We start from the raw sequence: 135760 nt of genomic DNA on the forward strand, positions 1-135760 counted from the left end.
CTCATCCGATCGAACTCGATCTGCTTCCTTGTAGGTGCGACAGTTGCAGTATCCGCTCCTGACTTATGCAGTCCTAAAGCTTTTCTTAAAGTCGTTGTGGGGCCTAAATCCGGAACTTTCCTTATCATCAAAGCATCAAAAGGCTAAAAGCATAGGCAGTGGGCTCTGGAAATTGTGACGCAATTTCGTGCAACAGAAAAACGGAAACTTTAGAATCTTAGTAGGCTTGCTTTCAGTTTTATTTTAGCTTAGTTATATGCATGATTTGGGCAGTCAGGTCTCATAACTTTTTGGCACTTCATCCGGATAACATCGTTTGTTTTATTTTAAAATTTTCCAACAAAATTATCAAACCAAATTTAATTGTGAAAGTTTGTCAGCTCTTCGCCGGAAAGAGGCATTTTCTAGGTGCACTTTTGTTGGGGTATTGGTATCGTAGGTATAACCGCCTTGCCCATTTCCATTAACCGAAACGCCACCCAACAAAATCTCTTTGAAGCAAATCTGTGTCCTGGGAAAACAAGGTGCACTTCGATGGCTATTAGATGACCCTCCTGGCGAATGACCAGACTGTGCTCGGAAAAACACACCAAGGGTTCGGACGACCGTCAATGATGTTCTGCCGAACTGGAGAAGGAGTGCAAGTTCATTGGGACCTGCTCCATTGTGGAGCTGCCCCAGGAACAGTTTTCTGATCTTTTCCCGCCGAACAAGAGCGACAAGGCCCCAGAGGATATACGCGAGACACTGAAGCACATTGTGATGCTCGGCCTCATCGAATTAGAGGTCAATTCAGCTCGTGAGGTTGCCGATCATCCAACGTGTCGCTCTGCCGGTCGACCAGTGCCTGCCACTGCAATGAGCGAGACCTTGTCCCGTTCTCATGCCATTCTCACTCTCACCGTGGTCTCCTGCAACCTAACCGGCAGGTAAGTGTCCACAGAAACACAGAATTATCTGGAATTCCATTTTCCCATTCATCCAATCTGATCCACAGGAAGCCGGTGACCACCTAAAAGTTTCATATATCCGAATCTGAACACTGGTCATCGGGGATCCAAGCTACAGCCTGCAGATCAAGAACAAGCCTATGGTTAACATAAATTCTGTCGGGCTGTCGCCTTTAAAGAAGCCTTAAAAATAAACCAGTGAAATGATAAGATAAAACCCTGAGTATCTAATTTATTTAATAAAATAAAGCTATGCAAGGAAGTTCCGCTATTGAGTAGAATTTGAGCTGTCGGCAACGTAGAATATCCATAAAATATCCCAGTGTAGAGATTTGAATTTTCTATCATAGATTTTTCCTTAGTTTAGGGCCTCATTTATTTGTCTGAGAAGATTTGGATTTAGCATTTCCTTAGAATACTGGTTTTTCTGCACGCTATATCTCTGCTATCCGGCAGCCGATCGGAGCTCGGCATGTCTTTTCGTGATCGGGAGAGTCCTGCCAATCGACTGCCATCGGAAAAAGGGATTTCCATTTCCTCACGATTTTCGCAAAAAATCATGATGGTTACATCATTAAAATTGCCAAAAATCGGCCTCATTTTCACAGTCGAGATTTTAATGCAGTTCGACAGTCTGGATTCTCACGATCCTGGGAGACTTGGTCCTGCACCGATCTGGCCCTATTTGTCTGAAATATAGCCTTCCGAAGTATTGTATTCGTTAGAATACTGGGTTTTCTGCACGCTATATCTCTGCTATCCGGCAGCCGATCGGAGCTCGGCATGTCTTTTCGTGATCGGGTGAGTCCTGCCAATCGACTGCTATCGGAAAAAGGGACTTCCATTTCCTCACGATTTTCGCAAAAAATCATGATGGTTACATCATTAAAATTGCCAAAAATCGGCCTCATTTTCACAGTCGAGATTTTAATGCAGTTCGACAGTCTGGATTCTCACGATCCTGGGAGACTTGGTCCTGCACCGATCTGGCCCTATTTGTCTGAAATATAGCCTTCCGAAGTATTGTATTCGTGAGAATACTGGGTTTTCTGCACGCTATATCTCTGCTATCCGGCATCCGATCGGAATGCGGCATGTCTTTTCGTGATGGGGAGAGTCCTGCCAATCGACTGCCATCGGAAAAAGGGATTTCCATTTCCTCACGATTTTCGCAAAAAATCATGATGGTTACATCATAAAAATTGCCAAAAATCGGCCTCATTTTCACAGTCGAGATTTTAATGCAGTTCGACAGTCTGGATTCTCACGATCCTGGGATAGTTGGTCCTTCACCGATCTGGTCCTCTCTATCTGAGATATAGCCTTTCCAAGATTTACATATCATTAAAATACTGTTACTTTATTTAAACCTTTCTTTAATTTGAGCAGATCGCACCCTCCGTTGGCTAGGTGTACGTGGTCACCGATTTGCCCACCATTGTTTACCATGCCATCATCCTTTAAGTCTTTCGGTTCATACGAGCGAGTGTGCGTTCGATGACATCTATCTACTCCAGGCGCCTCAACGGCTGACATCGTGAACTCCCGCAGGCTCCTGCACACGGGGACATTATTCATATCCCCTCGGACTTGGACTATGGCAATCAAGGGTAGGCTACGCGGGCCACTAGACTATAGATAGATATCGTTGTTGCTATGTTTAAGGATATACGCGTCCATATATTGAGATAGTAGACACAAATTTGTTGCACTTGTATATTTATTTATACTAAGCTAAGTTATGATGAATAAAACTATTGAAACATCATCCTTGCTGTATCCTGTTTTGGGGAAAATATAGCGGGGAATGTAGGGTCTGATCACTTGGGGCTGGAGAGAAATGAAGTTAATCTGCCTTTACAGTAATATTGAAATAGAAACGAAGGTCAAATGTCTGCACCTTAACCAATATTCCCACGAAAAACATTCCGATTTAACACTGGCATATTATAAATTTAGTTTGAATCTGTGAAAAAACGATTCGTGTCGATAGAAAAAAGAAAATACATGTAAAAGTGCAACTGATGTTCGTGGACTTATCCCCAGCCGGAGGTCTTCTTGGACAGCACCACCTTCTGCATGTGCTCGTCGGCGGTGTGGGTGGTGTGGGTGCCGCCGGCATGACGCGGCACACACTTGACCATGGGGGCTCCGGCAGTGCCCTTGTTCCAGGCACTGGCACAGTGGGGGAACTCGTCCTTGCGGTAATAGCCCATGATGCCTGATTTGCGGATCTGGCCCAGCTCGTACGTGACCAGCGGTCCCAGGCCAGTGGAGCCCTTTGCCGCCGGCAAGGAGGGAATCTTGGAGCGCTCAACGGAGCGCATCACACAGGGGGTGTCGCAGGAGATGCACGACAGGTTCTGCAGGACCTTCACCCGCCCGGCAGCGGCGGCGCAGTCGTCGTTGGTCATCTCCATGTACTTCTGCAGGGCCTCGGCGATCATGGCCACCCGCTTCTCGATCAGCTCGCGGAAGTCCTTGAGGCCCAGCTCGAGGGCATCGATGCCCAGGGTCATGCGCAGATTGTCGATGATCTGCAGGACGTTCTTCTCGTTCAGGCTGATGATGTGGCGCACCTCGCAGAACTGCTTCTCCAGCCGCGCCTTGTACTCCTCCAACTGTTCCAGCGACACCTTCGTGGCCAACTGATCGAAGTCCACCTTCTCGGCTAGAAGGAGCTCCACCTCAGTCTTGTCGATCTTCACTTCGTCCAAGTGCGTGACGGACTTCTTAAGCAGCGCGATCTGGGTCATGTTTGCGTTGATCTGGATTTGCATGTTCTGGGTGGCCTCCCGGTTGGTGGCCATGTACAGCTTGATCTCCCGCACTGTTTCCTGCAGCTCCTGCATGGAGCTCATCAGTTGCTGGGCATCCTGCTTAAGCAGAGCGGCGGCCAGCTCGTTAGTCTTGTTGGTGAGGGCGCAGAACTGCGACTTGAGCTCCAACAGCTCGCTGAGCATGCGATCGGGGGAGTAGCAGAGGTGCTGCTCTAGATCCAGGGTCTCTTCCTCCTCGGGCTTCTCCACCTCCGTGGGCGCAGAGGAGGATCCCTCCTCTTCATCCTCCATCTCCTCCTCCATGGCCTCCATCTCTTCGATCACAGCCTCGCCGCTCGACCAGCTGATGGACACCTCGTCGTCGGCGGCGCGCATCAGGACCCGCAGCTGTCGGGCAATGTGACGGAGCAGCTTGAACCGGTCCGGATTCGGCTTGCGGTCGATCAGCAGATGGGTCACGTTGTTCAGCTGCTCCATGGTCAGCTTCATCTGCCCCGTCATTGCTTTCACGAATGTCTCCATCTCCATCACGGCCTGCTCCTTTTGCATCTCCACCTTGGACATTCGCTTCTCCAGGCGGGTCATGTTGCCCAACAGGGATCCTTCGAGGCGCTGCGAGCCGCGACCCCGTTGGGAGGTGCGCGACGATACGGTTGAGATAAGGGCGGGTTCCTCTTGCTCTGCATTCTTCGCCTCAGGCTCGTCTGCCTTTAAGGCTGGCTCTGGTTCTGGTTCCGCCTCGGGCTGTGGTTCTGGCTCGGCTTCAGGCTCGGGTTCGGGTTCGGGTGCGGTCACTAGAGCTTCTTCCGGTGCAGCAGGCTCTGGCTCTGGCTCTGGCTCGGCTTCTATCTCGGGAGCTGCTGGTTCTGGTTCCGGCTCCGGTTCTGGTTCTGGCTCTGGCTCGGGGGCTGCTGCTTCTTCTGCTGGAGCTGGAGCGGACGGTTCCTCCTCAGCTGGCGGTGGTGGAGCATCTTCGGCTGGGGCCTCCGCGGGGGCCTCCTCTGTATCGGCACCACCCACCAGCCGATACCTAGAGGCCGGCTTGCCCATAGTCACTAAAGGAAGACAAGACACAAGACAGTAGATTAGGATCCTTCTCTGGGAATCTGCAACTGATCGACTGGCGAATACTCACTCAAGCTGCTCTGCATGCGTATGTTGGAGGCCAAGTATTCGTCCTGCTCAACAATCTCATCCAGACAATCCAGTTTCTGGGCAAAATTCGACAGGAGCACGTGCAAGGCATAGAAGTTGACATGGCCCGATTCCGGCGTCCCGATGGCCACATCTATCAGATCCTTGTACGTAAATGGCATCTTAAAACGATATTTTGTCACAAGTCAATAAAATTTTTCCTGAAGTAATAAGAAACGAGTATTTGTCACTTTCCAAAAAATCTAGAATAATATAGGAACTGAACTGAACGGGATCTACGAATATAATGAAATATTTATTTTCCCCAGCCACGATGTTTGGAGGCCAGGCAAAATGATCGAGAAATCAGAGCACTCTGGATATACTGATTCTCTGGATACTGATTTACAGAACAGTTGTGCCTGCATTTGGACTAGATTAGACTAAATTTCTATTGTTAATATTTTGGAATTATTGTGGTTAAAAGACTTTCTTTCCATGAATATTGAGTTGATTAGGAACAGGGTTCGTCTTTATTCACACAATTTAGTACATTGTGTGTACATATGTATATACATATGTAATACCATTAACCAGCTCCGACTAAGGATCTATTTATCGTTTCTACGGTTATGATGAAAGGATTTGATCTTGGCAATCAATGCTTTTTGCTTCAGAAGATATAGAAATAACATAGCACCAGAAATAGATTCATATCAACGTAATTTGGGTTGGCATTGATAAATGTTGATCAAACGATTGAAACCTTTGCTGAAATTTAACTTTTCCCTCTAACAATTCCCTCCGCACCACACAAAACTATTTCTCCACGTATTTTCCTTCGTAGCTGGGGCCCACTGTACTCACGCCAAAGGCAAAACACACGCACACCAAAGGTACGGTACGGTACGGTACCGGTAGCTTTTAGTCACGCCGAAACATGCGTTTTGTAAAAGCTTTCGCCGCCCCCAGAGCTTTCGTGCAGCGCCCAAGACATTTGGCAGGCAGGTCGTAACGTTAACAATTGTTATCATTCCGGCTGAAACGCTTGTTGCTTCCACGTCTCTCTCTCACACTCTCCCTCCGCCTCCGTCTCGGTCGATACGCGTCGCGCCAGTTACCGCTAGAGCCGGACCGAATCGGCGCCATTATTCGACCAGTTTGTCCCGAAATTCAAAAGCAAATGGCGGGTCAAAAAGTTCAAGATTGAAATCTGAATTTGAATGGAAATGCCATTACAACAGTGACGTGAAGAAGCCAGAGATTTGCATTGAAATTGTGAAAGATGGTTGGCTGTGAAAGAGGAAGCGGAAATGAATTGAAAATCGAATTATGTTTGCATTGAATGAAATGCAGCCAAAAAAAGATGAAAGAAAATAGCAAAAGTAATTCCGCCAGCGAAGAGGAAACCCGCTGAAAGGAAAATACAGAATACAAATGTAAACAAAAGTGCATATAATACACAGAATTAACGAGTGGAGTGTCTCAATGAATGTGTAAACCGTCAAACGGAAATTTAAATAAATCGTAATTATTAGATAATAATTGCTTTGTACAGCGGAAACTACCAGTACGAGTCCGAGTGCGAGTACTGAGTATTTCCCTCACTTTAAAAATAGCTTCAGTATTTGTGTGTGTTTGTGATTAATAAAAATTCGATGTGCGAATTGTTTACAATTGAAAAGAAACGAAACAAATAGCATATCCATACGTAAGTGTTGGATCAACGCAAACAAAACCTTGAAAGCTTTCAACCATCACCATCATCGGGAAAAGTCAACAATTAATAGTGGATTTCATAGAGCTAAGTGGGTCCATCATCCATCATCCATCGGCAGCAGAATGGAAAGCCAGATGGTAAGTCCAAAGATGAGCTACGGTCTGATCTGACAATCTTATAGCAGTAGTACGTACCGTACTTCAACTGCCATGGCAGCCATGTGTCCCGTCCCTCCCAATATGCACTGCCTGATTAGATAGCAGACTCGAGTTGAAGAAATACTCTCGTGAGTAAGGTAAATGCTCTGGAATTTCTCGGAATTCCCAAATAATTTCTCATGTTCGGTGCATTATTTTTTATCGTTGAGTGAATTACTGCTCTGATTGATGATCGCTTCAATTGGAGCCACGCACTGCGCAATTGATATGCCCATTTGACACTGATCACTGATCAATCTAGATGGGCGACGATGGTAGATGCGACTGATTCAAGTTCAGGTTGCCCAGCCCAGCCCAGCCGTTCCCCAAGAACTGATGAGACATCGCCCTCATACATTCCCCTTTCACTTTCGTTTTTGGGCCTGGGAAATTTCAATTTTTTTATTAGATTGGGCTTTGATCGCTACAGTTACGGTTATGGTTATGGTTATATTTTTTGTTCACATTTTTTTCCTATTCGGCAGCGGACACTTTAAGTGATAAGCAATGTGTCGCCAGTTGTTCAATAGTATTGAGTGTTTGTTCGTGTGCGATTGTGTTCCTATATACTACACGCAAACACCCACCTCCCGCATATACATACATACATATGTATATAGTACGTAGCATTTTGTCAGTTTAGTTACTCCGCTAATTATCGAACTAAAAATTATCGCACTCTCTCGTCGTGTGCCCTCGCGCCCACCGACTCGCCTCTCCCACCTCTCGGGACACTTGGTTTTATTACAGCTCAAAAGCATGTTATTTATTGTTGAGAGCATGGTCAACAAAGGCAGCCAGAAATAAGAATAGCAATATATATGTTACTACTCGTATAGTCAGCACATGATTAAGTAGCAGCGTTTAATCAACTTAGAAACGCGCCACAATTGATATATAATTGCCTCCGAGCGACCCAAACAAATGGCCAGAAAACATGGCCAGAATCGCAGCAACACTATCAAAGAACTGCCAAAAGTTCTGTTTTAATTATTTTTGCTTAATTACTTGCATACCCCAACATACTAGGACTCTCATTGTCACCCGAAAAGCGGGAGCTAGTCGTGCAATTAATTTTGCACACAATCCTGTGGTTTGGGCAGACACAAAGTGGACGCTGTATTGTAAATGCACAACAGTATAAATATTGTCCTCGTTAGATTCATTAAATATTTGTGGAAAGAGAATGCAGTCCCGAAGTCCCTGAATTTATACAAGTTCCTAACCGGTTACCAAAACACAAAAAGACTTTAAATTAGAATTTCGCACCAATCTACACATCGCTCTACAAATGAATTCCTCTGATTCTGTAGCTTCCACTTCGTTACCCCTTTACATTTTCCCGATGCTTCAATTCCATTCCCATTTTTGGCATCATTTTTTCCGTTTGTCGAACACTTCCCATGAACTGTCTGCCAAACCAAGCTCCAAATTCGCACAGATGTTTGCTAGACGTCATAGTTTGGGTTCTCTTTGTCTTTTTTCCGTTTATATTGCTTTCTTTTTATTGTAGTTTTTATTTACTATCTAACAAATACAGCTAAATGGTTCTATATACTGGCGCAAACTGCCAGTATGGTGGCATAGGGGCGGCAGTAGTCGTGGTTCTCGTATCTCATCAATTATTTCACGAATAGTCACTGCTCGGCCGCGGGCGTGGACTCGGGCCACAGAAATTGGAAAAGCTTTAAAAGTCAACCGCATACGAGCAAATCAAAAAAAAAAAAAAAAAAACTCAGGGACAATCACACACATGGATACGCGAACACCAAGAAAAAAAAACCCCACTATTAACACATGGACATCGAAAATCAAACGGTTTAACGATTTGACGAGAATATTTTCCAGATTTTGCGTGCAATTGTTGACCAAAAAAGCGATGCCAAAAAAAATGTAAAAATAAATCTCATGCCTCTCGATAGCGGTATCAATTTCAGCCATTTAACAGATTTTATGGATAAATTATCCATGGCTGCCAGAAGGATTAAATGATATTAAATCAACGTAAATGACATTCGATGAAAACTGCCGGCTGACATCAGAGTGCGGCAATCAACACAAATAATCGAAGTATTGGAGAAAAAAAATCTGCAATATCCTTTCAATGCGGAGTCTTGAAAAACTCTTAAACGGAAACACATTTGATCGAACTATTATCAAATACTTGCAGCTTTAATTAGCATAAAAAAGCCGTTATAAGAAGAGTATAAATATTTACTAAATTAATTGATTATTGGAGACATTATTTGCCGCCCCCACAAAGGACGAAAATCTGGTGCATCCACAATATTGCAGATTCGAGAAAACTAAAAACGCACAATCATAGAGAGTGAATATATCTATCCGGTTGCGGAATCTGGATCGGATAATTTGTATAGTCAAAAGCAACAAATCAATTTGCAGTGGCTACGCAGAGTCCGACGTCAAGCAGGCGGGGGAATCCCCTTAAAGCATTACAAATAATTTCAAGTTTTTCATCGCAGCAGCAGGCTGGAAAATTGTAATTTACTTATTCGACTTGGAATAGTTACTTTTTCTTTTTCATACTTGTTTTCAATATGTCGAAATTTAATCAAAATTTGCCAATAGAAATAAATGAAAAATTGCCAGAAAACATAGACAAAAATTTGCCAAAAACTATTGAAGAAACTTTACCAGAAACCTTAAACGAACCAAAGTCAATCTTTGGATTAACTCAAATGGAATCTTTACATGAAATAACTACCATAAGTAGCAGCGATAGAGAATTAAATAATTTGGATTCACAAATCGAGAAACTTGTGATCCAAAGCTTAGAGGAACTTCAGTCAATCACGCAATCCGATGCCACAAATCAGGATGACATCAGGATGAGCTTCATCATTCCAAAGGTCATGTCACAGCTGCAGAGCCCGAATATCCTCGCCGAGAGGCTACAGGCAATGAGAACCGAACTAGAGTCGTGTAAGCTGCATATGCACGACATGAGTAAGGATATAGGCGATGTATTTATGGATTTGCATACTATTTTCAAAACGCTGGAAAGTAAAGATAAAAAAACTATTTTGAGCAAGAAAGATCGGGATAGATTGGCGAAATGTGCCCACGAGGCGGAGACCGTGCAAGAGCTCAGCAAACACTTCCTTTTCAATGATCCGCGAGAGTTGAGTGCCATGTTCAAGGCTCCCAAAGTAGAACCAAAGGTGAGACAATATATGCCATAATTTTCGACATAACTTAACCAACGTTTCGGCCATTAGTAGATCGATCAATGACTGAAAGGGAAAGTAGGCTGTGATGCGACAAATCATTCTCTCAATCTCTTAAAAAAAAGGAAATCGTAGAGACTATTGAAAGCAGTCCAGATCCAGAGGCAGAAAATGGAAAGTGGAGGGAATCGGCGGACGGCCTGCAGCAGCAGTATTCAACCTAACGAATGGTCTTTAATCTTCAGCAGTAAACTACATTTTTAGCTGTTTTTGTACTGAACTTCGTTGCTGGTTTCTGGTAGCAACTAGTTCGAAGAACTTGCCCTTTTTGTACAGGGTACTCTCTGAAGTACAAGAATATATTGTTTTTGAATTTAAAACGCCTAAAGAAGTGATTTTGTAAAGTTATAAATTACAGTAGAATTAAAGATGGAGGGGAAAAATATAACAACTGGCGGTCGGAGACTACACTTAGAGAAAAAAGTCTTTCTAAAAATGTATTTTTGAAAAATATACAAATTTTGAAATACACTTGCGCAGGTTCGATTGAGCGATTGAGAATGAAATTATTTTCTTCATTCTGACCGCCTAGAAGATATAGTCATTTTATACGATTCTGCGCTTTTGGTTTTCTCTAATCTGCAATATTGTGGATGCAACAGATTTTCGTCCTTTGTGGGGGCGGAAGGGGGTGGGGCGAAATTTTGAGATATAAGTTTTATAGTGAGATCTAACAGAAGTGCGGATACCAAATATGGTTAATCTAGCCTTAATAGTCTCTCAGATTTGTGGATGCCCCAGATTTTCGTCCGGAGGAGAGCCATACTGACTAAGTATCGGGTATAAATGTAGAGTTGCGGTGTCCGCAGCAACTCACAACGTACCCCCTCGTTTTGTCTGTGAATGCAAGCATTGTATTCAGAATAAACTTGGCACTGACCTGTACATTGAACACTCCAAAGTGTGTGCCCCCATAGGACTTTATTGGTATACTACTGCAATTCAGCGGAATTTACCCCAGATGTGTATTTTTGTATTTGTCGTCTATAGCTTATAGTACTTTGGGCGATTCATCGCTGGTGTAAAGTTCAGCTCGAGCACTTCGAGCTGTTTGGTTTATTGGTCAAGTCTCTTATCATCGAAAGTCTACACCGAAATAAAATACTAAACAATGGAAGGCCAGAAATAGTAATTTCTTTATATAACATCATACATATATATCTATCATCAATAAATGCTAAATTTATCACTTTCACATGATCGAAGCAGCATTTCACATTCACATTCGGGCCCCCACAGCCATAATGTTTTCCATTCGACGACCAGGAAAGGTTGGGTTGTGTGTTCGTTTTCCCATCGAAACAGAAACAGCAAACCAAAACCCAAAACCAAAACAATTTGTTCAAGTTGGCGTAAAATGGAAAACAAATTGAACTTATCAATAAATCGAGTGCTGGCGCGATAACGATGTATTCCGATTAGAGAAGTGCTGAAAGTGACGCGGCCAAAAATCGTATCGAATCGGATCGAAAAAAAACCCCGACAAAAAGAAATAAAGTTCTATACAGACTCGTACTCGTACTCGTATTCGTATCAAATATCAAATAAGTTGGCGGCATTGAGTACTCATATGTATTGGGGCCCCTCACAGGACAGCCCGCGATAAGGGCTTAAAGTCGTTGCTCTTGGTAGCGGTATGTCTTTTTTCACTTTGATACCTGGTTAATATTTTAGACAAGGGTATGTTAGAATTATACAAAGGCAGGATATCCATTTAACTTTATTTCAACTTGGTCTAGATCTTATGATAATTGCCTTATTTAAATAGAATAAAGGGTATTTCAGGGTCAGAACAGCACTGCTTCCAAAGTATTCTATTTATGATTATATTTGGTATTATTTTTGGTGATTTTACTTTTGTTTGCTGGCTGACAACCGCGTACCTGCAGGGCAAAACGTATGGAAAATTATCAATTGATTAAAACACAAGCATTTAATTTATGACTATCCATCGTCTTGGTCTGGTTCTGCGGTCCCCCGACACAGCTTAGGCTGTCAGCCCAGGCAGACATCGGCAATCCTCGGGCCACAGCACAGCACACAGCCGGCCCCCATTCGAAGCTATCAATAAGCTGTATTTAATGTGTATAATATCTGAAAAGTCTGTGCTCTCTCAACTTCCTCAGCAGTTTTATTGATTGCAATGTTCTTTGGACTTATCACACGACTTTTAAACGAACTTTATTCGGTTTTATGCTTCACCCCCACCCCCATACATTATCTGGGGTGGTGGCTGGGGAGGGGTGCGGTTTGTCACCGGCAGCTGATGAAGTGCGTCACCTTATTGGCAATGTGACAAGCGCAGTTAAAAAGCCGGTAACCGTCTGGATATCATGGAAAATAATTACTTTTAAACGACGTCATTGAAGGCTGTCAATTTTATGCACCCTATTACATGATATATTCAATTATCTAGTGAAAAAATCGATTCTGCTGGACATAAGACAAGTCATTGCCGATTTTGTGTGGGGAATAATTTCATTTTAAGGGTGTTAAGTGGGGGCCGGCGATGGGGACCCTATTGTTTGTGTGGATTTTAACTTTGCAGTGGGTGTGTACACTGGCCCAGAGCTTGGGCTTCGAATGTGTCATTTGTGTAATAAATTATGTGCGCTAAGCCACCAGCCATTGGGTTTTTATCTATCGAAACGAAAGCTACTAGAAATGTTTCCTATCGCAAACTAAACTTAAAGACCACCCCCCATACGCCCCATGAGTGGCAAACAAATCGGGAGTAAGTAAACCTACTAAAAGCTCTTTTCAGTGTTTGTTTTTGTCACGTCACCCTGTGTCATAACAGTGTCACCCTAACCGTATGTGCTTGAAACTCATAACAGTGTTACTCTATTCCACTTGCCACTTGCCGCGTAGTTACTTTACCTTATAACTTTACCATACTGCGCAGATACTACTACTACTACTACTACTACTACTAGTACAAGCACAACATTCTAGTATAGATTGACCTAGGTCAGGGCGTGCTAGCAACAGAAACAGAGAGAGACTTTTGCCATGTATCAACGTCACAGCTGAAAGGCACCCACTCCACACACACGAAGTTTTCTCTAACCGCGTCAGTTCCGTTGTCAAATGATTCACGAACTTTAGATAGTAGCCCCAGGAACTTAACACACTCGTACTGGTGGAGTAGTGATATGTGCATATCATACAATAAAAGCCGAAACAGCTTTGTGACACCGCCCACCCAGACAATCGCTTTTTGATGGAAGTGCTCACAAGCCAAGAAGCATCTACGTAAGACGTTGCTGTTTTAGATGAAATATTTCGTACTTGTAAATGTTTACCAACAGATTTAGATACCAGAAGAGATATATCGGGCTGGCAGCGACACCCGTGCCAGAGGCTGTATAAATGGAGGGTCGGAAGCTATTTCACAAGTCATTTTGGAACTACCACCGAATCAAGACGCGACAGTATAGAGCATGGAAAAAGGATACCAGAGTTTAAGATTTTCCCGAAAGAGTTTCAAAAAGTAACCTAGCAGACGTCGGTCTGAAGTAGTGTGGAAACCAAACTGTGATATCCCGAGACAACAAAGGACAACCTGTAGAATAGTTAGAAAAAATACTAGAAGCTAGGCTATACAACTATACAAAAATCTGTTGGAATCTCAAGAGGCACCAAAGATGTTTTTCAACATATTCCAAACGGGCATTTTCGAGAGGCAGTTTCGTCGCCAGCTGCTTGTCACATTGAGTGGTATGTGTGTGTTTTGCGATGAGTGATAAGAGGAAAGATTTACGGAAACACCTAAAGAATGGAAAGTTTTGTGAGAGTTCAGAGAGCAGACCTGGATATGGAATGTTCAATTTCCCTAAACTTTGAGTAGAAGTGAAGGATTTGATGAAGCCTTTGCACAGCATGGAATCGTTTGCGGATAGCGTCGTCAACTCAAAGGGCTTCCCCCCACTGACGGTCCCCGAACAGGATATGAGTCGTACAAAGCCCCAACGCAACAAAGTTTGACGGGTCAAAATTCAATTTTGTGCCTATGCAAATGAGCTACTTGAGCTGTTGACTTAGGAATCCGCTCCCCCCCTCGAAGGGGGGTTGGGAGGGGCCTTTCACTCATATGGAGGAGAGCATTATCCGGATGATGTAATTTGTTGATCTACTTGTAGCCACGCTGATAACCTTCTGCCATGGCATTGCCCTGGGCTGGCTGTCACCAATGCTGCCACAGCTGCTCTCCGAGAAGGATACGCCCCTGGACTTCTTTATCGACGTGGGCCAGGCCTCATGGCTGGGAGCTGCCATCAGCCTGGGAGGCATTAGCGGGAACTTTTCCTTCTCGTACCTGATGAATCGCTTCGGGCGCAAGGTGTCGCTCTATGCTTTGGCCCTGCCCAACACGGTGCGTGTTTCCTTTTGGCGATTCGATAACCCTAACCCATTAAGAGACAACTTAAGGTGTCAATGTCCTGTCTCTCCCTTGTCACAGTGCATATGGTTCTTGTTCTACTTCGCCCAGAGCATCGAGTGGCTGTATGTGGCGCGTGTGTGCGCGGGTCTAACCGGCGGTGGGATGTTCGTGGTGCTGCCCATATTCATTGGCGAAATAGCCGACAACAGGTGAGTCCCCGTCATCGGAGCCACACTTCGATGTAGAGCGGAGAGGAGATGACAGACAAAGTACCTGTTCTGTCCAGGCTCCGTATCGATTCATCCATCAAGTGGAATTGTTGTTCATCGGTTCGTTCTGTTCCTCTGACAGCATTCGTGGGCGGCTCTGCTCGTTTTTCACCCTGACCATGAATACGGGCATTATGGTGGGCTTTATTGTCGCCTCCCACATCCCCTATCACGTCATTCCCTGTGCCGTTGTGGGCCTGCCCGTGCTCTATTTGTTCCTGGCCACTCGCTTCCCGGAGACACCGCAGCAGCTGCTCGTCTGGTCACGCGAGGAGGAGGCCCAACGCGCCCTGAAGTTCTACCGCCATTGCGATGGTCCGCAGGTGACGAAGCAACAGGAGCGCGATTACCAGAAGCAGTTTGACGAAATGCGCCTGGCCATCCAGCAGCGGAGCAAGGACGCAGGCTCCGTGGGCCTCACCATGTCTGATTTCTGTAAGTTTTCACCTAAATAATTGTTTTTCCCCGGAGAGTGGCTGATTAATTTGGCTTATCATCCCTCCTCGGTTCCTGCTCGCAGGCAATAAGCGCGCCCTGAAGGCCATTGCCACGGGCCTGATGCTGATGATAGCCCAGATCTTCTCGGGCACCTTCGCCTTCATCAACTACATGTCCAACATCTTCGATGCGGTGCACACCCAGCTGGACCCCAACACCAACACGATCATCATTGGCGCCGTGCAGATCGTGGGCACCCTGGCCAGCATGTATCTGGTGGATCGCTATGGCCGGAAGATACTCCTGGTGGTCTCCTGTGCGGGCAGTGGGCTGGGCGCCGCCGGCCTCGGCCTGTACGCCTTCTATGCGGAGGAGACGGAGGTCGATCTATCGGCCTACGCTTCCTGGCTGCCCGTCACCCTGATGGCTCTCATCATTTTCATCGCCAATGTGGGCGTCGTCTCGGTGACGATGGTGGTGCTGGTGGAGCTGCTGCCGCAGAAGATCCGGGCGGTGGCCACCAGCATTTGCCTGGGCTGCCTCAGCTTCTTTGCCTTCACCTCTCTGAAGACCTTCCCGCTGATGATGTTCCACTTTGGCCTGGCGGCCACCATGTGGTTCAGCGCCTCTGTCTCTGCTCTGTGTCTCTTCTATGTGGTGGTGTGTGTGGAGGAGACCAAGGGCAGGTCCATATATGATTAGGAATACATAAAGCTGGGGGGAAACCCTCTGACTAAGCTAGGCTAGTGCCCTCCTCGACCTTGGCGAATAATAAAGTTCATGGAGTTCTCTAGTTGCCAGGTTATTGTTTTTTCACTCTGTCGGTGGGGGCTGGGCTGGGCTGGGCGTTAAACCAAAACAAAGTACTCCCAGAGCTGGAGCTCGTAGTGTTCGTAGTGTTCGTAGAACCCATAAAAACGGGGCGCTGACATGGCTTGATTTATGACCCGGCTACCTCAGTGGCTTTCACCTGGCACGGCGCCTGATACTGCCTGTGCCACTGCCACACTGCTGCTGCTAATGTCATGTCAACAATTAGCTCTGTTGGTATTATCATTTATAAGCGCGTACATTAATCCCACACCCACGTCGGCTGTGTACTCGGTAAGTGGCTGGCAACGCGTCAGACACGTGCAAAACGCTTTCAATCTGGAGGGGCGGGAATGGGCTTCTCTTCTTCTGTCTGGGAATATTTCAACTGAAAATGGCTGTGCAAGAGACGGTACTTTGAATTCTTAACATAAATTAAATAAAAGCCTTTACTGCTGAATCATACTGACTGTGATTGCAAATATGCGATTGTGATTGGGCATATTTGTACTCATTATTTATGGTTCCCATTTGCAGCCCATTGTGCGGCTTTTGACACATCATTATGTAAAGAAAGCTCCTGCTGCTGCTGCTTCTCTGCTACCATTAGTTGTATTATTTATTTATTTGTGGACATTAACGAATACAATCGATAAACAATACGAGAGTATGTGTGGCAGGTAGCAGGTGTCCTGTAATCGAAGCCCTTTATCTGCGGGATTTTCTATACATATTATATAATCGCTTGGGCACCGAGATTTGACTTTCTTATCGATTTGTGGGTTTTCTGCAAATTGTTTACCTATTTTAATTAACCATAAATGTACACCAACTACGCTTGGCTACACGCCTAATCTGATGAACAACTGTTGTGAAAGCCAGAATGTAATATCCACTCTTTGGTAATTTGGTTTTGGTTCGATTTTCCGATTCCGGGGATGCCAGCTGACGCAGTGACCACTGGACGGACACAGCCACCGCAAATAATAAAGTTTTGGTGAAACATTTTCCATTTTCAATGGAAATTCAGGGCGGTTGCAGTTCTCTGGTATCCATAGCAAACAGTATTATGCCACATTCGAATGCTTCATTTTCAAAATCAACATTATCTGCCCTCACTCAGAATAAAATAATTTGAAGAGGCTTCTCCACTCAGACTTGACCACTTTAAATTTAAAGCCCCACACTCAGAAGCACTCGCCTTCGCTTAGGCAAATTGCCAATGTACATGAGAGCGGGTCTTGTCAACACAATAGCGATGATGATGGGTGCCGTAATGATCAGGAAAATGATAATAATAATGGCGAATGATAAGAGGGAGCTGCTTGTGCCGCGAAAACACTTTAAAAGGAGCTAGAGATGGACGTGTGTGCTTCGTGATCATATATTTTCATAAACATTGCAATATGTAAGTGAAAAGATTGGTATTGGTATCAATTTGTAAATTGTAACTATTCACTTGATAGGACTTTTATTCTTTGGGTGTGCCTTTGATGCCTTTGTGCCTAAATGCCCTATATGCCTGGCCCGTGGCCATCTCCAACAGAAATATGTATGCACTGGTTAATGTGCAATCAGCTGTAAAAAGTGTTTGCCTCCGCTGTTTTGTCAACAAGTGTTGTAACTTCGAGTGCAGTCGAACTATCTAAGCTCTTATTTTGCAGCTCTTCTCTAATGAATTTGCTTAAAGTCCTACCACAAACAGAAATGTTTCTTATTTGAGTACGATTTTGTGCATTTAATACGGAGTAGAATGGCTATTAGGCTAAAGGAATAATATTAATAAGTCTCTTGGAATTTCAATTAAAGGTAACATGAAATATGTATATGTACATACATATGTGGTCAATGTGCTTGACCTCTCTCCCTCGACATAAAACCAAAGCGCTCATGTGGGAAAGGGACAAATGCCCCTCAATCGCTGTCATTCGATACCGCTGAAACCACGCGGCGGCGTATGCGGAATATTTGTAAAGCTCAAAACAGACCCCTCAAAGGAGAAGGCAATTTAACGCAAATGCCCACTAATTAATTGCCCAGAAATTTGATAATTAGTGTTTACATTCCAATCCCTCACTTAAACTCAATGGCCAGTGCCTTCCGCCGTGTGCTCTCGCTTTGAATTTGTTTGCATTCGTGTTTGATTACATATTTTGTGCGCACATTTAGGCATTACAATGTCGTAATTGGAACGTTAAGCGCTTCTACAGGGTGTTATACGTATGAGGGGGGCATGGCACGCAAACCCGCATATGGCAAATGCCATTTAAGCTTTCCGCTTCGACTCAATATGCCACGAAAGTCTAGTCTCCTTAGAATTTACTTCCGAGGAGCAAAGTTGTTTTTGCTACTTGTTTTGCGAACAATTCATTGCTGAAAACAGGTCCGTCTATCTATCTTTTATGTGCCCAGATACTTAGCATCAATATGTACTGAGAGAATTCTTATCACAAATATTGAAGCTCCTTTGAACCATTAAGCCAGGCAGCGAATGGTTTTTATCAGATAATTTATCGGACAAATATTATTTGTTGCCAAGAAGGACACCTTTACCTTTGCTCACTCTGGCTCTCACTCGCACGGCTAACAAAGGTCCTGACAATAGGACAAATGAAGGATATTACAACAGGCATGAAAGCGTTAAAGGTCAGCAGCCTGAAGTTATAATATGTATGCATAATTGAGTGGATAATTAACATAAACATAAGCGTTAAACTCACATCTTGCATCAACGGAATCAAGGCTTGAGGTTTGAGGGAACCCAGTCCCACAGGCAGCTAGTCGCCATCGCCCGGAACACGGCTGACTGTTGTTGCAGCAATAACAGGTTTAATCACGTGGCAGAAACCTAGAGAAGTAATTCGGAGCAGGTGGCTTTACCGCGTGACAGACAGAACACACGGCCACCCGTCACATCCATCACATGCATGCCACAGACAGTCAGGAGTCGGGTTGCACTTTTGCGTTGCGCAAGGAATGCGGAATGCGTCTTCAGAACCCTACAACATCTACGCGGCACATTTTCGTCTCCTGTTCCTGCACATCTTCCACTTTCACTTCTGCTTCTGCACATGTAGAGCTATCGAAGTGTGTGCTAGAACTTCCAGAGTCTAAAATATTTACAATGCAATTCACAATGCAATGAGTTTGGGTTTCCCTTCATTGCTAAGTTTTACTGGTATACACGTACATGTAAGCAATTGAAAGTACCATACCGTACAATTTCAGGAAAAGGTTTTGGGGCGACTCACAAGCTAATAGTCGTCCAGCAAAACATGCAGAAACTAGTTAAAGTTAATCAAAACGTATTAAAAACTAAACTATCTCTATTTTTCGGCAGGGGCCCTTCTCTTATGGAAGCCCCTAAGCAATTGCCCCGTCTACCCCCATGCAATCATCGAAAAATACATTCAGTTCGACTGAAAATTAATGCCTGAACCGAATTCATATGGGATTCTCTTTATTGCTTTTCCTTTGCAGTGAACCGTCTACCCCCATGCAATCATCGAAAAATACATTCAATTCGACTGAAAATTAATGCCTGAACCGAATTCATATGGGATTCTCTTTATTGCTTTTGCTTTGCAGTGAACACAACAAACAACACCCACAACACAAACAGCTATGAGCAGACCAGATCCTCAAAATGCTGTTCACACACACAATTGGCATTAGCTTCATAATCCAGCAATGGCTGGTGCTGGTGCTGATATGTTGTGCAACTACCAGTGCCACGGACTTGGGGGTCAACAGTAGCACTACAACTGCCTCGGGCATAGGGCGCAACAGTAGCACTGCCGGTGCCACCACAATGGCAACAACTTCGGGGATCCCAAGGCCAGATGCCAGCCAGAAAGCATCAGATGTGAGATCAGCAGAGCCAGGAACCAGGATACGCATCAACGTAAGTAAAACTCTATTATTTACCAGCAATAAGATGCAATGTTTATATGTTTTTGCGTGCACTCTTCTTGTTTGATGAACAGCCAATGACCGATGGGGAAATCACGGAACTGAGTACCAACGTCACTTTGTACATGGAGAAGATACCGCGCATACAGGTGCGATGGCAGGACAACCTGCCCGAAGGTGAGTTAATCCCTTGATCCGGATGATGTTCCAGTCCTGCAATTCCGCGCCGTCTTTTGCAGGCACTTCCTACAATGTCCTTGTCAGTGCCGTGAACAACACACGCTGTCCGGATGCCCCCTGCAGCGAGTACGGCATCAAGGAGAAGCCATCGAGCTATGTCTACCTGCCGCTCAACCCCAATCTTAATGTGGAGTCGGTCGACTGCAACTACATGTTCGGCTGTCAGTATAAGGTCACCGTGGAGACCTCTAATGCCCTGGTCCGGAGATCCACTCGCATCTTTATTCCACGTGCGTCTGACACACCAATTGATTTTAGTGAGGAGCTATGTAATTTTTGTTCTTTTATCCCGTAGAATGCGTGTCCGGAAAGTGCTCCTGTCAGCTGGCGCCAACCCCACCCAAGGTCCTGACTGCTGCCAAAATGCTGACCAACGACACCATTAGCATCAGTTTTTCAATCCAGGCCAGTGAGCAGTTGCGTAAGGAGCAGGCCAGTCACCTGCACGAGACGCTTCGTCTCTACAAAATGCAATTAAAGTGAGTAGCGGTGACTTGGCATGGCAACGGTTGTGTGTCCTTCGCCTGTTTATCAATTGCACGCTTAACAGGAACTGTTATGTTAATTAGCTTTCGTTCTATTGGATAGGAGAGAGACTATTAATTAGATTATGTTGAGCTACTGAGCTTTTCCAGACGCGGGGGGTCCGTGCAAGACTTTGTCGGATTGAATATCTATTCTAAGAGGATATTCAAGAAGCGAGTGATAGGTCCGTGCTCTAATGAAAGCGTGAGCACGACAGATCGATTGCGGAAGTAAGAAAAATTATGTAAATATATAAAGGTGGTCCACTCGCTCTCTTTCGGGTCGTATTTTACGCTCAGCTTTACCGAGAGCGCTTTAACGCCACGTTCGATGAGAGAGAAAAAAGAACAAAGTTTGCTGTTGTGCTGAGCAAAATAAGACCCGATTAGAGAGCGCGTTGCGGGAGTGGACCACCTTTATATAATTGCATCATGTGCTGCCTTAAGCTGCTTTGCCGTGGGGGAGCATATACATATATGTTGATTACAAAGCAGGCATCTTTAAAATGGATAGTGTCTGGCTGTAAAATTAAATTCAAGAGCATACAAATAACTCTTTTTCTAAAGAGAAAGTTAAGAGTCACTCGATATGGTAATTGTAAGAGTGCAACTAATTCTCGACTCTCAGCACGTCTGCATTCTCGTCCTCTCCTGCCAGCACCAACATCACCAGTTAGTTTTAAAGTTCCTTCAATTTCCATGATTGCATGGGCACCCTGCAGCAGCTTGCTAATTTGGCCAAGAAAGCTGAGTTTACTCATCCAAGAGCTTTGCAAGTAGTTTGAAGAGCTTAACTACTGCAAATGATGTTACGATTCAAAGACTAGTGGAGAGGAGGATACTCGTACCCTAAATATGCATGCATTTTTTCGTTGCAGAATAAACGAAGAAATGAATCCTTCATTGCCCTGGGGAGGAGTACTAAAAAATCTCCTGATTCGAGCCTATAATCTGAGCGAGCTGAACTTCAAGCCCACACCGAAGGGCTTCGAGGGTAACATGAGGCTGCCGCTTGGCACACAGCTGAAGGAAAAGGCCTCCCTAAATCTGCAGGCCGTCATCATGGATACGTCTGGCTGTGAAGGGCCTCGCAGTGTAACCAAGGTACCAGGTAGGAGTAGTCCACGGTACCAAAATGCTAACATGAAACAAAACAACGTTATTTGATTTTACAGTGCCAGCCAATCCCATAGTGCTCTCGGACGAGGATAACGTGGTAAGCAGACACAAGCGAGGGACGAGACTCGAAAAAGGAAATATTATGAAATGCGTTTGTCCATTGTTGTACTCGTAGAGCAACTCCATTATCATTATGAGCGCTATGCTTATTGCTGTTATCCTGGCCGGCCTCTACCTGCTGATGGTGCGCCGCCGACGGGCCCGGACCAAGGCCAAGCTGCAGAAAGAGGAGATCTATATGAAAACCTTCGCTACCTCCGCTATCGAGTAAGTGATAAGATTTTGAGTCCTGATCGATTCCCCTGCTAATTCCCATGCCTATTCCCCACTCCGAATCCATTCCAGAATGGAGGACAACATCAACTACGTGGACAAGTATGTGGAGGTGAGAGCTAGAACCATTCCCTCCCGTTTTGTTAAGCTTCTTACCGCTAACGTTCCATTCCGTTATCCACTCCCATTCAGCAGTCGCAGGCCCAGGGTCTGGCCGACATATTCGAAGTGCCACACTCGGCCATCCACATGGGACGCATGCTGGGAGAGGGTGCATTCGGACGCGTTCACGAGGCGACGGCCATCAACCTGCGACGCATGCGGGGCACAACTATTGTGGCTGTGAAGCAGCTGAAACGTGAGTGTTTGCCGTCACTATTTGCAGCATTAAGAGCCATGGGTTAAGCTCTCGTGAATCTCTTCCATATAGCGAATCCCACTGCCGACGAGGTGGCCGAATTTCTGGCTGAAATTGAAATGCTCAAGGGTGTTGGCACACATCACAATGTGGTCTGCTTTCTGGGCTGCTCCACAATCAAGGCGCCCTACCTCATGATTATGGAGTATGTGGGACGGGGCAATTTGGTAACTATAGAAATCCATTTAATCAACTGCTCTGTCCTTAAATTGTACGAGTACTTCCAAAATGCTTCCTCAGCTGAGCTATTTGCGAACGGTGCGGCAGGAGGCAGGTAAACTGAAGCTCCGCAATGCCAACTACACCAGCTGCAAGCCCATCATGGCCAGAACGGTTAGTGGTGGCACCTCCACCTCTGCAGGGGGTCTGCCCAAGTCTAACCAGAGCGTCAACTATATCGAATTGAAGGCATCCAGCCAAAGCATAGAGCTCCAATGCTCCGAGGACTCCTCCACTGGTCCTCCGAATAGTCTGGGACCGGCTCGAGGCCGGGAGACCATTCCCTCGTTCGCCGAAAGTAAGTTAAAGATATAAAGGCAATTAGTGGTCCAGGAGACAGGAGTTAGCTCATTGTTCTTTTGTGCATTTTAAGCCACCTATACCATTGTGGAGGACGAGGAGCCCTTTGAGTACATCCTCGACAACAGAGAGTTGCACAACTTTGCCTTGCAGATAGCAAACGGCATGCGATTCCTCGAAGAGCAAGAGATTACGCATCGGTAAGAGTGGGATGGCGAGGATAGAGGATTACGACAAAGCTAGGCTCGGGCTTAATTATTTTTAACTTTACAGAGACCTGGCTGCTCGCAATGTGCTAATTGACAATAACAAGACCTTGAAAATTTCCGATTTCGGCCTGTCCAGGCATGGCATCTACACAAACACAAAGACGCGAAAGGTGAGTCTGAGTTCCCCCAGAAGTTCAGTATTTTCCAGGAAACTCTCACACCATTATACGGATTTGACTCTCCCCCTAGCTGCCCCTGCGCTGGCTCTCCATCGAGGCCATTCGGGACAATGTCTACTCGAGCAAGAGCGACATCTGGGCGTACGGCGTGGTGCTGTGGGAGATTGGCACGCTGGGCGCATCGCCGTATCCCACGATAAGCAACAGCGAGCTGATACCCTTCCTGCTGGCAGGAAACCGCCTGCAGCGGCCGGACATCTGCACACCGCAGGTGTACACCATCATGCTGCAGTGCTGGCTGGAGGAGCCCGAGGAGCGGCCCACATTCGATGCCCTGTACAGGGTGTTGAGCCCAAAGACCACGTATGTGGACATTAACAGTCTGAGTGATGATTACGTATTTCCGCCGATTAAAGAGAATAGGGATTAGAATAGTCTTTAAGTCCTTGCTAGTTAGTGTTAAGTCAGTTTTATCGTATACTCGTACATACCTCTTAAATTAATTGTGAATGTGAAACGCTTTTCTTATAAATGGTATTTTATAATAGTTATAAACACCTCTGGCTTCTCTTCTTGTGCCAAAAAAGTGGCGAAAACAAATTTTAGGAATAAGAAAACTTCGCACGCAATTTTCCAACTGCCCCCGCATAGTTTTTAACTCGAAGAACTTCTGTAAATAGTTAGATTAGCTAATTAGTTAATTATTATAATTATATAATAATATGTAATATAATTATAATTAATTTATGTATACAAATGTAATTTCGATGTGCTGTGAGTTTTCAACAAAAGGAGATACATTTAGATACAACCCCAAAATCATTTTACAATTTAATCAATAGTCTTTCCTTTACTTTGTGTTCATGCATAGTTTCCAAAGTATTATTAAACAAAAAGAAAAAACAAGAAAATTATCAAATGAATTTCTCTTACTTCGAATGTAAAATCACCTTTTCTCAGTGTCTGATGCCATAGATTTCATTCCATTCGGCAAATCGTTGGCAATCCTCCGGAGAAACACTCTTGGAAATCACTTTCAGAGCCTTTTTAAAGTCCTCCATGGTTACGGCAGGCAACTGCAAATTATAAAAGTTCAATCTGTAATAGTTGTTACAAGACTCTGACAGAAGTATTACCTGATGCGGCTGTATAACCTCCATCTGGGAGTTGGTAAGCGAACGCAGCGGAGCCATTGATGCATAACGACACAGGCTATCTACATCCGCCCCTGAGTAGCCATCAGTGAGCTCCGCCAGCTCATTGATTTCGGGCGAACTAAGACTGTGCTTCACTTGGGCGAGTATCTTTTCGATGATTTGTTGACGTGCCTCCTTTGTGGGCAGTGGGACATACAAGCGGCGCACAAAGCGTCGACGCACTGCCTCATCGAGCTCCTGTGGCCGATTAGTGGCTCCTATAACCAGAATCTGATGCTCATCGTTGGTGGCAGCACCATCCAAATGTATCAGGAACTCATTTTTCAGGCGCAACGTGCTCTCGTTCTCGTTGCCAGAACGCTTCGATAGAAGTGAGTCAACCTCATCGATAAAGATAATCTGGGAAGTGCATTAAAGGTATTGGCATCGCCTAGAGGCTTTATCATCCATTAACTTACGGATGGCTGATGGGCAACAGCCACAGCAAACAAAGTCTTCACCAGCTTCTCGGCCTCGCCCACCCACTTGGAAGTAAGGGTGGAGGGATTGATGCTGAAGAACTTTGCCTTGGCTTGAGAGGCAATACTTTTGGCTATCAATGTCTTACCGGTCCCAGGCGGACCAAACAACAGAACACCTCGTGGGGGACAGCGCACGCCAGTGAACAAATCGGGACGCCGCAGCGGCAGAATAATGGCTTCCAGGAATGTTGATTTGGCAGATTCCAAGCCGGCAATATCTTCCCAGGCTACAATTTAATTGAATATATCAATATTTGTGTACATATAATAGCGCGCATACGAAATACACTTACCCACATTCTTGAAGTTGTGCATGCTCTCCCCCATTATTTGCTCAACCATTTGAGCATCAAGATGCGACAGCGAAGCCGGAATGTTGCCTGCGCTGGAACTGCTGGGAGATTGGAATTAATGCAATACGATTCGCAATGCGAAATGTGTTCTCACCCCTTGCTGCGGTTGTCATTTTGGCCCTGCCCTTGCCCTGTGGGCGGCACATAATTTGAATGAACCGTACGCCGTCCTCCGAGAGTCTTTTTCCTGTAATTCATGATATCGGATGGAGCGCTTACACCCTGTGGATTTTTTTTCTGCTTGGATTTCAACAGAAATGAAGGTTTGACAAATTTTTCGTTGATTAGCACGCACATACATATGTACATACCTTTAAATCATCCAGCGATTGCTGTTCGCGGGCAGTACGAAAGCCAAACCATTTCGGATCGGACTCCTCAGTATTATTCAAATGCACCCCCTTATTTGGATTGGTGGCTGTTTCCACAGATACCAGTCGTCCTGTTGCTGGGAAATGTGCGACTGAATTTCGCGACGCATTATCATTAGTTCCACTAGGAGCTAGTAGTTTGTGCAAATCCCTCGAAGCCAATTCATTGTGCTGGCAGCTCTCATAGGTGCCCCGGCAAGCAGGCTCAAATACGCTGGACGAGGGCATTCTAAACACCAGTGATTGCCTGGAACCGCATCGCCGACTCCCCTTTATTATCTGCTGGCATCTCTCGACGCGCTGCTTAACGATTTCCTCAGAACTCCTGCCTGTTTCCAGTTTATCAAAATGCTCTTTGGTTACAGCATTATGGATCGCATCATTTAAGTGTCTGCAATTTGTTAAAATGTTAATGCAAGGCCGTTTTTGTTTACAATAAATGAGAATCTACCGCGTGGCTTGGGCCAGCAATATTCTTTGTGTGCGCCAGGCATTTTGTTTGCTCCTGGCAGTGGGTTCTTCTGCCTGCCAAATGGCTTCGTTGGCTGCATATATCTCGCCCCATTGTTCGGGTGCCTTGGCCATTGTATTTTTACAGTTTAAACAATATTAAGACTGCGATAAACAAAAACTCCCGGCAAAAGTCAGCTGTTTATCGTGTCATAGCAGTCAGCTTTGGTATGGCTACGATCGCAGCTATCGTCATCGATAAGCCCATATCGATATAGTATCGCGTATATTGGCGGGTTTGACTGTTTAAAATTTGAAATGGAGTTTCTATGTTTTAATATATGATAGGCCTGAAGACTCTTATTAAAATGCATTTTAACTAACATATCGCAACTAGTTTTAGTTGAAAGGAAAATTGCACTCATGCACTTGCATGTTCTTCAATCGTTTATAGTTGCCTCTCAATTGCCTCTGCAATTGCTTTTAATTGACTCCGAAGAATTATTCGCATTTCAATTAACCAACTTATTGTTTGATGTCGCTGTGAGCTACCCTAGCACAGATGCCGACATCCGGACATTCATCAGCAGCAGCAACAGAGGTAGCCAACCAGGGCAGACAGTAGACAGTCCTCACATCTTATCATCTTGTGGACTCACGTTGGGCAAATATATATCTGCATAGATATTGCTCATTTTAGCTGCCAACTCAACTATACATAAGCAAGTGGGAAACACTACTCTGGTCTGGTCACGGTCCTCCGTTGGGTTCAATTGGATAACGCTGCGGGCGACTCTTTTCGGGGAGCCTCTTATCTGCTTCCACGGTAAGATAACAGCCATTGGCCCCGCAGCCATAAATACCCGCACAGCATCCATTCACCGACTCTCAGTGTGTAGCTTCAGTGCAGCGCGTTGCAGGAATATTTAGTGCGGAAAAATCAACTCTGATCGGAACAGGAGCAACATCATGTGCCTACCCACGAAAGTCAGTGGCCGGGCCATTCAGAGCGTTGCCACAGCCATTGGTGAGTGCCCCCGAACACTACCCTGATGCACAATATCACCCACTTACCCCCAGTTCTCCTCCCCCTCACTTAGGCAACCTGCTCTGCTTTAACTTTGGGATTATGTTTGGCATAACACCGGCCCACATGGCCCTCTACGAGTCGGAGACTCGAACGCCGCTGAACAAGGTGACGGATCCAGCAGGCACCGCCTGGCTGACAGGATACCTCTTCCTCAGCGCTGCTATCGGAGCTCTGGTTTCAGGAGTGTTGGCCCTGCGCATCGGACCCAAGTCGGTGCTACTCTGGTCGGGCCTGCTGCAAATTGTGAGTCCAATTCATTGATGGGTTCATGAATTGCCTAATTACAGTAACGACTTTCACGCTGACTTTCACCAGTTCGGATGGTTTTGCATTCACTTTGGCTTCGACATTGTGCACATTTACGCATCGCGGATGTTCACGGGTGTTGCCGCTGGAGCCGCCTTCGTCGTCCTGCCCATATTCATTAACGAGATATCCGAGACGCGCGAGAAGGCGGCACGACTCACCTTCACCATCGAACTGTGGCGCACCATGGGCATCCTGCTGGGCTTTGTCCTGAGCTACTACGTGCCCTACGACCTGGTCAACATAGTCGGCTGTGCTGTGTCCTTTGTGTTCACCATGAGCTTCCCGTTTGTGCAGGAGAGCCCGCACTTCTATATGCGTAACGAGAACGTGGCCTGCCTGGAGAAGTCGCTCCGCTGGTACCGCGGCATCCGCGACATCGACGACCGGGAGAAGCCCGAATACCTCAGCGAACTGGCTGAGTTCAAGGCCGAGATGAAGAGCCTGGGCAAGAACATTGGCTCAACGCCCATGCCCCAGAGCTACATTGTTCGTCTGATCTTTGTCAGCCTGCTGCTTACCGTCTGCGCCAAGCTCAGCGGCGTCTTTGTGGAGCTCAACTATGCCGCCGACTTCCTGGGACGCACTGGCTACTCCACGGAGACGAACTACGTTATCCTGGCCTCAGCCCAGTGCGTGGGCGCACTCCTGGCCCGTCTCGTCGGCCCTCGTCTGCCGCGCAAGGTCTGCTTTGACCCCTAAGACCTGTAGCGCAGCAATGCTCACGATTTGTTTTTGATTGGTTGATTTTTGCAGCTTCTGCTTTGCCTCTCCTCGCTAATGTCTGCTGCCGCGGTCATTGCGCTGGCCCTGTTCAAGCAGTTTGGTAAAGACTGGATGTTGGGTGCGTGTTGTGAGCGTTACCTGCCCATTTTCCTGTTGGCCATCCAGCTATTGTTTGTCAGCTTCGGCCTGTACCCACTGGCGGCGGTTGTCAGCAGTGAAGTGTTGCCCACAAAGGTAGGTCATGCCGTTAAGGCACACACTCCTGAAAGCCTAAACATCTCGTATCCTTCGCACAGCTTCATGATGTGCTCTACTCGCTGGCCTCTGCGTTCTCCTGGCTGCTGCTTTTCGGCATGATTGAGGTACGTTCAATTCTGGTAGCCGCAGCAACGTTGCCACATGCATGCGACTACAAATTGATTTTGGTCAATATTTCTTGCAGGCATTCAATGCGGTCAAGACCTCGATTGCTCCTGGCCTGGTCCTGTACCTGTGGGTCTTTGCCGGTGCCTCCATATTTGTGGGCTTAATATCGTTGCCCCTGCTGCCGGAAACACGCAACCGACGGGCATCCGCCGTGCAACGTGAGCTCGGCTATGTGGACGATGGGGGAGTGGCCAAGGGCTCGGCTATAACCAATGGACACATTGCCACACACATTTGAGGCATGCACCTGCTAGCTCGCATACCAACGATAGTATTAATATAATAAATGTAGATTAGTTTCGATTTAACGAAGGACAGTAACATATGCATCGAATTCTCTTATTGCATACCGACATGAAATACCTTCTAAATTCTTACTCATCCGCTCAGAAATGATTCTGGTAAAGGGGGGGCGGGAACCTCGTCTTATCTGTACTCCACTCTGTGGTACTCTTGCCCTTCTCCGAAGATCATATTAATCTTATCACGCACGGGGTGGGTTCTGCCCAGAAATTACCCAAGATAAAAGTCGCTGGAATTGCTTTTTAATTAATGATTAGCCAAAAAAACGTCCAGAACGTTGTTAATATTACGAAATGTTGGGACACGCGTTTCATATCTTTCAAACTGCTTCAAATCTACACTGAAAAAAGTTTCAAAGACAAATTGAAATTTAATCAGAAACAGTAGAGACAGAATATCTTTACGATTGGCCATCATATTTGGCTTTCCTTTTCTTTTGAGGCGCATGCTCTTAGCACGCCTTGTGGCCCCCATATCATCCTCATGATCACACAACCAGCTCCGGCACGAGTACTTTCGCTTGGTGAACAAACAGAGACAAGACCCTAAGCTGGCCAAAGAGTAATCCAAATTTACGCCTTTAATGGGGAATAATTCGGACGGACGTCTGTTTGCGGCGGGTATCTGTATCTGGGGACAGTGGCAAATATTTGCGCCTTATTAGTATGTAATTTACAATCGCAATGCCTAATCTTTCTCTCTCTCTCCTGCTCGCTCTCTTTGTTGCCCCTCTCTCTCTCTCATTACAGCTGCTGTGTCGAACGGCTATCAAATCAGGGAAATGGGCAATAATTCAAAAGCATTGGGCACTGCAATTATAATTGTAAATAATCCCTCGGGGGTTAGCAACAACAAATATGCATTCACACCCTGAGGCAGTAATATATTAGTTTTCGTTTAGTTGATTGTTCTGCCCGTTCTCTTACGAGTTCTCTATGAGCATAATGAGGTGCGGTGATAACGCCGTACCATATACGAGCAGTAGTTCCCGTAATCTACAGAGTTTGCGCTCCCTGTCGCGCATTCTCTTTACAACTTGGCTCTCTGGCGGTTTCGTGTTCATTTACGATCTAATGCAATGTATAAATATTATCTTCCAGCCACTGGTTTCGCTTAGTTAAGCGTGAAAACTTAGTGGCAAACAACGCCCATCGAGCATTCGAGGATTCGCTGTCGTCGGGCAATGCATTTTAGATGAATATACATACTGTATACACTAGTTTAATCAGTGGAAAAATCACATTAACATCATGAGTTCTTCGGGTAGTACTAAATATCAGTACCTGGCTGCCATAAGTGGTTAGTAAACCTCAAGTGAGAGTGCTGCAAAGATGTGTATTATAGTGGATATTCTACTAAAACAAGTTTAAAATCGGAATACTTAAGATATCCATTCAATATAGCATACGTTTGGGGGAAAATCAGGGTATTAAATATCTATCTTACCCTTCTCCGCAGTAAATATTGTGTCCATATCGTATGGAGCATTTTGTGGCTGGCCCTCGGCCAGTTTTCTGGAACTGGGCGGCGAGGATAGTCCCCTGGAAACGGGACCATTAAGCACTCAGGATCAGGGCTGGGTGGCATCCACCATTTGCATAGGCGGTCTTTTCGGGGGCATTCTGTTTGCCTGGCTGGCGGAGAAGATCGGCCGGCGGTGGTCCCTCCTATGGATGGCGCTGCCAAATCTGGTATGAACCATGAACCTGCATCGCATCGATTAGCTGAAAATAAAGTTCCATATTGTATGTAGATTGGCTGGATTATAATACCATTTGCCAGCACTCCAACGCACTTGATTATTGCTCGATTCATTGGCGGCGTAGCGGGAGGCGGCTGCTTTTCGGTGATACCCATTTATATAGCAGAGCTCGCATCGGACAGGTGAGATTTCTTCGTTGATAATGAGTGCCATTGATTGATTCCTTTTGTTGCTTAGTGTTCGAGGTGTTTTGGGCACATTCCTGGTGCTGACATGCAATGGTGGAGTTGTCCTGGCGTTCGTTTTGGGCTACTACTTCGACTATGCCACAGTGTCGTGGATTGTCTCTACCTTATCCTTTTTGTTTGTGGGCTGCTTCTGGTTTATGCCGGACACACCGGAGTACCTGGCCAAGCACAATCGAGTGGAGGAGGCTAAGCTATCTCTGCGCTACTATCGAAATATTCAGTTCAGCCCCGCCAAGGAACTCAGTGAAGATCTCAAACTGGAGCTGGAAAAACTGAAGCCCACAGAAAAGACAGATCTCGATGGGAATGACAATGATGGCGACGAACATGCCGTAACCTGTGCTGACTTTGGTGAGTAATTCAGAGAAAAATACGCTGCCATTGAGGTGCTAAAGAACTCCCTTCTTGTTTCCAGCTGATGTCAAGACGAGAAAGGCCTTCTTCATTGGTCTGGGCCTCGTGATGTTCAATCAGTTGTGCGGCTGCTTTGCGATGGTCAACTACACGGCTGTGATTTTCGAGCAGGCCGGCGCCAGTCTGGCACCCACTGTGTCGGCCATTATTGTCGGCTCGATTCAGTTGCTCGGCTGCTACGCGTCCACGGTTCTGGTGGAGCGAGCGGGTCGCAAGATCCTGCTGCTCGTGTCCGCCGTGGGCATTGGTCTGGGTCAGAGCGCCATGGGCAGTTATAGCTATCTCAAGGTCCTGGGCTACGACGTCAGCTCTTTCGGTTGGGTGCCCGTGGCTGGCTTCTCGTTTATGCTGCTCCTGGCCGCCAGCGGTCTGCTGACGTTACCCTTTCTGGTCATAGCGGAGATCCTGCCGCCCAAAGTACGCAGCACAGCGAATATGATACTCATGTCAGTGCTTTGGGTGATTGCCACAGCCGCAATCAAGGTGGGTCCGAGTCAACCCTCCTGGTTGCATTATAACTCTGCTATAATACTTTATCTTTTCCCGCAGTTGATGCCCCTGTTCACAGAATCACTGGGTATGCATGGGACCGTCTTTATGTTCGCCAGCATGTCCTTCAGCGCAGCTCTGTTCATAGCCATATTTGTTCCCGAAACCAAGGGCAAGACGACGGAAGCCATCTTGGCCAACCTCTAGTATTACAACTAATTTTAAATGATTTGTTAATGTTTTTATTAAAATCTCAAAACGCCTTAATTCGCCATTTATTGCATATTGATGGGAAAGCACAGCTGCCATCATTGTCTTCAAGTGTTGAAGCCTCAATCTTTCACAGCTTTCGCCCACACATCTGTGGAATATATTTTTGATTAGATAAGAACACGTGCGATAAGGACCAACCACATGGCGAATAATTGTCTCTGGGCAATTAAGAAATCTGTTCGGATGATAAAGATGCTCTTTATAGCCAGTTATACGGGTACTTGACTGTACGAGTCGTTTTTCTTATCGCCCATCAGCAAACGAGACGATTCCTCATTCATGAGTTTCATTATTTTACCTCAACATCTGCAGCGCAGATTTTTACAAAACTTCATCAATTGAAGAGAACTGTAAGACCTTTCACAGGACTTTTAATTCGTGTTGATGGGGTAGATATACCTGAAGATATAGCAACCCAATGTGTAAGTTTTTGACCATTTTTATTGTTTCTTCCACTTTGATATTTTGTTTTCCTATTTGTCGTAAAAAAAGTTTTTCAAAAAACAACCAAGTAAATATTTGAACTAAAAAATGGTCGAAATGTTATCTGTGGATACTTCGCTTAAATGCCTAAAATAGACATATTGCAATGCTTTTGATGTAAATTTTTCGACAAAATACCAGAAAGCCGACTACATTTTTTTCCGGATTTTTGTAACAAATTGTGTGCACAATTTTATTATCGGAAAAACTGTTAAAATTTAATAATAAACCATTTTGTGAGGTCCTAAGGCCATTTACTGAACTTTCAGAGGAAAAAATACTAATTTCTGTGGGTGAATGGGACCTTTATTTGTAGGTATATGCAAATAAAAGCTACCATATATATAAAAGACTTGCACTCAGCTTTAATCCTGTAAAGCACAAGTTTATCTCACATTTTTAGAAAAGCTCAAAAAGGTAAATGCTTACACTTACAACAGAAATTCAATATTAAATGTAGCCTACTAATAGGAGACACAGTTAAGGGAAATACTATTCACAGGTAATACAATTGTGTAGGGAAGTTCTTAGACCGAGGTACAGCATCTTAGTCTGCCCAGGGCCCGGGACCTAAGGGAGGACTTGTTCCTCACCCTATTCCCTGGCTACTGCACCAATCTATCTCCCCAGAGCTCCGCAGAGACCCTTGTTGGTTCCAGGTATCCTACTGCGGTTGGTGCTCGCTGAATTGGCATCGTAGCCAATGAATGAGGTCTCTTATAGGTCTCTTATAGTCTTTGAGATCTAGGCACTTTTCAAGACGGACGGACAGACTGTACTTTTTATATGGGTACGGAACCGTTTCTTCCTGGATGTTACAGTTACACACATCCACTTCCACCACAAAACTAATATACACGAGAAAGGCTCCAATTTCCTGAGGGAGTGACGCGTTGTTGTTCTTGCCGAGGGATGGGGGTTTATTTTCTTGTAGGTTTTTTTTCTTTGAAGTGTGGTTCTTTTCCTTACTATACATGACTTATACTTTAACAGACTAGAAGGTTGGTGATACCGACCATATGGCAAAAGCAGAAAAATCAAATCATTTCTTTGGTACTTCAGGAGGAAGGGGCCTTGTTTTTGTTGTGGAACATTGTTGCTTTTGCCGGAAGAGAGATAGCCAAGGGTTTTCCCATAACTGGTGTTTGTATTATTGTAGGAAATGATTTGTATTTTCAAACGAGATTTTTTTCCGATAGTCGTATTCGACTTGCCTGTGTCGGGTCTTGGTTATGATTTGCACTGGTTTCATCCTTCTATTGATGTGGGCTCAATTCTCAAGTGCCCTCTCAGCATCGCAAAACCCTAGATCCAAGACAATCATTGGTCGCGTTCACCAGCACAACTTGATCAGCCTCAGTAATGGATTTCATACAATAGTGCCGATGATTAGAGATTTCCATGAATACGTTCAAGCTATAAATGCTTTCGAGCGAAACGTATATGTATTAATACTATATAGTATTCTGATTAGAAGGAGAGGAATCGTTGCGGAGGTCAAAGTACACTCCGAGAGAGAAGGAATACTGAGGATAAAGTACGCTCCAAAAGAAATGGGATTCGAAGGATAGAAGAGGAAGGTGATCGCCAGAGCTGTTGGCGAATCCCTCTACCACAGTAGTCAATACATACCCCTTGACTGTCCGGGGACGAACTAGTTCCGATGGCTCTGCCGGAGCTGCTTTTATACACAAAAATCAGCTGTTGTGCCACGTTGTAACACGTTTTTCTCGATCAGCTGTCAACCAGCTCTAAGATACACGTTAAAGCTTAGTAAGGGTTAGTAAGAACTGCAATTTTGTTTTTATCTTGTGAAATGTCTCCCACTCGCAAGCTTAAGATTTATTATTCGCTTGGCAACATACTTGGCATACAGCTGTCATACATGAGATTTTGCTGTTTACCGGATCCCATAAAAACGCGGACTGGCATTTAAGATGAGACACTACCAGAAAACATTCAGACTGAACGAAATGACAAGAGTATTTCAGAATTCTCTACTGCAGGCCAAAACGCGTTATCAACTGTTGGCCACAGTGATCGGTGAGTGGAGGAATCAAATCCTTCGAAAGATTCGTTAATGGACTTTGTGTAAAGTGAACATCATTACCTTTGGACATGGCGTTGGTGTTGGTTGGCTGTCGCCGACTTTATCGAGGATCCAAGCCCCCGATTCGCCCCTGGACTTTGCAGTCAACATCGACGAGATATCCTGGCTGGGTTCAATGATCGGACTTGGAAACTTAGCTGGAAATCTGGCCATTGCCTTTCTTTTGGAACGGACGGGGAGAAAGTTTTGCATTTATCTTCTGGCCGGACCATATGCAGTGCGTATCATCATGGTTGTATTTTTGTTCCCTAAGGAAGACTTTTGATTTTGCAGTGTCTGTGGATTCTCGTATACTGCGCCTCCAACGTGGGCTATCTCTATACAGCGCGATTCCTGTGCGGGTTCACTGGAGGCGCATTGTATATAGTAGTTCCCATTTTCATCAGTGAAGTCGCCGATCCCAGGTTAGTTGATAAACTAAGTCATGCAAATAAATCCTTCTTTTTTATATATTTGACTACTCCAAAGCATTCGAGGAGCCCTTAGTTCCGTGATGATGATGTATTTCAACTTTGGAGTATTGGCTGGCTATACAATGAGCACGTATCTGCCATATCATGTCGTACCCATCGTGGGTATTATGCTGCCGATTGCCTATTTTTTCGCAAGTCTTATGCTCCCTGAAACGGCGCCATATCTCCTGAAGCGGAGCCAATTGAATGCAGCTGAGAAATCCTTCAGATACTATACAAATCAACAGGGAGGAGTAACGTCCAAGGCACAATTTGAAGATCTTCGATCAGCGGTCCTTCTTCAGCAGTCGCAGTCCACATCTCATCTGAGTTATAAAGACTTGAGTAAGTGATCATTTTATTAGAGTAAAACGTATTTCACTAATGTGTTTCTTCTAGTTACCAAGCCTGCCCTCAAGGCGTTTGGTGCCGCTGCTGTCCTGTGCGCGGGACTTGAGCTCAGCAACGTTTATAGCTTCATCAACTACATGTCTGATATTTTCACCTCATCTGGATCGGTGCTGGACGTCAACACCTGTACGATCATCATCGGAGTAGTGCAAATTATTGGAGTCTATACCTCGACCATATTCGTGGACATCGTTGGACGACGGCTCCTCATGCTGATCTCTACCCTAGGCGTGGGCATAGGATGCATCGCCTTTGGGTGCTTTACCCACTTTGCGGAGCACTACGATCTCAGCCAGTTCAATTGGCTTCCACTGGCACTGATGATTCTCATAATTTACTTTGCCAACATTGGGATAAATTCGCTATTTTGCCTTGTGATGGTGGAACTTTTTCCATCGAAGGTAAGAAGCTCTCTCCCTTCTGAGGAGTCTCATCGGAAAACTGACGATCCTCTTTTCAGATACGCTCTTTGGCTACCTCGATGTCATTGATATGGATGAGTCTCTTGATCTTTTGCACTTTGAAATTGTTCCCTTATTTGATGCACAATTGGGGCATATCGATTACCATGTGGTTCTCAGCCACTTGGAGCCTGCTGACTTTTATTTATTTCTTGCTGTTCTTGCCGGAAACTAAGGGAAAATCCATGATTGAAGATTAAAATTTGAGCCGGAATAACTTGGTGCTTTATTTTTGACTAACTATTCAGAGAGTAGAGGTGTACATTAGGTATGTTCATGCAGATCTCCCAGAAGAGCATTCACCTATATTTTTTATAACATAGCTTCTATCAGAAGCTAATGTACATATATCCACAATAAATGGAGTATCACATATCTCGTTGCCGACGCACTCGTCTAAAGCGTTCTCTCTTACTTGCTTAACTCTTATATCATTAATTAACTTATTTTTTACTGGGATAGTAATAAAGAATCACAGTTTTAGCTTCCTATTTGAGCAATGTCTTCCAAACCTTATTCGCTCGCGCCATTGTTTACGATCTGTTGACATAATATTATAAACATTATCATCTAGACGGTTCTAAAGCTGAGATAAGTGTTCTCTAAAGGAACAGTGTCCAACACACTTTGGGGAATAAAATAAATGTATTTAGTAATGTAAATATTAGCTATAATATAACTAATAGCGAAATAGAGTAACGAGTTAAGAGTAAAAAGTAACGAGACCTGACACCTGAATGAAAGAGAAAATTAACAGTATTATGATTGCCTTTAATACAGATAACATTAGTACCTAGAATTATTCCAAACTAAAGATTATTTCTCAGAAAAACTTTAGTTTTATTTGTAAATAGAGGCTTGTACGTTTGCCTGGTGGACAGGTGACCTTTCAATACTCTGTTTCAAGATATTGAAAGGATAGCCTACTTTGGGGAGACCAAAAACATTTCCTAGTGGAAGTATTCTCTTACTTTTACCTCCATAGACAAGCCTCTTTTTTTGAGATACGACAAGAGTTTTCGTTTCGTAAAATCGCAATTCATTGTTTGACTTGTGAATTGCCACACGGCCGGCATTTAATCTATTTGTTTGGTGACAGAACTCCGAGTATTTGTTCTCAAATACGATGCTCTCACCTGATACCAGACGAACCGAAAACAAAATCCAAATTCACAGATTTAGGCACCACCAGATGTAAGCGTACGTCTTCTATAAACTCGAATACAACGGACTATAAAGTTTACTGTCGAAATATTCCGTGAGCTTTTGCTTTTTGTGGAATATCATAAGTACGCCGTTCGGCATTTGCGTACAGATACTCTCGACTGGAAGACATTTCGCAGGCAAAAATGAAAAACATCTGCCAGAATTCCCTACTGCAGCCCAAGACACGGTTTCAGCTGTTGGCCACAGTGATCGGTAAGAGTCAGGAAGAGATCTCGGTTTGAAAACCATGAATTATAATAATTTTGGTCGACAGTGAACATCATAATGTTTGGTCATGGCGTTGGTGTGGGTTGGCTGTCGCCGACTTTAACGAAGATCCAAACCCCCGATTCGCCTCTGGACTTTGCAGTGAACATCGACGAGATATCCTGGCTGGGTTCGATGCTCGGTCTGGGCAGTTTGTGCGGCAATCTGACGATGGCTCTGCTGCTGGAACGAGCCGGGAGAAAGTTTTGCATTTATCTAATGGCCGGACCGAATGTGGTTCGTAAATTATTTTTGAAGAGTTATTGGTTCCATTAGCAGAATAATCTGTTGCCTTTACAGTGTCTGTGGATTCTCATTTACTGCGCCTCGAATGTGGGCTATCTGTATGCAGCGCGATTCCTGTGTGGATTTACTGGAGGCGCTGGTTATGTAGTAATTCCCATTTTCATCAGTGAAGTGGCCGATTCCAGGTGCGTAGATACCACACACATTATTCCGATCGCAATAAAACAGTATCTTTTAGCATTCGAGGTGCCCTGAGCTCTATGCTGATGTTATCTGTCAATCTAGGAATACTGGCTGGCTATATATTGAGCACTTATCTGCCATACCACATCGTTCCCTATTTGGGAATATTGTTGCCCATTTCGTACTTTTTGGCCAATTTTTTGCTACCCGAAACACCACCATATCTTCTCAAAAGGAGCCAACTGAGTGCAGCCGAGCAATCGTTCAGATACTATAGAAATCAACAAACAGGAGAAACGTCTAAGGCACAATTTGAAGAGCTGAGAACAGCAATACTGGCCCAGCAGGTCCAGAACAAAACATCCTTGAGTTACAGAGATTTGAGTGAGCTAACATCTGTACGATTTTCTTATAGCAAATCTAATCTTACCTTCCATTAGCTACCAGGCCCGCTCTGAAGGCTATCGGTGCAGCGGCTGTCCTGTGCATGGGATACCAGTTCAGTGGCGTCTTCAGTTTCATCAACTACATGTCTGATATATTCGCCTCATCTGGATCGGTGCTGGACGTCAACACCTGTACGATCATCATCGGAGCAGTGCAAATTATAGGAGTCTATACCTCGACCATATTCGTGGACATCGTTGGACGACGGCTGCTCATGCTGATATCTACCTTGGGTGTGGGCATTGGATGCATCGCCTTTGGCTGCTTCACCCACTTCGCGCAGATCTACGATCTCAGCGAGTTCAATTGGCTGCCACTGGCATTGATGATTCTCATTGTGTACCTGGCCAACATCGGGCTTATTGGGATTTTCTTCCTTGTGTTGGTGGAACTCTTTCCATCTAAGGTAGGAAACTCTCTTCCGAGGAGTCTCATCAGTAAAGTAACCGAAACGGTTCTCATTTCAGATACGCTCTCTGGCTACCTCCATATCGGTGATATTCCTGAGTATCCTGGTCTTCTGTACCTTGAAGCTATTTCCCCTGTTCCTTCACTTTTGGGGCATATCGATTACGATGTGGTTCTCGGCCATCTCGGCATTGCTTACTTTTGTTTATTTTTTGTTGTTCTTGTCCGAAACCAAGGGAAAATCTATGATTGAAGATTAAAACTTTATCTAAGTGTTTTTTGGGTTCATCTGTCAGACAGAGACGTTTACAGAGACTAAGAGCTGTAGTAAATGGCTTCGAGTTTATCTGTAGATAAGCGGGCAGCGCGGATTTAATGGGGAAGATCAGGTATTAAGTGAGGCTCTCATTCAGTCCGGCAATGGTAACGCAGCCATGACGTTTAATTTGCGGTTGGCTCCGCTCTTTGACGATCCCAGTTGTCTGCTGAGTGCCAGGAATCGATATCAGTTTCTGGTTACCCTGCTGGGTAAGAATTCTTCGGCTCGGCCAGAGGATCCAGTACTCCAATATTCCGTTCCGCAGTGAACATTGCCACCTTCTCGCATGGCCTGGGCGTGGGCTGGATGTCCCCGGTGATGAGGGATCTGCAAACCGCACAGTCTCCTCTCGATTTTGCCGTACTTGTGCAGGAGATATCGTGGATTGGCTCGCTCGTGGGCATTGGCAGTGTCATGGGCAACCTTCTGGCGGGCACTCTACAAGATCGCATCGGTCGGAAGATGGTCATGTTCGGCATTGCCATTCCCTACTCGGTAAGAAGGACGATCCAGAATTATTTCACCATGTAGATGGGGGATCTCTGATACTTCCAGATCTTCTGGTGTCTGATCTACTTCGTGCAAAGTGTGGAGTACCTGTATGTGGGTCGTCTGATGGCCGGAATGACTGGCGGCGCCTGCTACGTTGTTCTGCCCACATTCATTAGCGAGATTGCGGATACCCAGTGAGTCTTTCAAGCGGACTACACCATCAATTCCTTCTCAATATAATCTCCCACAGCATTCGCGGGCGTCTGGGGTCCATGATTTTGCTGTCCGTCAATACGGGCGTTCTCACGGGCTACATCATATCCACGACAGTTAGCTACTTCACGGCACCCCCTTTTATTATTGCCCTGCCGGTCTGTTACTTCATCTGCAATTTCCTGTTTCCGGAAACCCCGCATCATCTCATACGTAAGGGGAAATTCGCGGCAGCCGAGAAGTCCTTCAGGTTCTATAAGAACATCAAAAGCGAGGACATCAAGGCTGTCAGGGAGTTTGAGGAACTAAAGTCTGCCTTGACCAAGGCGCAAGCTGAAAGCGATATGTCCTTCAACTACAGGGATTTCAGTGAGTAGCAGCTCCATATCCCATTGAAACCCAGGACTTGCAACTTTTCCCATTGTGTAGTCACCAGGCCCGCTTTCAAGGCCTATGCCTCGGCGCTGACTCTACTCATTTGCAACCAGTTCAGCGGCAGTTTCTGCATCACCACCTATTTGTCGGACATTTTCGCCGCCTCGCACACCACCCTGGACGTGGGCATGTGCACCATCGTGATTGGCGTACTGCAAATCGTGGGCAACTATGTGACCACTTTGCTGTGCGACAAGTACGGACGCAGGATCCTGATGCTGATCTCCACATCGGGGGCGGCTGTCTGTTTGGCCACCTTTGGGTGCTTCACCTTCTTTGCCAGCAGAAACGATCTATCGTTGGTGGGTTGGCTGCCCCTCGTGATCCTCTCCTTCTATGTGTTTCTCTGTAACATTGGAATGGTTGGGTGCCTGTTTGTGGTGCTCGTTGAGCTGTTTCCAGCAAAGGTAGGTCTTGGGATCATCATCCAAATGCCAAGTATTTCAAGTATCTATTGAATCTTTTTCAGATTCGATCGGCGTGCGTATCCACCTTTGTGGTCATCCTCAGCTCCACAGTTTTTCTGACACTCAAGATCTTCCCGATCTGTGTGGCCGTCTGGGGGATTTCCGTGACCATGTGGTGCTGCAGTGTGATTACGTTCTCCTGCTTTCTCTACTTTAGCTTCTATTTGGAGGAGACCAGGGGCAAATCGCTACTGGAGGCTTAGGTGATTTACTGCAAAGATAACGAGAACTTATCAAAAAGACATCGCACCCGTGCGATTAGCCTAAGCCCAGAATTTATCTTTATATGGCCATAGGATACCCGGCCAGATACAGATACTTAAGTTGATTGTTCCCTTCGAACGACATTTCAGTGAACAAAGACACCTTGACAATGCGACAGCAACGAGCAAAAGGCTAATAAAGAACTAGGAATTACATCAAAAACCCGAACATCTAGTTACTTTTTTCCACTTACCAAAATGCTTGGGAGACTCTTTGCACGTCCCAATTGCCTATTGAATCGCCGCAATCGATACCAATTACTGACCACTCTGATAAGTGAGTATTTTCCCGGACACTTGACGGCTGCAATATCGATCATTCCAGATCCTGGTTAACCATTTCCGCAGTCAATTTGATATCTGTTTCGCATGGCATTGGCATTGGCTGGCTGTCGCCCACACTGCGGAAGCTCCAGTCGAACTCCCCCATTGGCTTTGAGGTGAAATCCGAGTTCGAAATCTCCTGGGTGGGCTCCATGCTGGGCATGGGCTCAGTGACTGGCAATATACTGATTGGAACGCTCCTCGGGCGCTTGGGCAGCAAACGATGCCTGCTGTTCTTGGCCATTCCACATTCGGTAAAATTCATGCAACAAAAAGACAGAATACTCTCGGAGATGGTGCCTCATTGTGTCGCGTGCGTGTGTTCTTTTAGTGCTTGTGGTTCCTGGTCTACTTTGCCCAGAGCGTGGAGTACCTCTATGTGGGCAGGCTATTGGCTGGCATCACGGGCGGCGGCATGTACATTGTTCATCCCATTTTCCTCAGTGAAATCTCAGACGCAAAGTAAGTAGCCGATGATTTATTGTCACAGCCAGGGGGCTTTTGCAATGACAAAGATAAGCCTAAGGCTGCAATGTCACGGCACAAGGAACTAATCGAAAATTAATCACTTACAGCATCCGTGGAACCTTCTCGGCGATGGTCATGCTATCGGTGAATGTCGGCGTGCTGGGGGGCTACATTGTGGGCACTCATCTGGCCTATTACGACATACCCTGGATGGTGTTGGTTCTTCCGCTGTGCTACTTCATTTCCATCCTGCTGTTCATACGAGAGTCGCCCATGCATCTGATACGCATCGGGAAATATGCGGCAGCCGAGAGATCCTTCCGTTACTACAAGAACATCAAGGATGGCGACAACATTAATGATCAGAACCGTTCCATGGAGGAGTTCGAGCACATGAAGATTGCCCTGACCAAAGGCGATGATAAGAAAGATGCCGTCACATTCAAGGACTTTGGTAGGTTCAACATTTTCAGAGGATCTTTTAACAATTACGAATCGTTTCAGTATCGCGTCCTGCACTCAGGGCGTATGGTCCGGCCCTTGTTCTGCTGATTGCCAACCAGTTCAGCGGTCTCTTCACCATGGTCAACTATATGTCCGATATATTTTCGAAATCGGGCAGCACCATGGATCCGGACACCTCCACAATCATTATCGGAGCGGTACAGATCATGGGCAGCTATGTTACCACCCTGCTTTGCGATATCTGTGGCCGCAAGCTCCTCATGCTCGTGTCCACCGCCGGCGTTGCCATCAGCCTAATATCCTTTGGGTTTTTCACAAAGTACGCCCAGACGTACGATCTGAGCGAATGGAGCTGGGTGCCGCTGGTCCTCATGTCGATGGACATCTTTCTGGGCAACATTGGTCTCGTGGGCTGCTTCTTTGTCTGCCTCGTCGAAATCTTTCCCCTTAAGGTAGGGAATATCTCTACGAAAGTGTTTTTTTTTTTAATTGTTTTGTTTTTTCCAGATACGTGCCAAAGCTGCTTCGATTGCAATTGTTGTTTGCAGCAGTTTTGTCTTTCTAATGCTGAATATTTTCCCACTTTGCATGCGACACTGGGGCATATCGGCCACCATGTGGTCGTGTGGTGGCGTCTCGGCGTTTAGTTTTATTTTCTTTGCATATTTCCTGAAAGAAACCAAGGGCAAGTCAATGCTAGAAGACTGAAGAACAAATATGGAAAGCATTCAAAGTGTAAAAAACAGCTGAATGTTAAATAAATATATTACCTATTCCTTTAGTTTTTGTATTCTTTTGAAATAATACCTATGCGTGTATACCCCTATAGCACATTCTGGAACAGCATCAATAACCGTGTCAATATGGCTTATTTTTCAATGTCCCTATGTTTTTTTTGCATCTGAGACTTTAAGACCTTTCACAATTTTCCGCTGCACGCGGAATATACATATTGTAAGTTGAAAAGCTGCTTCAACCGATGGTTTTAAGTCAGGGTTCGGCAGGGCCCTATTTTATGTGCATAGGGAAGTGCACTGCGGCGCTGCGTAATCCGCACCAATACAACAACACTTTTTGTTCCATTTTGTTTGCTGTCTACTCACACAAACGCACTGCAATGTGTTCGTGTCGACCTCTAAAAAAAAAGTCAACAAAATGCAACGCATCAGTGGTGGTCTTGGTGTAGGTCCTGCGTTTCCAACGGAAGTTTGACATCAGATTGAAGACTATTTTTAGTGACTGCTGAACGTCCATTGTGGCCGAAACGGAAATTAATTTCAGTCTGGGAAACACCTCCGCTGATGTTGATTCGGATTTTTCACTCTGTTGGCAGCCAGAACAAAAAAATAATAAAAATATAATAAACAAATATATAAACAAAAATATAACACCTACGGATATGAGGGCCGCGGTGTCCTTTCTTTTAACACCCATCAACGCCAAGGATGTAAAGAACCAAATCCAGCTACAACTGGCTGGAAGGGGTCTCCTCAGGACCGAGACACCTGGGAGACGCCTCTCATCTGACACACACAATGTACACACCAACACCTACTGCCCGGTATGACATGGCCGAGCTGCGAGCTGAAGGCCCTAGCATCCAAAGCTCGTTGAACTATTATTAAGTTGTATATTGTCAACTAGATTTAATTTGTTGAAATAAAAAGATATATTACACATTTGTTTTTCGCAAATCGAAGCCCTCGACAGTGCCGTAATTATTGAAGTGAAAATATTGTTTGACGGGATTTCTGCTTACATTTGCATGTACAGTATGTGTATATTTAAATAAATTTAATTACATATAATTAGTTAATATAAACAAAATACAATTTATACCATAATTTCATACAATTGGTTGATTATGCGATTAGGTTGTTTTTTTTTGCTGTTGCTTTTTCATTTTTCCATTTCTAATGTGTGCCTCCGACACATTCAATTTTGCTTGGCAGCATTCAATTTAAAACTAATTAAAAAACTAGCAGACTAAATCACAGTGTTTTTTCCCAAGCGAAAAAAAATTTGCAAAAATTCTACAAAATTACTAGCGGTTTTTTTCATATTAAATTAACAATTTATATAGATTTACATATACTCGTATGTGTGTGTGTGTTTTTTTTTGTGGAAAATTGGCCAGACATACGGTGCCGTGGGGCGGGGGGTTACTTTAAAACGTGCATTAAAACATACTCTTTCCACTCATCTCTCTCTCTCTCTCTTGATTCTGCAGCAAAAAACATAGCGAATAATAATTTAAACGGCTAACAATTAAAATGCATAAAACAAAACAAAGATTTCCGTTTACAGATCTCGACCTCTCCCGCGGCCAACACTTCTCCTAGATATCCTAGACACTACAATGATAATAGTAATAGTTGGGGCTAATAATAATAGTAGGTAATAATAAATGGTGTGTGTGTGTGTGTGGCTTGAAAAGTAAACTGAATCACAAAATTGGCGCACTTTAGCAAAATTTGTTCCGAGTTAAATGGTCTAGCATTTGACGTATGTATCACTGGTATAGTCCTCGTTCCTCGTGCTCTCGGATAGATATGTATACGTTTTTGGGGGAAGTCCTTCGTGTGGATATCACGTCTTTTTGGGGCATCGCAAGTAGCGCAGCACCGCGTAGCCCAGGCAGCGGAACACCAGAAAGAACATCATTAGGATGAGCGTGTTCAGCCAGAGCGGTGATGTCGAATTTTGTGCTTTGAGTATTTCCTCATATGGAATGAATTCGGTTGTCTGCTGTTTGCATATCTCATAGCTACTAGGCGAGCCGCACCTGCAGGAATCAGAGGTCAGAGTCACAGATCAAGGAGTAGCTAAGGCAAAAGCTCACCTAACAGCCGGACCCTCGCGAAACTCCAGTATCTGCATATTCTGATAGGCGTAGTGGATCATGGACGTGTAGCGTATCCAGCTCAGGCCCTCCGGAATGCGTGACGACAGATAGCCGCCAAAGAGCTGGGTGGCCAGCGTGTATAGGGCACTGAGCGTGATGCTCACGTTCATGTCCATGCAGCAGGCGCCTATAAAGAAGCCCACGCTCTGCGCCACAATGGTATTGATGAGCAGGAAGATGAGCATCAGGAAGAACAGTTTTAGGCTGTAAAGTGGGGTCTGAGATTAGCTGCTATAAAATAGGTAAATGTAAAACACTTGCCTTGTGCAGCCCAGCATGGGATAGCTTATCATGAGGTAGACAGTGGGCAGCGTGACCACCAGGGGCAGTTCGGCACACATCTTGGCCAGATAATAGGCGGACAGGCGGTAGGCGCCCGAGCGACGCTCCTTGCTAATGACCTCACGCTCAGAGGGGACTGTCCGAAAAAAGGAAAAGGATTAAACATGCAAAAGACATTCACAGCATCACACCACAACTCACATGAATTAAGAGCACCGAACAGAGCAAAGAGCATCCAATAGGTCTGCGAGAAGAACATCCAGCCTTGCAGGTCGTGCAGGAACTCCTCGGTGCGGGGCAGCTGGAACCAAATGGCGCCTGCCATCAGAGCCAGACCGATTGTCTGGAACCAATTGAGCTTGGAGAGCATACGGGGCTTGGCCTCCTTGAAGTTGCGGCTAGACAGGACACAGAACTGAGTGTGAAAGCTTGTGGGATACGACAGCCAGTCCTCATCCCCGGTATGGCTCGGTCCGCCGCTGCCGGCACTGTACGAGTGGCAGTCACTGGAGGCACAGGAACTGAAGTTTGACTGCGAGTCGGCACCGCACCAGACCAAGTGTTGGGCTGCCTCTTCGTCCTCCTCCACCTGGCAGCCACTGCTTGTGTGATGTAGGTTTTCGTACTGGTGATGGTGATGATGATGGTGATGGTGGGGCTGGTGGAGATGGTGATGCGTGCTGTGGTGATGCTGGTTGTAGTAGTTGTTGATTATGTCGTCGATTAGGATGCTGTCCGTCTGCTTCTTGACCTTGGACTCTCCACACGGATGGTGGCTGCTGGTGATGCAATTGCGGTTCAAATAGTTGCCATGAGATTCCTTGGCGGCTACGAACAGCTTCTCGCGAATATCCGGATGGGACTTCAATTGCTCCACTGTTGATTAATAGAAAGGAACACGTGGTTAGATTTCTCTTTGAATCTGTAAAATCTTAGGCTAACTTACAGACAAAGTCAGCGGGATTGTAGTGCGGCTTGATGGTGACACCGATATCCTCAAAGTGCCTGTAAATGTTGTGCACGTCCCCAAAGTAGGCGGTGCGGCCCTGATGGAGCAGTAGCAGCTTGTCGAACATATGGAACATCTGCGACGAGGGCTGGTGCACGCTTATCACAATCGTCTTCTGCTCCAGCTGGGCGTACCTCTTGAGCACCTTCATCAGCGAAATCGCCGAGTGGCTGTCCAGCCCAGAGGTGGGCTCCTAGGGAGAAGGAGAAGCGTTCAGTTAAAGAACGATAGACAGATTTGCAGAGTACTTACATCCAAGAGCATAAGCAAAGGATTCGTCAGCAGCTCGCAGGCTATGTTGGCCCGCTTCTTTTCGCCCCCGGAAAGACCCCGATTGAGATAGTCACCGAAGCGTGTCTGCTGACAGCAGCCCAACTCCAGGGCCTCAAGTATGTGATCCACTTGTCGCATCTTCTCCGCCCGCGGCATGGACTCGGGCAGGCGCAGCAGCGCTGTGTAGACCACCGTCTCCCTGAGCGTTAGCTGCGGGAAAAAGATCTCCTCCTGCAGGACATAGCCGATCCGGCGGCGCCACTTCTTCGAGAGCGGCTCCCGGTTGAGGAAGACGCTGCCGCTGTCAATGTGCCGCTGTCCGCTGAGGCAGTCCAGAAGCGTGGTCTTGCCGCTGCCCGAGGGCCCCATCACGGCTAGCACCTCGCAGGGACTGCAACGATAGGGAGAAAGGGGGGGAGAGAGAGCCAAAGAGGAGAAGCATGCGAGCATGAGAGATTACGGTTAGTTCATTGGTTCACTGGTTCACTGGGTCTCTGGATCTTGTTCTGGTTTTTATACCCTTGCTGGATGGACTATACTTTGAGTTCCTGCAGATGTTTGCGACAAACAGAAGGAACCATATCAAATGGATAGTGAGCGAGAAAAAAAACCGAAATTTACGGATCCAATACAGTAAAAATTACGACACCTGTTTGGTTCGAGCATTTTGGTGGAATTTGAAAGCTAAGGCGCAGATTTTAACTGACCAATCACAGCAAATAGCGAGTCCCACCGAATCAATTCGATTTCCTGTTCCTGCAGGACTCTGATAAAAAAAAAACTCTCTGTACATAAACACGTAATTGTGGTAATCATCAATAGATATCGCGATCTAGCAAGGTCCGTCTGTAAAAGTCTACTTCTGAATATCACATCATCTTATAGGTTCCCTAGAAATATCAATTTTCTAATGATTGCAAGAATACATAAGTTCCAAATTGTATCAAACACCAAATGACTTTTGCCCCATCCATTGGTATCCCTTCCATCTACTTCCCGTTCGTGCAAGGGTATACAAACTTCGGCTTAGCCGGTAGTTAGCTTTTTTCCAGTTTATTGTAGAGTGTGCGTTTACTTGATGGCTCGCTCTTGTTTCTGTTACCTGACAAATCCACTCACATCGGAAAGTATTTTGCGTTCGTTGTGCAAGACATTCAGATTCTGAAAGGTTAGCTGTAGCGTGGGTGGGGTTGCTGGCTGATGTGGTGGCTGCTGTTGTGGCGCCCCGGCTGTTGGGGCAATCGGTGTCGGGCCACTCAGGAAAGGATACGCCAAAGATGCTGGCGTGCCACTGAAACGGAAATCCAGGAAAATTGTCAAGTTATTGAGGTGGAAAATAATATAAATACAAAGATCATGTTTCCATCATAAACAGATTTGTTTGACAACAATTATCTTATCCTTATTGTTCAATTGCAGTATTTTGGGAACTTTTCCGCAAGAATAAAGATCTTTTGTGCATGTCCGTACAAAAGTCAATGTACCCTGCCCCGGCAGACAGGCAAAAGTAAAATCAATGCAACGAAAATTACCCCCGCCCCCCTTTCGGAGAAGCACAATACACTGTCTCGGCTCAGGTCCCCAGTGCCCCTCCTCCCCCCCTCCGCTAACAGCAAGAACCAAGCCAGAGTCTCACTGTCAACTGTTATCGGAAATATCATATGTGTGGCGGTCGCATTATCACTCTCCCTCGCACACACACGCACACGCACCAACACTCGGAGGCGCGTAAAGAGAGCGTGATCTTAGAGTGGGAGTGGGAGTGGAGTGGAAGCGGGAGCGGGAGCTGTGCGTGCTCTCTGATTGTACCCTGCACAGTGTAAACGAGAAAAACAAAGGCATATTGATATCGTTCAAATTTATGTGACAGCGAAGAGGAAATGTTTCCAATGAGAGGACTATTTGCTGTTGCGTCACAATTTGCATACGGATAAGACAATTTTTGAACATTTGTGTCCACATATGTTAGGCATATATCTACCGATATAGGGACTTGATTTGTATAGTTTGCGCCCTTTCCACTTTGCGTACTTGCGCATCCGATTAGAGGGTATATTCTAGTCGATACGTTGACCATTCGATCTTGCTTGTTTCCCTTTTGCCCTGACTCTCGGTCAATGATTCGACTTCACTCCTACTACACACACACACAAGCACACACGCACACACGATGGTACGGACTGCGAGGGCGACGCAGCAGCGCGGCCGAGCTGCGGCGGCAGAGTCAATAGCCTCTGCGGACGGGCGGGGACTTGCATGGTGCGCCAGTTCTCTCTTCTTTTCTCTTGCCAGCCTGCCAGCCTGCCTGCCAGCTACTGCTGCTGCTGTTTCTGTTGTTTCGGTTGTTTGTGTACCCATCAAATTTATTTAAATATTTTCTTTGGCTGGAAAGCACTCCGAGTAGGCAGAGAGAAGCTATAGATAACACCGTTATAGTTATAACATCTATTTCTGGATTCGAAATCCCATCCGAAACAGCAGAATCCGCAGTAGCAGAAGGCAGCATCATCAGAATTATTCCAAAAACAAATTTAATTTACAAATTATGCAGATATGTAAATTTTGTGATTGACTCCTCCGTCGCGTCGGGCGGTAGGCGCCGAAAGTAAATAGAGAGCCGCGTCGGGTGCATTGAACCGCACTGTGCGTGAGTGCGAGGGAGAGCCGGTTACAGCAGCAGCAACAACAGCGCCAGCGACAGCGCCAGAGAATGAGAATAAGAATGAGAAAGAGACGTCATGCCCAAGTGGGGGTCAATGCAGTCAGCGTCGTCGGGAGAGAGAAAATGACAACAACGCCAAACAAAGCCAATGCGCACACACACACATACACACACACAGTTACGCACACAGGCGGCATGCAAAGTATGCGAGGAATACGTTTTATTATACCCTGCACGCGTACAGGGCACAAGGGTATACTTTTCATCTGTCATCCGGAGGCTGGAGGGAGCAGTTCCGGCCAATATCCTTATCCAATATCTACAGCTCAAATCAGGAAACCAGTACGATTGAATAATAAATACATCACCGATAGGAAAGAAAAAGTGGACAGGTTAAGTTTTTGATTATGTTGACGGCATTTCAAATAAATTTCACCTTGATAGACGGTTTCTCTAGTCTCTATTCAAATTGGACCTTATCGATCATAGCGCCCCGACACGACACCTCACTAGTAGGTATCCTTAAAGTCTGAATAGCGACTGTAAGGTTCTTTCTTGATTTTATTTTATTTTTCCTGTCCCTGTTGCTGCCGGCAGCTGCCTGTCTCACTGTCCGGCAGCCAATATCCGGGTTCGATAGGTAGCCGGGAAAGAATTTATTAGAAATTTCTCCAGACGGCTAGCATAAAGAACTATGCAAAAGATGAGAATAAATGCAAGGAAAATGCCACCAGCTTCAATAGCGTTCTTTTGAATTTAAAGTTCACTAAAATAGGGACAAATATTCTCTAAAATAGTACTAGATATGGAAATAAGCAGCAAGCATTTCCAAATGATTGATTTTATGTGAAATATTTACATAAATATTTTGAAAGAAATATTGAACATTTTTCGATGGCAAAATTTATTCAACACAATCAAAATAGCCCAAAAATTTGTTTTGATTTTTGGTTAATTTTGACTGCCATTTTTGTTGCTGTTCATAGAGTTTTCTAGTCGTATTTTGTTTTGTTTCGCGATGTCCAAAGTTGAATACTTTCGCTCGTGGACCGGACGCCTGACGTAGATGCAAAACAAAAAGAAATCTAAGCATCAAACTAACTTTCCAAAGTCTAATGGAAAATGTCTTCAAAATTTCGAATGTATGCCCAAAGCCCAGGACCGCAAAAGATTTCCCTCGGGCACTTTCCATCCTCCGCTTTTCTGGGAAAAATATTTGAACTTTAGCTGGGTCAAAGCGTTCTGCTTTCCCACACTCTGGTTGTCAATCCGATTCTTACTCATACTCGTACCGACTAGTATGCCCCATTGTTCCAAGCTTGACCCATTTCGGTAATGGCCCTCACATGGCACAAATCCCCCAATTGAATGTGAATACTACATATATTTCGCAAAGAACAACGAATTTTTGTACCTCAGCTGGCGGAACACGTGACATCACTGGGGGGGTCATTTCACATGAACTCTTCGGCACATTCGTGGCTTTGTGTGGGGGAGAAACTGTTTTCAGTAAAGCATGTTGTGTCTTGTCTGGGAAAAGCATTTTAATTTCTTTGGTTTCTTTTCCTCCTACAATTTGACTTTCTTTTAATTTGGAAACGACATTTGAGGCGCACCCAAAACGCTGGATTGTGTGCCAAAGAGCACGTAGGCATGGTCTCATCGTAAGATTGTCCTAAATAGTGGAAGCCCCTGGGAGATTTGTGTAAAAGAAAGAATTCTACTTGGGTGTTTTGTTAAAGAGCCCTGAGCTGCCTCTTCCTCTTTCGTATTTCTTCGACAAGAACACGCGATGACCCCCCCTCCGTCACTCGCGTGGCAAACACCTACCACAAAAGTTTTCGACCAGCATCCGAATTTACGTAATTAGCGTACTCTGACCGAATGATCTCCACTTTTTGGGGCCAAGAACCCTTGCTGACCAAGTAACCGGCTATCCACTTAACCCAACTATGATGCCATTTCTCCTCTTTTTTTCTCGACTCTTGATTAAGGCCAACAACAACAACAACAATCAAATCGGAGAAGAAACTAACTTTGAATTAAGTTTTTTGTTTTTTTGTTTTTTTTTTGGGTTTGTTGTTGTTGCCGGCTGGGGTTTCTTTTGGGGGAACGCTTCGTGGAGGAACTGAAACTGGCTTCTTGAATACGCGAAAAGGTTATTGACTTTTACAACAAGCAAAACAGACGCCAAAAAAAAAAAATAATATAATTCACACACACTGCGCGAGTGGGACAGGGACGGACAGAGAGCGAGTGTGTGGAGCGAGGGAGGGGGAGAAAGAGTGTGAAAGAGAAAGGTAGATGGGCATGGGATAAGGAAAGAAACAACGCAAAAATTACGTGAAAGTTTGGCATTGCATACAGAGAGAGAGACCCTGTGCCCCCACCTGTGTGAGTGTGTGTGTGTTTTTGTGATTATTATACCCTTGAAGAGGGTATTATCACACTGGAAAGGCATTTGAGCAGGAAGTAACAGAAACCTCAAGAACTTCTACCCTTATACATGTATGATTTTTTTTCTTTAATTATTTTTCTGCAAGAGTATCTAAAGCTTCGTTTGCCGTTTGTCTGTGGTTCGTGTGGCACGCAATCAAAAGAAACATTTTTGAAATTCTTATCTCGTCTGTTGTTGTTTCGTATTAAATATTTCTGCTCTGCGGCTGCCGTTGTTGTGGAATTCATTGACCGATATTAAACAAGTTGCCAAATAAAACAGATGATCGTATGTACATATGTATGTTTATAACGTGTGTCTGCTTATATCGTATATGGGATATCGTAAGGGCCGGGCCTGAAGAGTTCATTGACGCTGCTGCTGCTGCCTCTGGCTCCGCCCTACCGACGACGCCAGCGCCTCTGTCCCTCCTCAGAGCCGTGTTGTTCTTCAAGAAATTCGCATTCAAATTTCAATATAAATAGAAGATGAATAGAAAACAAAATCATTTAAAAGAATTGGGTCACGAAATTTGTGCAATTTATTTGATGTTCTGTTTTTAATTAATTTTTTGTTGCTTTTGTTTGAACTTCCTCCTAAAACGTTTGTCAACAAATTCCTGCTGCCCTGATGCTCCCGTTGTCGCGTCATTGTTTCGGCACCCTGTACTCAGGGTCTACAGGGGTATGTTGGGTCATAAATGTGTACCCTCGGTTGGGTCAAGTTTTTGTTTTAGAATTAATCATGGGTTAAATTGACTATTACTACCAGAATAAAGGCAATCGGTATTCTTTTAACAACTTTTTGTAACCAGTTCTGCCATCACTTTCCTCTCACTCGCGAAATTACATACAATTAGAGGGTATCCTGTGCTCGTAACCTGTTATTTTTGTTTTTGTTTTCTAGCTATGACCACGCTCAATTGACTTTTTTTTGCTTTTTATTTGCGTGCTTTGTTTTTGTTTTTGCTTTTCTTTCTCTCTGGCTCCTCTCCCCCTCCCCTTTCCCAGCCGATCCACTGCTTCTTTTCTTACTGTTGTTGTTGTTGCTGTGCGGCTGCCTGCTCCTTCTTCTTCTTCTTCTTATCTTTCTCTTGCGTTTCGTGTGTGCGGCGGTGCGCCTCTGCCTCTGCTGCTTCGCCTTCTTTTTTTTTGGCGTGTTACTGACCCAATTCTTTGGCAGCATTTTTTTCGTTGTTTTTGGAGTCTTCTTTGGCTGGGTTTTATTCGTGATTTTTTTTTTGTGTTTTTTGGTCATTTCTTTTTGATTTGTTATTTATTGCTGCCTTAATTTGTTGCCTGCTGCTGAAGGAGTGGAGGGGAGGGGAGGGAGAACTATTCAAATTTGTTTGTCATTTTTTGCTGATACCCTTGAAGAGGGTATTAGGACTTGGATTTTATATGATTTCTATAAATATCGATAGATTTCAGAACTATGGGGAGACGCTGGCATTAGAAATTTAGAAATGTTCCAGAGATATGTTTAGATATGTTCCATCGAGGATACTGCGAGCTATCACCGGGGCACCATGGTACAAACGGAATCAAAATATTCATAAAGATCTAAATGTAGGATCTGTTAGCCAACCACGACTCCGGCGAAGAGACCTCCCCACCCAGAAATAATAGTAAGGATCGTACTCCAAATATTTAATTGTAATTAATTAAATAAATATATTAGATTAGAATTTGTCTACTTGTCGTTAGTCTCCAGAAAAGATTCAGCACAAGCTGTATAATAAATATTTTTAAATGTTGGAGTAATATAATGCTTCAACAGGGTATCAAAATATTCGGCCTCCACATCTATACCAAATTCTTGTTATTTATATGTGTTTTTTTTTTGTTGTCGTTGTGAATGTTTGACAAATGTGCCAAGGCTTTTGAGCATAGAACCTCGTCGGGTTTTGGACTCTCTTTCGATCTTGGACTGGAAGCGCGAGGCTTGGCTTGGAAATGCAGGTCAGGCTGTGGGGATAGCGGGCAAGGTGGTGACGGGGGGCAGTTAACTAACTGGCACCAAAACAACATGTCGTATACGTAATTTATGCATGCATATCAAGCATATTTATATCATGTGTCCGAACGCGACCAGTTCTCTCTCTCTCTCTCTTCCCATCTCTGTGCACTGCCTTGTGTGTGGGTGTTTCTCTCCATCTTCTGCCAAAAGGCCAAATTGAATTGGAAAGGCGGCAGGCGGCAGCAAGAGGCAGGAGGCGTGAGCGCCAAGAGCCAAGATGTCGATAGAAAGCAGAACTTCAACTGAACCAAAACTACTTTCAGAGTTGACCAACTTTGTTTATGGTCAAGTCCAGGCAAGGCTGAGACTATGGACTAGTGTGGTATCCTGTAACTGTAGTTGACTTCAAAAGGACATTCGATTGGTTGCTTGGGCAAAGAACTCCCAAAAGTATGCTACCTTCTCGTTGATCGAATGTTTTGAAGAATTTTTAGACGATTTCACGAATGGTTTAGGCTTTGAAATGGCTCTGAGTGCATTAATTATGTTTTATTATAAGCCTTTAAGCAATAGATAGATAGATAGTTTTCGTTTCACTGCACTTTCTCGATCTTTTATCTATGCTCAACGATGTTAATGTTCTTAATATGATAGAAAGTGAAGCGATTATATTGTTTCGAATTTCGCTCAAGCTTCCCCTTTTATTGGGACCCAACGAACTGGTCTTCCCCCTCATAGCTGCCTACCATTTCCTCTGCTGGCTAAGGCCTTACTCCACCGACACTTAAAGTTCAAAAGACACTTTCTGCATAACCCTTGAAACTGGCTTTGAAAAGCCATACCCCCAGTCAGCCAACAAATGCACAGCCGAAGCTCTTTAGCTCTTCGTACGAGCAAACCCGAAAACGTACGCCCAATATGCCAATGGCCAACAACCTTAAACGGCCTTCCCCATCGACCTGGGGGTGGGGGCTGGGGGTTGGCATTACATAACTTTACTTGCGGCGTACTCGTAATTGAAATGTGGGGTCAAAACCATTCCGAAGCGGCCAACAAGAGAGAAAGAAATAACCACAACAAAAAGGCAGCAGCAACAAGTAGTACGAAAGACGAGAGACACAACGACGAACCGACGAGAAACGACGAAGCCAAGTCGAGTCAAGTGGCACTTGTTGCTTTGCGGCAGTGGCACAGCCCGATGCCACTTTGGGGGCAGGAAGCAAATATCGCGCATACGCCCGGGTGTTGTGTTGTGTCTTGGGTCTTGTGTGTGGTGTGTTGTGTGTTGTGTGTGTGCCCGAGTGGTTCAAGTTGCAATAAAGATTCAAAACGCAGATGAAATTGTTGTTTTGTGTCGTGACTTTTCATGAGATGAGAGACAGAAAGAGACAAAGATATATTGCAAATGAAACAAGAAAGCGCTTTCTTCTTTCGGCATGGGCCTGGGCCACAGCTCCACAGCCGCAGCCCCCACCGTATTTACGAGTGGATACTTATAGCTTCGACTGTGACTGTGACTGCGACTGCGACTGCGGTTTCACGAACTTTCACGTCATTGTGTGGTAATTAGTTGAGCTGGGAATTATGCTTCCTAGTTAGCAATTGATTGGCATCCATCTGGGGCGTCGTCTCCACTTCATGCCACTCCGTGGCACTCCATGGATGGGGAGGATGGGGAGGTTGGGGAGGGGTTGTTGGCTCCATACTGGTGTATAATTTAGCATATTAATTGACACAGTTTCTAGTGTTTTCCTTTTTGTCTTTTGCTCTTACGCACTTTCTCTCAATGCTTCAAGAAACTTTATGAACTATGTAAAAATTATAAAAATGCTGTTGAAATTGCATTGCCAGAGGAAAAAAAAACACAGAGGAAAAAGGAAAAATAACACAAGAAAGCAAAAAGCCGGCAAAGTGAAAGAAAATACTAAATGCAATTTATTGGCTGAAAGTGTCACTGCAATTGGGTCAACGCAATCAGTTGAGAATGCCAATACCCCCAACAACCTGGCTCTAGGCTCTGTGTCTTTGTGTCTCTGTCTCTTTGTACCTGACTGTTGGCCTGGCCAGTCATTGCATCACTTCATCTAACAGTTAAATATCCCCAGATATGTACACACTATATATACCCATATACCCAGTACTAAAACAAAAGAGATACAAAACAAAATATGTGTGAATTAGTTGTGCAAATATTGAATATGCAGTTGAGTGCACCTCTTTTGTTTTTGTTTTTGTTTTTTGCTTTTGTTGTTGCTGAAAAGGAAATCAACAGCTGAAACGCCAGGGCTGGTGGATGGAACAATGCCCATTCATGACTGCCTAAAAGATTAAGGAATTCAATTTGAGTTTATTGTGGAGAAAACGCATTGTTTGGAAATCACTGGGCATAGGGAAATAACCATAGAATATTCACTTAATTGAAACACAGAGAAGCCAATGCCAAAGCTGGAGATGGTATTGGACGATACAGGGATGGAACACTGGGGAGGAGCTGAAGAGGAAATAGCAGAACGATAGAATTGGAGACTAACAGCGAATGAAGGAATGAAGTTCCAGTGCAAAAACTCAGAGAAAACCTCGAGTCAAGGATCAATGAGTCCACCCCTGATTTAGAATAATTTATTCAACAATTTTTACATTTCAATTTAATTTTTAGAGAATCGAGTTTCCTCGATTGATGAAAGAAGATCGTATCTTTCTTTATCCCATGTTATTAAAGCCTGCAGTAAATATTTATCGATTGATGAAAGAAGAAACGCGGATAAAATATACAATTGGATGTGTGTATCGTAAAAAGAATTGCAGGCCAAGAGCGATTGTTGAGAACCCAGGAGCTCAAGAGATTGACAGGCGATGATCCCTCTCCGTGTATCTGTGCTGGAAGCACCTCCAGTGGCAACCCACACCAAACACAACACAGGGGAAGGAAGGGGGGGGAAAGACAGAAAAGAAAACCAAGTGAAACTTGGGGGAAAAAGTCGACACAAAAATGTCTTTGAGTGCGGAAAATGAGGCAGCAAAATGTCATAAACAATGCAACCGGCGAAAGGCGGAGAAAAGTCTAAAGTTTTTGCAACTACGTGCACAGACACACACACACACACACACATACAAGCATGCACTCGTATGCATGTATCTTTGGGATGTATCTTCCCTGCCCCCAAAAATACAATCTTTTTTGGTACATTTCTGGCGTGGCCTTGCAGCTGTCAAAAACGTATCTTCCTCCCAGACACCCGGAGCTCATTTGGCATCTGACAGATGCGGACAGCCCATGCGGGGAGAGTTGAGCCAATTTTCACTGCCAGATGAAACAATTATCTGATCATTGAACTTTGCTTTGGTTGACATTCGTCTAGCTTTTTGCATTGTATTTTTTTTTTTTTTTTTTTAATTTTTTTTTGGGAGAAACTTTCATTTAGAATTGCTCGGCTTTTGTTCAAAATTGTATTCAAATTGGTTTGTTTTATGGGTATTTAGGTCATGTGTGTACAGGCCGTTTCAGCATTTTAAGGCAGATTTATCAAGTATGGTTATCGAAAGCGATCTTTCGAAACATCGAATTAGTTATCAAACAGGGTTATTTATCGATATCATTTCTATTTAGTAACGTTAAGAACTCTATTACTATCACATGGAAATAATTTCACAACTTTAGAATCTAAAACCCCGAAGCTTCTTACTTGTAGTTTTTCACAGTCATCTCTGCTAATCCATGATTTTAGTCGGACAACAGCAACTATCTTATCGCTCTGAAACGCACTGTATCTATGGGAGTAAACGAGTATATTTCGAGGCGATTATTTGCCAACCTCCCCATAAAACTATATAATTATAGGGGTTTCGTTTTTTAGACGTTGCTCTGACTGTGTGTGTGTGTGTGTGTGTGTGTGTATGGGCGTGTTTTATTACGTTCCAAATATGATTTTAATAAGTGTTATTAAGTTCGTTGAGCTTGTTTCGTTCCCCTTTCTCATGAACGGTAAATAGCCGAATTGCAGGGTAATCCCTTCACCCCACCACATCAAACCGATGTGTAATTTTTGGGCGTAGTTGTGAAAATTATATGGTACTTGAAATGCTTGAAAATGTGGGAAAGTTCATCAGAAAATTGGCTTAAATCTGCTAGTATTTGGCGGAAGTTAATAATGGGTTTCATTACGATATTTTGTGGCGGTATATTAAGTGGAATTTGCATTTCCAAACATCTGAGTGCACTTCTAGAGGCTGCCTAATTGGTGTTGGGTTTTCAAATACCATTTTAAAGGTTTAACTATATTTTATTAGAGGAATATAGAATCCTAACCTATATTTTGAGTTGCACTGGGCGTTTTTATACAGTTTTTAGATCAAAGAATATTTATTACTTGCACACATTTTACATACATTGTACATACATATGTACATACATATGTATGTATGTACGTTTGTATGTATTTGTTCGCGGTTGCCTGGAGTTGACTCGATTTGCATGTAAGAAGTACCCCAGTCGTCGTCTGCTGGCAATAAAAATCCATGAATATTTGCCAGGAGTAGCCATTGCTTCTACTCCACCCCCCAAGGAATCGAAGAATCCGAAGGAAAGCACAAAAGAGTGGGCGGAAAGGAGCGTGTAAAAACCAGGGAAACGCGTGAACAATGAAATAGAAATAGATGGAAACGAAATGAAATGAAATGCAGCAGCAGCAGCAGCACAAAAACTAAAAACGAACACGAATTGCAATTCAACGCAAAGGAAGGAAAGAATAAGAAAGACAAACAAACAAACAGGCAAATGTACTACAAAATCAATGTATGCCAAAGAGAAGGTGAGGGTCTATTCTATTGAATCTGTGGGTTTACATTTGCATATATGACACAAGCAGAGCTAACGAGAGCAAGTGGGTGTGGGTGGAATGTAAAGCGGGGACTGCCTCACACTCTGCTCAATATACCTTGCAGGCAAATATACAAATGACGCTGCGGAGAGCAAGCAGGCAGAGACGTGACCAGAAACGCACCAACACACGAAACAAGTGAGGGAAGAGGAAGAACAACGTGCGAATGGCGCTCAAAACGGCGCAGCAGCAGAGACGTGACGCAGCCGGGCAGAGGAGGAGACGGAGACGCCGGCTTGCCGGCCATTGAACTTGCGAAGTGGAGCTCAGAATTGGCGAAAGTGAAGACCCAATGCCGCAAGCGGAACGGAGACGGACGGCATCACACCACTCCCCTCATTCCACACTGCCCACTAGCAAAACAGAGAGAGACAGAGAGAGAGAGAGAGAGCAAGAGCGGGAGAGATAAAGCACGATCTTCGCATCGTTTCGTTGCTGCTGCTGCTGCTGCCGTTGCTGCTGCCCCTGATGACGCAGTAGTCGAAAGACAACAACAATAACCATAAAAACACAAAACTGATGATGAAGCAGAAACAACAAAAAAGGCGATTAGAAGAAGTTGCTGGATGGAGCAGGGAGCAACAGAAAGAGAGTCGCGTCTCTGCCACACTGACTGACTAACTGACTAACTGACTCTTGGACTCCATGGCCTCTTCTCACTCTTCTCTCTCTCTCTCTCTCTCACCCCTTGTACCATGATCATTAAGTTGATTATCATTGTTCTTGTTCTTGTTCTTTTCCTTTTTTTAGTGTACCCTGCAAAAGACGGTATTACGATTGTGATCAGAGGTGTGTACCGTACCACTTACTAGTAATAGTACTACTGCTTATATAGATGATGCCTAGGAACCTGTACTTTGATGTGTTTCTTTATAGTTCTGCCAAAGTTTGATCATTTATCATCTATGGCTTTGCTGTAAGGGTATTCAAATCCTCGACCTGCAATGCCATTCTTCCTTCATCTTGTTCTTTGTTGTTGTTAATGCATTCGCTTCTTGGAAGAACACCCGAAAATAACCAAAAGAAAGATACAATACAAACGACTTAAAAGCGAAAGAACCCAAGAACAACAACAGCACAACATTCTTGATGGCATCACAAACACATTAGTAAGAGAAGAGGAAAGAGAAGAGAGATACAAGAAGCAGGCAGGCAATCGACACACAAACATTTTGGTAAGAAGAGTAAAAGAGACGCAAGAAGAAGAGAGGGCAATTTGTTTGAAATGTAGGTCTATAGGTTTCACGAAATCCTCTATATGGGGGCCAGCAACAACAACAGCATTGCACGGCATGGCATGGCAACAGAGCGAGAACAGATGGAGAGAAAGACGAAGCGGATGAGTGCCTTTTTTTTGCTTTCCTTTCCTTCCATTATTTTGGCCATTTCTGATCTACCATTCCGCTGCTAAGCACGCGATTGCACTGAGAGAAATGATAATGATACTGCATTTCTGATGATCTTCTTTGGGTCATTTCAGGTTTTTTAAGAATTTACCAAAAAAAAATATGTATTAAAAAATGTTCTTTGAGTGCCTGAAAACCACTGCCATTGAGATCCCCTGATGAGTTATCTCTTGGTTATATCTTGGCTTGTATTGTTCCTCCATCACTTTGGTGCACTTTGACTGTTTGTCAGTTCTTGGCTCTCAACTTTTGGTTATTAGTCGCCTATTATTATTATTCTTTGGATTGTTGTCTTTTAGACTGTTTGATCGGATGTAGTTATTGTTGTTGATCTTAATGTTGTTTCCACAAGACTGATATACTATGTATGTATTTATTGTGCAAATGACTGTTTGAGTGGCACTGAATGCAGTTCTTTGAATACCCAGTATTCATGGTACTCAAGGGGTACATATTATATTTTTGTAGATGGTGGTATTTAGAATCCAGGAGGATAGAAAGCTAGATATCCTAAGTGTATATATTTTTGTTCTTGTATACTTTAAATAGAATTAAATAATCATTTAAATTAAATTATAATCGATCCGGTAGAAATATCAGAATTCTAATAATATTGTATGGAATTTAGTCCTTTAAATCCTGGCATTATTTATACAAATTTTCATCCCGATGTATCCTTCCTTATATCTACCCTAAAATGCATCCACACATCGGATATCTTATAGTCTTGGACTCTACCCCATATCATTCTGACTTGTTTACTTCTTACAATATTTTCGGTGTTTCTTTTTTCGCATTTGTTTATTTGCCTTTGTATTGGTGCCACAACAAACGCTGTCCAATTGGCCGACAAAACAAAACGAACAAAAAAAAAATGCAACTCATAAACTTTGGGATTTGATGTTGAAGCGCCTTAAAAGCAAATCTCTGGCCACAGTTTGTTTCCATTTGGCTTATGTTTTTTGTGTTTCTTTTTTTTATTTATTTATTCTGGCCTAATGTCATTACACAAAAACGAATCCCAGCCGAGGCAACGGAGCACAAAAAAAAAAAAAAAATGTGTACCAAAGCAATTTGTATTATGGCCCGGCGTCTGGCTAAATGCATGCCTGAGGTGGAGGTGCCCTGAAAAATAATGAACTTCCTAGAGCATCAGTGGCTCTGGGGCAACTAGCGCCAAAGAAAACATCAGTTTCTAAGGATTTTTAATTAAAAATAAACACAAATTTCTGAATAATTGCTTCTTGAATGCAGGGGCAGAAATTGCTTGAACGAACTAATTTGCTTGACGTTTTTACAGGTTAAAGGTACAGAAAAGAGCGCTATTTTCACAATTGTTTGAGACTTTATTTGGAGAAGGAATATTTGTGTTTTACCGATCCGGCATGACGACATCTTTTGGACTATTTGTTCTGCCAATTCGATGCAGTATAATTATACTTATGCATATGAAATTTTGCACATGGCATCCTTGAAACTTTACATGAAATAATATTCAGAAATTTTAAATAGTTCATGCCTGAGACTGCAGCTAATGAGCCATGACTTTCCGGCTGGCATTTCACCTCTCGGAGAGCGAGAAGCCAGTTGCAAAATTCACACTACATTATTTCCAGTATCGATTCCAACTATTTATCATTTGTTATTTGATTATTTTACATTATTTATGGGTGCTCCATGAACGTTTGAGGGTCTTTGATTGTGTGTCGTATTTTGTTATAACATTTAATGAAGTATGCTGCTGCTGCTTGCCAACATATCTTGATAATTGGCCCATTTATAGCTACCTCATAGTGAAATGCAATTTAATTTATGCGATTATTACCTCAAAGGTATTTAACGGGTGGTTTGGCTGAAGGGCTGCACTAAAAGCATTTAACATATATTTATTTTAAGCGGATTAAGCAGCCCAGCAGTGGAAAGCAGTGGACAAACAGGGCTAAATGCTGGCATCTCTCATGATTAATATATTTTCCGGTGGGTGAAAATCAGCCCAGAATGAATTAATTCCGTTTAATTAATTAACTGAAAATATCAATGAAAATTCATGAAATATATATGCATCTGGTGTCTGTCTAACCATATAATACCGCTTTACGCTCGCTTTTAGGCCCAAAGAGTGTTTCTTCACGGCGACACAGGGCCAGGCCTCATTAGGTTGCGGCAGATTTGAGGCGTGCTCTCTGACCTAAGCACGTATGTAGCTTTCTATCATTGATCTGTCGTCTACGAACTGTCACATAACTGACAGAGCAATGTACACTATTTTGTATAACTTTTGAGGATATTGTAGGCACCGAACATACTCTAAAAGAGTCGTTTGACGCATACCTACTACTTTCTATAGCTTTTTGGGTTAGTTTTCACTTTCTCTAGGTCCTTCCTCTAGGTCTCTTTAATGGGCAATTGTCCAAAGTCGTAAAAAACAATCAAATGTAATGGGATTTCTTCAGGGTTCTAGTGCTCACATTCCAGGCTTTCCAGAAAGGTATCATTTGTTCCATTTGGAACAATGAAAATGTCCCAAAATGAGTTTTGAAAGTGGTGACGTGTGGCATACAGCTGTAAGTGGCGGCAGTGCTGTGACACCGATGACAAACCACATTTATATAAATATTTATTCCTATTTGCAGATCTACGCGTTGAAGGCCAGACAGCTACAGGTAATGAAAACTGCAGTTGGCTTGCACGTATACGTATTTACGTATACGCCATGTGGTGCAGCCGTAAAATGAATAGTCGAAAAGCCAAACAAAAGATAGAACCGTAAAGCCTCAAGAGAGACATGAAGAAACTCTCTCGACAATGAGATACCCGGTAGTCATTGCCGAAGGCCGTATTAGAGGTACATCGAGAGTGACTTACGAAAACCCACCCTTAAGTGTGAGAGAGTGACAGAGAAAGCCCATCCGTAGATGCTCAGCCACTCTGGAAGAGGTACAGTGAGAGTGACTTACGAAAACCCACCCTTAAGTGTGAGAGAGTGACAGAGAAAGCCCATCCGTAGATGCTCAGCCACTCTGGGAGAGGTAGAGTGAAAGTGAGTTACGAAAACCCACCCTTGAGTGTGAGGGAGTGACAGAGAAAGCCCATCCGTAGATGCTCAGCCACTCTGGGAGAGGTGAAGTGAGAGGGGAGCTCTGGGAATTTGTTCTGCCTTATTCTTAACCCTATAATTATCTATCTACAATGATTTCTGTTGTATAAATAGATAGTAGCACTACTAATAGATCACCCAAGAATATATATGGAGGTCGATAGCCTTTCATTCTGTCTGCCTCTTGCCTAGACTTGCACGAGTTCAATATACCCCGTGCACACTCTGTGGAGGAGGTACCGGGTATACAAAACTAATCAAATGTGGAATAATAACGAGGCAGATGATGATGATGATGACTGGCACGACGCACGGGTTCAAGAACGTTCATTCGGCATGAACTTGCAAAGGCCGTAAAGTCCGTGCAATAGAAGTGAATGCACTCGACCAGAAGCAGCGGCAGCAGCAGCGAAACGGCAGCAATTTCGAGCTGATTCCTGGCGCTGCAACCGCAATTTAAACTAATAACTTGCAACAACAACAACAACAGCCACCATCAGTAGCGACAGCAGCAAGCAGCAACCAGCAATCCGCAACAATGGCAATGACAATAATTTATTTTTGAATTAATTTTTATTCGTTTTGCTAAACAACCACACATGTGTACATGTGTACATCTGTACATGTGCCTACTTGTGCCATCAGCTGCAACAATAGAGATACTCGTATTTGCATGCACATTCGCGCATATGCACTTTTCAACCACAGACTCTCGGCTCCGTGCCACACAGTGGTTCCGAGTGCTGCGACCAAGAGAAAGGCAGAACTCGGCTTGGCAAGCATCTGAACTAATTAATTTTTTGAGTATTTATTTTGAAAGTCATTAAAACCCATTAAATGCCATAGCTTTAGGGGAGGTTTTTCGAACGAGTTCTGTGCTAGTTTGAAGCACAGTTTAGCGCCATTTCTTCGGTGCCCTAGAAACTCTACTGGATGCCAATGGGAAATCTATGAAATCTTTACAGTTATGTTCGGGAAATCGATTAGGAATCATTTTGAAACAGTTTAAGCGAGTACATTTATGTATAGCCCTGAGAAAAGTATTGTACATTAAATATTTTTTGTTTTAGGCATTTTTTGGAAATGTTTTTTTTTTATTTTTTTTAAGAAATTCCCACTTCAACTCACATTCGCGAAAGTCGGACAACTGTTCCAAACTCAAGACATTATTCTCCATCGAGGAAAGATTCAGTGGAGTTTTGTTAATTTAAATAGCTACAGCTATTTATATAATTTTTAGAGGTTTAAGTATATAGGAATTCTGTATAACATTCCATATGTCCAGGATCCGAATCGTTTAAATACAATTTGAGGTACAATTTGGAAAAAGTCTCATAAAAACGGGCTAAAACTCTACGTTTTACACTGGTACTATCTTCAAAGATTTATTAAACCATTTATTTTTATTTTTTTGTATTTTATTTACCTATTCCTTGATTAAATTTCATGTCTCACACCACTTTTCGTGGCATCTGGTAGCACTGTGCAGGGTGCCGGCGTTGGCGCTGCAGTTGGTCTTCGGTTTCCAGTGACTGTGACTGTGACAGTGACAGTTGTCAAAGAGCGACGCCGACGTTGGCCTCCATTGCAGTTCGCTGCATGCCCCCCCCCCAACCATCCCCTCCGCTGTGCAGTCCCAGTCTCTCTCTATCTCTCTCTCTCGCTCCGCCGCTCTCTTTATCTGTTCCACTCCCATTGCCATGTCCCACCGCCGAGTCGCTCGTCGTCAGTCATCAACGCCCGCGCACACGTGTCTCTCTGGTTCCCTCTCCCCGCCACCCTGTTCTATCCAGCCATCTCTCTCCCTCTCTCTTTCTCCGTGCTATTGGTGACTCTTTCGCTCGCAGTGTTATTGACACTGCCAGGCCTAACGGTAGATAAAACCCAAACGAGGCAGGCAGACAGCGCCGTTCCCGGGAACCGATCCGATCCGATCCGAGCCGTAGAGAACACAGACCGTCTCCGTCTCTATTTAATTTTCTATTCTAGATTAAATTATAATAAATTGCAATTTTTCACTCCTTTTATTTGCTCTATGTGTGTGTGTGTGTGTGTGTGTGGTTGTGTGCGTGTGTGTTTTTGTGCTTTTTCCGCATTTCGTTGTGCAATCCGTTTTCCTGTTTCGGTTCTGGGACTGGCAATTTGTTCTGTCATCTGTCGACGGGGTTTTCCACATCCACATCCAGAACTCCGGGTGTCGGAATGGATCTGGGCGCCCACACACACACACACACACGCAGAGGAGAGGTCTCTAGTACAAAATGTAGATACTTTGCAAGGGAAGAGAAAACCGCATCTCAACATCAGACAGACAGACAGACACATTCAATGTGTTTTAAAGTTTGTTTGCTCTTAATCTCAATCTCATTTTCAATCGCAATCCCAAAAGTGCATTCAACTTGCGGTCGGGCGGGGGGAAAAACGAAAACAACACAAAGACTCTAATAGAACTTACAAATATTTGGGGTATTCCTGTATCACTCAGAGTTTGCTCTAGATTGGATTACATGATTTGGAGCCGATCAGCCGAGTGCAGCTGTTCTATGGGAATCTATTCATTTATAGTGAAAGTTTTGCCCTGCACTACAGAATAGAGGTATGCACATATTTCGCAATGAATGATAGATCTTTTAGAGTACTTTTGATTCATTTGCCACAGAGAGAAAATGTGAGCAAATAAAATATAGTAGAGTAAAATATTTCCATTTACACAGGAATGTTACAATCATCACTTTTCATTGGAAATTATCCCACCAGCTGAACAAATACAAACAGCTGATTTTTTTCTTTAAACAGTAAAATATTTTCTCACTTGATTTTCAAGCACAAGAGTATTCCTTTCCTGTTTTTGTCAGATTGTATTGGTATGGTGTTTATTTGAGGTTTTTATAACGAATGTATCCTATCGCTTATGGGAAATTTATCCTCCCTAGAGAGGATTCCATGCCTTTTGCTTGCTGGCAAAAAAAGAATTAAGCAAACAAATATACCTATAGATAGAAATAAATACAAAACAATAGGTACGAAAATACGTACATATATGTATATTTAGCTGCTCCACAAAAACACTGCCATACTGCCAGAAATGTAAGGATTAAGTAGGAATTTTGACCACATCCATGACCATTTGGCTTATTTCGAACAAAGGTAAACAAATATATGACTAAATAATCCCCCGAAATGGCACGGCACTCACTCGAACGAGACACACAAACTTTAATCCTTTGGAATTTGGGCTTTAACTTTTAAATGCTTTTATAGTTCAAACAATTTATAAAACATTTGCTATATGAATTTACATTGCTACATGAATGCTACACGAATTGCACAAATGATTTTAAAATGATTTCTCAAATGTGGCTAGCCACACACCTCCAACCACAACCCCCCTCTTACTCCCTCTTGAAAAATAAAACATTTAAATTCAAAAAGCTGTGGGAATGTGGTACAACTATATTCAAAGAGAGAGAGAGAGAGAGAGAGAGAGAGAGAATTCATGGAAAAACTTTCTTTTTCCTGTGCAAGTTCTAAGAATCGCAATCCAATTGCAGGCAAAGGATTTGATTGAATGTAGGAAACACGAAACAAAATGAAATACGTTTGGTTGTAAAGGTAAGAGAGAATTCGCGTTAAGGACGCCGAAAGGCAGGGAGGGAGAAGGAAATAATAACCCTGCCAAAGGGAGGAATGGTCATTGCTTTTTCATAGCACAAACATTTCATTTTATATCTGCTTTCTCATAACTTTTCACAAACCAAACACCTGGCAGCAGCCAAGCTTTCAGTCAACAGAAGCGACCGTGAGGGATACAATATCCCGTGTACTCGTGTGTTCTCCTCATCTTTCTCATGGCACAAAAACCCACACACAAAAACATGCACACAAAAGCCATTCACAAGCAAATAGAAATCAAAATAGAAATATAATAAAAAAAAAACAGCTAACAATAGACGATTCGCTGCCTGAAGGGCCTGTCCATCCTGACATTTTTCTAGGAATAAGAGCGTTGTGCAGCTGCACCCCTTTCGGTGGTTGGTGGCTTACCTGACACCGTATTTAACACAAAAACTATTCTTCTATGAGCCGTCCTCCATCCTTTTGGGGTTCCCACCTCTGCCTGCCCCCCAGATCTATCTACGTTCTAGCCCACCATCTATTCGGCACATCTAGCCGTGTCTGAAACCCAAAACCCGATCCCAAAAAAGCCCGAATATCGTTTGCCAAAGCATCTGGATCTGTTCTGCCTCTCTCTCTGTGTCTCTGTCGCTCTTTTGCTGCGATTTGTGATCCAAGTTGATACAAAACTTGACCTACATATCCCACAACCGGTTCATCAGCGGCACGAAGGAACACACACAAATTTACGAGCATGCATTGGGGGGATGGAGAGGGGGGTTTCTAATAAATTCGATCCTGACTTTAATTGGCTCTTATTTAGAAGAAAGAGAAACGAAAGTATACCCTTTAAAGAGTCCACCAGGTAAAGATATGTTCTTCAAAGGAATTTGATTTTTCTGTGCAGCTCTGCCTAGAACCTTGGTTATCCTCTTGTATCCTGCGCTGTGGTGTAAAACTTTCGAAATTCTCTTCACTCTACTTGTCAAGCACACAATTTAATTTAATTTATGTTGGACAATCCCTTTCAGCGCAACAGCCAGACCTCCTGCAGAGCTTCCCTGCGACGCCGAGGAAATAACTCATTAAGTGAGTTTATTGGAAATTCATTGCATATTTCTTTGCTTAAGGAAAACCCTTGGGTGAGTATCCTTCATAAACAGTGCATCAATATGTATGCTTTGAGGTAAGAACATATTTATTTTGTTTATTTCAAGGTCTGAAATTTGATTTTCTGCATTGCATTGAAATGTATCTTTTAATTCGTGCAGTCTCTGGGAAAAACCACAGCAAGAAATTAACAGAGAAACCCTCAAGCGGGGTGACCTTTCTCTTGGCATTTCCATTACATAATTGAACACACACCCAACCGCCTTTCTCCCCACAACATCTCCGGCTCATTGGCTACGAATACGGCCCATTGTTTGGACAGCCTCCTCCTCTTCTGCCTGGGGCTGCAATTCGCTGGAGATTTTGTGTGGGCCGCCCACTGTCTGTGGTCTATGGTGTGTGTGTGTGGGGTCGGAGTCTGGGTCGTCTCAGGGTTTGCTCTACTCCACTTCCGATAGAGTTTCCAATAAAAACAAAAAAAACGAAACAAACTGACGCTGCTAGAAGCCAAAGTAAAATAAATAGAAAATCCCTAGCCCGCGGCACACAAATGGTTTGTTTGTGTTCCCCTTCCTTCCCTTGTGGCCCTCTCCTCCTCTCAGCAAAAAAAGAGTTCAACAAACTTTAATCGCGCATTAAACGCTCGAGGAATTTGATCCCCAAGCCAATTGTTTGGAAGAGAGAGAATCCACACACACAGAGAGAATTCTCAGGCACTCGGCAGCAGCAACAACAACATTTTGAATGGAGTTCTCCTTGGGATTCGGATTCGGATTCGAATGCGGTTCTTCTTCTGGTGTTTACCGCCAACCAAGTATTTCAAAGTTCTGTAAACAAATTTTGAGTTTTTTGTTTTGTTTTTTTTTAGAGTATTTCATCCACAGATGGTTTTCTATAAAAATGAATTTAATGCTCGACAGATGGGCAGCGTTATAATAGAAAACAATATTCAAGCAAAGAGATGAAAGAGGACTCTGAGGACGACAGAAGCTGAGACGAATCTCAAGAGATAAATCTTAGAAATCTTAGCTGAGAAAAGTGAACCCCATAGAACGCTTTAAAAGGGTATTTATTTTTAAAAAATTTACGTCTTATCGGTTATTACATCTGGCTTGAAGAATACAAAATACAGAGATTTCTGTATAATTTCTAGAAATTTTATTTAAAGAAGAATTTAAGTGCTATCAGAGAAAATTATAGAAAATATCTTTATATTATAAATCTTCCCCCTGGCAATCCATAATGGAATATAACTGTCTCTTGTAAGGTCTTTTAGCCCATTCAAGTACAGTTTCCTCAACTAATTTTCATAATATTTGAAATAGGAAAAACACCCACATTTGCTCAAAACTTTATTCAATAAATAACTCTCCTTTTGATACATTTCCTTATACATCTTTTAATGTACTATTCTCAGCCCAATCCGAACATCCCGAGTGGGAAAATATTCAGCAAAGTTCTCTCCAAAGAACTAATAACACTCGAAAGAAAAACCTTCAAGAGCTCTCCAGTAAATACCCCCACGACAACTTCAGATTCACTTACAAAAGTCTATTTCCCCATTTGAAGTGCAATCAAGTCCGTGTGGAAATTCATTGCACAATTGTTGGGGTCGGTGTGTTGCCCTTTTAGATGTGGGGCCTGGCCTCAAATTAAAGTGTGGCTATAATGCAAATACTTGGTGGAAAATCAAGAGATAATATAGGTATAATCATTGCCATTTGGCCATTTGGCCATTTGGCCAGCCGATTCTGTTGCAATTCTGTGAGACAAGAGATCTATCTGGGCCTCTGAGATTTCAATTATTTATTTTAATTCGTTTGTCACTCGGACGCGGACGCGGACACGGCGGACAGGGGGGCAGGGGGACAGGGGCCGGAGCGAGCGACGACTGACTCCATCAGAGAGGGACTTTAGTGGCTTTAACTTCGCACAAGTCAATTACGAGCAGAGAGATCCGAGAGATCTGCTGGGTGGTTTTGGCGAATTAAGTGAATTAAATTACAATGAGAACATTGTTGGGTCGCTGCTGGCAGCCTCATTATCTGCATTTAACATAAATTTTTCAATTATTATGCGATTCAAAGTGCACTCAATGTCGCACTCGCGGCTGTCTCTCTGTCTCTCTGTCTGTCGTTTACATCTTGCACTCAGTGTGCTTCATGGTACTTCAGGAATTCCAAATTAAAGTTCTTTATTTTTTCCATACAGGGTACACAAGTAGGGCATGCGAGTGGTTTTTTTTTTACAACAGAATAAAGGAAGTATTTTTCAAGAATATAGTATGCAATATATTCTTGATAAATTGATCAGTTTATGGGCTAAAGGAAGTGTTTTCGAGTCAATTACGAGATTGTTTCTGGGCTTTCCTGCAGTTAGGGGAACCTTTAAGAGATTCAAGAATACTTATAAGGTTTTTCTTTGTTTTAAAGATCATTGAACCCCGATCATAAAACCAGATCAGGAATACCCTTCGTTCTTCATCGATCGATGCCTCTTCTTTTAGGTACTTAAATATTTGTGATAGTTTTCTCTTCCCCTCTCCTCCTCCCCCCAAGAAGCTCCATCCTAGGGTATCTCTTAGTCGCTACTATCGAATTCTAGAATTCTCATTTATTTCTTTCTCGAAGTCGCAAGAGCAATTTAAATGCATTTTATTTGCTGCTTCTTTTGCGTCTGGTTTGCCTTTATCTCTTGGCACGTTTTAATTTCGCTTTTGCTGCTCTTGTTGCACGTTGCACGTTGCACGTTGCAGTTGCAGTTGCTCTTGTGATTATTACAGTTTATTTGCTGTTGGCTGTTGCCTGTTGCTCTTTTTCTGTGCCGTCTGTTGTCGCAATTTTGCCTGAAAATTGGTTCAGATCTGACCCAGTTTTTTCGGTTGCAGCGGCTGCAGCAGAAGAGAGCAGAACTGATGCTCGATTTGGCAGCTGCAGTCGACAGGGGGAAAAAAAAAACCACAACCAAACACAACCACTGTGCATGCAACAACATGTTGCACGAAGGAACATGGAAGGAATAATCTCTCAGCAGAAATTTACTTCCATCCGAAATGAGGCTCATCATGTAATGAATGGGGCTGATTTGTTCGAATCACTTCAATTAATGAACAAATCAAATCATTCACTCGGTTCGAGTATCTTCTCGTGAATACCCAGTGGGCCATTTAATTTAAATGATTGAATATTTTGTGGAACAGCTTTCTTTCCATCAAAATTAATTCTTTGATGATTTCAGGCAAGAGAGAGAGAGAGAGGATTATGAGAGAGTAAAAAGGACAAATCATTTTATCCGATAAATTAAACAATTTTTCTATAAATTGGCATATTTTGATATACGTAATTGTATTCCAATATTTTGTAGAATTTTTTCGAAAATATGCCCGAAAAGGATCAAAACCACAAAAAATTATATACAAGGGGATCTTAGAGTCCCCCTCCCAGGGAGTGATACATATTTTGCATATAATGCGTTTTATTCCAATAATTTTCAAAAATATGCAAAAGATTTAATCATTTCCTCCTACGCATGGTTTTGTTTTCTTCACCGTAAGTTCATTTACTATGTTTTTATCCACAGAAATATCTATTATTAATCGAATCCAATTCGATATAATCGTTTTCCATAATTGCAGGGAATGGACATTTTGTATTATTGCTTGTTACATTTGTTCAATGTTAAATAAATGTATGAATGAATGAATGAATCTGCAAACTTTAGCTGAGTATTTGGATATTGGTTGTTCGCTTTTCAAACGCCGCACTACGTGAATGGAATAATCAGTGGCTTGTGGCATTTACTACAAAGTTTCTCTGGTTTATTTATGAATCATTCATTGATGGACAAACACTGAATAAATCGAATACCAAAACCAAAAGCTCTCTTTTAAGCTGGGATTTATATGAATTAAAAACGATTTAGGCCCATTTAAAGTGCATTCAAGAGAACGGAATAACTGCAGTGTGCCGTGTGATTTTTGTGCTACAATTTCTGCAGAATTTAAAGTTTCAAATACAATAAATGTGTAGGGGAATTACAAGCACAACTTGGCCCTATAGTTTGCAGTGAAAAATGCTAAGAAAATTGATTTTATTTACGGAATAAATCTTCAATGAGTCTGATTTGTGTGTTTTTTCTTATGGAAAAATCTTCCACCAAACCAGAAAAACAACAAAATTCAGGAAATAAATTGAGAGATAATATTCATTTAAATATTTGTAGGATTTAAAAATATCTGTAGCTGAAATTGTTTTGAAACAGCATGTAGACTCAATAATGCAGGATACCAGCCGCCAGGCACACAGATTCAGATATTCACGTGTCTGTGTCCATGAATAATCCCCTTGCCACCATTAAGTGCAACAAGGCATGCCGTCGGGATGAGGCAAGAGAGGAGCAACAGCAGCAGCAGACGCAACAAAAATGCAACAGGCAGAGCCTATCCAAAAACCTGCTCCTTGCTCAGAACTGAGTTCTGTTTTTCGCTTTTTTTCCCCCTGTGGCATGCAAAATTTGTGTGTTTTCTTTTCTTGGATACCCTTTGCAAAAGAGAGCAATATGAGATACAATATACACACCTATTTAAATCAATTAACTGCACTTCATTTGCAATTTAATCTGTCGGAAAATGTATCCCGAATGCCGTTTCGGACCCTCGTAGAAACAGAGACCATGCCCTAGGATCATTTGGGAATTTCTGAGATGAAAACTAAAGCCAGATATCAAATGTGGCCATGAAAAGGAAATCTATCATTGGATCTACTATTTATGGGAATGGATTACATATTTTATTCCACTAAGAATTTTACACCTATGAAAACCAACCTTTGGCAAATTTTTCTTTCATTAAAAATTTCTCCTTTCAAATACAAAAAAAATAAAAAATAAAAGTTGATAAAATTATATACACTTTTTACTCAAATTTTGTTTACTTGATTATTTTGTGTAATTTTTTGTAGGGTAGAATATTATTTAATTTAAATTGTATATTAAAATAATATTTATTTCAGTATATTTTATTTAGTAATAATATTTATCCTTTTCTTCAAATATTTTTAATTTTTTATTGGGTTTAAGATTTTATATTTTTTAATGACACTAGGATGTTCCTGCCAACCCCCGGCTCACTCGCTTCGCTCAACGACCCCAAACTTTTTTACATAAAAAAGAAATAGCCTCCTATATATAGGGTATCTGCATATTCGACTTTTAAATGTATTTTCCTTGCATTTCTTCAAGTCTTTTTTGCATGCATTTTTTCTGTTATTCTGGCGTTTTTTTTCGATCTTTTGTTGTGTTTGACTTTGGTGTAAGTGTGTGTGCGTGTGTGTTCTTTATGTATCCGTGCAAAATGTAACCCAAATTTTAAGGTGAAATTGCATTTTTGGCCTGCATCATTTTTTGTGCTGCATCATAAGGTAGGTAGGGGATGCCATGCGATGCGATGCGATGCAAAGGATGCGAGCTCCAACGATTAAGCAGATGCTGCAGCTTGCAGGTTTTTTTCCCCCCCTCTCTCTCTCTCTGTCTGTCGCTCAGCCTGGAAAGCCGAATGATACCCTAGTTAATCTCCGGCCTGAAAGGCAGAGTTGGAGAACGGGTTTGTAGGCCGATGGGTAATCAATTAGGGCAGCAGCAGCATACGGGTACGTGGATGGGACAGGAGTTGCCGCTGCCATTTCCGTTGGGTGTCAACCGCAAATTAACCGATCAGCAGTTTTATGGAATAACTTTAAGGCCTACTAAACTTTAACTAAGTTTTAATTGAGCATCGCCCTTGGTCTTTGGGGCTTCAAGAAGTACCCGTATCTTCAAGCAAACAATTAGTAGAATATTTAATAACTTAACAGAAAAAAAGAGAAAAACAGAGTCTAAGAGGCCACTAAAGAATTAAAGGACCATATAAAGGGTAGGTTGAAAATTCTAAGTTCGAGGATGTGCTCCAAGCCTCCAACCTTTTTTTTTCTTGTGCAAAACTAATACAAAATTTAAATAATTTTCGACTAGCCGGCAATTGGGCACAGGCCTCGAATATCCCATAAGCGAACGGACACATTCAGCCGCCAAGAGTGGCCAATTATTGTGCCATAAAATCCCAAAAATATTTGGGATATTTTATTTGTCTATATTCTATTAGAATCTGTAAATGTTTTGCTTATAAAATCCTGCTCTAAATGAAATAAATTATTAACCAATTTGAAATCAATTAAAGCGACTTTTAGCTGGCGGTAAGCTGCTAATAATTACAATTGTAATTATTTCAACTAAGGATTACCACAGCTTAAGCAGCGCATTAAATGGCATTAAATGGCATTAAGAGAGCATTACATGAGCATTAAATGTAGTTTTATGCCATGAGAATACTTAAAGCTTCAATGGAGCGCCCATCCCTTTGATTGCCAACACTTTCCCCGCCACAAGAAATAATAATATACTGCATATATGGTCGTATATGGATGTGGTAGGCACTCATGGCGAGCATGTCTTGCAACTCGAAATTGGGTCACTGGTTGATTGTAAAAACTCACCTTTTGGCATCGACTAAAATGCTTTTGCCCATATTGGCCAGGCCATTGGATGACGTTAGATTATCCGTACTTGGTATTGTCGTTTGTGATGTGTGCGTAAATTCTGAGGATGTTGAGCTGGAAGATGATGTAGAAGCCGATGACGATGCCGACGAAGACGTTGTTTTTTCTGCTATATCTTTTGCTGTCGCTGTTGCTAGATCTGTTGCAACTTTGGATGTTGTGGATGTGGCGGCTGGTGGCGCTGCTGCTGTTGTTGGCTCTATTTCGATTTGGAGCCGACAATCGGCTACGATTTTGGCCAGATTCCGTCGACTGGCACTCACCAACGGTACCTGCTCCGTTGTCTCGTTGTCATTGTCCGATGATCCCATATCGACTGTCTCAACACTTTCCACAATCATCAAATTCATTGGCATTTTTTCGTAATTAGTGGCTGATGTTGCCGCCGCTGCTGCCGGTGGCGTTGGTGTGGCTGCTGTTGCTGCTGCTGTTGCGGCTTCACACTTTGCCTTCTTCTTGGCTTTCAATTCTTCGGGTTCCTTTGGAATTTTTGAAATTTTTCCCGTCTTGCGGATGGTCAGCGGTCGAGACAGTGTCAGTGGCAGTGCCAGAGGCAGGGGCAGGGGCAGGGATAGAGGAGCAACTGCAACTGTTTCCTGTTTATCTGCTGGTGTTGCTGCTGCCTCTGTTGCTGCTGTTGCGGCTTTTAATGACTCTTCTACAACTTGTTCAGCTGCTCCTGCTGCTGTTGCTGTTGCTGCTGCTGCTGCTGGCGATGCCGTCGAGTTTATTACCAACGAAGTTGCCGCAGTGGCTGCTGCTACTCCTGTTGTTGTTGTTGTACTTATAATTGCCGGCTGTTGTTGCTGGTGTTGCAGATGTTGCTGCTGCTGCTTTTGTTGCTGCTGCTGTTGCAGATTTTGTTGCTGTTCCTGCTGCTGCTGTGTTGCCACTGCTGCGGCTCCACCTTCTGGTATAATTGTTGCAAAAATTTGTTCGCCAAATATGAAAAGATCCTTGGAAATAATCATTATCACCTTTTTGTGAACGTTTTTTGGCTGCGTTTTTTTTTTTTGCTGCTTGCGGCTGCTGCCACACTTTATATATATACTATATATGTATATATGTATCTCTGGTTGAAATGTAAATCTGGTTTATATATACAACGTTTTGGGTGCCCTGAAACACGTTTCCTTTATTTCAATGCATTAAACATATTTTGTTGGCTGTTTTTCTCTTTTTTTGTTTTGTTGGGGATTTCTTTAAAATTTCATAATTCCTCCCGTCATTGTCTGGTTTTCGTTTTTTCCCTTTTTTTTACTTTTATTTTTTGTGGAATTTATGGCAGGCTGCAATGAAAAATAAAGGATGAGGATATAATTAATACGGTTTCGTGTTGGTGGGTTTTTAAAGAGATAAATGAAAGTTTAAAACAAGCAAAAAATGTTTATATTAAAACTCTGTTTGTATCAGCAAATAGTTTGCTTATTTACTATTATTGTAATTTTTTATTAAAATTCCCATTCAAATATTTTGATTTTTGAATGCACAAATTTAAAAGTATTTTTGTTTTTTGTATTTATTAACTTGACTGCTTTTAGTTAGTATTTAAGGTATGTATATTTCTATTTTCCTTGAATATATTTTTGTATTTTCTCAGCTCAGAATTTACGAGTTTTTTACAAAATTTTACAGCTAGAATTTTCAATTTTCACTCGTAAAATAATTTTAATTATCAATTTGATGTAAAATATAGTTTTAAACCCCATTTTCAATTAATTGTTTGATTTGATTTAAATTCTTGACTAAATATAAGTCCTTTGGAAATAATAAAAATTTATGAATTAGCACTGAACACAAAATTTAAGTTGTGTAATATTTTTGGAACTATTTGTTATTAAGAATTGTCAATTGAAATGAATATTAAAGGTATATATTTTATTTTAACATATAGATATATACATGTGTACGAGTATGAGGAAGTTTTTGAGGATTTCCCGAATACAGATTTCATTTGCAAAAAGTAAGAATAAAATTTCAAATAAATGTACTCTTAAAAAATTTGTATGGTTTGCGGTTTCATTTTTTTCTAAGATCAAAGAAAACTTTGATTGGGACGAAATATATTTCAAAAAGTCACTTTTGCTAAAAAATATTTGAAGAAATGTATACTTTTGTTTTACAAGAACAAATATTTTGAAATACACTTTTTTTAGCCCTTCTATTTTAGCATACAAATTGCAGTTCTTTAAATCCAGAAAGTATATTTCACTAAAACTTGTAATAGGAGAATAATCCCATGTAAAATGACTCTTCTACATTTATTGTTCAATATTTCGCGATTTCAATTGCGTTTAGAAAAACTTTGAAAACTCAGACACTGGGAAACTGTTTTATTTGGCGGCGCGCCGTCTGGGCGTCTGAGCGTCGATTCCGCTTCCCCTTTTCGCTTTTCGCTTTTTTTGTTTGCAATATTTCAACTTCAAATTGTTTTATGCACTTGAAGCGAAACAGAGAGAGGGAGGAGAGCACAGAGCCCAGGGCGCAGAGTGCCGGAGAGATAGAAAGAGAGAGCAGAAAACATGAAGATGCATCTTGTTGCTTCTCGCACATATGTATTTTTTGTAATTTTATATGACTTTTGTTTCGTTTTGTTGTATTCTTTGGCGATTTGTCAATTAGCCCGCGCGAAACAAAGCGCCAGAGCAAAACGTCAGTTTGATCGGTTGTTTTTGTATGTGTTGTAGATATTTGTGTATACAAAATAAATATAAAACAAGAAGAACGCACCCCAGAAACAACGAACGATGGAGAACGTATGATTAAAATATTTTTTGATGATATTAAAAATTGTCAGCACATTATTTCACACACTTTTTGTACGATTCATGTAAACATTTTCACACGGCATTTGAGTTTTTCCTTTTATTGATAATTATATACATATATTTTTTTTAAAGGAACACTTGGCGCGGGGAAGAGCACGCAGAGGCCGGCCGAAGAGAAATTTTTGTAAAAATATTGTTGCTTTTGGCTGGAACGAAGAGAGGAGACGCACGCACGCGACGAACGAACAAACGAACGAACGGGGGAGAAGGAACGGAACGGAACGAAGGAAGAATAGCGACGTACGACAGAAAACAAAACGCAGAACAACAAAATTGTGCTTTTTTCAGGCAACAACGCGAATTCGGCGCGCTTTCAGCATTGAAAAAAACATCCAACGGCGGCGCCCGATTTCGATCTGATCGCAGGGACCGTTAAACGCTCGCCAGTTGCTGCCGCTGCTGCTGTGACTGACGGTTGCTGTTGCTGCTCTGCTGCCGGCGTCGACGCTGAAGAGCGAAGCGAAGCTCCCATGAATGACATTCATTCTCTCGCACGCGCGCTCTCTCTTCATTGTCGGGCTGCTTTGCACGTGCGTGTGGCGCTTACTCTCACTCAAGGTGTATTGGGAAAAGGGTGCGACACTCGCAGAGAAAGCTCTCAGGAAAGTTAGATGTTTCATATCACAGCACTGTAAAAGCCACTGTCTCCACTGACATAAAAATTCAGCAAAATAAAGATTTTAAAGTTTAGGGCAATCAGAGCCCTCACGCAGAGGTTGAGAGAGTGGACTACAACCAGTGCCTCACCCTGTATAAATACACCTTGCTCTCACTCCAGACACCGATCTCTCTATTTTTCTCTCTCTCTCTCTCTATCAGCATTACATTCCAGTTGAGAGAATTTCTTTTACATTGTATTACAAGCGCTGTTAATGCCAATGTAATCGCTTTACAGTCGCACACCCCGATAATGCTCTTGATAAAACATTGTCAAAGTCAATAAAAGTTGTTGCTTTTGTTGCTGCTGTTGTTCGGCGATAGATTGATCGGCGAATTCGACTTGGTGATAGAAATTAAAGGTCTTGATTGGAAACCCAGAAGTCATACAACACGTTTTTGGGCAGAGCTCGACAGCTTTTCAAAAGATGTTTTGATGTTTAGCTCGAGGTTGTCACTAAGGTATGTTTAGTTGGTTTTGGTTTTTGGAAGTCAACTGATCTTGATTGTATGGATAAAGGTTTTGCGTACAATGATCCCCACATTTTCATTGGGATGTGACTTAGTAAGTTAAATGATAACAGAAACTAAAATCGGCTGGTGCGAGCCAATATGTACGTGTCATTAAATCATAATCTCTGTTAACCACATGTAATATGCATGTATTTATGAATGCAATATCTACCCTGTAATGTATATTTACATTTGTAATACCCATCACGTAATGTATGTAGAATTGCAATTGCGAAAAATGTATGAGACTCCAAAAAGATAAAAGATGACCCAACGAAACTGATTTTAAAGAGAATCACTTTAAGAATCACTTAACATACACATATGAATGTTATCTATTCTCCAGCCTCTTGAACTATCAAAAACTTGTACACATAGCAGATCTCATAGCTTAGTATTTTCCTCTGGCTCAAGAGGACAATCATTAATCTTCATTTTCATTTCTGCAATTGAGTTTCCTCATCAACATTCGCACTTAAGCCCGTGTAATTTAGCTTTCTCTCAAAATACTCCTTCACGCTATTAAACTCAATACTCGTGCACTTATCAAAACTACAAAAGTTGTAAGTCAAAAATTCCTCCCAATTCTGTTTCCCATAAATTTCTAATTCGTCGTAAAATTGCCATGATATAAGTGCTTATTGAATATACGCATACGGACATACATACATATGTAGTCCCCAAGTGCCTCTCCCTCTCTCTCTCTTTTTGGCAAATTAGCATTAAAATGTTATCAGTCATTAAACTCGCACTGAGAGAATGTGGCAGCCGCTGCGTATACGCAATTTGAATGCGTGAAATATATAGAATCATGTCCGTATATATGTATATGGCTGAGCTTATGCCGGGAATGAGAGTGTGGACAATAAACTGGGTCGTTGACCAAATCAAATGGAAAATACCAACCAACTGCATATTAGGCCTAAATAATGATGATTTTTCACTTTCTTCCTGTCTGCCCCCCACCGCACGCACGCACACCTACATATGTATGAACTTACCTCTAGCCTCCTGGCCGCAATATTAAGTTTTTTATTGGGTTGCCATAAACCCAAAAAATAAAAAAAATACCGGGAATAAAAAGTCACCGAACGAACAGCCGCCGTCGCGATTCTTTTCCCGTTCTGGTTGTTGTTGCAGTCTACGCTCTTTTTTTGTGCGTCTCTATAAAAAATGTTGTTCAGCAATTTGTTCCTTTTTTTTTGCTGGTTTTTTTAAAGTTTTTTTGTTGCTTTTTATTTATACGCACAATGTGCAAAATGTGCGAGAAAGGCGGCGCGGCGCGGGCAGATAGTCACACCGATACGCACATTCACGCACATTCATGCACACGCACTTGCTCTTAACCTTGAAAAACACAACTGGCAAACTGGCAACTGTTGTTGCCTTTTGATACCCTCTTTAAAGGTATTCGTCACTTGGGTAGATCTGAGCAGTCCAGTTCAGACCAGAAATGGACTTGTGATCTTCAGCATGGGAAACGATTGCCATGCAAAAAGTGATCCCTGAATCTTTAAGATAAAAAGATATCTACGAAGCTTAAACGCTATACAGAACCTTCTTATTTATAGACAAAGAATCGCATGGCTACGAGAACGATGGTTGTAGAATTCGTCCTTGTAGATAAACTTGTTTGTTTCTTACGATCATCAGAACCCAAAAGGAAATTGCTATCATTCCCTGTCATAGTATTGATCTATCGTTTAAAAAGTTTAAGATTTAGAGAACTTACAAAATGTTCGAATATCAGTATCAGGTCACTCCATAATATAAGGTATAGAGTGTGGAGAATATAGAGTCTATATTTGTATTTAATAAAAATTAAATAACTCGATCAATCAGCTAGGGTATCAAATGCTACGACCCTCGGTCTGCTTGTCTCTTGTTTTTTTGGTTTTCGCTCTGGTTAAGGTGTTTACTGTACTGAGAATCTCTGTTTTGTTGTTGCGGCGGCAGCGGCCGCTGATAAGATTCGTATTTTCTTCCCTTCTTTCTTTTTTGCTTAATTTTTTATTTTTTGGGAGAGTGCGTGCGTGCGTGCCCTCCTCGTTTTATATGTATGGGAGAGTATGTGGGCCTAACAAATATTGAATTTCTAGAAGAAATTTATTAAGCGAATGGCGAATTTGGGTTTTTATTTCGTTTCTTTGTTGCATATTAAAATTTCGACTCATTTAGTTTTGAATTCTTTTACAAATTGCTATAATTTTAATCAATTTTACTTAAATTTCAATAAACAAAATACAATCCGAGAGAATCTGGAGAATCTTTAAATCTGGAGTCAATTATTCGATTAAACGTTTCTCCTTTTCAACATTATTACTATACTTCACTTTCTCTATTTCTTGGATCCAAAATCCCTTTAACAGATTCACACTTACAGGTGTTAAAAAAAACGCAATAAAATTTTATATATCCTATAAGTAGATTACTTTTAAAGCGGATATATGTAAAAATATAACACATTACCCTTTATGTACTTCTAGAGGTCCGCCATTTCTTTATAATTTCTCTATCAAAATATTTGTAATTTTTACAATCGTACCATTCTCCATTCCTTTTTCAGGCGCTATTGAACTTATTCACTTATTCTTTATTTCACAAAATTTTTCCTGATTCGTGTGAGGTTTAATGAACTTGAACTGTTATCAGTCAGGTTGGCATTTGTGATACGGAGTATGCCCCAGAGAGCTGTGTAATGCAACAAAAGAAAGCGGAGCGTCAAAGCGCCACACAAAGTCGACCAAACAATAACTCTGTGAAGTTAGTCATCCATCGTCACATGGATATCTTATAGGGCTTTTGACCTGTAATATGGGCCATTAAACCATTTTTGAATTGAGGTTCAAAGTATTTTCCAAAATCCGCCTTTATTTGTTGTGTTTTTCTTTACAAATTTGCTCGGTCTTTCAGTACAATTTGAAGGTGTTTAAATTGCAAAAAATGTACTTCCGTTCATATTTTCATATGGATTGCGAATAGGCTTTTGAAATTGCTTACCCAACAAACGTGGAGAGTTTTGGTGGTTTTTGAAATAACAAGCCATTCGACCTTTTATACAATATCAGCTAACATATCTTTAAAGGAAATTTTACTTAAATTAAGAATATATCTTCAAAAATATGGTCTTTACTCAGTCTGTGATATAACTTTTTTTCCCCCTATGAACTATATTTATTTTAAAAACTGATTATTTTGGACGAAGATGTTAATAATTTCTACATAACATTTTACATTTCCAAAGTATTTGACGTACATGTATAATGCATGTACATTACATTCAAGTGGCGCACCGCCAAATTTCATCGGTGACAGCATAAACTACCAAATTGATGTAGAAGTCATGTAAAATCATGTAGAATTTTCCATTTCATGACGGTTATTCTCGATGAAGGAGCAGAAGTAATAAAAAAAGGGAGTCCCCATCTATTAAGGTACGATAAGCACCATTTGCTCCCTAATTTTCCTATCTTACAGATCAAGGAGCTGTCATAAAGGATTTAAATTTGTCACAGAAGCGACTCAAGAACCAGAATAACAAGCTTTTCGGCATAATTAGGTGTGTTGATTGGGTCTTTACATTAATTCTTACACATTTCGGTATTAAATCGATTCCCATTACGAAGAGATTAACTTTAACAATTGGCACAGGACCCAAAGTGAAAATCTTTGATATACCAATCTGCCTTCCACATGAAGTAGGCCGATGTGGTCAATGTGTAATATTGTCACACATAGTCACTGCCAAATTTAGTACGTACAACACTCTTATATATCTGTGTCTATTTTTTGAAAACATATTTTATTCTCGTATTAATAACTATACATTTTCAGAAAGCATTTCAAGTTTCTTGACGCTTTGGTTCGCTAGCATGGCTGACTTTCCAGGGACACCGATCATATCCATCTACGACCTGGTGCGAGAACGCAAGATCTTCCTTGCTTGTAAAGGCGATCAACAGAAGAGCCAACCAGAGAGCGAACCGATCGCTGAGACTATCCGAGACAAATCCAAGGCGATCAGCAAAAGTATCAGTGAACATCTGAGCTGTTCGTCCGATGGGGACTTGCTACCGCCGAAGCCATCCAATATTTTGGCATCGCATCTGACCAAAAAGCGGACGGGCGTAATCATGCAGCATCAGCAGTCCACCACCAAGAAGGAAGTGCTCGATAATAAGCTGCCCCAAAAGATAGCGCCGAGGATTCGCAGTGGGACGACCAACTCGAGAGCCTCTTCAGTTGTGGAAAATAACTTAAATGCCTGCACGTCAAAGTCATTGACTAGCACGCGCTACAAGAAGAAGAACAAGATGATTCAGCCCTCAAGAGACTCGACAACAAAGGCCAACCTGAGCGACCACTCTCCAGATCAACGAATGCCCATGTCGCCTCGGAAGGCTGGCGGCGGAAACCAACCACGCATCAAGACTACTGCACCACTAAAGCTAAACCTCTCAAAGGCTTCTCAGACCAAGTTGCGCCCGAAGGGCCTCAAGTCGAAAGTTTGCCTCATCAACCCAACCAAGACTCCAACGACTCCTGTCAATGGTGTCCCCCGTTGGCGCCTCTGAGAGCATTTTGTGATATATTCACATAAATTACAGTCGTTTCAAAAGTTCCGGTCTCACATGGCATTTCACAGGAGTACCATGTGAAATCGTTTTCAAATTCATCGTTTCTTTCAAATTTATAAAAGTTAATTGACAGACAAGCAAATAAAATCCATAACAATTAATTTGAAGCCATAAATAAATAAAAATATTATGTCTTCATTTAAGAGTACAAATCAATCTCGTAGATTGTGAGAGCTGGAAAAACTGAAATTGCCTTGTAGGTCTTCATAAATCTTTCGGTATAGAAAAAAACCTATACCATTCAGACTTAATCCAATATAGAGCTCCTATTCATTCCTTATGATATTTTCTTTTAAACTACATAATTCATATTCATATTCGTATTAAAGCGTACAACTTAATATACCTTACATAGATCAAGAAAGAACTAACAAGACCCATCGGTTAGACATTATCTCTATGATTTCACAGATTTGTCTTTTAGCTATAGCATCGAAAGCTATACAGATATGGGGCTCCTTCAGTCTTCTTCTACTCATATTTTTCCAAGTTCACACCTTCTTGAAAACATTAAAATTATTTCTTCAATAAAATCTACGATCAGCAATGTTGGGTGGATGGAAATGGAATTATTCGACCCACTTTTCATCGATCGGAAATATAGAAAACATTTTCTGTTTTTTTTTTTTGTTTTTTTCATTTATTTGTTTTTATAATAAATTAGAATTTTCATTACTGCAGCTTAACATTCGGGTTCGTTTCATTCTTCTCATTTAACTTTAAGACTAAGACTTGTGACACAATTTTTAAGCCAAATTCGCGAAGGCTCACATGAAGGTTGACAAGAATTTATGTTTTTTTTTTGTGGGGGTTCTCCTGTTTCTCTTGCCTATTTTCAGTTTCGTTTTTTTGATTTTGTGTTGGACATTAACCAACAAATATGATGAAATTTTCATAGCTTAGACCTAAATGTACTATTTGCTTAAATAATTCTGTTTAAACATTTAGCATTCGCAAATCGCACAAGTTGTTGCCGTTTGCCTTTTTGCATTTTGTTTTTCCCTTATTTTCGTTCTGTTCTGCTTTGTTCTGTTAAAATGCAACCACTACAAACTAACAATACTTGGCTATATATATATATATATCGAAATATATATATATTTATACATATATATAGTGTATATATAGAGCATGCCATTGTCTCGGGGTCTCATCGCGCTTAGCATTGTAGATTGAGTTTGTTTGAAGTGTCGGTTCTGTATCGGGTTCGACTGTAAACGGGCGCCAAAAAGGGGGGGTGTTTGGGGAGTTATACAAAAAGAACGAAAGAATTGCTCACAATTGTTTCGATTGGTTGTTACAAAAATATTGTACAAAGTAAACATTTTGTATAATCGTTTTTATCAAATTTCCCCCTAGCCAAAGACCTGGCAATCGTTATATATATTATTATTTTTGTTACTGTTTTGCGCTTGCTCGACATCTTAATGAATTTTCTAAAACAAAAATTCAGGGCACGCCCTCTTGCTTGTGGTTTTTCTTTCCTTTTTTTCTTTTTTTTTTTGGTATGTTCTGAGATATGAAATACTTGAGGAATTTGTAGATACATTTGTCTAAAGCAAAGCCAAACGAACAGGTGCCAAACGTAAATGCAGTTAATAAAAAACGATAAACAATTGCTCTAATCCTAACTAAAATGCAGCTACTTATACCTTAAATTACACATTTTCTTCTTCACTTAGAGACTAGGACATAAATATGTAGAAATGCCGAATTTTGCGGGGAGGATTTTCATATATGTTTCATGTGTATGGGTATGGGTTTCGTGGGTGAATGTGTGGGGGGATTTGTGACTAAATTTTAGTTGAATTTTAAATTCAATTTCAGATTTTTGTTTTTTTTTTGGTGGCTTTGCTTTGGGCCCAAGACTGTGCTGTGGGTCTTTTGCTTGCTTGTGTCGAAGACAATTGGATTGGATTAATTTTAGATGCACCACAAATTTAGCATAGCTTTGCTTTGATATTTTTTTGCAGCTAGCGTACAATGACCTCAGCCAAAGTTTTTTCAGTCTGAAAAACAAAAACGTTTGGGTGAGCAGGTTAAAAGAATAGAAGAAAAATGCATGGAGAACCTAAATCTCATTCCATGCGGAAATAATCAAATTACAGGATTAGTGAACACAAAAGGGTTAGTCGTGGTTAGTAGCAGAAGTAAAAGGAGTGAATTCCCAGTGGGTTTAACAGAGGAGAACATTTAAGAAATAAACCAAAATTTACTTACAAAAATTAACGAATTTTAAGTAGGAGTTTGTCTCAGAATTTTGATACATTTTTCATCTTTCTGAACTTTTGAATTTTGGTGAATTTTGTTTGATTTGATTTGGACAGCACAAAATGGGGGTTTGATTATGCATTACATTTCATTCGCGTCTCAGTCGAACATTTAACATATTGTGTTCGCCTTGGGTTTCTTTTTGGGTCTATGGAATACAAAAACCTAGAGCTAAAGAGTCGTCTACTCTGGTTGCAATTTAGGTGGAAGATTCATTGGGTTTATGTTGCCGATGTTTCCACATCAGTCTGCACCAGAGTAAACGCTTCTTGAACAGAGAAAAGGAGAACATGCAACAATATTGTTTAAGTTTTTACGTCTTTCTAACTAAGAGATCAGTTACAAATGCCCGCTAGTACAGTGCGTTTCACTACGTTAAGGCAAACAATTTTCAATTAGATTTCACTCGGAATTTTCGAGCAGGTGGAGATTTCGTACGCAAAAAAGTTGTCTGTTTTATATATACGACTAATATAGTAGTAAAGGATGATATAATCTATTTAAATATGGATATCTAAGCCAAAGTGACTGTTTTCGAATACATCATTTGAATCTATCTTCGAACTGTGTCAATTTCTGATCAGAATGGAAGCTATGAGGATATTATTGAATTGAATAAGGCTAGCTAAAGAAAATGAACTGTTTCCAGCTGTTCTTCTGCTGCCTCTACTCGCCATTAAACTTCGGCGTGCCCTACTCGTTGCGACAGATTTCGGCATCACCTACTCGGTGCAAAAGCTTTCGGCGAAAGCATCACATCCGCTTTCGGCTTCTGGTGAACAATGCTTTCTTTGCTCGCCGACAGTTTTTGGCATCGTCCTTTCGCCTGGAGCTTCCTCTAACAATATTTCGCCCTTAGTCTACGGGATCGCCTGCACGGTTCGCCAGGTTTCGGATTCAAGTTCGTGTCTGCAGCATTCGGCAACAAAATCTTTCCCGAAAGCTTGACCACTGAAGCAGGGAATTATAGTCCACATTTGTAATCCCTAGTCTCTGAGCGGTATGCTATTTCCATGCGTTTTAGGAGAACATTTATGTGATAAGGAAACTATAAGGAACGATAGCTGGAGCCAATAAATATAACAAAAATTCCTAGAAGAACTCTGAGCAAACACTGTTTTCTGGGTTTATCTACTCCCAAAACTGCCTTATCGCTTTGAAACGCACTGCATGTATACATGTATTGGTGTGTGTGTGTGTGTTTTGTGTGTGAGTGTTTGAGTGTTTTCAGTTACAATTAGTTGTCGCTTGCTGTTTGCTGCTGTTGGTGTGCTGCTGTGGTCGTGGTTGCTGTTGTAGTTGTTTCACATTTTAATGAGATGCTTAAAATTCAGTGTGCATTGACATCGACTCAATGCTCTGACGCAGCTGGTCATCGTTGTAGATCTTTTCGCAGACAATGCTCACCTTTTTCAGCAACTCGATGGCAGTTTGCAGCACTTGCTGCCATTTGCGCAGCTCGCCCTCATGCGATTGCTCCTGCTGACGCAACAGCTCCAGCCATTCCTCATTTGTGTTGGGAAGTTCCCTTGTGAATCGAATAGAAATTGAGTGTTAAGAGGAACTGTTCTACAAATGGAATGGCCTCGATACTCACTTTAAGGCCGCCAAACTGGGGAAGCGCGCCCGTCGACTGAGATCCACGTCAATCCGTTCCTCCAGCTTCCAGAGCTTAAGTAATAATATCACATTTAATGCCAGCATCAAGCACAGCAACAGTATAACAAACAATGACAAGCCCTTGTGTTTGAGGAATCTGTGTCCCTGTCCCTGGCCCAGGGCCAGTGGCAGGCTGCCAACGCCGCCGAGATCGACGCCGCCAAGGTGCTTCTGCAAATGCTGTTGCTGGTGGTGATGCTGCTGCTGCAGGCCCGACAACTGTTGCAACTTGCCGTGCTCGTGCAGCAGAGCATGTCCCGAGGCGGCCCCAACGGACCCCGATCCGGCGACGCCGCCACCAGACAGTAAATGTGACTCCAGCAGTGTATCGCTAATACCAGTTTGTGCCGTGCCGCTGCCGCCGCCAGCTGCTTCCTCCAAGGTGCGTATTTGTGTGGCGGTACCTGTGGAGAAGGGACGAGCGCAGAGAGAGGAATGGCAAATGGCACGGTTAGAAATCAAATCATTTGAAAGCATAATCCAAAATAAATATGAGCTAGAATCAGGTGCACGCATATGTATGCTGAGGTATGGCGAGGCAACAGAAACACAACAATTAAGATACAACATAAAATCGAGAGAACTATCAATAAAATTAAACTGCAATAACAAAGCAAATCGGTACAGGAATAAGTTCGCTATGGGGTCTTAGCAATTGCCAGCAAGAGAAGTGGTTACCAAAAAGAATTATAATATAGGAATGCAAAAGAGTAAGCATATAAAAAGTTGAAAAAATGTTGTCTGGAATGATTGCAGAAAGCATTCGCGAAGAAGGGAGGGACCATTTGATGAAAATGTGGTTGGTACTCGAGAAGTCCTACAGACTTAAAGGCTAATATAAAGTTTCCGCTATGAAATCCTACAACATTATTGAATGCTCGAACCGCACAAGCGAATTCTGCAAAAGAAAATGTCTGACAACATAAGTTGCGTGTTCATGACGCGGAACAGTGACTCACGGACTCGAGCTCCAAAAGAAAATGCCAGAGAATTGACTCGCGAGTCACAGATAAAGATTTGGTTTTTGTTGTCAAAAGGCCTGCCCTCTGCTGACCACACAAGTGTGCCCTGCCCCAATCTTATGCTAAATCTTTATCATGTCATGTGCATTCTATGAGTTGAGTCATTGCTCAATGCCGAGACAGGTGCCACAGGTGTGTACATTGTTCGATTTGGTTGATTTTTGAAGATTAGATTGGCATTCAAATCTTTGCAATTAAAATCCATGGCACGTGCAAAGATTTAGAACACACCATATGTTCCGACACCTGCATTCACTTGCCACTGATAACAACACCTGCGGCAATATTGCTCTGATAAGCTGGACAGCATTTATGGCACAGCTCCTTTTCAAACGGAAATCGGAGATAGGCTTACAAAGAAATTATTTATAACATAGAATGATTAAAGGAAAGCTTTAACTCTTCAAAAACACACAAATAAAACCTACTCCTCTGGCAATGGCTTCCCATTATTCTACATAGCTGTCACTGGCTGTGTGTACCTTTACTCGACTGAAATATGGCCTTACGATGGTGCCACAGTGGCTGCTGCGAATGCTGATGATGATGATGCAAGTGCTGATGATGATGCGGCTGCCTTTGATTGTGCGGATGCTGATGCTGATGCGGTGGCTGTTGGCTACTGGAGGTACTGTGATGATGATGGTGATGGTGGTGCATGTGCAGGTGCTGGTGCTGATGATGCTCATGTTGTTCCGACTGATGATGATGATGGTAATGACGTCGTGATGGCTCTCGTATGCTGTCATTGTCCGTGCTGGTGGCTGTTCCTGTTCCTGTTTCGGTTACAGCTGTCGAGTCTGTTGCTACAGCTGTCGTCCCTGCTGTTGCTGTTTTCGTTGTTGTTGATTGTTGATTTATGCCTGTTGTGGTGTATGTTGTTTGTAGCTTGTTGTAGCTTTTGCATATTGGAATTGGGTTTTCGTTGGAGGTTTTGTTGTAGCAGTTGTTGGAATGATTGGTATGCATGCGTGAGTGGTTTTTTTTGTGTGTGTGGTTAGAAGAAGCAATGGCAATGGCAATGGCAAATGGCAATTGGCATTGGCAGTGTAAATATATAGAATACATATGGAATAGACTATACTATTCCATATTTTTGTATAGAATTCAAGATTATGCTTTGCATTGTTGCTGTTGTTCTTGTTCTTGTTGTTGTGGTTGTTGCATTGTTAATTGTTTGTTATTGCTTACATCTAAATGCTTACCACGCCTCGGCCTCCGTCCCTTGCCCTTGGCAGGCGGTATACACGTCTCGCTCTGGAGAGCATGCAACTGAGCGCCAAAGAAATCCTCAACACCCGCCCACGTATTCTTCTCGATGAATCCCTTGACAACGCCCCAAATCGATTTCTTATACTTGATTTGGGTATGAATCGACAGCATGGTGTGATCATCGACAGTTCTATAGTAAAGAAATATTAATATTGATGCACACTGCACTGTCTTTAAAGGCGTCATACCTGGCCAAACAAAAATGTATGAGCACACTGAAGCTATCCGCATATGGAATGCCTGCATTAACACTATTTATGTCTATGGAATACAGTTCCCCAGGCTTGCTGCATGGCCTCATCGTCTGGTATTCGGTTACCTACAAAAACAATCAATTCATTTGTTTCCTTCTTTCCCTTGAGCGCATGAGTGTACCTTTGAGGTCTTGGGTCCCACAGAGGCGGCCAATTGTACGGTGACATTGACAACGCGCACACTGAGACCCTCCTCGTTCTTGGTCCATTCGCCCATGACCAAGTCCGTTGATTTGCGCATGGCATGGAAGTCCGTTACGAATTTTGATTTTGTGAACAGCAAATTGAATAGCGTGTCCACGCTGATGGGCAGAATGGTGTGGACAATTTGTCGGCCCTCGTGCGTCGACGTGCACTCGGTGGTGGCCACGAATCTGTGAAAGATTTCAACAAGATTAATAGCTGCACTAGTGAGTTAACTCCCCACACTTACGGCACATTATTCTCCTCGGAATCGGACGAATCCGAGACATCTGTGGGTGCCTGCTCTTCGGCATTCTTGCCGACCAATTCTGCTTCGCGTTGCCGATGATTTTTGCTCATCTTTCGCTTGCTTTCCAACGTTGCCACTTGCTTAGCCTCTGCCGCGGCCGATAGCGAGGCGGCGGCTGCTGTTGCTGCTGCTGCCGCCGCTGCTGCTGCTGCTCCCGAGTTGGAACTCGTACTGATCTTCTTTTCCGCGCTCTTCTTATCACTGCCACTGGCTGTGGTCGTCAGGCTGATGCTGCTGTTGTTTGTATTGTTAGTGGAAGCTGCTGCTGCTGTGGCTGCTGAACTTTCTGTGCTGTTCCTGTTGCTGCTGCCGGCGCTGCCGGGTAGATTCATCATGGTGACGCCCACCGACTGCTCCGCAGGCTTCACGGAGCTCAGCGTGAGCTCTTTGGCATTCTGTTTCATCTTCTTGCTCAGCTTTCGGTTACTGTCTTTGTTGTTGTCCGAGCCACTGGCCGAGGCGTTGGCTGAATTCGAAGATTTTGAAGAGTTGAAGAAATATTTCGTTTTTGATTTGCGTGGTTCTGCTGCCCGGCCGCTGCCGCCGCTGCTGGCACTGCTGTTGCCGCTTAGGCGCTGCTGGGGCTGCTGTAGTTGTTGCTGCGACTGATTCGATTGGTCGTCATCAATGGCGGTTTGAAACTCCACATCGGTCTCCGTATCCTTATGCAGTGTGGGATCAATATAGTCCTCGTCGTCGGTGGTCAGGCCAAGCTCTTCGCCATAGCAGTTGTGGACGTATTTCCAAATCTCTTGCGGCGAGAATTGCTTGTTCATCAACGTGTTCTGCCAGACACGGAAGAGCATCAAGAAGGACTTGTCGCGCGATGTGAATGTGGCAAAGAAGTACTTGTCCTTGCTAGTGGCTATCGATATCGCATTGGGTATCACCAAGGCGGTCTTCTCTTTGGTTATGGCCGTCACATCCTTCCACTTGATGCTCACATAGGTCTCCCAGCTGAAGATGTTGGCATGGAAGCAAACGTAGTTCTGTGAGACATACAGACGGCCCTGGACCAATATATCCCGTTGCAGGGCGCACGAGTAATCTACGAATAAATTGAATTTTAAATTGATTCGAGTCGAGTGTGTGGGTGTGGGTGTGGGTGTAGCCCCCAGTGTAGTGTGACCTACCCACAATCAGTCGCTCATCGTTTGGCACGTCCTTGAAGAGCTTCTTAAAGTCGCCGGCTCGGGACTTGTAGTTGGGATAAATGACGTTGTACCAGGACTTCTTTTTGGCCCGCTCCGACAGCCTCGAGGGCTTGGCTGACTTCTCGTTGGAGTTGGAGCTGCTGCTCACCTGTGGATCGGCGGTGGCTCGGTCAACGCGCAAAATGCTCAACTCATGCAGCGTCAGCTCGTTGCTTAGCTTGTTCTGTGCGGTGTCCTGCAGGGAAAGGGAGAGTTGATCCATTACCATTAAAATTTCCATTCAACCATTCAGCAACTTTATCGTCGGCTACCCGTCGCAACAATTGTTTTATTTCTGCTGCTGCCGCTGTCGCTGTCAATTTATTTGGTGATTCACCTCTGGTTCAGAGGAAACTACTTTCGGCCAGGTGTTTAGGTTTTGCTTTCTTATCAAGCCCACACGCCTATCGTCTGTTTATGACCCCACCAATTATTAGCAACAAATTCGCGACACTCGTGCCGGTTTTTTCTCTGTTTTCTACCTTGATATTGTACCCGTGGAGACGCTCCGTCGCTTATTGAATACCGCTTTGCTATTGCCAGCCACGGGCCCACACACGATACAGAAACAAACAAAAAATGTATAGAAAATCTTATCAATGGGCAGAAAAAGCTTCGACCGAAAATTTATGTCGCGAGCTTTTCGCTTTTTGCTCTCTGCTTTTGCCTGACGCTGAAGGGTAATTCTAATCAGCTGCGGCACGTTGGATAGGTGATAGGGTATGCCCATACATTATATACATACATACATACTTACATATGCATATGCGCGTACACTGACACATTTGTGTGTGCCGACTATCAATTGGAACGATTAGATTGAGCCCGCAAACACTGACGTTCGATATATGCAGTTATTAAACTGTGACTGATGTCTCATTTTGTCATGTCTTGTCAGCCAAACCTATCTATCCATCTATCCATCCATCCATCTGTCAAGCCATCGATTCATCGATCACTCGTGCGGTCGATCTGCTGTCTTGGACTGGATTTCACACCTTCGCTGGTTGTGTGCTAATGGCTTAAGCAAATCCCACAGTACGGAAAGCTTTTTCTTTGCCAATGCAAATAAAAACCGGAAATAGTTGACGGTCTTCTTCTCGAGCATCTATTCCACACTTCAGAAACTACAGGGTCACAGAGAAAGAACTGTAGATACATTCGAAGACTGCTGATTGATAACAATCTTCAAAATCTAATCAAAAGGTGTGATTTTTTTTTACAAATAATAATCAAACTTTGATTCTGCTTCGTCGAAGAACTCCACTTATGGCTTGACCATGCCTTTACCCTTGAAAATTCCATGGAAACAGGTGGTAAATCATAAAAAAAAACTTACATTGAATGAGTTCTAATCAAACTACGGTCTAATCGCTAGCATTTTTATCGCTGGCTTATGTACTTTGACCTTTCATATCACAAATGATTTATACACCAATCCAGGGGGTTGGAAAGCTTTTGGATTGGTAAAAAATTATCTATTTCTCTTGGAATATTTACATTACCGCATCTCCCTTTGAGGATACGGTCCTCATTTACAGTCAGAAGACACCCTAGTCCATTCGTTATAATGCTCAGAAGAACCCAATGATTCTTGCAGCCAAATAAAGCTTTTAAGGAGGCTTGCGAGACTTCCAGATCTTCGGAACATCCACTCCGGACTTCATAAAGCATGCAGGAAGCTTTTGAAACCTTATTGAAAATTTTTGTCTTTATAAAAAAAAAGGTAGTCACTTGGTGTTGTGAGTCATGTGTTGGAGGCTCGCTCTTTCGAGTAGAAATCAAATTTAGATTCCCAGAAAAAGAATCGGAATTTTTACAGCTGTTTTTCCCTTGAAAATCTAAAGACAGCCAGTCGCAGCTGAGAGGTGTATTAGCTTTACATTGAGTCGAGGAGGTGCAGATAAGATAGCCCTGAAATTCTCGCATTTCCAGTGAATGACCCATGAGTATCTCCAACTAACAACTGGCTTTTTCCACCCTGTTTTCGATATTCTGTTTTCCCACCTAATACACAAATTGTCATCCGCTGGCTCCAGTCCACTCACCTCATCTCGTCCACTGCTCGATGTGGAGAGTTTGGGTTGACTGGCTCGTCCCTTGGAGCTGGTCGAGCTCTTGCGACTGCTGGGACTGTCCCCGCAGGAGCCGCCTGCCTGGGCGAGTCCGTTCGAGTCGACGCTCTGTGACTGCAGTGGCTGATCCCTGGCCTGATCGCTTCCTACAATATTGATGGTAGGCGTTGAGGGCTGAGGGACGTTGCTGCCGCTGCTGCTGTGGGCCAAATTCGTATTAGAGCTGGAAGTGGCTTGGGCTAGGCTTGGATTGCTGCCGCTGTTGATGCCATTGGATGAGGAGGAGGCAACCGACGGCTCATTGCGTTGCTGAGATCCTGAGGCTGCTGCCGCCGCTGCGACTGCTGTGGCGACAGTGGCCGCTGCTACAGTGCCTGCTGTGGATACCGCCGCTGCCGTTGAGGTTGTTGTTGTGGAAGAGTTCTGTTTCGAAGACGCCGAAATGGAGATGCTGCTGTGCTCGAGGATGCCGGCAGCCTCCTGGATGGTCAGAAGTTTGCTGTTTGTTGTAGTTGTTGTAATTACGATCTCCTCGGTGATGGAATCGCGCCTGCAATGGTAGGGGGAAGACCCGAAATAAGTATAGATTCCACATCCAAGTCCCATCTAAACAACTAATTAGATTTTTTTCGATTAAATGGAAAAACTCTTGAACTAGGCATGCAAATTTTGGAATAAACGTATTCTCTTACGGAATTGGACCAAGGCCTGGCTGGAGAGTTTCCTGAGCACTGTATGATCCCACCTACCTGTCGCCACCGTTGCTACAAGAAGCCGCGGCCGCCCTCTCCTCAGGCCTGTCTTCTCCGATCCTCTGATCCGGATCCGGATACTCCTCCTCCTGCGGCTGTTCCTGCTGCTGAGGAGTCGGCTCCTCCTGGCACCTCTTCGGCGTTTGTTCGGCCAGTGGCGGTGTCTGTATCTGTGACTGTGACTGTGACTGTGACTCTGGCTGTGACTCGTGCTGTGTCTCAGCTAACATGTTGGCATTGGCATTGGCTGGGGGCTTACTACTGCACGGACTATCGGCAGTTCGGGCATTTGTTGTTGTTGGGTTGGTTATAGTATCAAAATCTTTAATCCTACAATAAAATGCATAAACAAATCAAAAATAACGAATGCCAAATTAAAAGACATGCCTAAAGGAGGATAAGTCATTAATAGCAACCGAAAAATCGCACTTCTACTTTTGGGAAGGAAGATCTACAAAACCTACAAAAACAACGGCTACATTTTTTAAAGGCAGGAAAAAGGTTGGACCACAAACTAATAGGAAAATTCACCCACTTTTAGCGAATAGAGAAGAGACTACTTTATTTTACAAAGTGAGGAGAGTTTCTTTTCAAACCAACTCGAAAGGTGCACAGTTTATAGGATTTTGGATAGAAGTTGCAGTGAGATTTGAAAATTAAAACAAATAGAACCAACAACAAGCGAAGAGTTCACTGACACGATATACCAACTCTTCTAATACGTTTAGGCATCCCTAAAGTTACTCCCAGTTCAAGATAAAGAAGTCCCTAAACGAGTGTGGACAGAAACTGCCGATTTGAGTTCAATTTGCAAACCCTGACAAGTAATATCAAACACAAAACAACCATTATAAACGAAATTCTACTCGAGCATCAATGCGCTGAATCATGCCCAAGAAATTTAGTTGTTTTTGCCATCTTGCGACATAGAAGGGTCTCGGGTCTCGATCTACGTGGTGCGTCACCAAAGACTGAGCATTTGTTTGTATGAAATTGTGGGACCCAGACGAGCTGAGCAGCCGAACCCAAGCAGAGACGAAGAATAGCCTTAAAGCGCCCTCCGTCTACGTGGCGTCATGAAAAAACCCCGTCATAGAACAGCATTTTGGTCCCTCATGCAACATCTTGGTATAGTATAGTCTTTGGTAAAATACTTTTAGGATTTCAAGATCTAATATTGATATTAAAGACCAATAAAAGCAAAGAGGGCACGCTCTTGGAAATATATGTATGAATATATGTAAGTCTCTACCCAATACTCTCAGTCAGTCCTTGAGTATCAGCTATAGCGACACTCGACTCGAAGAAGAATATGCCACATTTCGCACACTGTATTGTGTGTATTTTGTTTCTGATCTCTCGGGACCGAGCCTCGGTTCCAGTCTCGGTCGCTTTTTGCTTTTTCATTGTCTTTTTTGCTTGTGCAATCTGGGAGCAGTTGGAGGCGAGGACTATTCAGATTAGGGGACACAAAAGAATGGAGAAATCTACTTGTATATTTCCAGTTGAGGCATACCAGATAAATGGCGAAATGTGACGTAAAAAGGCTCTTCTAATCATCAATTTGAGTTCATCAACACTAAGCGTGACTCAAACCCTCTTTAGGGCGATAAAACGCCTCCGTTTATAGGAAAACGCACATACATGGGATTTATTAGTAAATGCTGATAATCTAAACTCTTTTGCCAAAGTTCAATCTTTTTGAATTCACACACTCTCACACATACACAACGCTTTTTCCTGCAAATCACAATTGATAATTCATGAAATGCGGTTTTTAAGCAGTTGCTGTTTTCCGCAAGTGGCAAGTGGCAAGTGGCAATGATAAGCAAACAGCTCCAATAAAGACAATGAAGTGGGCAGAGTAGTGCCGCCCCCCCATCGACACCTGTCAATTGGTTTTGTTAGAGAGACAATATCGCCGGAGCTGATCATCGTTCCCAGTAATTTCGCTTCTAATTAATTTCCTTTAATCGTTTCGCGGCACTGATAGCACTCCGCACACACGACACACATTCGAATCAATTATTTTTTGTTATGCTCTATTTAGTGGGCGACTATTTTTCCATACCATAGAACGCGAGGCGCTCGCTTTTTTTTGCGCCACTTTCCTTTCAACATATTATTTTTATTATGTGTCGGACGACGACCGGCTATGGAAATGTATATATTATTTTCAATTAGACATGCTCTTGCCTCAGTGGGCTGCGACAGAATGGTGTATCAATTGCCATTAAACGATGGTAATCAATTCTATTGTGTACTATTTTTCTGTATTTTCTGTGAGCTTTTCTGAGCCCCTGTGCCTGTGTGTGTGTGCGTCACAATTGTTTATTATTTTCAATATATACATATATATGTATATTCATATACTTATGGGCCAGTATGTATACCATTTAGTGGTGATAAGAGCGATAAGATATTCGCTTTTTTTTTGCTCTGATAAAGCAGTCCGCCAGATGTTAATGGTCAGACCCACAGGCCCACAGACGTGCGTCTATTCGTTCAATATTTGTGCAAACAATAGACCCTTCAAATATCAAGTTCTTAGGCCATTAAAAGCTGTTGGAAGCCTTTAACCGATTTTAAAGAGCTACTGCAGCGGTGTGTGCCGTTACCACATGACGCGCGGCACGTGGATGCTCGTCTCGAGTCGCACGAGCCACGGCTGTCCAAGAGAATGGCTGAAAAGCTCTTAAAGAACATACATTGCGTGTGCATGACGCGTGGCCAATTGATGCTCGATTCGAGACGCACAAGCGAATGCTGCAAAAGGGAATGGCAGAAAGTCGCTTAAAGATGGATGCTTCATTCGAGACACACAAGCGAATGCCTGATAATTTGAAAAAAAACATACAACTGACAGCCTTTACACCGCAGTATAACATACAACATTAAAAGAAAGAAAGCCTAATTTTGGGGTGATCATTAACAAAATTTTAACAAGATAAGGCTGACCCACATAATGCCAAAAACTTGATTATCTTTTTATGATAGAGCGACAATCCATTCGGTCCGAAAAGCAAAACAAACTAACAGCTGGATTGCATAGGAAAAAACAGATTGAGCGAAATTGGCAGTATCAGAGCTGCTGCTGATCAATAAATAATATATCCACAAGATAGACCCCAATATCTCATGCTGTGCCTGGCAAACATCTGGTCGAAATACCCTACCCTGGTGATACCCCTGCTAGGGTAATGATGTATTAATAAATATTTAGCCCCACATCTGTTTCGTTTTGTGTTGTTGAAAATATGTCAATTATAGGACGACTGCACCTGGGGGTTACGATATTCTGCTACAGCAGTTCGCCTGTACCTGAGGCATAATGCCTTGTTACCGAATATGAAAATACAGACAGAGTTTTTGCGCTTTCATTTAGCTTTCAGTAAGAATAAATATGTATTTGTAGTGCTTTACGAGTAGAGTAAGTTTTTACTGCCAAGTGATTCCATTTCCAGAAGTACAAGAAGCACGAGAATGCAAAAACAAAATACATATTGAATTGGAGTTAGACAGAAGACTGGGACCTGGACTGGCTCGATTCCAAGAATGCCCCACCGATAGACTATAAAATATGTGGAGATTTTTACCGCAAAAGAAAACAATTTTCTTTGTGATGAACGCTTTAACAAAAAAACTTTCCATTATCTTTATGTACAAAAAAAGCTACATATTCCTCTCACTGTATTCCCCATAAAATAAAGAATGTATCCCTGAGGGTCTTTAAAAATAACTCAAAACCCAAGCCTTATCAATTGTCCCCGTTCAAGTTCATAGAAAAAGTGAAATATGATGTACACTTTGTTGAGATGAAAAAGCCTCATTTAAGCCTCACCAACACCAACGCAAATACGAATCGGGAATTGTAGAAACAAACAAATAACGAAGTGGATTGGAGTGGAATCATTAAATGATAATTCCCCTACATTAATTACACATGCATATAGTATATACAAAAACTGTTTGTGATTACGAAAGAGTCACTTCGAATGTGAGAAAGATCAGAGATTATATACTATGCAGTACATAAAAACTCTCTTCATATGTGGCTGGTAAATACGAGTCACAGACTCGGCGAAAGATCACAGATAAGAGAGCTGAGAAATTTTTGGGAAAAATTATCTAGCCAAAAAGCCGCTATAACTGATAAATAAACTATGAAACAATTGAAAATAATCTTAAAACCGGTACGATAAATCATTGGAATTTTTGAATAATTGAGTGGAATTTTTTAGAGGGCAAATGTAGATGAAATTCCTAGGAAAATGCTCTATAGAAAATAACAAAACCAAATATACGAAGTATATAGATATAGTATATCAATTATTGTGGGTTTCATCGATGTAATTGAAAGTGCAGCGACTACACTCACCTCTGGCAGCCTCAGGGGACCCCGTTGAACTCTAACCTTTGCGTTGGCCTAGCCATAAAAACTACATTAGCTACAGCCAAAGAATTAATTACAATTACCAACGACACCACCTCACAACAGTCTCTAGTATACAGGTATACGGCAGGTAGTATATCTCTAAAAGGGTTATCCAGGAAGCGGCGAGGAGCAACGAGTTGTCAAAATCGTAATTAATATTTTCTCTCTCCCTCTCTCTCTCGTTCCCGTTTCAAAATGCAACAGAATCGAATAGCTGGCGAAAAATCAATAATAAAAGTGGGCAACAAACAAAAAAGTGTATTACATTTTCTTTCTTTTGGTTTTCTTTGGTTCCACGTTTAGGGTTTTTCTATGCGGTTTTTTAGGTTCCTCGTGCGGCATTGCTTTTGCTTTTTTTGCTTTTTTGTTGGGGTGTTGGGTGTTACTGTTTGAGGGGGGGCGTTCGTTCTTTTATTGTTGGGGGACCGTCCCAATGTATGTCATCGTTCGAAGAACAGTAGGAGCAGCAGCAACAGCAAAAGAAAGAAAACCGATGACGAAACGCGAAAACACGGCGCAAAAATAAAATATGGTATTTTTAGCACTGTTTTGGCAGAATGTCATTAATTTATGAACTATCCCACATATTCGCGTATTCGTGTATTCGCGTTCGTTAGCGCTACTATGACATGCCCCGCAACCGTTTTTCTGTTAATTATTTAATTAATTTCTGGTCTATTCTGTCCGTTTTGTTCTATTGTTGGTTTGTTTGTTTGTTTGTTTGCTGTCTGATGGGTTTTTTTTTTATTCTAAGGCACGCGATGGTGGTTCGAGGCGGTTTGTGCTTGTGCCGGGCACGTCATTTCAGCGCGACGTTACGATTTGCACTCGAGAGAGAGAATCGCAATAGCGCAGAGAAAAGCAGGCAGGCAGGCGAAGGCAGCCAGCCCCCAAAGGCCCCAAAGGCCCCAGCAGGCGAGAATGAGTAAGACTGATTCGAGACGTTTGGCCGACTACTGCATACGCTAGACTCATTCAACAAAGTGTCTGATAAAGAACAACCCACATACATATATACATATATTTCGTGGATACATCAAGTATTCCCCACCTTTCCCGCACAATCTGTTTTTCCACAGACACACACGACGCGTATCAGGCAAGCCAAGGCTAGTCGGAAAACCTTTGTTTTTTTTCTTTTTAGTTTGTGATTCGGTCATGCTGGTTATATGGAAAACGCTTCACTGCACTCGCACAAATTTTGATACGGCGTATACATACAATATGTACATGTGTATCTGTGATTATGCATATACAGTGCGTTTCAAATGTTTAAAACACTTGTTACAAAGCACCATATACCGAAAGCCAAACAAGTAAAGTATACATATATTTATTATATATTATTCGTATTCTACCAGTCCTGAAATCCAATCCATACTGCAAGACAACGAAAAAACACTAAAATAGTGATGTAAAACGTCTCCACAGTGGTATCAGTAGAAGAACTGAGCCACTATTTGTGCCAAAACGACGTTCTCCAACACGCACAGCTGATTTAGAGCACCAGTTGGCCTACAAAAACAAACTAGAGCGCACACTGCCAGACTTTTTTCCATGGGGCTTAATTCTGCTATCACCAGAGTTAGTTCCAGCCAAGTCTATAAACATAAGCTACTTCTGTCTTCCAATCAAGTCTGGATTGGATTGCGGCCATTAAAAACTAAAAGCTGTGTGGAAATTTAAAAGGAATTACCTCCGACACCACATTTGATTTAATTTTTAAAGATAATGCTCGTATTAAACATATGTTATATTTTTGGAAAGGAACCTTTTTTTATTTTATAATGGAAACAATTCTAAAAGCTACTTTTACTGAGCACTGACTACGTTTAATAGCATTTGGGGTAATTTAAACAACAAATTAATGTTAAAAACCTGTTTTTTAAACAAAGAGAGACAATTACAATTAACGAATTCCTGAAACTTTTTATAATTACTTTAAAAAAAATTTGTTTTTATCTCTGACAGTTTCGCTTGTAATTGAAATCCCCAAAACGCATTTAATACCTACAACGATTTTAATCTCACAAGGGGTTATTGTATTTCCATTTTCTCGCACTCGGTGGAGTGGAAAATCTTCTCAACTGCCTAAAAGTGTACTACTTTAGGCAACAAAAACTATTTCATCTTGTTAAAAAAGGGCCAACATTTTTGAATAGCAGCTAAATAAACAGATTACCAACAAACCCGCAGTACTCTCTATTTTGGACACAAATAAAATAATACGTTTGTACGGCTGAGCGCGCGCAACTGTTGCGCAATAAAAATAAGTAAAACGGGCTAATGCAAGAAGTAAAAGGTAAAGTTTTTGTGGGGCAAGCAAGCAGACTACGTAGACTGGGAACGCAATTGGGGTATGGTATTATTATCCAGTAGATAAGCCAACTGAAAGGAATGGAATACTACATATATGATATGTATGTATAAACGACATGCAATATAAGCAGCAAGAGGGAAAGAGTAACTTTTAAAACATGCAAACCAGCGAAAAAACCTACACCAAAAATTAATTTGCTTAGCTTTTAATTATATATTTTTAAAAGACTAGTCTTTTTGGGGTGGCACACTCACATGGGCGTCGAGTTCAGGCTGACAGTGCGTTTGTGCCTCTGTTGGTTGTGTTGTTGTTGGTGCTGCTGGCTATGATAGCTACTGTGGCGTTGGTGGTGGTGGTGGTGGTTGTTGTTGTTGTTGTGGTGATGTGACGACTGGCGAAAGAGGCTTTGAGCGGTGGCCAAGGTTTTGGGCAGGGCACCTTGACTGGAAGATTTGCACAGGGCCACAAAGCGGGTGCTGGCGCTGACCGACGGTGCCGATGAGGTGGATGCTATCGAGGAATTCGAGGATGAGGTGGATCTCTGCTGCTGTTGTTGTTGTTGGTGGTGCTGCTGCTGCTGTTGGCGCTGCTGTGTGACAAAATGCATGACAACGGCACACGTTGCCGCCCCACAATTACAGTCTCGTTTGTCTGAGATTTATTTAGTTATTATTATATTTAAAGGCCAATTTGCGTGAGTCGTCGTCCAGCAACAACGGTACTCGTTGGCTCCTCTATGCCCAGCCGCTTTGTCGCTGTCTATCTCTTCTGCTGCGCCTCTGCTGACGTCTGCGGAAGTTTCTTTTTATTTTTGTAGTTTTTCATAGTTAAAACACTGCCACTTTATGCTCTTTGATGTCTACATATTATGTGGAATCGTAATCTGCCGTTTACACTCGAATGCTCTTTGTTATAATTATTGTTAAATGAGATTCACGTACAAGTGTGCATAAATTCTTTCGTTTCTTTTCCGCTTTTTCACTTTTTTTGCGCATAAATTTGTCGAGTCGTGGCTAGGGATGTCGAGGGTTTTGATGTGCCGACGCCGCTGTACTGGAGTCAATGATTCTCACCACTATTACGACTCAAAAATAATAGAATATATTTCCATATTTCGGTTTATATTGTTTCTTTGAGTTTTGGTGTTTTTCAGTCAATAAAATGTGTATATAATAATTGCTGGTAATTGCCGGCACCATGGCAACTCCCGGACACAGCTGTTTATCGCTAATCTCTAGCCGATATGTCACATTTCGATAGCACGAGAACGGAACTACACGCCTAGGCTGGCTATTTTTGTGAACGGCGTTACAAACTGAATAAAATTTAAAAATTTAACAAACTTTATTTTATTAATATCACAAGCAAATTAGAATACACAACACACATTTTTTTGATTACAAAAACCACATCCGCTTTGGTGGGCGTTACCACAACTTCTATTGTAGGCGCTGAAAGAGAGAGAATAATCGAATTTTAGCTTTTAAACTATGACGCAGTTTTTAGGCAATTATTTATGCATTTTAAGGATCATTCGACACGGATGATCTTTAAAATGGAATGTCTTAATAATACTCAAGCAAGAAAACCATTTGGCGTTAGTACAATGCTCGAGTTGCCGCTCTTAAGAAGACCACGAATGAGGGCCAAATCATCGGGCGTCAGGGACCAGCCCGTTAACTGCCCCACAGATTGCAATTCCGGGCAGCTCTCCAAGAGTAACTTCAAAAGGAAAGAAGCTTTTAATTTAGGGAAAGTTTCCTCGCATTAAAAATATTCACCTCGACAGCTTGAACGGTGAGTTCTGGCGCCAAAGTGAACCAAATATCTTCCAGAACCTTGAAGTCGTGCTGCACAAACATGCTGAAAAGGAAGACTATTCAAATTTCTACAAATCTCGCATACAATCAGCTATTACCTGATGATATCCTCATCGGTAAAGTCCACAGTATCCACGGCCATGCGCTTGAGGTCCGTGCAACTGCAGAGAAAGGCTTTCAGAGAACTCGTCATAATGGCACTGCTGAGGATTTCCAAACCCTCCAGTTGCTGGAATTTGGCCTGAGCCTGGCCGTACGACAAACTGTCTATCAAGTAGCAGTCGAGATCGATCAGCGAGGGGCATAGCCGTGCCAGCTTGCCCAGCTCCAAGTTCCCAGTGCCCTTGATCATGGTCAGATGGCGCAGATTTCGGCCAATGGGCCGCTCCAGGAGGGGCAACAACTCAGCCACCACAAACCTATTGATCTTCAGTTTTCGCAGGGTTCGTGTGTGCAGAGCCCGGAGGGAACCCGTCTTGGGCGAGTCCAGGTAGAGGGTCTCCAGTCGCGGACACGTCTGCATGATCACCTGCAGCGTGGCCTCATCCGTGGCCGTGTCGTGGACGTACCTTAGCCGGCACTTGAAATGGTCATCGACATTGTCGAAGATGAACTTGAGGGAGGCGCCCACAAACGAATATGTGGACAGCGTCTCCACCTGTGGGCAGTGCTCTAGAATAAGGGCAACGTCCGAGTAGCAGATGTTCTCCTCTCCGGGCATGCCCACGTCCACAACAGTCAGGGACTGCGAACAGACTCCCTTGGCCAGCACATCAATGCCGATCTCTGTAATGTCCGTCTCCCCGGAGATGTCCAGAATTTGCAGGCGTGTTGACCATTTGCCAATCTCCTCCAGCAACTGATCGTTGGCTATGTACGGGACATACAGCTTCACCAGCTGCTTGCAGCGTCTCACTATGTCGTACATGTAGTGCATGTGCTCCTCCTTCACCCAGATGCCTTTGATGTTAAGGACCCGCAAGCCAGCGCCCTGAGCAGCAATAACCTGCAAAAAGGGAGATTCATCTAATAGCCAAGATCTCGCAGGATGCCGGAGAATAATTACCTGAAGAATCTTTTCATAGTAACTGAACGGAAAGACCTCCGTAAAAAGGAAGGTGACGCCGCAATTGAGCAGCATTTGCAGGCAGGTGAACCTCATGTTGGCGTCCAGATAGTCCGAGCTGAGTATGACCCGCAGCAGATCCTGGTAGATGTTCGATGTGGCACCCGACTGGGCCAGATACTCATTCAGCTCGACCATCACAATATTGATGTCTAGATGGACATCGGGGGCGTACTGCACATAGCTGATGGTGGACACCAGCAGGTTGGCCAGCTCGGCCAGAGCGCTGTCGCTCAGCGTGCGCACGCTGCATTTTTTTGACATGTTTCTGTGGTCGTAAACAAAATGCGACTCAGCAAAAACCGACGACGTGTCGGGGCAAGAAGATCGATTGAGGACTTTTCTGTGGTTACATCACTCGGTTCTCGGATCGCTCCAATGTTTGGGATTAGGTGTTCGTTTGGTGTCCAAACCTTTCTTAAGGTATAACTATTTTATCGAATTTTCTCGTTTCTCGTTGCATACATATGTAGGTATATATTCTTTATATTTATAAACAAAAATAGAATCTAAAATTATATATGCGATGGAAATTGTTTTCGCGCTGCGGGCAGAGAGCGAACGTGCCAAACGTATGGACAGCGCGAGGCAGACTGAGAGCCAACAATAGGACGCCAATAGTTTGCTGCTTCCTCAGCACAGCAGAGGCACTTTGGCGGCTCTTTTAATGGCTCTACGATTTGCCCAGGGAAATGGTCATCTATTATATATGCTTTACGGAATACTAAGAGAGGTTTGCCTGGCTTAACTTGGGAGATTCTAAGGATGCAGGTAGCTGGGCAGCTTCATGCGCATAAACAGCCACGTAGTGAAGAAGGACATCAGTATAAAAATGAATCCCATGGCGGTGAGTAGCAGCCGATTGAGATTTGTCTTGCCGGGTGAATGCGTCTGATCCATAATGATAAAGCCCAGGCCGCCGACGGTGAAAAGAAAGCTGCTGGCAAGTCCCTCCATGATATATTGTCCGTTTACTCGATAGGGCATAAAGGCCACAGGACGTGAGTGACCGTGCTCGTCCACAGTGGCACCCACGCTGGGCGGCTCCACTATAACATCATAGATAATGCCTGGAAAATGATGTTTGAGCTATAGCTATGACGTCTGCAGCATTTTTGTGCACGCTATATAGAGACACTCACCGCCGGTCACCAAAAAGTACGAGAGCAAAATTACACTAAACACAGCCATCGGTGAGGGCATTGGGATGCTGAACCGCCGCACTTTGATGTTGGGCGGCACCAGTATGTGGAAGGGAAGGCTGTACAAGGTCTCAATCATGGCTGCAGCTTCAGATATTAACAATGATTAATGTAAATAAATGGTTTTCTTTAAATTGGGACGTGTTCAGTGTGACCCTGGATGTATCTATAAAATATACCGTCTCATTAAAAAAATATACCGTCAATATACTGACGAATTCAAGTTCTATTTTACATATTCCTCGTTTTTGATCTTCCGTGGAATATTCTCAGCTATATAGAACATTTAGCCATGCCCACATTATTTTATCCGATTAATGAATCAATTTTCTACTTGATTGGCTTTATTTAAATAATTGCTTTTATTGGATTTCTATATAACGTTGAAAATGAAATTTAATAGATTGATAAAAGTGACAAAATATACCTATTATAACGATTGCCGGCCTATCGACAACCAACAACAAATAAAAAGTAGCTGCATCCCACATAAAATAAATTGAGTAACCGAGTAAAAGACAAATAAACAAGCATGGCAGACGCCAGTGCATATGAAGCAGGTAGGTGTGCAGCACTAAGTATTGAAAAGGAATGACAATGCTTTTTTGTTGCAGTTATATTTCCGACTATTGCCAAGAGGGTGCAAAATATTGGGGACCTAGGCTTGTGGCTGCGTTCCCGCGCCTACCATGATCTCATTGGCTACATCAATGGCACCAGCTCGGCCATACAGGGAATCAAGTCCACCGACCCAATGTACGAGTCGGACATGCTGCGCAAATTGTTGCGCATCTTCGAGCTACTGGAGAAGTTGGTGGAAAAATATCCGCCCTTGGACCAGCCGCAGCGCTTTGGCAACAAGGCCTACCGGGACTGGGCTCGGGACATGCGAGAACAGTTGCCAGAGCTGCTGGGACAGCTCTTGCCCCCCAGTAAGCAGAACTACTTGAACGAACTGCAACAGTATCTGACGGAGGCCTTTGGGAATGCAACGCGTATCGATTATGGCACTGGACACGAGCTGTCCTTCATGTTCTTTCTGTGTGCCCTGTTCAAGGCCGAGATACTGGACGAACAGGACATTGTAAGTGCTGCGCTACGCCTGTTCAAACGGTACTTGGAGTTTGCCAGGCAGTTGCAGCGGACATACAACATGGAACCAGCTGGCAGTCAGGGTGTCTGGTCACTGGACGATTTCCAATTTGTTCCCTTTATCTGGGGCAGTGCACAACTCTCGGGCAAGCATACGAAAATGTTGACCCAACAATGATTGTTATTCATACCTGTTTATATTTTCTGTATTGCAGTCCGAAGTCCATTCGACCCAGCCAAATTTGTGGAGGAGCAGATAATCAACGACTACAAGGATCAGTACATGTTCATCAGCTGCATTGATTACATCTGCAAAGTGAAGACTGGCCACTTTGGCGAGCACTCAAATCAGTTGTGGAGCATCACGGACGTTCCGTCGTGGGTGAAGATCAATATGGGTCTGGTGAAAATGTATCAAAAAGAGGTGAGAGTTCCCCCAGAGGCAAACCGTTTTTGTATTATTTTCCAAATCTTGCCAAACCCCACTTCAGATCCTCTCCAAGTTCCCGGTGATCCAGCACGTTTTCTTTGGCGATCTGATGTCCTTCGACACGGTAACCGCTGGCACAACTATCACTAGCGCCCGTCTGGGTCATGTGGCACCACCGCCGTCGAAGCGTAAATGCATAGTGCCCACCTTGGTGCCACAAGCTCCCCAGACACAAGCGCCCCCACCGCCGACTGAGGCTCTAGTCAACGACCAGAATGCGGGCGATTCGAGTAGCGAGAGCAGCGACAGTAGCGTTGTCCTACGTCCATCGGCATCAGCCTCTACGGCTTCGCTGGTGGCCGCCGCCGAGGGATCCGGTGACAATTTAAATGACATACCCAAGGATACGGCAGCCGAGTAGTTGTTAATGATGGATGATCCAACCTGTGTTACAAATCTCTTATTAATAGCGTTGCCATTTACTCAAAAATAAATTTGCTTTAAATGTGAATTGGGTCTCTCTCTCTAGGCAGAGGCAAAGATGGGAGATTAAAGATTTTTATGTTATTTTGTCGATGTTCAACTAATTGTATAAAAATGTAAATTTAAATGCTCTGGGTTATCATGTATTTTATTGACTGGATTGAAATTCTGTTTTCCATGTCGATTGTAGTTTTAGCTCTCATATTTCTGTCCAATCTGGCGACCATTGAAGGCACTTTAGTACTAGGTATGGTACTATTACAAAGAATTAAAGCTAGGGTTAAACCGAGGAGAATTTATAGATTATTTTACTGTCATTGATGAAAAATGTTTGAAACAAAAATTGGTATGCAATTGGACATCCATACGGACTTGATGTTAAATCGGTAACCGCTCATTATTTGTAAATTTATAAATTTAAGCTTTAGTTGTATTGCCATAGCTTCTGCCGTTGTCTTCTGATATTTTAAGGTTTTCAGTTTTTAAAGCAGAGCAAAACTGAGATCTAATTGCTGTGCCAATAGTTAGTTGATTCTTTAAATTAGAGACAAATAAAGGTTGCTTTATCATTAATGTGTAAAATCTACTGGACTGAGCAATCAATATACGAAGATTTACTTCTTTGTTTGGGGGTTCCTGCTGCTGAAGGTGTGTTCTTTGTTCTTTGATGGTTCTTGTGGCTCTCCGTCCCTTGTCTGTGGTGGCCCTATTTTACAAGGTATCCTCAAAGGCCGCCATAAGATTAGTCCGCGATTTGCAGTTTTTTCGGGCATGTAACTGAGGAAAAGGATAAAGGAATCTTAGTGGGGGATACCTAGTTTAAGGTTATACAAACCATACTTACATGGGGCCTGAAGGCGCGTGGCCTTCTGCGCATTGGAGTCTTCCAGCCGGTTTCTGTAGACGGGAAAGAAATGATAAAAAGTAGTAATTATCTTTTATGAGATCTGCGTGCTTACCGTTGCCACTGATCATAGTGGCCTTCTTGCCTCCAGGCGGCAGTGTCGGTTGCCGGAGTCTCGAGCTGCAGCCGGAGATCGCATTGATCCCTTTGTTCTCCGGCTTTTCAAAGTTCTGCATGGCTGAGATTTCCTCGGTGAGCTTTCGGATCTCTTCCTCAAGATCGATTGGATTTCTGTCGATGATTTTTCCCTTGGCACTGACCGCTTTTTCGACGCGCTTGTATTTACTTTTATCCTGAATCAACTTATAATTTCTCTGCATGAGGCTGTTTACTTTAAAAAGGGCTGTCTGTACCATGGACTGGCTGATTCGCAGCTTGTCGCTGATATCTTCGTCCGAGCTGGACTCGTTCAGCACCGTGTTAATCATTTTCTCTCCCGGCTTTTTGCGCTTCTTCAGGGCAGAGATCTCCTCGGCGAGCTTCTCCGTCTCATGCTCCAGACCGATTATGTTTTTATCGATGATTCTGCGCTTGGCACTGAGAAGGTCCTTGACGATCGCCCGTGTTTTGTTCTCCAGCATTAGCCTACGCTTCTCCTCCATGTGGTTGCACGTTTTGAAGATGTCCAACTTGGGCGAGCAGACGATGTCGACCTCTTCGTCCGTGCTGGACTCGTTCTCCACGTCGCTGCAGACCTCCTCCTCATCCTCGCTGGACGAGTCACTGAGTATTTCGCCGGGTACTTTTACGTAGAGCATCTCGAAGGCAAGTTGAAGCTTCTCGCACATGATCACGATGTCATGATGTACCGGATTATACTTGTAGCAGTTGGAGAATATCAATCGCATATCCGCCGCGAACGCCGAAGCACTCTTGTACACCCGATTGTCCAACTTCTGCTTCACGGTGCCCAGATCCATGGGCGTCTTGATTATGTTGTAGTAGTCGTAAAGACCCAGATTCTGTGCATCCACCGGTTCGTAGAAGGGCCAGGCATAGGCCGAGTGCTTCTTGCTGAACAGCACCATGAGGATCTCGTTGCATGACTTAAGAGCCTCAGAGAGTTTCTTCTTTGGCTTTACCAGGCGTGACTCGAACTTGACTTTGGGCAGCAGCGCCGATGGGCCTGGCTCCTGCTTCACATTTTGCATCGTGGAAAAGTCGTCCTCAAGCTTCAACATGAGCATCGCGGATAAGTCTACCTCGGGCAGCGCCGGAAAGAGTGGCTCAGCCTTTACTTCGGGCAGCACATTCACCTCGGGCATTGTGGGTAGGTCTTCATCAAGTTTCACCTCGAGCATCGTGGATATGTCCAGCTCAAGGTCCACATTGGGCGGCGATGCTATACGTGGCTTTAGCTTGGGCAGCGCCGAATCCATTAAATCCATTGAATCCATTTCAAAGTTAAGTAAATGTTTGCAGTTTTTTGAAGCGTAATCTTGTGGCTGCACAAATGCACGTGCAAATGCAAATAAGAACGAACGAGAAGCAGTATAAAATGTTCCACCCAAATACTTGGTACGTTGGCACTCACTTTTTGATCGGTTTTACTGCAGAAGTGCGTTCCTTTCTTTTTTTCTTATATTTCGTTAAATTTTTCCGGCAAAATACTTATTTGACGCAGTGACAGATAAAAATACGCTTCTAGAAAGAACTGGAACTGGTTCCATCTGGTTCGCCATCTTGAAAAGTTAACACACACACAAATACACGCATATATTGTATACGTATGTATATCCATATGATTTTTGATTTTGCGAAGAATTAAGCGAATTTATTCGACTTGGTGGAAGATCGGCGTCTCGAATCAGAGTCAATGCGCAGGGCTCGGATAGTCATCCCTGAAGATCATGCAAAGCTAGGCATAGGAAATTATATGCCGGCAGTTTTTTGTAGATTTAACACCTCTATGTTGTTTTCTCAGAGATAGACACAACTTTTGACTGATAGCCGTGAGATCTGACTGGAGGCGCGATTGCAGTTTGTCAGTTAATAAAGTCTAAGGTTGTACTTCTTTAAACTTAAACACACATAATTTAGGGGCTAGTTTTTTTTGTTTATTTCTTTTATCTCTTGCAGACTTTTGGTTTAATTTGAAATGGACTTAGGAAAGATTTTGGAAGGTTGCATACCTCAATATTATTTATTTTTGTATGGACAACTCATCAAAAAGAGCCCTCTCATAATATATTAGGCCAGATAAAACTATGGTCATGGTGCAACAGGTCCTTGTATTCATAAAACCTTTTAGCAGAATGATCCCGGGCTTCGCCACAAAAATACATTTTACTCAATTTCATAAAAAATTCTCACACCTAAAATACCGAAACCCAAATCCCAAAATGACAAAAACTGTGTAAATGTTAAGCCGGATTTGATGGAAACAAATGTACATTAATCCCCCTCCAGGAGAGGGCTGGGGGGGACAGAGCCGACAGGCAGAAAGAAAGAAAGAACAAAATCAATATGGCAAATGAGGCATGCAAATAGATGAACTTGCATCAACTTTTGTGGATACTTTCCCTCATCTTACTGCAAAATAAAACAGCAAAGTGGCAAAAGTATAAAACAAAAACTTTTGTGGGGACTCCTCCCCCCCTCCCCGAAGGCATAATCATTTATTTTCGACACATCATTTATCAAGCTGGGCGCCAGGAAGCAGCTTGCCACGCCCCTGCCGACCCATTCTTCTACCTCATTTCATCGCTTAAAAACTTCCCCCCTTCTATAGTTTTTTGTGTTTTTTTAAATTTTCTGATGGAACAGGGGTGTTGGAGCCAGCATTAAAACTTTGCCGACGCATTTTTTGATTGAAGACTCTGGAAAAACATGAACATTCTCTCGGTTCTCTTCTGTTTGTCGTGGTCTTTGGGGCAAGGAACAGGCCAGGCCAGGCCAGGCCAACTTCGGTCATGTTCATCAATTTGACCTCATCCAGGGGGTGGCAGGCTCTGGAACTGGAACTGGAACTCGGTCCGGCTTGATGTGGTTCGGTTTCTGTTTTTGCAAATTGAATGAAATTTGTGGGCGAGCTGTCAGCGGGCGGGTTCCAACAAGGTCCGTACATGATTGAAGGGCGGTTCTGGCGTCGGCGTCGGCGTCGTCGTCGTCGTCGGTGGCGTTGGTGGTGATGGATGCCAAGGTAGGACGACCTTTTAACTGAAAAATATTTCTTGGCCATGGACTGGCACCATTTGAAGTTTGTTTGCCGCATCTTTGACCTTACCCTTTGTTCTTGGAAATATTTACCTTTAAAATGTCTTCGTTGATTGGGTTTCCTCTACACTCTGGATGTTATTTTTATTTTTGGTATTATCTGTAATATATTATTAATTAACCTGTTTATTTCTTATATATTATCGAGTTAGATGAGTAAAGCCCGTACATTTATTTGGTATACGATTTTTCCAGGGTGGATTTTGAAAGTGTCTCCAGGAAAGTGCTCTCATTGCACATTGTTGATTGATACATTCAAATTTCTTCTTTGTCTGGTGACAATTCCAGTCCAAATGTGCTTTCTGTATGTCAAAAGCTGGAGTTCTCGTGTTACTAACCAAGGACTCTTTCTGTCGTACTGGCCAATCAGGGTGCTTTGTTCCTTTGCTATGGAAACACCTATTTGAGTCGCCTGGCCATTGGAACCGAAACTGTATTCGAATGCATATCTTGAATGGATTTCACTTCTCGGTGAATGATCGCAAAGGGAAACTGAAAGAAAGGAGAGGCGGAGAAATGATAAATTTAAAGGGAAAATCAAATTACGGACTTTTCAGCCATCATCAAGGCAGCAACTTCTCCTTCGCACTTCTCTACGGACTTTCATTCCCCCAAAAACCCAAAACATAATTCACAGATTTGCTTTGTCATCGCCTTCTGTTGCCTGTCGTTCTGTAACGCTCTGGAACAGGCATATGGCACACAACCCTTCGACCACCTCCGATTGTTCTTGTTTCTCCTGGCATAAGGGACCACACAGCATGTGCTGCCTCCTCCTGGTCGGCCTTCTTGGGCTCCTGCCCTGCCCTTGGTCACTGCTGGACTAACACAATGCGTACCATTTGGAACGTTTAACTCTTTGGTTAGCCATTTTAGTACCCGGTAATTGAGGAGTACAAGGGTGTCATGTACTCGTGAAGGTGTATGTAACAGGCACTAGTCAATTATCTCTCTAGCAGACCGCTCTCCTATCCGTTCCCTAGAACTCGGGTCTTGCCACGAGTCCTGTGATACCGAAAACCAAACTACTAATCAACAGATCTGCTTTAAGCCATCCAAGAAATCGTTTTCCTAGGTACTGTCCAGTCGGAATTCCTGCCTGTATCGTTCCCAAATGTTGGTATTCATGATTTGGTCTTCATTTGGTGTTCATTTTGGGTCGTATCCTTGCCAAGGTGGGGGCAGGGGGTTTACCGTCAGCTGGTTAAACACACAAGTCTAGAATGGAGTCACATGACAGAAGGAAAACATTGTGCACCCAAAAGCCAGACGCATATTTCAGAGCCAAATGTTTGGCCTCAGTTAATCTAGGAGTTCGGGGACAAGTCCAGTGTCAAAACGGGGGGAGGGGGAATGAGCTGTGGTTCCTTGGAGTAGTTCGTGCAACAAAAACGGACTCTGGTCAATGTCAGACACAAAGTTGCCACTGCACCGGAATCGACTTCGGGCCAAGAAAAACACGAAAGTTGATCAAGAACTTTTCCTCAACGAGAGGTGCACCAGCAACAAAGAATACTCGTATTCCCCCCAACCACCCATCCCAGCTATTACTCGTATTTTGCAACGCACATTTCTCTAGACAATAACTAATTTTCACCATGCACACGTCCAAGTTGTGGAACGCCGCACCCGGACGTGGACCCGGACCCGTCCTCAGGTCGGGTTTGAGCTGTAGTTCTCGCCCGAGAGCCGGATGAACTTTTTGCGACAAGAGTTTGAGAGCCACTTGGCAGACTGCTGCCCCCCGTACCCTGCTCAGCTTCACTTCTCGACTTCGTTGGCAGATCCTAAACTTTAGCAAATTGCACAGTTAGGTGGCATGGGGCATGTGTTGGAAAACGTCAAGAAAGCGCCACTGCAGCATAATTGCCAGTGCGCGAATATTTCGATGCTATTTAGAATTTAGAGTTTAAGTTTAACAATCGAGTTACTCGGACCAACCGAATTCGCATAGCCTCTTGAGTGGTGCCGGCAGCATTCCAATGATAGCGAATTTAAATCACTTTCGATGCCTGCAGATACAATAAGAAGGTGTAAGGAAGGAAGGAAGGTAAAGTATCATTAACTGTCCAGTATTTGAGGAATGTGGATACCCTCAGAGAGAAAGGTAACACGAGGACAGCGACTACAGCTACGAGAACAGTGAAGAGAATGTTAAAATTAGAGAATATTATTATGAGAGTCGCTAAAAATAAAAATCGAGTCGGACAGCAGCTGCTTCCGAGTTCCATTGGGATGAGCTGCTGCTCTGGAGACTCTCTAAGCTTGGATTCAGAAGGAATGGCCTTGCCAAGAACCCGACATAATTGTAGTTTTCTAAATACTGAATTTGACACACAATAAATAGTGAAGAGGGAAGGCGTAACGGGATGCGGTTTTCACAGTTTGTAGGAAGTACTCTAGTATTTGAGTTACACGTACATATTACCTTTTAGTTGTCTATTACCAAATGTGGCTCTATGGAATCCTGGAGGCTGCACTGACAGGACACAAGTTTTCCGTGTCTCACGGTCTTAGCCCGCGCTTAACCCGCCAAGTCATCAAAGGTTACAAATCACTGCCAGCTTGAACCAACTTAAAATATTAGCCCAAATGGTTTGGTGGAAACTTCGTCATGCAAACATGACTTGGCAGGCATCAGACTCCCGGCAGCAAGTGGGGGGGGGGCAGTGGGGGAACGCGAGAGTGTGGCATATCCCAGCACATCCGAAATGTGCGCCAGCAAATTGCATCTTCCTCCCTTTGCTCCCGGCTGCCAGGGGCCTTTTATTTCAGCTACTTCGTTGGCTTCCAGCTCTGGAATAGACAGCTGCCATGCATCCTCTTCGCGTGTACATATCTCCCTCCATATCGCTCCGACTGTGTGTGCATCGCAGATTACATCCCATCGATGTGTGCTTTGGCCACTGGCCAAAATGTGGGCTTGGTTTTCGCTTCTAACCAAAGTCCAGGCCATAAAAGAAGTGAGCGTGTTTTTAGTTTTTGTGGTATTCCCGCATGTGTTTGTTTTTAATACGTTTCTCATTTCTTTATGGGTTCTACGTGCGTGCTGGTTTTAAGCCCTCGAGGGCCTCATCTGCTTATTTGGTCAGGTGCCTGGCTGGCTTATTAATTAGACCACAAAGTGTCCTAAAACGGAGGCCACAATGGTTGCTGCCACAGGAATTAGTGTAATCCTGAGAAATAAGGAAACAAGAATGGACTTTCTAAGGCATTGTTGCAATTTATTTTATCTTCTCTTACGGTATTTTTTTTTGGCAATACTTTCAAGAAACTTGATATTCTTGCCACTTACAGAAGCGGTGGCCCAGGCCTGCCATTTTAGTCGCATATTCAAAAGTTCAGAAAAGAAACCACAAATGGCCCCTCTAGCGGATTTGAACGTGTTGACATTTTTATACTATATATGTGCTCCTTTCTCCTTTCTTTTTTCTTTTGTAGTGTTTTGTTCTCAACTTTTTTCGGGTGCGCTGCAATGCTGCCTACAGCAAAATATGCTGTCTTGCACAAGGGCTCCCCGAACGGCATTCAAATGCACAATTGTTGTCACCACGACAACGTTGGGCGCTGTGTGCGCTTTGCTCATGTGTAAGGAGCACAGGGTATTATGATTTTCAACAGATGTTTGCGACTCCATAGAGTATGCAGATATATCCATGTCCGTGGGACTGGAGAAATAGTTTATAGAGACTGTTTGAAATAGAGCAAAGAGCCTTACCTTTAAAGATTTACCGCCTAGAAATCGTATAACTCTTACAGCTGTAGAATGTAGAAAACAAGTGCGACTGTTTTTGGATTTTTTGGACCGAAAAGTAAGTCTTTTCTGCTTCTCGCCAAAGGCTGTGTATATTGTTGATGGCTACTGGGACCGACTTAGCTGCCATAGCCATTGACGAACAGACGAAGGCGAGTACTCGGAGACCAGAGTTGAAACCCCGCCATGGAACTGCTTTTTGATCCACCAAGCAACATCTGTGTTACCAGGTATCCCGTTGTCGAGCCACTCGACCACCGACTGCTCTCTTGTTGTTTTTCAAATAGCAGCTCTGTGTGTGTGTGTGTGTGTGTGTGTGCGGGTCTGTTAGTATGCTAAACATCCGGTGGCAGTTTCTACTGCTTTTGATTCCGCTGCGGCTCTCCTGCCCGCCTGCTCTCGCTTCTGTCACTCAACTTCCGCTCGAATAGAGTGAAAAATAGCATTTTAGTGGGCAGATTCCCACTGGGGACAACCTGCTCGCGTGCTTCCTGCCATCCCGTCCATGCTCCTTTTTTTTTTTTGGTTGCAATGGAGATTGACAATACAAAGGAGAGCGAGAGAGAGAGAGGAGAGCGCGAGTCAGCCATCTTGATTTAAGCTGTCAGCTGTTAAAGTCACTCCACTCCACGCCCCCATTCTCCTCTCTCGTTGCTAGCTCTAACCAAATTAAATAGTACAATTTACAAAATGTGTCTGTAGTGTATGCTCGTTTTGTGTAAGTTTTGTAATTGCAAAAGTTCCTACATCATGGATGTAGCGCTAAAAAAGAAAATGAAACCGTGCAGCGGTACTGCATTTCTGGGTTATTTTTTATGCGTTGACTCTGCAAAGAAAAAGTAAAGCAAAAATTGCAAACGACTTAAATAAGCAAACAGAAGCGAAGAGTACACACACTCCCACACTCGCATACTCGCATGCAAATGCAAATACTCTGGAATGAAAGACTGCAGATGGAGCAGAGCGGAGCAGAGCGGAGCAGAGCAGAGCAGGCGAGATGAAGTCAGCCCCCAATGCCACACACATACTCGCCCAGGAATGACATGCTTTACGACCTCCTCCTTCTAAAAATACCTTTAGGAAAATACAATTTTTCGCGCTCAGCTACTTAAATAAACTACTTTTTACTACTGACTGACTTTTACGGGCATTGTTGTCAGTGGCATTGTTGTTATCGGGGCTTCAGTTTTTATACTCGCTGTTATATGGGCAGTGTTGTGGCACTTTTGTGTCTTTGTGTGTCTGCATAAATTGCTAGTAAATTTATATGCATTTGTTGTTGCCGGTTTTCCATTTGGCGAGAGAATTTCATCAAGCGTTATTGATACAAAATTGGATTCTATGGTTGTCCAACCTCCAATTAGTGACACTTCACTCGACTTTTAGGCAAACGTGAACGTTGCATCCGATTTGAGTGCTCACTTTTATGGTGAATGTGTTTCTTTAGCTATAGAGTATTTCGCTGACCGCAAAAACCGCATTTTGTATTTACATATGTAATTTCCATCAAAGTTTTCCTTTGTTTATACGAGTAAAGTTTCGCAACACCCTTTTCGTCGGAGGCTGAATGGAAGTCTCTCGTCGCGGCGCCTCTCTCGTTGATCTGTTTCGTGATAATTTGCTCTCGCTCGTTCTTGATTTTCGCCTCAATTGTGCCCTCTCCTGTGGTGATTGGGAATTCGCCTGGGAGCGAATTCGCTGTAGCTTGTTTCTGCGTTGTCTAGGGATCGGATCGCAATTGGCAAAGTCTTGGACGTCATAGTCATTTCTACATAGTTTTAGTTTTTGTGCTAACACAATGCTACATAATAACACATATACACATAAAGCAATGAATATTCGTAAGTAATTTTCGTTCAGCTTATTAGATTCCTCTTAATTTACAGTCCATTTTTAAGAGAGCTGTATTTTCCATTGAATATAATAAAAATTGAAGTTAAAGGCTATTCTTTTTACAATGAAATTGAGATCTTCAAATCTGCTGTTAAACCCAATAATATGAGAGAATATTTTCCCTACATTCCCTACGTATTCTGAGAATCCCAGCCACAATGAATGTTTAATTATATGAAGCATTTGTGCCCTGGGGATTTCCTAAAGAGCTACGAATCTGGTGACATTGTTTAGCCAAGACATACATATATTACTTACGAGTTACATGTTAAATTTAAATCAATAGCCAGAAGTGCACCAGCCTCACTCGTCATATGAGACCTCCATCATTAATTTCCAACAAAACAAAGAGTAAGTACGTTTTATACCAAACTCCAAAGAAAGCACAGAATAAGCACAGAATACCAATCTATAAAGGAGTAAGTACCTCTTTATCTACGTGAAATTGCAACAATTAAACGAGTGTGTTATTGTTTTTGGCTACTCTGCAATCTAGCCCCAACGGGAATCGCTGTCCCCGAGCTGTGTTTCCACTCAACCAACTTTGATTTGCTACTTTTATAAACATTTGCTGCTCCCAGAAGACAACCGTTCGAGAGATAGACTGCAGTTGAATGAATATTTCATTGTTTCCTGGAACTTTCGAATTGCAGTTTAGTTTGGTCCGAGGGTATCTGGGAAACTTTAAAATTTAAACCGTCCCCCTGGAGGACATCTAATCACTCAAAGAGTTGGAGCAACTTTGCTCCAGTGCACTTCCCATTGCAGATACCCGTAAACCATGCAATTGTAACTTTGTGTCCGGGAACCGGAGTTTTCTCCGATTGCGTAACTTTTACGGGGCGGAGGCGGAAGAGGAGGAAAAAAAGGAATCAAACAACTGGCGGCCTTCCAACTTGCCTTTTGAGCAAATGCGTTTGACAGCCGGTTCGGGGACTAAAAGGCCAAAGCCAGCAAAACAATTTTCACATTTGTTCCAGGCAAAGCCAAAAGGCTGCGGCCGTTTCTCTCCCCCCTCCCCCCCATCTCGTAGAGAGGTCAACGTGATTGCTGTGTTGTGGGTGGAGTACTCGGGAACCTCTAATAAATTCGAGCCTTCGTGCCGCTCGTGATTAGGGGGTCTCACTGTTCCATCACCATCCAAAGGGTTTGGGTTGCCTACAAATCCAAAACCTCAGAAGCGTAAGCGACACTTGTGGGCGCTCCATTAAGCACAGGCATGCGGGAGACGAGCGGTGGCACGGAGAGAAGAGGAGCCAGAGTCAGAGCCAGAGCCCAAGCCAGAGCCAGAGCCAGAGCCAGAACTGTTGCCTTCCACAGTTTCTTAATTGGAATGCACTTTAAGCGCCGCATCCCCCTGCCACGAGCAGGCAGCAGCAGTTGAAACTGAGACTGTACAAAAATGTTAAGCACTTTCAACCGAATTGGCTGCTGATTTTATTTCCCCTCCACTTGCCCACAGAGAGGAGCCAATTACGAAAGAACTGAATTACCCAGACTCCAATGAAGCCTAGAGTTTCCCGCTGCAACCTAGAAAAAAGGGATGAAGGATGTAGCAAAAGCAAAACTATTTGCCATAATCCTTTTCAATCAACTATGCGGAATGACTGCATTCTAAAAACTCGATCAAACTCGATTTGATTTCGTATTTATATTCAATTTCTCTTAGATATTTGCTGTTCTATGCAGCATTTTCTACATCGAAATCTACTTCCACTTCGATTTGCTTTGCTCTTACCCAGCCTTTTGCCTCTGCCGTTGGGAGGGGAGAACGGAACCGAAATCAACGCAAAGGTTGTGTATTCTTTTTTGTTTGTACCAAATTGAATTTGCAATTGGAAGGGCGAACTGCACAGCAAGTGAATTTTTCAGTGCAGAAGATACATAGATAAGAGAGAGGGAGAGGAGCGATGCGGATGCTGTTAAAGTACGAGTAAGACAACAAATTGCCGCAGTCAGAACCAATAATTTATGGTCGGGCTCTGAACGTTCTGGGCTTAACCAGCCCTCAGCTATTTTAAAAATCGTTTAGCGTTTTGGCACAAATGAAACATCAAAGATTTACGAGCCATGATTAAGGCATTTTGCGGGCATGCTCAACGAGAAACCAGCCAGAAACCAGAAACAAAAGCAACATCCAGGCCCCAAAAGAGGCCTCGGCATCGTCCTGAAAGCAGTGCAAGTGTTTCTGGGGTAAAGTGTTGAGCTGAAAGTGAAATTCCCCTCCCTTTTTCCCCTCTCTTTTTTTGTTTTTGTTATTTATTGAATGTGCTAAGCAGGCGGAGAAATCCTTGTTGCTGTTGCCCATTCATTGGCTGCTTAGGGTAAGGGCGCCCTGGATGAGCAGGATTTTGTATTTCGGTTTTATCTTTTGCATAGAGGCGATGGTTTAGGCTTTGGCCAACGAAGAACTTGGCTACAATGGCAGCATGCTGTGAGGATTCGTCAGTTCAGTCAGTACGAACGAGTGCGATTTTGTGGGTAGTTTGGTGTGGCAAGGATTGGCTTCAGAAATATTCAAAACGTTCCTTAAATGGTTTTTGTTTTCCATCTCTGTTTGCATGTGACATTTGGGGACTATCTCAGGGATTATACTAACAAAAACAGAGACGTTTCATTCATATTTTTACCACTTTCCTGTTGAGATTTTCCGATCTTTTGCTATGCTAAATCCCATTAGAAGTCTTCAGGAGTCAATGTGCTTATGACATCCCGAATTATCCCCAGTCTAAGATGATCTTTTCGGTAAAAATAAGTAAATCCCAGCATGGTCCCCGTACGAGGGACTTATTTTGTAATTAACATGAGCTTTGCGCCACCCCAGGCCATGGCTCATGCCAGACGAGTGGCGAGGGGGGGGGGATGCTATGCTCCTATGCTCGCACTCTTTAATTATGCTGCTGGTATCCCCAAAATCCACACACTCCACACGCTCCCAATCCACCGAATCGACGCCCTTTTCGGTTGGCAGCGAGAACCCAATTAAAGCTTCGCTTATTGCAGGGCAACACCAAAGTCGATCCCACAGCTGATAACGGACAATTTGTATTTGCTGCTCCCCAGGGGAATCCCCTATCCTCTCTCTCTCTCCCTCTCTCTCTCTCTTTGCCTTGTTTCCTGACGCTGGGATGATTTCCATTTTTGGTTTATTTGTTGGGCGAATCCTTTGGAGGCTTATAGTTTTTGTAATTGTTTCGGGGGCAGAAGCTGTAGCTGTTATTGTTGGTATTTTTAGACAGATTCGTTTGTGTTAGCCCAGCGCACTGCTTTAAATTGCTTTAGTCCGCATTTGGGTTCTTTTAATACCCGGTACTCAGAGGGTTCTTGGGTATATGCCTCGTAAAAGCTTTAACCATAAACTAGATATTTGTACAGCCGATTCCATCACAAAAACATTTGATTAGGTAGTTCTGGAAGGAACTGCAATGTCTCTCGTCTATTCGAAAGACTCCATCTCTGAGGATTTGCTCTAATTTTAATTGGTGTGACTAGCGGGTATTTTATAGTCGAAGTATCGAGTATATCATTCCTACTTTTTTTGTTGCCTTAACTGCTGTTTTGGATAGCGCAATTTGCATTTTCGGGAAACTGGGAAAACTGGGGAAATTGTGTGCTGCGAGGCGTGTGAATAATGTGTGAGCTTACGGAGTGGAGCTTACTTGCCCCCCCCCTGATGCTGCCACTCTCGTCTCGGGTGTGCCGTTCCGAAATGATTTGTAGACATTTTAATCTAATTAATGTTGTCGCGATGGAGCAACAGAACAGAACATTAGAGGAGAAAAGGAGAATCCGCAAATCCACATTTGGCGCCTCGCACCCCCCCCCCCCCCCCCCCACATTGCTAATTGCCTGCCAAGCGTTTTGCGGTGCCTCCTAGTGGCAGATGGAGACCAAAAGACCTTCTTCTCTCTTTGTCTCTGCCTCTGTCTCTATTTCTATTTTCGCTTTACTTTCCATCTTGTTCTTCAGCCATTACGTGCACTTGTCGCCGGGGTTGTCATTATGCTTTCATGGTTTTAGTTTTCAGAGAGTTGAAAAAAAATATGAATACAAAAACTGCTCAAAAACGGGAAGTGGGGCGGGTGGAAGGTGGAAGGAGCTGTTGATGTCTTAACGACTTGCTGGCAAATAGGAAAAGTTTTTGTCGAATTGTTGGAAAGTCCCTTTGCGCTGATTGCAGCAGCAGCAACAATGCTGCCACAGGCTGAGAAATAGGCAACACATTCAAAGGAGTGAAATTCATACAGAAAAGGCATCGAATTTCAAAGAAACTTCACTTCTCCATTCCTGAATTATTTTGAACTTTTGCCATGTGAAATCGGAAACCAGAACAACTCCATGTAGACGTTTTTTTTCATTTGAAAAACAATATTCGATACGCAATTTCAATAAACAGATGATAACAACACTTAACCTCCAGCATCGTCGAAGACCCATGCCCCTCGACCCTCGACCTACGAATGTTTCAACAGCCAGGTGATTGTCTTTTGTTTTTTTTTATTGTTCTTTTTGAGAGTCGCGGCAATATTGCGAAAAGCTTTGTGCAAATTTTCTCATATTTCCATGGTAAGCTTGCCTCGAGGACGACTCAAGAGGGAATGCCAAGGCAAAGGCAAAGGGCAAAAAGCATAAATGAAAGGGGCAAAAAGGTAGCATAAAAAATATAAAATTCTTATTTGTTTTCATATATATATATTGTGTGTTATTTGCCCTTGTATGTGGGAGGACCTTTTGGTAATTGTTATTTGATACACACACAGGGATACTAAAGCTATATTATTGCGCTCTTGGCATGTTTGAAAAGGATACGAATGGCCAACGGGAAAACCGAACGAGAACGAGGGAGAGAAGGAGTATGATATACAGTAGCTCTTGGCAATAAGCGAAATTCAATTAGAAAATTCAAAAGCTGCCTAACAAATTTTCAACTGCAATTAGAAGCGAGTTGCCAAAAAACACACGGACAGAAAACATGATTGCCACATTGAGTTACAGTTGGAGGTTGGAGGACTCGTGCAGCGGCAGCAGCAGATACAGATACAGCTGCAGCGGCAGAAACAGATACAGATACAGATACTGATATGTACATGCATGTCTGATGCAGTTGGTGCCGAGATACAAAAACTTTGCAAGGGAAAAGTTTTTGGACCATTATGAAACAAATGCAACGCCGTTGAGGGGGCTATAAAACTGCAAAATGGAATTCTCTCTGCTTATATTTCACACACACCTACATACATTCTTATAGACACTATATATAATGGTATACGAAAGGTCTGGCATGATTTATACTGAAGTAGTAGTTTTGGCTCTTATTTCCAAAAGAACTGGAACTGGATTATGATATTGAAGTTTTAGTTGTGTAAAATTGTGAGGTACATTTATAAACTTTTTGTTTTCAGTGTATTAAACGTTTAGACAGATAATAGAAGCATTTTATTCTAGCAGCAATAGCCGTCGGTGTTTAATGGATGAAATATAACAGGAGCATTTAATTTATATTTAAAAAGTTTAACCAGAAGTTTTTATAGGAGATTATGAAAACATTTTGAGTGGTTTTCCTTAGTTCTAGGCAATTAACCAACTTGTTGGCCTACTCCTAAACTTAAAGTGCTATATTGTTGAAATATAAAATGTCTTCTAAACCAAAATTATGGCTGTATTACTCAATATCCTCTGCTAGCTAAAGTCTTCTTTCAATATACATAAATCTCATATATTTAATTGCTAACGCATCCTAGATTTCTACAAGATACAGATTGCTCAAAGTCGGACGCCTGAAGTTGTCTTGATTCTCTCAAGTATTCCTCTCTCCTTGTTTTCTCCACACACATCTCCAACACTCAGACTTAGTAGTGGTAAGTAGTACGCATACTCCACTCTCTCTATTCCTTTTGTTTGTGGCAGCCAAAGAGATCTCCAGTGACTTAATGCAATTAAAAAGTTTGAATAAACAACAGCATAAGCATAGGAGAACTTTTGATGAAAGGCGGAGGGGTGCCAACTATGACGATGATAATGATGATGATGATGATGATGATGTTTACCCATCAACTCATCAAACTTTCTCAGCTATAAAAGAACTCATGAGTGGGTTCAGACTCACACAAGTATGTTAGCATGCGGTTAGCACAGAAAGTGGCTTACAATGTTTCTGAGAGCCATTAGCCATAATGAAGGACTGCCAAAGAGCAACAAGCTATGAGGAGTTTCTTTGATTACTTAACTTCTAATTTAAATTCCTATACTGGATCTTGATTTTATCATTAATTTTTTCACACCACTAATTCGTTGAAAAGCTTAAAAAAACCTTAAATACTTTTCACATTAAGGAACATTTATAACCATATAAAATTTTTATTTTTAATTTTAAGCCCATAAACTTTAAGCCCACGAAACAAATCCCAACAAATAACACTCCAATCTATTAATAATATTGGTATTATTTATTAATTGACATCAAGCTGGCTGCTTTTTTTTTGCCCATTTATCCGACAAGCTGTTACCAGATGACCTCTGACCGAATCATAGATTAAAATTGTATTTCTCTATACATTTTTTATGGCCATTTGATAGCCTTTTGTGGGGACACATACAGTGCGTTTCGGTGCCATTAGGCAGTGTTAAGAATGATGATTTATTAATAGATAATCCTGAATGTGGCGGGGCTTTTTGCAGACATATAAAATATAGTTATTGTATGCCGTTCATTGAAGTTTGTTCTTTTCTATCGAAAAAAACACAATTTTTTCTATAAAATGAATAAATAAATTCATTGGACAGTGCCATATATCTTTTTCTATATGCGATAGCGGATCTTCTTCGATTTTGGACATACTTTCAGCAGGAAATGTCAGATATTTTCACATGATTTTTACTCTTAAACGAAAATACATCCATGATTAATGTATCGAAACGCACAGTAGTTGAAAACTCCTGCAAATGAATGTGTTATTCGATTTGTCTCCTTTTCAACTCTTAACTTTTCCATTTATTATAAATGCCAGAGTGGATTTCTACTGTTCTTTTCTGCTGGCTGTCGAGAGTTTCATTATTACCATTTGCTCTATTTTGGCCATGCCCAAGCCCACTTCTGGGCTCCAACCATTCGCCACTTTTCAGCATTTGGCATTTGCATTTTTATGGCAACACTTCCAGAGGCCGCAATTATTTCCTCATCTCGAACCGAACCGAAACGAATCCTTCGAACCAAGCATTTTATTGCTCCTGCATCCTTCTCGTGTGAGCGACTTTTATCTCTCGTCGTTCTCGTCGAGGGTTCTGTGGCAGGATGCTGGGGCTGGGCCTGGGCCTGGGACAGAGGCATCAACAGTCATTTGGCAAATATATTGCAGTCACAACATCGCATATAACACATCAATATCCGGCACGACCACGCCCACACATGTCACCCACTCGCCAGCCTTCAACATGCCCATCTCCCTCCGACAATTTACACATGAAAAAAGACAGCAATGAGCAAAAGGGAGGGCAAAAGCAAATTGAAAATCACAAAACAAAACAAAAATGTTGGGAAAATACAAGAAGGTTGGCTGAAATTGGAAATAAGGAAACGACCACATAATATCCTAGAGATAAACAAAATGGGAGAACTCTAAAATGGGAGTGAAGATAACTTTCGAATACCATTTTGGTAACACTTAAAGATACACGACACTCGATCATGTGTATATGACAAAAGCTTCCCAGCTTTTTTGTTGGAAAAAAACAAAGATACTTCCACGACAAGCCCTGTTTCAGAGATATGCCAATTCTATACGAACTTCACAGTTGAACCAATACAATCCTTAGCAATCCTAAAAGCATTTTTGGCATCTGTACAGACATCAGTTAAGCCCAGGAATAGAATATACCTTAGAGAATCGATTCAGTGTTGTTTCCATCTCTCGGCATCCCAATATTCTTTTTCATGCGTTTCCCCATTCGAATGTGGAGTTTCCACCGAGAACGGCAAAAATTTGTTGCAGCGGATATCCGCTTTTACAGCATGTGACGGAAGTTGTTGTTCTGTTCCTCTCTCTCTCTCCCCACTGCATCTGGGACTGTACCTGCAGCCCCCGGATTCACAGAAAGCCTCCCCATTCGTTTTGGGGTTTCGTATTTTCGTTCTTGTTATTGCCGATGAAATGTTGTGCGGCCTCTGCAAGATCTTAATTTCGATATTGATGTCAAATTGTCGCGGCGCGTTTAATTAAAAAAATCCACGGGGTGCGCAAAGAGAAAACATCCAAAAAAAAGGGCTCTTAAAATGGGCTGTGGCAGTGCCGTTGCTGTGGATTTTCTCGCATTTCCCTTTTCTGCAGTGCTTTTTTTTCCCCACATACGGAGTGGCTCGATTTAAGGGCCAACACGTCGAACACGGTCCCCACATGGTTATGGTGTCCATGGCGGCCTGCCTTGAGGTTTTCCAAAAGTTTCCATTTATGTTGCATTCTTTGGGCTGTGCTGCATGCGGCAAATACTTTTCGGCTTAAAGTTGCAAAAAGTTGCTTACTGGACCGAGCCGGAGAGGAGGTAGAACGATATAAATTGAGCTCAAAGAATGGGATTACAGTTTGCTCGAAATAAAATGTTGATAAATTGAATCAAGCTCGTTATAAACTTGCAGAGTGTATTATATTTTGCCTAGATGTTTGCAGGGCAGGCAAGGCAGCATATCGGATCTCTTGGGATAGCTACAAATATTATTTTATATATATATTTTACTGAAACATGTCAGAGTATCTTTTACTAAAATCCTATTTTATAATCGGCTAAGAAAAGTAAGAACAATGGATCGGTTAGGGTATTCAAGTGCTTGGAAAAGCAGACTATTCGTTAGATATTTTTTCTTAAATATTTGTTTTTAAAGCCTATAGAAACAGAACAGAGATGCAAGCGAATATGTTCTTAAATGAATTTGAATTCAATTTTTTTCGAATTGTTTTTCTTCCCGCACCTTTTTCTTCATATTTTGTTTACAATACGAATTATAAATGAATTCCTTTGCCGATAAGGCTTGGCAAAGAAATTGCGTACCTTGATCCCTAATGAATGAAAGCAAAATAAATTTTTCTCCACCTTTACAGAAAAACATATTGGCAAATTATGGCCGTAATGAAAACAAAAATATCTCAGTCTTGTCTGCAGTTGTTGTTGAGTTATTACAAAATTTTTGTTTCACTTTTATTTTCGGGTAGTTATGGCAGTGCAGTGTTGGACATTTATCTCTTTGCTTTCATACTTCTAGCCATTTATTTGTTCAACCATATTATTTATAGAGGGAAAACAGAACATCTGCATTCCAGCAGTTTGATTTATTTCCAAAGGGTTTTCCCCCAAAATATGGGTCCAGCATATGTTGGACCCATGAAATTATTATAAATTAATCCACCAGCAAATTGTGCATTTCATCAATGACATATGGCAATCAATGCCAGGGAGGGACTTCTGATTGCTGGCTACCGAAAAGCCCCATGTAAATTATTGATTTCAATTTACAATTTATTTTGCTCGCATGCACCAGCCAACGATGATGAGGATGATGATGAGGTTGTCCGTTTCCATGTCCTTTATCCTCTTGTTATTGCTCTTTTGGATATCTGCCTCTGCCCTTTTCTGCGTGCCCTTGATGACGTTGTCAACGCAAATTCTGTTGGAAAGCTACTGAAAGATGCAAAGGTTTCGATTGTTGATATTATTAAAAATTTATGATTTAAATGGAAAATCAGACCAGGTCCAGCAGTTCCGTTGTATACTAGATTGCTCGTAAGTGGATAGATTTCGTAGGTCAGGAATACAAAACAAGCGATAAATGTTTGTAAAGTAGAGGTAAGTAGTGGAAATACATCTCCGAAATATTGATGTATAGATAGATCATAAGTAGAGAATGATTGTGGGAGTTGTTGGTTTTTGGATGACTGGTTATTTACAACGTCTTTCTTTTACAAGATAATAATCTGTGTGGGTTACAGTCGTACCTTTTTCGACCTTCAGATGGATCATGAATTTCCATGGAAAGGTCTAAAGAAGCTCCCAAAGGCGGAAAGCTCTCAAATACCACCTCCTTGATCTGAATATATCTCTAAGGAAATGTTCATTGGTCACGAATGCATTTCTTAAAGATTCTTCTGAAACTTTGTTTACTTTTAAGTATTATTCGATATAGCAAGAGTTCTCAAAGAAACTTCCTGTTCATTGGTTCTCCTCTTAACCTTAATAACTGAATTGTGCCAGGAAATATCCGCCAAAATAAAATTGAGTTGTGCACCAGGGTCAGAGGCCATTATGTTGGCCCTCCATTCGTTCAATTTTCGCCGTGGCCCCCCAAAAAACTGCAATTACCAGTTAAACCCAGTAAGTAGCCCGAAAAGAATGGAAGTTGTTGCAGCTTCCTTTCGCCGCTCGAGTGGCGGAGCGGAGCCCAAGACGCGGGATATTCTCCTCCACAAGGCACTTAATATTTTCGCAGCACAAAGTTTGCAGCGTAAGTTGTTGTGTATATTTTTTGGGACTATTTTTGATAATATTTGGCTCACTGCACGCTGCGTATTTCAATTTGCGCTTGTTTAATTATATTTTGCAAGCTCCCGGATAAGTTTATGGCAGTTCCTAAATAGCTTTTGTGGAAAGGAAACGAAAAGGAATGGCCCCAAGGAAAATTGACCAGGATAAGGCAACGTAAAAGTGATTTTCATGATAGCGAAAGTGAGAATTATATTGCAGTTTTAGCAACTCGTAATTTGTTTTTGGAAAGTTTGAAAATAATAATTCTGCCTCACTCCCCCTAGATTTAAGTGCATTTATAACAAATATTGATCAAATCGTTTTATAATTTTTTACCGGTCTTGTATACACACATATGTATGTCTCTATCGAACAATTGATTTTATTCTATATTTCTGGCTCGTAAAACGTTTTGCCAAAACAACACAAAGCTGGAAGGACTTGGGATGTTGTCTCTCTGCAAATGTCTGTAAATAAAACATAAGCAGTTGGCATACAAACACGGTATATGGAAAGGAAATCGTGCCAAGCCGGGTCAACAGTCATTCTGGCACTGTCAACAATTCTCTCCCTGCTTCCGCCCCTATCTATCGCTCAGCCTCTCGTACGTGAACTACAAAAACGGAAAAAATATTTCCCTCCCGGGCAGGCACTAGCTTTTGTTATGGCCCAATAATGGAAACAGTCCGGAATCCCTTTACCAATATTCCTTTACCCATATTTTCCTACAAAAGTTGTTCCTCTCCTTTTTTCGGCTCTTAACCTTTGAGATTGTTTCAGCTAAAAGTTGGCTTTGAGAGCACGTGGCAGATGTCATTAAAATCATATGCTGCGCTGGTCAAAAACTGGCAAATTGCGGAGAATCAGATAATGTTGACGTGCAACGAACCAGAAATGAGATAGGAACACTCACGCGCACATTTGCCCGGAAGGAAATGTGCTAGAGAGCTTAGAGTTGAGTGTAGTCGTCTGTGGTATACCGTGTAGAGGAGAAAGTATAATGAAGCACAAGAACGGAATACTTGTACTATTATTGGACACTTTAAGAAGACACTGTAGGGGCACTTGGCGAACAAAGCTATGTGTCGAAGATAAAGAGAGATAAGTATAAGTCTAAGTAAGTATTCTAGATGGTAAAACCATTATAAAGGTAGCACAGGCCTTTTTGGCCGATCCTTAGTGAGAGTCTCCCCTAGATGCACGCTATTGCGACATGCTCACACGCACATTTTCTTCTTGTTGTTGTCTGTTCTTTCTGCTCTACTATTTCGCATGTTTCTTGCCTCAAATCATGTCCCTCCATAAGCAATAGCACGCCTCAAGTTTTTTGTTGCTACCCTCGAAAAGGGCGTTGATTATAATAGATGGGCTTTGTTCGAAAGTTTCCAATATCTGGCCGGTGGAGAGATGAAAAGGCCGAGCAAATGTTTCCATACTAAGCGAGGGTAAGTTGAGGCCAACATTATGTTGCCCCATTTTGTGGCAAAAAAGCTGTGAGCTCATCTCATGGCTCTCGTCCTGGTCCTGTGCCTCTGCAGTGTGGTGTGCATTGAATTTCATGACGTCATTAGCGTTAATGGCCGTCCATGTGCATTATGCACAAGGTTTAAATATTCATTTTAAATTCATTTTTTTTCTAATGAAAAGTTACATGAGCTGCAAATGAGCTAACGAGCGCTGTGAAGAAGGAAGTACCGAACTAAGTGGAACGGCACCAAACCCCAGCCGAACCGAACTTGCATTGAAAATAATGAGCCATAAAGTGTTCGGCTTTAAAGGAGTGGGGGTTTAATGGTGGATGAGTAGTTGAAGAAGAATGGTGGAACACTGTGGTGGCGGTGTGCGGTTTCCTCTTTACCTTTCGTCGAATAGTTGAAAGGATTTTGCCTGTTGTCATGGCGGATTTTGCTTCCACTTTGTTAGCCAAGCCAAGATAAGGGATTACATTACACGTGGCTTGTTGAATTTTCACAATTTCCCATGTTCGTTGGATTTTGGTCTCCCAGTAATGAAGTGACTACAAGTATGTGTGTTTGCGTCAGCCCCGCACGCAAAATATGCTTTCTTTTTGAAAATATCTGATTTCTTGATGAATGTAAAACTAGCGATAAAACTAGGAGAGCCTGTATGAGAAAACCATGAAATTAAATTGAAATTAGAGAGTGCTTGGCATTCATAAGAATAGAACAAGTTTGTGGTTAGATAGGGTACACGCAATGTTGGGAAGGGGATGATGAGGGGGAATCACTTCACCAAGAATCATAGCGAAACAAAGGATAGGGAAATTATGAATGAATTAAGACTTTGAAGGTAGTTTTAATAGAGGCTCAGGTTTAGACTACAAAAGATAGACCCACGATTGATGTTGTTTGGAAGTCTTCCCTGGTGCATAACGTAGTCCGGATATAGCCCCATCTCATTGGTGTAGATCAACTTTCCCGTCACTTTTGGTGGCTTTTAAAATCCTTTTAGTTTCAACACGTTGGCCACACAAGTTGTTGCAGCTGCACATGTGGTGTTGTCCTTCCATGTACCTTCCACGTAAATCCATTCACAGAAACCCAACTTGCATGAGTTGGCTTAGTCAGCGCTTACACGCAAAACACCCACACAGCAGGCACTCATGTAAATGCCCCACATATATATACGAGTATATGTTTTTTTGGACTATCTCCAACGAGGCTTGAAGAATGCCGCCGAATAACTGGCCGTGCAACGAGGAAACAGACCATGCAACCATTTTGGTCTACAGCTTTAGTTTAAACGCAAACTGAACAATTTGATTTCTGTACTTTTCCAAAGGGTGTTTAACAAAATCAAAGAAAGTTGGAATTTGGAGAATGGAGCCATCGAAAAGCGGGAATCAGCGAACCAACTGCAATAGGAATGATGGAATGTGGAACAGTCTTGTGTAGAAGTAAGTGCTGTCGTTATTGATGGCCTGCTGCTCTGTGTAAGTCCGCAAGCTGTTCACACAGAAGATATGCCAGAGGGGCAGCAAATAGGCGATCCAAACGCCAAAGCGGATCGCCCAGCGAGCACGGGCCAAGCACAGGACATCGGCTATAATCGTGGTTCCGTACATTACCTGCCATCGATAGAGGAGCTCCGGCTTGACCTGCAGAAGAAAACAAAACAAAAAAACGGTGTGGTGCCAAGGTTTGGCAAATGTGATATTCAGTACTCACCCAAAGAAAGGCATATAGTAGATAATTCCACAAAGCGACCATTGCCAAGCTGCTAGCGATCCAGCAGTGATGCAGCATCTTGTCGCTTAGGGTAAACCAATTTGTCTGGGGCCAGGAGACCTCTGAAATATCCTCCATGGTTAACAAAAGGTAAATCTGCTTATAGTTGTATATCTGAAAACGATAGGGCAAACGCCCTTATTCACTGTCTGAATCAGCTCAATCATTTACTCACTAGCTCCATGAAACCGACTCCGAGCATATACAAAAATATCACCTGCAAATTTCCGTCTAAGGCAGTTGTGAGGCCATTCCATGTCGTTGATGAAAACTCACAAAACATGTGGTAATCGCAACCCGGGTATCCCATGTCTAAATATTTACCCGAAAAGTAACAAATTTGTTTTGCGATTTCGTTGTTTTAGTGCTGAGTGTAATTATCATCAAATGATGAAAATTATTAACCTCAAATCAAACATTTGTAAATTTGTAAATATTTGAAATATTTCCCACGGGCTTCAGGTACATGTGCCTGCTATGATCCTATCAATAACGATTGTTAAAAACTTTAATCGGATTTCCGTGGGAGGCCTCATTCATGCATGCATCACGACCTCTGCTGCTGCAGCAGTCCTGCGAAAGTTTCGAGTGCACATGAACGATTGAACTAGTTCCTAAAATCGCACTCGAATGCTCCGCATGGGTTCCGGCTTGGCCTTGTTTTGCGGTTAAGTCCACATGCCACATACCACATGCTTCATGCCCCAAAAACTATGCCATGTGGTTATTGTCGTTGTAGTTGTCGTTGCTGTTGCAAATATCAGTTTTTCTGTTAGTTTTTTTTTGCTGTCTGCATTTTATGACTCTGCTGCAGTGTGGCGAGAACAGAGCTCCTGTCAGCCGAGTGCGAAAGAGAGAGAGAGGAAGCGAGAGTAATTGTTACATGCATTCAAGTCGACTTGCTGCGGTTTACTCGTATCCATAGGCCCCTTACCGCACCGCCCCGCCCCGCCCCACCAGACGACGACGCATTGGCAATTTAATGCCTCGACAATGCCGCATTATTAGTGATCCTTTACCGAAACCATCCGCCTCCACATGGCCGGGGATAGGCCATGTGTGAGCGAAACCGAGTTGTGCATAATAAATTAACCGCATGGTCGGTCCGAGTTTTGCTCATTAAAGCGCATTTGTATTTAGTTGTGCATAAAACATTAAGGGCCAACGAGCCAACGTGGCCAGAACGCCATTGCCAGGACCGAATGTCCTGAATGTGTGGCTGTCCGGCGTCCGATGTCCGATGTCCGTGTGTTTGCGTAATTACACTTGTCCTTGCCTATGCTCTTGCCAAAACGAATTAATTCCAATTCATATTTATTATTCTCCCAGTGCGCCCTGGCAATGCGTGAAGATTGCAATCGCAACCGAGTGAGGAATTCTCATTTGCATGTCCTCTGTCCTGTGTCCTGTGCCGTGCGTCATGTCCCACAGCTCTCTCTCTCTCTCTTTGGTTGGTTTCCCTGTAATTATGTGATTAAAAAGCGTTCAACTCATTTACTCAGTATTGATTTAAATAGAGTGAATGCCATTTCATTTAGCTCTTAGGCGCAGTTCAGGGCACGTGCTTAGGGACCTGTTTATGCCACACTTGAACAGAATGTTAGAATTTGTATTCGGGTCTATAATGACTATTGGGTGGACAAAGGGAAATTAGTTATTCAATCGTTTAATGAACTTGTACGCACCACCACGATAGGTGTGATTAAATGGTCTCTAATTAATGGGGTTTCTGTTGCTTACATGTGTTGTAGGCTTTAATATATTTCGAGATGATGGAACATAGAGTAAATAGTAAATAGAGTTAAGAATAGCTCTTTAGTTCTTAAAGCTTTAAAACTGGCACTGTTTATAATTATAATTTGTGTTAAGTAACGCCCATACATTTATATGGTACACGATTTCTTCAGGGTAACTTTTGAAAGTGGCTTCAGGGTCTGAGCTGAAAAGTTACAACTCTAATATTGTTTTTGGTATGAAGGATTTGCACTCCAATATAGCTTATATTATAATACCATTACAGCTAATGTTAGCTCACTCCTCATAGTTCTTTCATACTTTCTATGACCCACACTTGCCTTATTAATGATACCAACTCTAATTCTAACAAAAAATGAATGATTTATCTCACCCTAATGCCCTTTTTTCCCCATTGTACACCAGAAAAAGCTCATATTTCGTTGTCAAAAATGTGGCATTTACCATAACAATAAGTTGTCTCCTGTTTATGCATTCCATTCACACAAGCAGAAAAAGACCGCAACATAGGAAAAGGAAAACCCCAAAATATTATGATAAACTTTATTACGCCAAAAAAGTGTAGGACAATGCCCCAGAATTATGCATATGAAAATGGAATTTATTTGCCAACTACCAAAGGGGAAGTAAACCTCATTCCGCATGACACTCAGCCCTTGCCACCCGTCTCTCGACCACTGCGTTGGTATTCGAGGGGGAAAGAAACGATTTAAACTTTCATTACACCCAACAGATATCCATCCTTCTCTCTCTCCCTCTCTGTCTCGGACCTCTTCCCTTCGCCCTCTCACATTAGGCCACTTGAGCGACAGACACCCATTCATAAATGGTTATCTGTGTCCGTGCGTGAGTGGAGTAATTTTCCAGCTGTTTCACCTCCTTGGCGGAGTGTACTCCTCCTTTGATACTGGTATGACGCTTGCTTAAAAACGACTGGAAAAACAAATCACAGATACTAGAATTTTTAAAACAAGAAATAAGGAATTGTTTGATGAATCATTTACCACAAAAAAATAAAAATAAAATAGTAGAATTATTATATTAGTGTCATTTAAGAATAACAGCTAAATTATACTGGAACTCGGCCTATAACATAAGCTTAGAACATAAAATCTGAAAATCTAATAAGCTTTTGAAACATAAATCATTTGCATTTAAACCTATAATGGCTGGCTGTTTTTACATAGCTATTTCTGTCTCTTAGAGACCTTTTTAGTAAGTGTCATAATGTTTCTTTTTTGTGGTATTTTTCTAGGGACACACTCTGCACAGTACTAGTGTACTTTCTTTCCGGCTGCTCTTCGCTTACACCCTTGCTTCGTCTTCCTCTTTCCCGTTTCTTTCACTTCCCGTTCAGCCTTTTCTTTTATCATTATTGCTCATCAAGCGTTGCTTCTAATGAAGTCGTATAAATTGAAAACTTTCGACGCGTATGAGCATGTGTTACCCTCCTCCTTCTGTACGATTATATCCTTCTCCGTCTGCGCCTCTCCTTCCGCCTTGGCCCCGTCCTTGTGGCATTGCGGCTTAAGTCCTTGCTTTATTGCTTTCTTATTTTGGTACAGTTTTTATTTTATTTTCCCGCTTACCGACTTGAACCAGTTGGTCCTCCGATTTTTTACGCCTGTTTCGCCATTAAATGTTTATTTTTGTGCGGTTTTTCTCCGCCTTTGTTGCTGTTGTGTGTTATGTATTTTCCGCATTTGTTGAGTAAACTGTGTAATCAGCTTTAAGCTCTCTATGCCAGCGGCTTTATAAGCTGCAAAAAGAATGTACAAATATTTGCCAACAAACGGAATTTGTTTGTCTGGCTTTGGCCCCTCATTTGGAAGGTAATTTGGCTGTTTTGCCAAGTATATAATTAGAATTTCCTCCGGATAGGCCTAAGCTCTGGCAATTGAATATTTCCTGGATAAAAATGTCATCCCCAAGTCCTTCAATGAGACATATCACAAAAAACATCTAAATTATAAGTTTCAAAATTTTTGTATCTGCCTGATTTGCTTGGACTTTCCGGCCCCTCGAAATGGTCTGCCGCTTCAATCCGTTCTATGTGGGTCCAACGCCTCCCACCTGTTGTACCTCGGACACGATAAAGACCTGCGATTGTCCGCCCTGTTCACCCGAGACTGGCTACCAAGAGCCGCGTTGTCAGTGCGACCTTTGTTGTTCTGGTAAAAACGAGTGTGCACCGAAACCGGAAGCAAAGGCACAACCCGCCACGGCCAAGGGCTTTTCTAAGTGTACGGCCACAACGAAGACGATGATGTGCAGTCCGGCATGCCTTGAGCCCGCTAAAAAATAGACAATTTAACATCTTTGAATATGTCCAAGCAATGGGCAGGATATGACTAGAACTTTAATAAAAAATATATTGGCTGAAAGTATGTGAAAATCTAACTAGTCCAGAGAGTTTCAGGAAAGACATTTCTACACTCGTAGAAATATAAAAAATTTATTGAACTTCCTTATTATTTTCGGTATTAAAAAAACTCAATCATCCACTCCACTTCCTGGAAAAAATTAAATTAAGTGTACTGAAAAATATCCGGCATAGAAAAAATACAGAATTTGGGAACACGGCCATAAAAGACAGCTTGTGAAAACTCAATTACTTTCCGCTTAGCAGAGCACACACATCAATACCAGTCCAAACACATATCCATAGACATGGCCTTTGGTATATTAAATCAAAGTCAGCCACCACAAATATTTTCTCCAATTCAATTTGGCCATAAGAAAAGCAAAAACACAAGGCGAATGCAATAAAAACTCAATAAAAAGCAATGGAAACATAGAAAACCTTGCAGAACGGTCCTCAACAATTTGTCGTCTGCTACAAGTAAACGGTTTCTCTTTCACTCGATTTTCCTTCTGCATTTTCATCGTCTCCTTCGACTCCTTGAGGCGCACTAATTTCATTTTCCCACAGAGCAAAGTGGCTGCTGGTGGAGGGAACTGGTAATTGATTTCATTAAACCATTTACCAAGTGGAGGGGAATGCAAATTGCGAGACAATGGGAAATATCTGAATTAGAATCATTTCCCTATGCCCTTTCTATTGCTGCTTGGAAATCAGGGTTCATTTTGACAGGCAAAATCAGCTCTGACATCGTGTCCAACAAGCTCTGGCATATGTCCGTTACTCTTCTTATTTCTCTTTGGCATTAGGGGACTAATTCCTCTATTCTGACACGGCTTGTTCACTCGCCTGTCATCTGTGGGGACACACTTGTCTCTCCTCTGGGCATATCCATCGCTGTCTCCGATTCTTGTGGAGGCAGTGTCAGTGCTAGCATTGTTTTTTCAGCTGCTTGTAATGTGCCTTCTTTGCAAAAGTAAATATACAACTATTACTATCAATACTGGATGTCAACAGAAGCAGCGCTTCAAGGG

At 42.8% G+C, this 135760-nt stretch overlaps 20 protein-coding genes and 1 long non-coding RNA gene across 32 annotated transcripts; 13 read left to right on the forward strand and 8 right to left on the reverse strand.

Annotated features, from left to right (window-relative positions):
- Positions 1–2882: 2882 nt before the first annotated feature.
- On the reverse strand, positions 2883–5096 carry LOC6588935 (alpha-taxilin). The gene is made up of 2 exons (XM_002015061.2): positions 4866–5096; positions 2883–4785 (listed from the first exon to the last, which is right to left on the reverse strand). Exons 1-2 carry the CDS (start codon positions 5044–5046, stop codon positions 2987–2989), a joined length of 1980 nt encoding a protein of 659 aa, XP_002015097.1. The 5' UTR covers positions 5047–5096; the 3' UTR covers positions 2883–2986.
- An 811-nt stretch (positions 5097–5907) lies between these two features.
- Positions 5908–23823, forward strand: LOC6588747 (macrophage colony-stimulating factor 1 receptor). Its single transcript, XM_002015058.2, has 15 exons — positions 5908–6721; positions 19519–19834; positions 19917–20019; positions 20082–20312; positions 20378–20561; positions 21485–21717; positions 21782–21822; positions 21901–22052; positions 22131–22170; positions 22251–22416; positions 22489–22643; positions 22717–22993; positions 23069–23195; positions 23269–23374; positions 23454–23823. The coding sequence occupies exons 2-15, from the start codon at positions 19577–19579 to the stop codon at positions 23811–23813; spliced, it is 2433 nt and encodes an 810-aa protein (XP_002015094.1). The 5' UTR covers positions 5908–6721; positions 19519–19576; the 3' UTR covers positions 23814–23823.
- On the forward strand, positions 9426–10357 carry LOC6588934. 2 transcript variants are annotated; one of them, XM_026988729.1, is made up of 2 exons: positions 9426–9963; positions 10024–10357. In XM_026988729.1, exons 1-2 carry the CDS (start codon positions 9481–9483, stop codon positions 10033–10035), a joined length of 495 nt encoding a protein of 164 aa, XP_026844530.1. In that variant the 5' UTR covers positions 9426–9480; the 3' UTR covers positions 10036–10357. The 2 variants fall into 2 exon arrangements, with proteins under 2 accessions (XP_026844530.1, XP_026844531.1); XM_026988730.1 differs by having other exon boundaries at positions 9428–9963; positions 10021–10357.
- On the forward strand, positions 13464–15920 carry LOC6588933 (facilitated trehalose transporter Tret1). Its single transcript, XM_002015059.2, has 5 exons — positions 13464–13749; positions 14172–14404; positions 14492–14622; positions 14765–15117; positions 15203–15920. The coding sequence occupies exons 1-5, from the start codon at positions 13677–13679 to the stop codon at positions 15820–15822; spliced, it is 1410 nt and encodes a 469-aa protein (XP_002015095.1). The 5' UTR covers positions 13464–13676; the 3' UTR covers positions 15823–15920.
- A 166-nt stretch (positions 23824–23989) lies between the features above and the next one.
- Positions 23990–26084, reverse strand: LOC6588746 (fidgetin-like protein 1). Of its 3 annotated transcripts, none has more exons than XM_026988728.1 (7): positions 25726–26084; positions 25509–25651; positions 25355–25452; positions 24999–25288; positions 24520–24939; positions 24317–24459; positions 23990–24053 (listed from the first exon to the last, which is right to left on the reverse strand). In XM_026988728.1, the coding sequence occupies exons 1-6, from the start codon at positions 26011–26013 to the stop codon at positions 24340–24342; spliced, it is 1359 nt and encodes a 452-aa protein (XP_026844529.1). In that variant the 5' UTR covers positions 26014–26084; the 3' UTR covers positions 23990–24053; positions 24317–24339. The 3 variants fall into 3 exon arrangements, with proteins under 3 accessions (XP_026844529.1, XP_026844527.1, XP_026844528.1); XM_026988726.1 differs by having other exon boundaries at positions 25355–25455; XM_026988727.1 differs by having other exon boundaries at positions 24005–24053; positions 24334–24459; positions 25355–25455.
- A 779-nt stretch (positions 26085–26863) lies between these two features.
- LOC6588745 (facilitated trehalose transporter Tret1) lies at positions 26864–29104 on the forward strand. 2 transcript variants are annotated; one of them, XM_026988500.1, is made up of 7 exons: positions 26864–27061; positions 27128–27262; positions 27336–27568; positions 27641–28315; positions 28388–28591; positions 28654–28719; positions 28800–29104. In XM_026988500.1, the coding sequence occupies exons 2-7, from the start codon at positions 27205–27207 to the stop codon at positions 29019–29021; spliced, it is 1458 nt and encodes a 485-aa protein (XP_026844301.1). In that variant the 5' UTR covers positions 26864–27061; positions 27128–27204; the 3' UTR covers positions 29022–29104. The 2 variants fall into 2 exon arrangements, with proteins under 2 accessions (XP_026844301.1, XP_002015092.1); XM_002015056.2 differs by having other exon boundaries at positions 27135–27262.
- A 1139-nt stretch (positions 29105–30243) lies between these two features.
- LOC6588744 (facilitated trehalose transporter Tret1) lies at positions 30244–32206 on the forward strand. Its single transcript, XM_002015055.2, has 6 exons — positions 30244–30385; positions 30545–30777; positions 30840–30970; positions 31026–31387; positions 31452–31933; positions 32000–32206. Exons 1-6 carry the CDS (start codon positions 30337–30339, stop codon positions 32144–32146), a joined length of 1404 nt encoding a protein of 467 aa, XP_002015091.1. The 5' UTR covers positions 30244–30336; the 3' UTR covers positions 32147–32206.
- A 2462-nt stretch (positions 32207–34668) lies between these two features.
- LOC6588743 (facilitated trehalose transporter Tret1) lies at positions 34669–36329 on the forward strand. Its single transcript, XM_002015054.1, has 6 exons — positions 34669–34738; positions 34793–35022; positions 35079–35209; positions 35274–35602; positions 35657–36069; positions 36129–36329. The coding sequence occupies exons 1-6, from the start codon at positions 34669–34671 to the stop codon at positions 36327–36329; spliced, it is 1374 nt and encodes a 457-aa protein (XP_002015090.1).
- A 1114-nt stretch (positions 36330–37443) lies between these two features.
- LOC6588859 (facilitated trehalose transporter Tret1) lies at positions 37444–39158 on the forward strand. Its single transcript, XM_002015053.2, has 6 exons — positions 37444–37548; positions 37610–37839; positions 37903–38033; positions 38087–38415; positions 38472–38884; positions 38946–39158. Exons 1-6 carry the CDS (start codon positions 37479–37481, stop codon positions 39144–39146), a joined length of 1374 nt encoding a protein of 457 aa, XP_002015089.1. The 5' UTR covers positions 37444–37478; the 3' UTR covers positions 39147–39158.
- A 155-nt stretch (positions 39159–39313) lies between these two features.
- Positions 39314–41024, forward strand: LOC6588858 (facilitated trehalose transporter Tret1). Its single transcript, XM_002015052.2, has 6 exons — positions 39314–39414; positions 39471–39700; positions 39761–39891; positions 39948–40279; positions 40340–40752; positions 40815–41024. Exons 1-6 carry the CDS (start codon positions 39321–39323, stop codon positions 41013–41015), a joined length of 1401 nt encoding a protein of 466 aa, XP_002015088.1. The 5' UTR covers positions 39314–39320; the 3' UTR covers positions 41016–41024.
- A 232-nt stretch (positions 41025–41256) lies between these two features.
- LOC6588857 (facilitated trehalose transporter Tret1) lies at positions 41257–43113 on the forward strand. Its single transcript, XM_002015051.2, has 6 exons — positions 41257–41352; positions 41424–41653; positions 41731–41861; positions 41975–42321; positions 42372–42784; positions 42840–43113. Exons 1-6 carry the CDS (start codon positions 41274–41276, stop codon positions 43038–43040), a joined length of 1401 nt encoding a protein of 466 aa, XP_002015087.1. The 5' UTR covers positions 41257–41273; the 3' UTR covers positions 43041–43113.
- A 1299-nt stretch (positions 43114–44412) lies between these two features.
- Positions 44413–75364, reverse strand: LOC6588856 (ABC transporter G family member 21). Of its 2 annotated transcripts, XM_002015050.2 has the most exons (8): positions 74492–75364; positions 47904–48092; positions 46781–47192; positions 46466–46721; positions 45721–46395; positions 45499–45655; positions 45175–45441; positions 44413–45117 (listed from the first exon to the last, which is right to left on the reverse strand). In XM_002015050.2, the coding sequence occupies exons 1-8, from the start codon at positions 74908–74910 to the stop codon at positions 44922–44924; spliced, it is 2571 nt and encodes an 856-aa protein (XP_002015086.2). In that variant the 5' UTR covers positions 74911–75364; the 3' UTR covers positions 44413–44921. The 2 variants fall into 2 exon arrangements, with proteins under 2 accessions (XP_002015086.2, XP_026844580.1); XM_026988779.1 differs by lacking the exon at positions 74492–75364 and having other exon boundaries at positions 47921–48029.
- On the forward strand, positions 61889–62199 carry LOC113565743. Its single transcript, XR_003408760.1, has 2 exons — positions 61889–61974; positions 62039–62199. It is a non-coding gene; the product is annotated as an uncharacterized LOC113565743 (long non-coding RNA).
- Positions 75365–82289: 6925 nt separating the features above from the next.
- LOC6588855 lies at positions 82290–83296 on the forward strand. Its single transcript, XM_002015049.2, has 2 exons — positions 82290–82305; positions 82387–83296. The coding sequence occupies exon 2, from the start codon at positions 82425–82427 to the stop codon at positions 83124–83126; it is 702 nt and encodes a 233-aa protein (XP_002015085.1). The 5' UTR covers positions 82290–82305; positions 82387–82424; the 3' UTR covers positions 83127–83296.
- Positions 83297–86783: 3487 nt separating this feature from the next.
- Positions 86784–101911, reverse strand: LOC6588854 (GRAM domain-containing protein 1B). Of its 4 annotated transcripts, XM_026988098.1 has the most exons (11): positions 101190–101911; positions 94178–94510; positions 93402–93978; positions 91294–91549; positions 90101–91208; positions 89789–90041; positions 89602–89732; positions 89347–89543; positions 88624–89004; positions 87058–87523; positions 86784–86988 (listed from the first exon to the last, which is right to left on the reverse strand). In XM_026988098.1, exons 1-11 carry the CDS (start codon positions 101540–101542, stop codon positions 86784–86786), a joined length of 4260 nt encoding a protein of 1419 aa, XP_026843899.1. In that variant the 5' UTR covers positions 101543–101911. The 4 variants fall into 4 exon arrangements, with proteins under 4 accessions (XP_026843899.1, XP_026843896.1, XP_026843897.1 ...); XM_026988095.1 differs by lacking the exon at positions 88624–89004 and having other exon boundaries at positions 101190–101904; XM_026988096.1 differs by lacking the exons at positions 88624–89004; positions 101190–101911 and adding an exon at positions 96252–96316.
- A 349-nt stretch (positions 101912–102260) lies between these two features.
- Positions 102261–104266, reverse strand: LOC6589035. 2 transcript variants are annotated; one of them, XM_026988377.1, is made up of 5 exons: positions 103822–104266; positions 102854–103761; positions 102717–102798; positions 102541–102657; positions 102261–102386 (listed from the first exon to the last, which is right to left on the reverse strand). In XM_026988377.1, exons 1-5 carry the CDS (start codon positions 104143–104145, stop codon positions 102375–102377), a joined length of 1443 nt encoding a protein of 480 aa, XP_026844178.1. In that variant the 5' UTR covers positions 104146–104266; the 3' UTR covers positions 102261–102374. The 2 variants fall into 2 exon arrangements, with proteins under 2 accessions (XP_026844178.1, XP_002015082.1); XM_002015046.2 differs by having other exon boundaries at positions 102511–102657.
- Positions 104267–104331: 65 nt separating this feature from the next.
- Positions 104332–105196, reverse strand: LOC6589034 (putative oligosaccharyltransferase complex subunit CG9662). Its single transcript, XM_002015045.2, has 2 exons — positions 105024–105196; positions 104332–104951 (listed from the first exon to the last, which is right to left on the reverse strand). The coding sequence occupies exons 1-2, from the start codon at positions 105160–105162 to the stop codon at positions 104641–104643; spliced, it is 450 nt and encodes a 149-aa protein (XP_002015081.1). The 5' UTR covers positions 105163–105196; the 3' UTR covers positions 104332–104640.
- Positions 105197–105559: 363 nt separating this feature from the next.
- LOC6589033 (serine/threonine-protein phosphatase 2A activator) lies at positions 105560–107116 on the forward strand. Its single transcript, XM_002015044.2, has 4 exons — positions 105560–105643; positions 105698–106321; positions 106391–106599; positions 106667–107116. The coding sequence occupies exons 1-4, from the start codon at positions 105616–105618 to the stop codon at positions 107024–107026; spliced, it is 1221 nt and encodes a 406-aa protein (XP_002015080.1). The 5' UTR covers positions 105560–105615; the 3' UTR covers positions 107027–107116.
- On the reverse strand, positions 107113–109566 carry LOC6589032 (bromodomain-containing protein 2). 3 transcript variants are annotated; one of them, XR_003408706.1, is made up of 4 exons: positions 108048–109566; positions 107933–107985; positions 107707–107865; positions 107113–107622 (listed from the first exon to the last, which is right to left on the reverse strand). XR_003408706.1 is itself a non-coding variant. In XM_002015043.2 (3 exons), the coding sequence occupies exons 1-3, from the start codon at positions 109387–109389 to the stop codon at positions 107800–107802; spliced, it is 1461 nt and encodes a 486-aa protein (XP_002015079.1). In that variant the 5' UTR covers positions 109390–109566; the 3' UTR covers positions 107113–107799. The 3 variants fall into 3 exon arrangements, 2 of the variants coding, with proteins under 2 accessions (XP_002015079.1, XP_026844179.1); XM_002015043.2 differs by having other exon boundaries at positions 107113–107865; XM_026988378.1 differs by having other exon boundaries at positions 107113–107865; positions 107929–107985.
- A 20566-nt stretch (positions 109567–130132) lies between these two features.
- On the reverse strand, positions 130133–130965 carry LOC6589031. The gene is made up of 3 exons (XM_002015042.2): positions 130785–130965; positions 130550–130723; positions 130133–130479 (listed from the first exon to the last, which is right to left on the reverse strand). Exons 1-3 carry the CDS (start codon positions 130917–130919, stop codon positions 130225–130227), a joined length of 564 nt encoding a protein of 187 aa, XP_002015078.2. The 5' UTR covers positions 130920–130965; the 3' UTR covers positions 130133–130224.
- Positions 130966–134343: 3378 nt separating this feature from the next.
- LOC113565779 lies at positions 134344–134792 on the forward strand. The gene has a single exon (XM_026988899.1). The coding sequence runs from the start codon at positions 134391–134393 to the stop codon at positions 134667–134669; it is 279 nt and encodes a 92-aa protein (XP_026844700.1). The 5' UTR covers positions 134344–134390; the 3' UTR covers positions 134670–134792.
- Positions 134793–135760: the final 968 nt, after the last annotated feature.

Source organism: Drosophila persimilis, unplaced genomic scaffold (assembly GCF_003286085.1).
Source record: "Drosophila persimilis strain 14011-0111.01,24,50 unplaced genomic scaffold, DperRS2 tig00000191-arrow-pilon, whole genome shotgun sequence".
In the NCBI taxonomy this organism is placed as follows: Eukaryota; Metazoa; Arthropoda; class Insecta; order Diptera; family Drosophilidae; genus Drosophila; species Drosophila persimilis.

Bases quoted from the DNA above. Each gene is read 5' to 3' on its own strand.
- LOC6589035 (XM_002015046.2), bottom strand. From the start codon at position 104,145: ATGTCAAAAAAATGCAGCGTGCGCACGCTGAGCGACAGCGCTCTGGCC. The intron at 102,799-102,853 runs GTAATAGCTGAT...CTTCCTTTTCAG, and splicing joins ACCGATGAGGATATCATCAG to CATGTTTGTGCAGCACGACT. The intron at 102,658-102,716 runs GTGAATATTTTT...TTCCTTTTGAAG, and splicing joins TCACCGTTCAAGCTGTCGAG to TTACTCTTGGAGAGCTGCCC.
- LOC6588854 (XM_026988098.1), bottom strand. From the start codon at position 101,542: ATGCATTTTGTCACACAGCAGCGCCAACAGCAGCAGCAGCACCACCAA. The intron at 93,979-94,177 runs GTAGGTGGGATC...CTACCATTGCAG, and splicing joins TGTAGCAACGGTGGCGACAG to GCGCGATTCCATCACCGAGG. The intron at 91,550-93,401 runs GTGAGTGGACTG...CTTTCCCTGCAG, and splicing joins CGAGCAGTGGACGAGATGAG to GACACCGCACAGAACAAGCT.
- LOC6588746 (XM_026988726.1), bottom strand. From the start codon at position 26,013: ATGCCCTCGTCCAGCGTATTTGAGCCTGCTTGCCGGGGCACCTATGAG. The intron at 24,940-24,998 runs GTAAGTTAATGG...TGCACTTCCCAG, and splicing joins CTGTTGCCCATCAGCCATCC to ATTATCTTTATCGATGAGGT. The intron at 24,460-24,519 runs GTAATACTTCTG...TATAATTTGCAG, and splicing joins AGGTTATACAGCCGCATCAG to TTGCCTGCCGTAACCATGGA.
- LOC113565779 (XM_026988899.1), top strand. From the start codon at position 134,391: ATGGTCTGCCGCTTCAATCCGTTCTATGTGGGTCCAACGCCTCCCACC.
- LOC6588856 (XM_002015050.2), bottom strand. From the start codon at position 74,910: ATGCCAATGAATTTGATGATTGTGGAAAGTGTTGAGACAGTCGATATG. The intron at 46,396-46,465 runs GTAAGTTAGCCT...ATTAATCAACAG, and splicing joins CAATCCCGCTGACTTTGTCT to TGGAGCAATTGAAGTCCCAT. The intron at 45,656-45,720 runs GTGAGTTGTGGT...TTTTTCGGACAG, and splicing joins GTTCGGTGCTCTTAATTCAT to TCCCCTCTGAGCGTGAGGTC.
- LOC6588934 (XM_026988729.1), top strand. From the start codon at position 9,481: ATGGAATCTTTACATGAAATAACTACCATAAGTAGCAGCGATAGAGAA.
- LOC6588744 (XM_002015055.2), top strand. From the start codon at position 30,337: ATGAGTTCTTCGGGTAGTACTAAATATCAGTACCTGGCTGCCATAAGT. The intron at 31,388-31,451 runs GTGAGTAATTCA...TCTTGTTTCCAG, and splicing joins CGTAACCTGTGCTGACTTTG to CTGATGTCAAGACGAGAAAG. The intron at 31,934-31,999 runs GTGGGTCCGAGT...CTTTTCCCGCAG, and splicing joins TTGCCACAGCCGCAATCAAG to TTGATGCCCCTGTTCACAGA.
- LOC6588859 (XM_002015053.2), top strand. From the start codon at position 37,479: ATGAAAAACATCTGCCAGAATTCCCTACTGCAGCCCAAGACACGGTTT. The intron at 37,549-37,609 runs GTAAGAGTCAGG...TTTGGTCGACAG, and splicing joins GCTGTTGGCCACAGTGATCG to TGAACATCATAATGTTTGGT. The intron at 38,885-38,945 runs GTAGGAAACTCT...TTCTCATTTCAG, and splicing joins TGGAACTCTTTCCATCTAAG to ATACGCTCTCTGGCTACCTC.
- LOC6589034 (XM_002015045.2), bottom strand. From the start codon at position 105,162: ATGATTGAGACCTTGTACAGCCTTCCCTTCCACATACTGGTGCCGCCC. The intron at 104,952-105,023 runs GTGAGTGTCTCT...ATCATTTTCCAG, and splicing joins GTACTTTTTGGTGACCGGCG to GCATTATCTATGATGTTATA.
- LOC6588935 (XM_002015061.2), bottom strand. From the start codon at position 5,046: ATGCCATTTACGTACAAGGATCTGATAGATGTGGCCATCGGGACGCCG. The intron at 4,786-4,865 runs GTGAGTATTCGC...GTCTTCCTTTAG, and splicing joins ACGCATGCAGAGCAGCTTGA to TGACTATGGGCAAGCCGGCC.
- LOC6588857 (XM_002015051.2), top strand. From the start codon at position 41,274: ATGCTTGGGAGACTCTTTGCACGTCCCAATTGCCTATTGAATCGCCGC. The intron at 41,353-41,423 runs GTGAGTATTTTC...CCATTTCCGCAG, and splicing joins ATTACTGACCACTCTGATAA to TCAATTTGATATCTGTTTCG. The intron at 41,862-41,974 runs GTAAGTAGCCGA...AATCACTTACAG, and splicing joins AGTGAAATCTCAGACGCAAA to CATCCGTGGAACCTTCTCGG.
- LOC6589033 (XM_002015044.2), top strand. From the start codon at position 105,616: ATGGCAGACGCCAGTGCATATGAAGCAG. The intron at 106,322-106,390 runs GCAAGCATACGA...TCTGTATTGCAG, and splicing joins GGGCAGTGCACAACTCTCGG to TCCGAAGTCCATTCGACCCA. The intron at 106,600-106,666 runs GTGAGAGTTCCC...ACCCCACTTCAG, and splicing joins TGAAAATGTATCAAAAAGAG to ATCCTCTCCAAGTTCCCGGT.
- LOC6588745 (XM_026988500.1), top strand. From the start codon at position 27,205: ATGTGCCTACCCACGAAAGTCAGTGGCCGGGCCATTCAGAGCGTTGCC. The intron at 27,569-27,640 runs GTGAGTCCAATT...GACTTTCACCAG, and splicing joins GGTCGGGCCTGCTGCAAATT to TTCGGATGGTTTTGCATTCA. The intron at 28,720-28,799 runs GTACGTTCAATT...TATTTCTTGCAG, and splicing joins TGCTTTTCGGCATGATTGAG to GCATTCAATGCGGTCAAGAC.
- LOC6588747 (XM_002015058.2), top strand. From the start codon at position 19,577: ATGCTGTTCACACACACAATTGGCATTAGCTTCATAATCCAGCAATGG. The intron at 19,835-19,916 runs GTAAGTAAAACT...TTTGATGAACAG, and splicing joins GAACCAGGATACGCATCAAC to CCAATGACCGATGGGGAAAT. The intron at 21,823-21,900 runs GTAAGCAGACAC...TTGTACTCGTAG, and splicing joins TCTCGGACGAGGATAACGTG to AGCAACTCCATTATCATTAT.
- LOC6588743 (XM_002015054.1), top strand. From the start codon at position 34,669: ATGACAAGAGTATTTCAGAATTCTCTACTGCAGGCCAAAACGCGTTAT. The intron at 34,739-34,792 runs GTGAGTGGAGGA...CTTTGTGTAAAG, and splicing joins ACTGTTGGCCACAGTGATCG to TGAACATCATTACCTTTGGA. The intron at 36,070-36,128 runs GTAAGAAGCTCT...TCCTCTTTTCAG, and splicing joins TGGAACTTTTTCCATCGAAG to ATACGCTCTTTGGCTACCTC.
- LOC6588858 (XM_002015052.2), top strand. From the start codon at position 39,321: ATGACGTTTAATTTGCGGTTGGCTCCGCTCTTTGACGATCCCAGTTGT. The intron at 39,415-39,470 runs GTAAGAATTCTT...TCCGTTCCGCAG, and splicing joins GTTTCTGGTTACCCTGCTGG to TGAACATTGCCACCTTCTCG. The intron at 39,892-39,947 runs GTGAGTCTTTCA...AATCTCCCACAG, and splicing joins AGCGAGATTGCGGATACCCA to CATTCGCGGGCGTCTGGGGT.
- LOC6589032 (XM_002015043.2), bottom strand. From the start codon at position 109,389: ATGGATTCAATGGATTTAATGGATTCGGCGCTGCCCAAGCTAAAGCCA. The intron at 107,986-108,047 runs GTAAGCACGCAG...TCCCGTCTACAG, and splicing joins CACTATGATCAGTGGCAACG to AAACCGGCTGGAAGACTCCA. The intron at 107,866-107,932 runs GTAAGTATGGTT...CCTTTTCCTCAG, and splicing joins CACGCGCCTTCAGGCCCCAT to TTACATGCCCGAAAAAACTG.
- LOC6589031 (XM_002015042.2), bottom strand. From the start codon at position 130,919: ATGGGATACCCGGGTTGCGATTACCACATGTTTTGTGAGTTTTCATCA. The intron at 130,724-130,784 runs GTGAGTAAATGA...TATCGTTTTCAG, and splicing joins GAGTCGGTTTCATGGAGCTA to ATATACAACTATAAGCAGAT. The intron at 130,480-130,549 runs GTGAGTACTGAA...TTTCTTCTGCAG, and splicing joins TACTATATGCCTTTCTTTGG to GTCAAGCCGGAGCTCCTCTA.
- LOC6588933 (XM_002015059.2), top strand. From the start codon at position 13,677: ATGTTTTTCAACATATTCCAAACGGGCATTTTCGAGAGGCAGTTTCGT. The intron at 14,623-14,764 runs GTGAGTCCCCGT...TTCCTCTGACAG, and splicing joins GGCGAAATAGCCGACAACAG to CATTCGTGGGCGGCTCTGCT. The intron at 15,118-15,202 runs GTAAGTTTTCAC...TCCTGCTCGCAG, and splicing joins CCTCACCATGTCTGATTTCT to GCAATAAGCGCGCCCTGAAG.
- LOC6588855 (XM_002015049.2), top strand. From the start codon at position 82,425: ATGGCTGACTTTCCAGGGACACCGATCATATCCATCTACGACCTGGTG.